This window comes from Cydia amplana, chromosome 3 (assembly GCF_948474715.1).
Source record: "Cydia amplana chromosome 3, ilCydAmpl1.1, whole genome shotgun sequence".
Classification (NCBI taxonomy): Eukaryota; Metazoa; Arthropoda; class Insecta; order Lepidoptera; family Tortricidae; genus Cydia; species Cydia amplana.
The window spans coordinates 2,476,464-2,620,642 of record NC_086071.1 but is presented as its reverse complement, the minus strand read 5'-3'; the positions used below and the strand labels follow the sequence as shown (position 1 = coordinate 2,620,642).

Below are 144,179 nucleotides of genomic sequence, written 5' to 3'. Positions count from 1 at the left end.
CTTTCTCCAACACCACATCTCGAAAGCATCGATTTTGCTCTTGTCCAAGCTCTTGATGCACCAGGTTTCTGCACCGTACATAAATATGGAGAATACCAGTGCCTGCACTAAACGTACCTTGGTACCAAGGCATATATCTCGATTCTTCCACAACTTTATTATTAAGGACCCTAGGTATACAAAGTGGTCCACTTTCTCATAGCCATCTAGAGCATTGGATTGAGGAAGGACTTGTGCTCTGTCCACAATCTGTAATAATGTTATGCATAGTTAATTAGATCAGAATGGATTTTTGTTTTTATTATTTTTATCAACGACATTATTTAAAAAGTTCATTTACCGAATACAGGTATTGCATAGGTCTATGCATAAGAAAAAAATATAATCCACATCAATCTCATCATGATAAAATACCTAATATGAAAAAATCTAACTTGTCACTTTGCAACACTAAAGAACGAGCAATGTGTCAAATGAAACTATTTTTTAAATACACTGTAAGACACTCGCGCAAACTTTATTTTTCCAGGAACATACGAAATCTTTTCTTAACTCATCCTGACGGTTTGTGTGTAACTTTTAACTTTTGTTTAATAATGACTTCAAAGAACAACTCGTTAGTCAAGGAAGTGTTTTGAAATTCTCGTTTAATATTCATGATGAAATATTACCAATGCTCTTCCATGCCATCCGACTATAAAATAATACCATAATACATCAAAAGTTTTCCGGCCCGGGACGGCGGGAGCCGGTCCGAGCGGCTATGTTTCCAATCTTGCTTATGAAAAGGCGTATGAGAGCACTCGTACCGCATTCAGCTCTCACTTTTCCAATGCTTTGAGAGAATATATTCATGCAAATTATAAAATAATCCCAATACAAAATTACAGACTTTTAGTCGGCATTAACTTTTAAATATCTCGGGAGATCTGAGCCCGTACCATGAGTCACTGACAGTGTCAAAACTGACATTTACGCTATCGAGAACGTAATTTACTTTCTATAGGTACATCTCGTTTGCACTAATATGCGAGTACGAGCGAGATGTATAGAAATTAAATTACGTTCTCGACGGCGCGGCGTTTATGTCAGTGCCAAACTGATGGTAGCCGTACTGCTCAATCGACCACCAACTTTTATACTCGTACCCGATTACGGCATGGATAACTATACTCCTGTAACGTTAATCGATTAGTATGTCCGAAACCACAACACCGCCTAGCTCGAATTTCTGTAATAAGTGTTGTATTTGTAATTTTGTAGACTCGGAGAGCCGGCATACCTTCTGTCACCCATATCAGATGTGCGCCTAAAAGCTAGCACAATCCATTATCGAAAGAAGTGGGGGTGGAATGCGATAAAATTTTTCAATCAGGCAACCGCCGAAAAATATTTACAGTGTAACCCGAGGCACCGATCGGGAGGACAATATTGCGGAGCGATACGCCCGCGGCGGGCCTTCCTACTCTTTGTGCCCCGACTGTCGAAATAATATTGAACTCGGGTGAAATACGAGCGGCCGCGGAGGGACGCGCTCCTGCAAAACTGTTTTTCCGTTCCACCGAACAATGGCAAGCGTTTAGTTTAGAGCGCGGAATCAGGTCATGTTTGCGGATAAAAACAAATGTCCTTCGGCTACATAGATTTCCCCGCTAAGTAGTTATTTAATATCGACATTTTCTAGGGTTAAGCAGGTACCTTTATGAACTTACGTGGAATACAGGTACCTACCTCAGAAATGGTAGGTACCTTAGTGGTCGTTCATCCGCTTGAACCACGTGTGATACAAAGCCCTTGTAGATGTACCTAAGACTTTGGCAATTTCTCAACTAGCAGTTCCTCTCCCATGCTATTTACTAGACATTCTGCGGTAACAGCCTTTATTAGCAAGCTTATCATTTTGAATGAATGTGAATTTCAATACTCCTCACAGTGAAGTCGTAAAAGCTAAATGTGAATAGTGAATAGTCGTGAATAGAATAAGAACATTTCATTTACTTATTAGATTTGACGTGAACGCTATTTTGCAAATCAATGAATAAATACATAAGATTAAGATAATAGCTCCTTAACTGTTACGTTATCTAAGCTAGCACCAGGCAGATCTGGCCTATTGGCTGTGTTTAGATTATGAACTCGATAGCAATCAACACTTCGTATAGACTGAATCAGAGCAAGTAACCCGTTTCCATTGCTTATAAGTGTAATGAATGTATAATATTACTAAATGCAAGACTGTATTACAGAAATATTATCATACTTATACTTATATTAATAATTATAGCAACTATATCTGTGTTCGGCTCACGATTCATTGGCTGTTTATTACAGATATGGAGTTACAAAATATTTATACTAGGACTGTATTAAAAGTTATATGTAATTATTTACATATAACCAAACAAAACTAATTTATATGTCATGTACCTTTCTAAAGTAAAATTATTTAAACGACAAAAAGCAGTCACCAAGCCTTTTTCATAATATGAGTTATTTAAGCTTTGAATAATTACCTAATACCTAACACATACTCGTACGTACCTATCGTAATTTCCTGATCCGGTTCTTGGTCAAACAAAAATGTGTGTTTTAATGCAGTCAGTGTATTAACTTTTTTAATGAAACACTGCTTTATCTACTCTTAATACTTTAAACGCCTGGGGTTCATCTATTGCTCAGCTCAGACTATTTATTGCAGTTAATTTACATTCTACTGTATTTACATAATTATATCCTCAGCGACAAACTCCGGTAATAAAGGCTATCGCACACTCTCCGTTAGGCGTCGGGTATGGAAATTGGAAATGAGCGGGAACCGTTGCCGGCTTGCTAATGGAAAATTGTTTATTACTATCACCGCAGTAAACTAACCATTGGTTGTAGGGTGGTGCTTGAGGAACTTTCTTATCCACAGTTATTGTATTAATAAGTACTGTAGCAACAATCATACTTACTTAACCAAGCATTTCTGAGGCAATATGATACAAAACATGTATGTATATACGAGTTGGAGTCGATTTGGCAAATAAAATCGATGACAAAGAACAGAAAAGGTTAATTAATTCTATTTGTAAAAACATTAAATATTTAAAGAGAACTGGAAAAGTTATTTAAAGTGCCTTCGGATAATTAGCGATGTGTTTTTTACGTTGATGCCTTTGAAATAGAAGTTATCAGTTGCCCATTTGAAACGTGTTATTTTAGCTATTTATATAAAGTTTAATTGAAATACTGCCTACTCAAGCAAAAGTGAGACTCAGTGACATTAATGAAATGGTATTTTATAATTATCAATTGGTTTTGATAAGGTCAAATAACTTTTAGGTTTTAATTATCTAACTTTGGCGGTCACAGTATTTTCATTTAGTAAATATTAAAATGAAGAGTCTTTATATTAATGAAGGTATTAAAACGGTACAATAACTACGTACATAATATAAATACAGTTTTACAGTTTCAACATGTTGTGTGCCTGAGCCGCTTTTAGATTGGTATTCGACTGCATTATTTGACAGATTTCACAAAGCAGCTCGCTGCGCCATTGCAGTCGCGTTATCGAAGTTATGGTTATGCTCACGATCAGATTATTTACGCTCGAATCCTCGCAGTCTGCGGGCAGTAATTGGCCGCTTACCGCTATCACTTCCATTCATTTCTCGCGATAAACCTGCTCCCGACACATTTGCGGCCCGAGCGCATTCAAGGCAATGCATGCGATTAGTTGCTCCCTAGTTCACGGTGCTTCCACTAACTAACCTATCTACATTACCGAGCTGCATTCTTAGCTTAAGCAAGGATGCTTAATTAAATGAGTTGCTTCTACTTACTGGATGCTGTTGGCATCCTTTCAAATTACACGAACAGTATAGTGCAAAAATTAATCATTCATAAAATCCTCAATAACACTCCGCTTAATTAGATGCAGCTCTGCTTGTGAAATTCAAACGTTCGAGCTTCCGTCGTTTGATATATTTCTAAGAAAATAGGTTTGCTAAATATAGTTGGCTTGCAATAAGTAGCTACTCGCCCATTCATGAATCAGCATTACCTAACCACGGAGCGTAAAACAACCATTGCGTTAAGAGTTATTAATATGAGTTGCGAGTTCAACGAATCCAGGAGTATTTAAATCGCTGTATCATTACGCTCGTGCTGCTGTCGGGCGGGACTTATAGCTATTATTCGCATTTTCTGTTTTCTTTTAACGCCAAATCAATTGAAAGTATATATGTAATTCTAGCGTAGCTTATATTATGATCTTATAATATAGCATAAACATTCCCATTGAAGTACGATAATATAGTATGGTATATTATTAGTGTCAGTAGTCTTGCCAAGTGTCATGATTACTAAACAGGTAACCATAACTAAATTTATACTTGTAGGTATTTTTTTGAAACGAAAAATTAAGGCATTTTTAGACAATAACAAACTAAGGCATTTTTAGACATTACGTTTATAACGCACCTTCATTTAAATATTAATATTATTTTGGCACTTTTAAACAGTTTATATTTATACACAATGACACCTCGAAAATAAACGGTCAAAAATATAAAGTTTCTCATCTGGATCTCACCTATGGCTATGATATTTATTAAGTATACAGTCATACAGTTATCATCTCTATTAATTTATACTGCATTTATCAAATTGTATCTTCTGCATCGAGCGTGTTGTGATTTCGCACACTTTAAGAAACGTTTCGTCTTATGAATTGTTAGGAACACGGCTTCGGATGCCGACGCGCTAACCTTCGACCTTAACGGTCCCGCCAGCCGTGGCGCTTAAATTAAATTCCTTTGTTATTCTACTTTGGAAATTGTAGCTGGGATGTTTATATCTTAAAAAATAGTTCTTATATTATGTATGTTACTTATTCAAAATTTAAACAAAATCGACATAAACCTAGACTTTAGAATTCATCACACTTAAGAAAATTAGAAAAATGTTTTGTAACTTTAAGGATAAATGTTTGTATAATATTTGACATGTTTTTATTGAAATGTTTGTTTTTATCCTTTTCTCTTTAGATATAAAAAGAAGCATTACAATCATTTGGCATCACATGGTAGGTACCATATTAATCGGCTGTCATAAATTACGTAGCAGGTATATTACGAATAACTTGTAATTAATAAAGTAAGAATTAACAATATAATATTTAAAACTTTCGCGTATGTCATGACTCATGACCAGTGAAACCTGTGTCGAAACGTCGGTAAATAAAGGTATGTGTATAAATTTCGCGTTAGACCCGAATTAGAAATTCGAATTAACAACTTCGCTCTCATCAAATAGGAACAAGGTGCTTTTTTAAAAGCCCATTTTAACAAATATTTTTTAATTAAATCCGTTGAGGTTGGTCGGTCTCGAACGACGCTTATTAACAGGCGGGATTCAGGCGTGTCTAACCAACTTCGTTAAATGGAGACACATGAACTACGCCCCATATACCCACCTATACCCTATATTAATCATACCTACTCTTAAATTCTTGGTTCACTTAAAGTTGCATACTTTATACTCACATTATTCAAAACTTCTTTAGGAATAGATAGCATTGTCATTTAGATGATAATTTTATTCCGTTGCCTTATACTGAACCGTTGGTCGGGGGAGGAAATTGGCATAGCAGGGAGAACGCCATTGTTACACATTCCGCTTTAAATTGGGGGCTTTCTTGAATTTACACCCATGACTTGCGATCGGGGAGGACCCTTCGTAGCCTTGGTTTATACTACAACTTGTAAATCGATAGATCTCACCAAATTACCTGCGCTTTATAAGTAATTTCGACACAGAATACTAAACCTTTCAAAACCTTTCTTAGCATGTAAATTCCGCCTTATTCATTCGCAGAGATAGACCATTAGCGTTTTTAATTTGTGTTCAATAGGTACATGAATCATGCGAAACAATCATCATTGTATGTTTGGTAGACTCGCTCGATGTTACAGTCGGTAATTTCATGTTATCTCTTTGTTCTCCATTCAGCCCACGGAGCAATTAGTTGGAAGATATCCGAATATAAACTTAAGCGATAGCATTATATTATAACAAAATATTATTAAAGCCGATAATATCTCTGAACCGCTTCTCGACCGACCCTCGCATACAACGTGGCTAAGGGGCGTTTTAGAGCCTTCAATAAAAAGAAATTCGAATGGATCGAGGCGGTGCCGTAGGTACACAGGACTTTTTTTTTTCCTCGGTACCTATTCAATATACTAAACCTTTCGTTGATCGGCTAGATTTGTATGCACCTATTAAAGCTGCGTCGGTAATATCTTAAGAGTATTATTAAATATTTTATGGTATAAAAACTTTAAACGTATGATTCAAGATTTTAAACCGTGGCCTGTATAGCAATGGACTATTACTAGGTAGATGTAGCTGTACGCAATGTGCTACTGCTAATAGCATGAGGCCGTTTGTTCCTCTGAGTAAGATGAGAATGCGGTCTAACCAAATACGTCAAAAGTCAAAGGAGCATCATTTTATCAGTAAAACTCCATTTATTCGGGTTCAATTCATTTGCTAAAATGTGCGTTCACGCAAAAATGCTTGCAAGCTGTCCCTGACGACCGGTCACGCTACACCTGTACCTGAACAAAAAAATTATTCAAACGAGCCAAGCGTGAACTTTGTTTGGACTGCACCTTGCATCTTCTTATCAATTAATTTAACTAGTAGTTCGCCCCGAACTGAGAACTCGCGGTTAACCAAAAATTATATAGCGATTGATTTTGTTGCACCTACTTAGGTACTCGTATAGTGCGACATAAAATAATAGAAAATAAATGAGGGCGCCACTTTCTACGTACCTGTCACATTTTTGACGTAAAATGCTTACACATGACAACAATTTAGTATGGACATTTTTGAGTTCCATTTTATTTAATTTCTACTATTTTATGTCGCTCTATAGGCGGCAATGGATCAAAGATCGCGTGGATTTATTGCAAGGTCTGTGGAGCCTTTAACTGATTGATTTAAGCAAAGATTAATATGTATATATCATATGTCAGGGACACAGCCGCAATGGTTGACGTGAAACGTTGGTGTGGATAGCTAATGACTTAATGAGAAAGCCGAAGGCCGAGCTCTGTGTAGCGCCGAAGGCCCGAAGAGTCATAGTAGTAAACGTGTCCCGTCCAGGATGCGTGCTTAAACACAGAACAATAGTATAAGTGTCTAAGTGCGAAGGCCGAAGGCCGACCGAGTGCCGCTGGCACATGAACATTATTAGTCACACTTAAAGAATGCACCCTTTACACTTAAAGGTCGGGCGAAGCCCGACATTCAGCGCGCTTCGCGCGCTCTTTCATACAGGGCACCTGCGGTGCCGTTCACACTTAAAGGTCGGGCGAAGCCCGACATTCAGCGCGCTTCGCGCGCTCTTACATACAGGGCGCCTGCGGCGCCCTTCACACTTAAAGGTCGGGCGAAGCCCGACATTCAGCGCGCTTCGCGCGCTCTTACATAAAGGGCGCCTGCGGCGCCCTTCACACTTAAAGGTCGGGCGAAACCCGACATTCCGCGCGCTCTTAAGTACAGGGCGCCTGCGGCGCCCTTCACACTTAAAGGTCGGGCGAAGCCCGACATTCAGCGCGCTTGGCGCGCTCTTTCATACAGGGCGCCTGCGGCGCCGTTCACACTTAAAGGTCGGGCGAAGCCCGACATTCAGCGCGCTTCGCGCGCTCTTACATACAGGGCGCCTGCGGCGCCCTTCACACTTAAAGGTCGGGCGAAGCCCGACGTTCAGCGCGCTTCGCGCGCTATTACATACAGAGCGCCCTTCACCCTAAAAGGTCGGGCGAAGCCCGACATTCAGCGCGCTTCGCGCGCTCTTAAGTACAGGGCGCCTACGGCGCCCTTCACACTTAAAGGTCGGGCGAAGCCTACGCTTAAGTAGAGTGCTTGCTTTCTTGTGAATTTCTAGCACGGAGTTGTACATAAACAATGATGTGACCGTCATTACTTTCAGCTTAAACACAGAACAATAGTATTAGTGTCTAAGTTCGAAGGCCGAAGGCCGAGCTCCGCGTAGGGCCGAAGGCCCGAAGCGTCCAGAATGTGTTTTGACACACTTATGTGTGTTGTGTGTCACACTTAGGTACATCCTTCGGCCTTCGCATTTCGTTAGACACTTGTACTATGTATTGCTTTGTGTTTGAATACCGAAGTCGCGCATCTCGCGAGTTTGATGTATTATAATAATTAATAATTATGAGTAATATCTTAAATGTTATCTGTATAGATTATTTGGGGTGATAATGATTAATAAATGAACACGGCATTTATGGGAAATTTTAAAATAATTAATTACAGCGTCACACCTGTTTAATTATAAATGATCAATTCATTTTGGAGTAATGAATGTAATAATTAGGTACAATTTTTTTGTAAATTACACATCATAATTACGAGAATAGATATTTTATACGGGTAATACACGTTTTATAGCAATCTCGTTCGCGTCTTTCCTGTAGACATCGCTAATTTAAGGGAATCTAAAATCATTTTTTTACGCAGCACCTTTACAGGCGGAATACATGTTTTCAGTTCTTGAGACTCAAATGAGAAAAACGGGATATATACGTACCAGAGTCGTTACCTTTTAATGTATTGTCCACAGAAGTGACCTTTTCAAAAATTTGTTTGACCCATACAGCAGAAAGTACTCAACTAAGATAGTAATTAGGAATAGGAACTCGAGATTGTCAAGCAGCCGCCATACGTTCGTTTTCTACGTGTTCTTACTAACTCGCGCCGCCGCGCCGCCATAGATTCTAATGAACTATTTGAGGAGATTAAGAGGTTTCACTAGAGTAAAAGTGGTATGTAAAGAACCGTATTTGCGTTATCTTACTACTTCAGGTAATTTGGGTCAGTTTTGCGCCTTAATTTTCGCACACAGTGGCCTCAAACAAGAGCAGTGATACAATTTCTGTAAAAATTGTCACTCTTTTACCTTTTTGCAGCTTATTATAATTTCGCGTGTTTTATTTTTCTCTTATTTCATTAAAATGGAATAAGATCTATCAAATGACTCCAACTTTACCGAAATCGGTTAATGGGCTGGTGAGTAATTACTAAATGAACACTGAAAATAGGGGTCATTTTAGCTCCTATTGCGTCGTTTCTAGCGTAGAATCAGCGCCATCTATGTCAGCGGAACATGCTTTTCCGAGTAATGGCTACTTTCCTCTATACACTGATGTGTATAGAGGAAAGTGACTATACATATAGGTATCACAGTTACAGAGATATAAGCCACCGCGCCATAACACTTTTCGTTACACTTGGTTTTTGGTCCGGCACCTCTACTACGGGTTTTTAAAGACGTTTCACGTCAAAAATGTAGGCGCGAAGGGATATGGTCTCATAGAAAATTTGAGTTTCGCGCCTTTTTCTACTGACAAGATTTGCTTTTTTGCATCAATTTTGAAGCGCCATTTACAAGTTTAGCGTTAAGTAATATAGATGGCGCTATTTTTTCGAATAAGGGGCTTCGTATACGGCTGTCCCTCCCCTGGATTTAAGTCACCACCATAGAGATTAAAATAAACTGTATCTGTGCTAAGCCGAAATATTTCTTGTCAAATGTCACATACATATATTATGTTTATTCTATTTTATTTTTATCTTGCTAATTATTTCAAAATGGTAAATTTAAAAACGATATTATAAAAGTGTAAGTCGAGCACTTTCATTTGATACTAAACTCGACCATGTTTCTTGCAAAAAATTGACCAGAATAGCAAGACCCCTCACAAACTGCTTTTTGGCCTTCTAAGCTCTTCTAGCTTAATAACCTCTTGATCGGGCCTGCTCATAATTTAATGACTAAAATATAATGCCCTCGACTACACGTTTACCCAATTTCATTTAAATTAGAACAAATTTACTTAAGTTATTGAGTATCAAACTATCTTCTGACAGTTCAGCTTAAAAACATCGAAATGCCGAGACGTGCCGCTAGCCAGCCGCGTGTTCAAAGTCGAATGTAAGAACTTCGCTTCGCTTCGCTCGCTCGTTCGATTAACCGTACGCGATGACGTAGTTGAAAGCGTTATTCAAACCTTTGTGCTTTAACAGTTTAACAGTCACAAAAACTCACCCCGAACAAAGCTACATTTTGTCATAATAAGTTTATTATAATTTATTTCACGCCAATTTTTTGTTCAAACAGTTACGGAGATCGACCGAGGGGGCAAACTGATAATAACTTCGAATACTCTTAGTAGCCTATTGGCGCCACTATAAAGGAGAAAAAGTAATGTTACGTAGTATTTTCAAAGACTTTTTCAATGATAGCGCATTCAATAGGATTTGGGGATGTTTTCATCATCCCTTAAGGTGCCAGCCGTATGCTAAAAATATAATACGTATATTTTTTAAATATGCAAAATTAGTTGCTACATTTCTTTTCCGTTGGTTAGAAGTTCCAAATGTAGGTATTCTTATAATTTAATAATAATTGTTTCGGAGTGTAAAACTTTAATAAACCTGACCTGTCAAATGCGTATAAGACCACGCATTATGGAAAGTTCCGTACAATTATACAATACAAAAAGCCATACAAGTAAAAGGGCGTATCTTCGCGATACTATAACGTCTATTAATATGACATTTCATTTTTTTTGATAAAACTTATTAATAGCTCAAACTAAAATATTTTTAATATGTTCGTTTATTTATTTGTATCATTCTAACTAGAGATTCAACGGATAGTTGTTTGGCCGGATACCGGATAACGGATATCCGGCCTGGACACTGGCCGAATATCCGGTATCTGGCCGCCGGATATTCGGCCGGCGAAACTATACCAATATTTTGAGTTTTGCAGGTGCGCGTCGTGCAGGTTTCGACCTGTTTCGTAGTGAACGTTCGCGCGGACACATTTCTAGGATCGTAACGAGTTTTATCATGTCATAACGTAGTAAGTTCGTTTATAGTTACAAGTGCGCGCGCGTATTTTTGTGTAAACAAATAAGTGTATTGTGTGACATTGGTTACGTATTCATTTCTATCTACTGTGTCGTTAGCATTATGACCGTGACTGTTTTTTAGATTCCATTTTTTACCCCAAAATGTGTTAATTTTACTATCCGGTATCCGGCCGGATACTAAAATATCGGCCGGATAGGCCGGATACCGGATAGTAACCGGATATCCGGTGCATCTCTAATTCTAACATTTCTAACTCATTTGTGTTATGGTTTTAGCTTGGTATGCGTTTCTGTTTATGAAAAGTTTGAGAAACAAATGCTTAGTTAATTACTGCGTTATGCCTTCGACTCTAGTAAACCAGTTCATCAGGTCCATTATTTTAGGGCTAAGAGCTCGGTTTGCCTCCGCAGGCCTATATTTAGGGGCGCGATGCAATAAAAGCACATCGCTGTCCGGTCCATTCCCGCACGACTGTGCAAGATAAATGGTCGGCACGGAGCGGCCGCGGCGAAGGAGACGCGTTCTCACGGCCCGTGCCTGCGTTTCTTTCTTTTTGTTTCATCTGGTTTCCGAGTTAGAGGTCGACTCAGCTCGATCCGAGACTAGAACTGACCGCTGCACGCGCGACTGCAATAAAAACCGCGCGTCGACGCCTAACGAGTCCCAGCTACCTGGCGCGCCATGCCATTCCGATCCCGACATTTGACTGCGTCCCCACGTCTGATTACAATACCCAATTACATTACCGTTGTCCTCTCAATATGTTGACATGCCGTTTATAATAATAACTTTGAAGCCAGAGTGTGTCGGTTCGTGTGTGTAAACTGGTCTCCGGCTCTCTCGCGTTAATTAGACACGGCTCTCACGTAGCGCAACACCTCTCCTCATTATTTACCGCTTCATTAAGAGCTCACGACGAGCGGCTGTCAAAATCCCGCCGAACACCCGTCCACCGGCCGCGGTGCTTGAAATATCGCAGTATTGTCCTACAATAACACTGTCGTCGGCTTCGTTAATTGTCTTAGCCATCTCTCTCCGTCACAAGGTCCGCTCTTATTCGAGAGCTCGTCTTTTGTGTTAGGAAAATAGACTGCTCGTTTCCGTTCCAAAACTGGACTAGCGTATAAATATTATAACGCGTTGTGGTTATTGTGCAACATTTCATTTCTTCGCCGCATAATTTCCTTTACACAAAAACAAAAGATTACTTTTCTGATTTTGGTAACGCGCGGAAATGAAGAACCTACTCGGGTCAGTCAGTAATAGCACTGAATGAATGTTATGAACAATGAAATCGTAATGGTGATGGGCTTAAAAAATCAATTTCATGTACAGTTATGAAATAGTGTGGACATAATGATGATCGACAATCACTACGTACTCGTAGTTGCTAGTGTTGCTACTATGACTACGAGTCCAAAGCTCGGTCGGAGCTTTTTTGTGGCACCAATATTTTAATATTCCATTATCCGATTTCCTTTTATTATCTAATTGAAACTGCGATGGATGTTTTAAATACCAAAAGCGGAGACTGCGTAGCCCGTCATCGCGATTTCTGTACACGTTTTAATGAATTCGTCCTTCCTCCGACCGTTTCTCGGCCGCTATTCACAAGAAAATTACAGTCAAGAGCCTCCTCCGCACAAACCCTTTCGAAGTCACGCTTCATTCTCGCTAAACTTTGTCCAATTATTTTTGTTCCGTTTTTGCTTTTTTTTGGTTCATGCAATATTTTTTATGTGATGGGTATTATAGACTGCGTCAGTTGGCAGACGTTGGACAGGCCACTACGCCATATGGTCCCCCACCTTCGGCTGTTTTTAACCATGACAGAGAACTTCGGATAATTGATTAATGGCCCGCGGGCGGAAATTTTAAACGCCTCGATGATCTTTTTTGTCGGGATTCCTGATAATGATACGTTTTGATTGTCTAGAAGGGACCGCATTAAAAAACTAGCATATGGTGCGGCAGAGATTCGCCGCACCAGTTGGCGGCGGATGAATGAAATTGTTTCATAATTATCAAAGTTCCTTTTAATAAGTACATTCAATTATAGCCACAATAAACACACTTTATACAGTGTGTAAATCCAATACGGGCGAATATTTAAACGGTGGTTAGCATAGGACCTAAAAAGTATATTGAGATAGATTTTACTTAGAAATGCATTGAAAATTATAACCATACAAAATAATTCGGCCCGCAATGTAATACACCACACACGTTACGGGATACGAGCTTTTTAAAGTAACTGTCAACGCTTGTTGGCAGTTACTATGAAAAGCTCGTATCTCGTAATGTCATTATCATCTTGTTTCTTAATGTTTACAGTACATTGCTGCTCGGTACATGTGGAAAAAATTAATCACGGGGTCATAATTAAGTGTAACTTAAAAAACATCTTAATTAATGATAAGACGGGTAAATTCTATATCTGGTTTAATTTATTCCCCGTATTTGACTTACACACTGTATATTACTAAACATAACATAGGTTAAGGTTTTTAAAAATAATTATGAATCGCCATGAAAGAGAATAATAAACACGATTGTACCTACAGTCAGCATCAATAATAGCGGTTGAAATAACGCACCAAAAGTACCTATCTGCCGTCCTGGAATACTTCGCGTTCATGTATTTGTTACAGTCTAATTGATCTACATCTCTTTTTGTTAAGCTGTTAGAGAATGGTAAATACGTTTCCAGTACACATGGTGACAGTACATATGATGAGTAGGTACTTTCCGTGCCTATGTCGAAAGTTTAAAGGGCAAAGTTTAAAGGGTACGTATACCTATACATATGGCTGTATACGTACTGTAAAACGTTATACGATACACGTACGAATAGGTAATTTGCAACTCGTGTCGATTTAAAACACCCACTCGTTGCGAATTTCCTACTGTCCGCACTTGTATCGTAAATAACTATTGTCGCGTAGTCTAATCTGCTACTTTTGATGCTGACTCTACACCCATTAGGTGTCATGGTTCATATTTGTACACGTTACAACATACGGAGTACATTTCACAGAATAACTGGTCACGGAACAACGGGTCACCGTTCGAGTCACTTATAACTCTTATAAGCCTTATTTTTAAACGTGATTTTTGTCTGTTTCCTATAATTAATCTAACATAAGTACTTGATTGTTTGTCAACAGATTGGGCGGTTCGGCCATGTCGGGCAACATGGGCGGCGGCACGCTCGGCGGCGGGCACTGCCAGCTGGCCAACCAGCCGCTGGTGATGCCGGTGTTCCCGCTGCGCGCCAGCCAGCCCAGCCCCGTGCCGGTCTACTCCCCTTCCCGCTTCCACATAGACAAACGGTGCCAGCATCGATGCACGTGGAAGTGTCTCGCTATCGCCATGATATGCCTCTGTGTCATCCTAGCGGCAATGCTCGCCTATTTTATAGGTAAGTTTTACCTATTTCTATCTACTGTGTTCGCCTAAATCTGCTTTTCCAACCAATACATTAAAATAACTGATTTAGATTCGATTGGTGAGATGTTGCGAGCCAAAATTTTAGGTTACCGCTCCAATCTTATTGATCTGAACTTGGAGTGAATGTTACATCCGTGAGTGAGTCTTATCAGAGGCGTCATTGTACCAGGGCATACCCCTCTGTTCTTAGTTTAGCGTGGATGATATATTGTCAAAGAAGATATACCGATACCTAAAAGACGGATTAATTAAAAAGTTGTATACCCTAAAACGGGGTGAGTAGGTTTCGCGGGGAGAGGTGGGTTATGAATGGGGAGAGAAGGTTTGAGAGGGGAGTAAGAAGGGATTTTAAGGCTACTGCTACAAAAATAATCTATTCCAATTTAAAATGGAGCTATAGTAATTCGCATAATAAAAAAAAATCTATCCAACAATCTTCCAAAATCACCTTTGTATGAAAACCCCTCTCACCCCAAATACGAGGCACTACGGGGTGAGGTGGGTTTTCCTCTTTATCGTCAAAGTTATGAATGAATAGTTAGAAATGGAACTACCCAAAATAAAATAAAAACTAAAATACAAACGTCCGGAACACTTATTATAATACACCATTCAGTTTTCATATGTAAAAATAAAATGTTATCGAGGTTTGAATTTCATTTTACGTACTAATACTATGTACATATTTGCAGCATTGTTTACGCTTCTGAAGAGAAAATTATATCTTTCGTTTATCATAACCATTAACATTAGAACAGAAAAGTTGTAGTTGATCTGTGTTTAAAGCACTCTATATTTTCATAAGTTATGTGAAATCATTTTATTTTGCATGCTTCATCCATTAAGTAAGAAGTTTATTTCGTTCTCAAGTTCAACAACTTACAACTGCTGGTATTAAGTTTCATTTGTAAAGTTCTATGCAGGTCTTATCTTCGTAATGTTTCAGATCAGAGTTTACGGACAGATCAGAGTCTGGTGTAACAAGTGAAGTTAGCTTAACAATCTAACTACATAGGTAGTACCTACATCTCGTACGAATAATGCTTATAATTTATCGTCTTTCCACGTGCAATTTCAATCCGTATTCCTATTATCATTTCGATCAATACAGTGTACATCAATTGGACTAATGGCAGCGTTGCTAGGAGGCTGCGTAGGTAGCTTATTACAATCAGGCCGTGTATCGCCTGCAGCATTCAATGCACATCGATGAATCGCGAACGGGCTTCTGATTGTCGACAGGATAAACCTTTCGATTTTGTACGTACATTTTAACTTTATCTATGATTTTAATGGGTGTTTGGTGGTGATATATAGTTAACAACATAGCTAGGTGCAATTAAAATATATTATTTATTGATCAAATAAGTATACACAAGTAAGTATTATAATTTTGTGTTAATATTTCTGTCTTAGATTGTTACCGAACAAGACACTAAGTACGTACAAAGTAAATAGTTGCATTTTTACTTATTTGATGTCTGATAGTAATTGACTTTGATATTCCAGTAATGTTAGGTTAGGAACAGTAAGAATCCGAAACATGAGACAAAGATTTTTCTTTAATGACACCCGGTGACCTCTGGCTGACAGTTATAAACAATCAACTGCGCCAACAGGTCTTTATTTATAAAATGCCAGCGGGGCGCATCGATGCATCGTTAAGGCATTATTTTTATTAACTCGAATGGAATGCCGATTTAAAATATTCATAACTTTATTCTTACTCAATCCATTAGGATTTGATTCCATTTGCCGACCGCGTATGACAATCGTGGGCTCTTATATTATTAAACTAAAAGCAATCAGTATATGAATTGCATTCGACCAATTGATGTTTAATAGGTACCTACCCATTTCAGTGCTATAAAACATTTCGCTAAAGTAAATGGAAGCGCTCCATATACGATCATGTATTGAACATAATTATTTGATTTGTTACCTTTTTTTTTTGAATAGGTAAATAATGTTTTATCTTGGTAACTACTATGTTGAAAAGGTAATAACTAAGTACATATATTTAATGTGTGTTGTTAGCGTGTGGCAACTCCCATCGGCTTCTTTACCTATTTTGAGAGAATTAAGCACGATATCCTATGAGGTCGTGAAGAAGAAGCAAGCGAAATCAAAACAGACAACGCACACATACCTATACCAACACTATAGGTAGTGACCTACTCATTTTCATATAAGTACTTACTCATTTAGGTAAATATCTACTCTTAAAATAATCTTTACGATAATACCTACAAAATGCCTATAGACAATTCATAACTGTCGCTCCCGTGCTAAGCCGAGGTTTGTTAAGAATCGCAAAGCCCCTGCATCGCTGCGCTGCCGGCGATGGGTTCTCTCCAATTAAGGCGCTCTTCTTATTTTGTCCTATTCGTCGGAACTATCGACACGCCGCGCACGGCCCCAGGCTACACTTTAATACGAAACAGTAGCAACAATCACTGAATTGTAATAATCCCTCCCCAGGCTGCTACAGCTTTTGTTTCCAACCGATAATTATTTTCCCCCTTTCAACCATGTCAACGCCCACCACAACAGTAAAAGCTGCAACGCCAACCATAAAGCACTTTATTCGTAGATAATTTACATAGATTCATCATGTTTAAGAATATTTTCCGTCGTCACATCAAAATTTACTTACAAAAGGTGATAAATTTAAATATCCACTTCGAGCATTCAAATGAGTTGATTAAACATCGATGTTGCAACGAAAACCGACATCGTCCATTAGTCTTTCATCATTCTTTGTTTAATCTTGCAACGCAACCGGCGTCTACAGAGGGTATAGTAAAAAATTAAACAAACATCAGAACAATATAAATGATGCGCCTAACCTAAGGCAACGCGGCGCGGGCTGCGTGCCTCGGGCCCGGGCCCGCGCGCCCGTGTTAGCGCTGTTATAAATTATCTTACACTTCTACGTCCTATGTTATTTCACGACGAGCATATCAGGCAATCGCCTTTCCGGCCTATCCAAAGAACGACCAATCATAATTTATATTCGCCTACTTAAAGCTTTACTAATTTAGCGAATAAGTACATATATTAATCTTTTCTTTTCTTGTCCATATGGAGAAGGTTCTGCTACGAATATAAGTAACAATCAACCCCATTTATGAGCAACAACTTTCATTAAAATAGAAAATTACATTTTGTTCTATCACAATAGGTAGCACATTCTGGAAACATTGTGAAGATAATGCCTGAGCTATGTTCTGCAGCGAAGCATTCGCGACTAACTGCGGAATGTCACGGATCTCCATAAACACTGCACCTGATTCACGGGCTTACATTTTCAGTGTGACAACAGATTACGAACAGCTATTGCGATCACGGCAGCGAACCTGTGACAGACGACGCTAACACTAGACTAGTACATTTGTGTATACTATTGTATTACCCTAGTTTTACTTTTAGTTGACGGCTTAAACGTCTAAAAAGAAACCATAATCGAGCCATATACGCGTCAAATCATTTTGTCCAACGGTACAGTCGACTTTTAAACTAATAAGAGCTCGTAAAGTTGAAGCTGCAAACCGCAAGGAGTCACAAAAATAGTATCAGTGTCGTCACGGGGCACTGCTCGGCCGGAGTGCTGGGGCTGCCCTACATTCGACGTGCATTTAACCAGCCTAGCCTCCGCTGTCAACTAGAAAAACTTGAAACGATAACATGAGAAAATAATACAAAACCGTAGTGATGTTATAACGTGGTCGCGTTTATGCCTATATTGATTGTGTCCTTAGGGTTAAGGAGAGAGATGCAGATTACCTGCAAATTTGCAAGTGTTGATCAGATACCAATAAGTTAAATTTTTTCATATATGAAAAGTTCCGCAATTATCGCATCAACATATCAGTAATCTAGCCTGACATTCAAATGTTAATTTCGTAACTTAACCTCATTACAGTGTGGTTAAACTTTTGACAATCGCTACACTCATTACTTAAGAAAATATGCAAACAGAAATTATAGCAACGAAAATATAATTAATAATTATGGCAGTAAGATTAAATAGTAAAGTAAGTAGTTGGGCCATTACTTTACGACTCGCAGCTGTCACGCGAGAGCTGTGTCTGCCTTCCCATAACTACCGTGTTGAATAGCCGTAATACCTACTTACTTAGTATGCTCCTCCAGGCCCTGCCTTCGGACACACTTCGTACACGACCACTCTTAATGACACACAATTGTATTGGCTTCAACAATAACCATTTTGTGCATACACCTAATATACTAGAATTGTTTCATGGAAATGACTTACTGCAATCGTTCTATCGGCGTAAGGTGTAACGTATGAAGGTACTCTACGATAAAATCTTGCAGACACATCAGACTCGGCAAGGACTATCATTTTCCCTCGCATCGCACATACCCGCTACCTTTTACTGCCAATTTACCTGAAAACTTCTGTATAACAGTGCGCTATCATCATATATTACTTAGAAAGATGTTTCGCCGAAACCGTCCTCTCCCTGAAGCCGTTTGCCATTTAACTCGCGGTAAATTTTGCAGAGCTCTCGCCGTCTTAGTTCCACCTCGTAGTTTCTTACATGTTCCGGGAGGTAAAACGATTATAAAGCCGTTTGTGAACCTCCTTTGCCTTGCTTCACTACCGCTTTAATTTAAGTTAACCCACGGCCACACTAAACAGTTTCTACAAACACTGAATAATGTGCTTTCAACACGCTACGTGCACCTCTATCAACCTCTATCAAGTTTTCCAATTTAAAATTCGGCAATTTAAACTATCTTTAAGCCACTACTTTGGCAATTACTTCATCAAATTTTAACGAATGCCCATCAATTTCGTTTTCGAGTAGACAATAATGACGTTCGGTAGAAAGTCCAAGATTAGATTTGTACTAATCGTCTAATAAAATAAATCACTTACATTTCAACGCTTTTTAAAGTAATGTAATCAACCGATTCAATGTAGGGAGTTTAAGTCAATGAAGCTTATCGTATCGGATCTCACTTTATTTAGATAGCCATTAAATTAATGCTGACGGCAGATAAGAACGTTTGTCGAATACTGATGCCGATGCCGCTCAGGCACAGGGAGATTTTTCTCTGTCGGTTAAACTATTAAATACTCTCGATCGCCTCTGTATCAATTTTGAATTAGCATAGGTACATATCACATACATTCTTGGACCAACACTTGAGTTTAAATACTACGTAAATAAAATTATAATTTTCCGAGCAATAAATCATTAATGTCGATTATAAATTCCCATCTCATTAAATCTCTCTCCAGTCCTTTAATCATGGGGTTTCAGAAACACAATATAATATTTGTCGAACACGCCTCCTGGCGTTCCGGATATGTACCGAATAAAAAGCCGTTCTGTAGTTTAATCCGACATAAATCTCCTGTTCTGTTGCCGGTAGTACTATTGTAATGAAAAAATGTGGACCATCTGTTGCACCCTTCATTACGTGCATGGTGCAGTAGATGAATGGGCCAAATAGCAACGTCAACTTTTTAATGTAATTGAAATTGTGAGGACCCCAAATGTTTTATTAAAGCCCAGCGCTTGGCACTGAACATTAACGAAACTGTTTTTGAAGTGGAACAAATTGTGTCAAACATTATTTTTTTGTATCACTAATGTGGTGCAAGCTGTGAACGTTATTTATATTGTTTTGCATTAAACAACAACATTTTATACCTATTGTTTATAAACTTTGGATTTTTTTAGTTACTAACCCAAAGTGATGAAAATTTGTCGGGCACAGTGATAGGGTAAATCGTCTATTACTGGCCACCTTCCAATGACTGGAACCCTACAGATTTTGCTATTCAGAAAATAAACTGTACAAATACACGTGACCAATGTTGTGATATTTGATAGTAAGCTGTCAAATAAAACCGTAGAATGCAGCTCTTGCAGAAGTATTACCTTACTGACTCTATAAGAGGCTTCAATGAAAATATATTTTACTTTATACATGATTTTATAACTAATTATATGCATCCCTCATGTTTTATAAAATGCAAATATACATTCCATATATTTAATAGCATTAGTTTCCCAGAGGAAGCTGCAAAACTTTGCAAATCGAATTTTAGGTGCCGACCCGACCTATTGCTGTGATTGTACGGACACGGGATTCCATCGACACGTAATTTTCTATTCTATTCCGTTAATCATTGTCGTTAAATGCCTGGCAAATTACAGTTTAAATCGCTAAGCCGTACCTAGTTCGTATTTCAATCATCCATTGAATTAAATTTCACTCCATACATAAATGCATTTGTACTTGTCCGCGCTTCTTATAAAATAGGGCAAAGAGGCCTCGACCCTCCTACGAATGATTGTAGTACTAGTGCTATGGACAAGGACGGTGATATGAGATATCGTAAATAATGGAAGGAGATAGGCTGACGCGCACGCGGAGATTTATCACGTGACTAATACCGAGTCAGTGCGACGGCGCGTCTGTCCCCCGGGACTCCATCAAACGAGTTTCGCTCCCCCACTGCACGATGCAATCTATGCTGAATCGTATTACAATAAATTGTATTAACTCGAAAAATAGTAGAGATAGCAAACATCGTCCATCTGCACACAATCGTCCGCGCATCGGTACGAGCGGTCGTCAACAACAGTACCCTCCATTTCCTACTCGCCGCTATTCAATGGCGATAATTTATAGATTTTACGAGGGATCATCGGGAAAAGTCGCGACTTACCACATTGCCATATTTTATTTTTGTGGGCGGAAATTGCGTCGTTTGAGCACATTTTATCTACTAACGTTCACATTTTGAATGCTATATCGCCGTATTGAATAATAAGAGGTTGCAATATTTTTTCATTAGGTACAGTCAGCATCTAAAGTAGCGGATCAAACTACGTAAGAAGTAGGGTCATTCCCTAACAGCTCGACTACGAGAGACATGTGACTATATGTAGAATAATTAGAATATCATAAATAGGTACCTATGTACTTTTGAACGCAAACTGTAGAGATTTATCTCTAATTGGAAAAGTATGCCAGTATTTCCAGGCAGATCCGTTGGGCGCGTTGTTTCATCCGCTACTGTTGATTATGTCTGTACCTATATAGTATGTATTTACCTACAGCTATATAAATTAATTGCCTCCTAGACATGCTGAGAAAATAAATGTAGTGTTAAAAATCTCTGTGCCATTTGCCGCGGTTCCGACTGGAGAAACTTTCAAATCCACTTCAGCCATTTAATAGATACTGAATATAAATCACCTACTTATCCTTAAATTGCTGATCTGATAAAGGTTATTGTCGTTAAACTATCGGCGACGTGGTTAATGTAAATTGTTCAATTCGGAGCGCGGCGCGAGCGGCCAAATGGCATCGACGCGTTGTGACGCTTATCTGGAAGAGAATCTTGGGGACAGATCGCCGCCTGTCGATGTGGGGGGAGACGATAACTTAATTGCTCTGACACCGCCTGGGGTTATCCGCAGGAATTATGAAAAACACTGCGGGCGCCCCTTCGACAAAAAATGCCGAGTTACTTTACACCGTTAACTCCATTCTGACGGTGATAGGGTGTTTCTCAGATGCTTAAAAGTCGCTCAATTGCTGTAACCAAAAGATCTTTTTAAATATCGCTGACAGTAAGATGTTTAGCATTTTGCTTAATTATTTTTTAAGCTCTCGTTATATAAAATTAATGGTAATTGGTTATGCCCGAGTAGGTATATACATACCAGATAGAACTTCGACAGCTCGACAGTAATTCTTTCAACAAATTAGAACGTGATTCCGTAAATGTAATTAGTGATGGCAGTATGGAGATGGAGTGACACATGGCCGCGCGTATGCTCGTCTATTAGGCGCACATCCTGCGCACGCTCCGAAACAAATAAACATCGCATCCCCGTCGAGGCACAAATCCCGGCCGCTTGCGCGTCTTACAAAACTAATAAATGTACACAATAAATTCCCTTTGCATTACAATACCAGCAACGTCGTTTATTTTGCACCCCAACATCGCTCTCTTTGCAAACTTTATATTGCAGTGCTTGAAGGACTTAAAACAAATATTTCTACTGCTAATTTTACTAGTTGACGTGCTCTGAGGAATCTTTCTAAAATAAATGTACGGAGCGGTAGATGTATTTGAACATTGAAGCTACCTATTTTATGCTTCGCTTGTTTCTAACAAAAACTAAATCGTGTCATCAAAGGAACTCGCTACTGTTATTCGAGCCCGTGCTGTACTTAGTGCCGTGAAGAATTATCCAATTAGACTACGTTGCGTGACTGTCTATGATCGATTCCATAGCTAGCGACTGAAATACAATGAATAGATAACGACATTCCCTCGAGCAAGAAATGGTTGGGTGTCGCCGAACCACCTACGTGCTCGGCGGGCTGCCGAGCCCGGCCTGCGGCAGCGGAACCAATTGCTTCGTCACACTGCCACAAAATGCGCCTCGGCCGTGCTTCGCTTAATTAAAACTTGACGCGACTTCACGTCATTTACCCCCACCCCTCACACACCTACCGACATCACCGCTCGGTCGGAGCGACACCTCTCATTGTGTCGCATTTTGTAATCTATTGCGACAACCGTGTGAACAAACTACAAAGTGGAATTACACTTCGGCTACTGGGCATTATCGATGGCCCGCCACTGATAAGACAAACTTATTGGAAATTTAATTGGAAGACCAGATTAAACGAGAGATTCTACTGGCTTAACACGCTCGTAGCTTAACTGAAAAACTTAACCAACCGCCCTTTATTGTTTGGCCTTTCGAAATTCGTTACTAACAAATATATTTTTGTTTGTTTCAGCGTTATCGTCAATTAAAAATAATTATAATATAGACAATTCAAATTGCATGGTTATGGTTCAAGACGTAAAAGCGGTTACACACGCACAAGGAATTAGGGACGCTTTATCAACATCTTCGCCGTCGGATGGTATGTAAATACTTTCAAATTGATTATACTTTGTATTATAACAATTTAATTAATTATGGACACAAGATTTTTGATTGAGTCAGCACAAAGTATGTAAATGTAATATTGTTTGTAGAATCTATATCAACATCGTCGCTGATGGGCGGCTGGTCGACGACGGCGGAGGCGGCGATAGAGTCGGCGGTGGTACCACAGCAAGCCCAGCAAGCTGCGCTGCCGCCCTGGTCACCAGCTCTAGAAGTTAGAGAATTCGACGAATTACACAGTGCAACGATACCCGCATACCAGTTCTGGAGTTCTGAATTCCGCAACAAACAGCCCGCCTACGTTAGCCTTAATTTCACCGTACCCTGGGGAGCCAATTTTGCCGTATACGGAAGAAGGAATGTCGCCCCGAGCGTTACACAATACGACTTCGTAGAATTCATTCGAGGTGGCAGAGTCGACCATAGGCTAAGGCGGAGACGGAGTCCGCATAGACACGACATGCGCGAACACGACGGCTTTGAAACATTGCTGAGCACGATTAGCCCATTTCAGAGATGGAACCATACGATAAGCAAGAGATCGACTGATATGCGAGTAAATGTCAGTATACTACAGTATCTCGACACAGGAAGATGGTTTATTTCGATGTACAATGATGAATTGCAGCCACATACAGTTGAGATGATCGTTTCCGAAGCCGAAGGAGTTACGAATTCTTGCCCCGATGACTGTTCTGGCCACGGTTCTTGCTATTTAGGAAAATGCGAATGTATGGACGGATACGAGGGACACGACTGTTCTAAGAGTAAGTTCTCTTCTATATTTTACTTAATCTGACAGCTCCCACGGCTCATATATGAGCCAGAACGCTTATGGTGACGTCATATCGTGGGATTCGACGTACATACAATTACGCTATCCCAAAATTCCGTGGAAACTTTTCTATTAAAAAATCATACCCAATTATTAACTTAACTTTACGGTTTAACATCGCCTCACATGTTTCGGAGAGCGTAGGCCTCCATTTTCAAGTGCTTCTGTTTAAGTTCAACCGCCCATTTATTGTCTATGTACCTACTTTGAAAATAATGAGACTAAATTCTTTGCCTATTATCAGGTGTATGTCCCGTACTGTGCTCCGGGCACGGCGCGTACGCAGGAGGAGTGTGCCACTGCACCGAGGGCTGGAAGGGCGCCGAGTGCGACGTCCCGGCGCACGACTGCGAGCCCGCCGACTGTTCCGGCAAGGGCCAGTGCGTCGCGGGCCACTGCCGTTGCAAGGCTGGATGGAAAGGACCTAAGTGTGATGAAGGTCAGTCTATGTCAAAGAAATAAAAGGAAATTATGTAAGTAACTAAGTATATGAATTATCATTCCAGGTAAAAACTGTGACAGGCAACGACGCAATTAACTTGGGTATATATTCAAAGCGCCATACAGTACCTAAATACCCTATATCCTTTGGATTCAAATGTTTGGGGAAAGAAGTTCGTACCTGCATTACGATTTAAAAGAATTAACTTTAAAAAAAACTATGTAATGAGCCCCTAATACTTTATTCCTAGAACTTCATTCGAACACGAGGTCCGAAGAAGCGAAATAGCTCTCTTGCTCTCATCTTATATCTTATTATACGTAGCTAACGAACAAGAACAAAATACAATTGTTCGTGCCATGACATACTTAATGGTTCATATTCATATTACATTTTTCCTGGCGCGTTCTACTGGCAACCAGAAAACTAAAACAAATAAAATAACACAAAAGAGTGAATGAACAAAATATCACTTACGTACAGGTTTCAGTTACCGGGGGAAATATTCAAACCTGAATTAGAAATTAGCACGAGCATCATACGTGCCTGTTGAAATAATCAACCACTAAGCATAATTAAGCGGGTTGCATACATGAAACCGGAGCGCAGCCCCTGTTGAATCTGCATGATTTTCATTTTATAAGTAGTTAACTTATTTTAGTTATAAAATCAGTATGAGGGCATTCGAAAACACACATATTACCTACCTACACACTACTACTGGCATACTGTGATTGCAATTTTTATACACAGGCTTTTAAGTTTTACAGATGCTGTTACTAATTAATTTAAATATTGTGAAGCTAAAAGAAATATTTAAGTACCTACACACTACTACTGGCATACTGTGATTGCAATTTTTATACAAAGGCTTTTAAGCTTTACAGATGCTGTTAATAATTAATTTAAATATTGTGAAGGTAAAAGAAATATTTAAGTACCTACACACTACTACTGGCATACTGTGATGGCAATTTTTATACAAAGACTTTTAAGCTTTACAGGTGCTGTTAATAATTAATTTAAATATTGTGAAGGTAAAAGAAATATTTAAGTACCTACACACTACTACTGGCATACTGTGATTGCAATTTTTATACAAAGACTTTTAAGCTTTACAGATGCTGTTAATAATTAATTTAAATATTTTGAAGGTAAAAGAAATATTTAAATAAAAGCAGGCGTCGCTACAAGTACTTATAAGTACATGCGGTACACCAATTTTGGTGTCTAGCCATAGTCATAGCCGAAACGGACGCCTGCTCGCGCTTGCGCCACCTAGCGGTCATATTTATTCTGTGGTAAAAGTGTGAAAATTAATGTTTTTTGGATTATGTTTACTTGGACAACAATTTGATAAACTTCCGTAAAACTGATGATGTAAAATTATATGCGAATATGGAAATGGTCTGTTAATGTAGTCGGAAGGTGGGCAAAGGAGCTTATACCCAATCAAGGAGCTCCACAACAACAAAAGTCAAATGTGTCAAGTTTGGGCTTGATAGAAAGCTCGCGAGAAAGAATTGTTAGACGTGCTATATTTTTGTCAATAATTTGTTCTACAACATGTACTTACAGCGCTTCTAATGTTATGGTGTGCACTGTTAATAAATCTAAGGTGGCTTGCTTGTGCCCATGATTTTGGCGTGTGAGTAACGTTCACACAGTGTTATTAATATAGTTTAGCAAGATTCCCAAAAAAGAGATACGTATAGTTTTTTTATTATTCTGCAGGTACTGGCAATATTTGTTTGCTAGACTATATGTTGATTTTTTTGGACAGAGGACTGCCTGGAGCCAACATGCGGCGGGCACGGGTCGTGCGTGCGCGGGCGCTGCGTGTGCCGCGCGGGCTGGCGCGGCGCGGCGTGCAGCGAGCGAGACGCGCGCGTGCAGCGCTGCCTGCCCGCGTGCTCGCAGCGCGGCGTCTACGACCTCGACGCTGGGAAGTGCGTCTGCGACCCGCTGTACACTGGGGATGATTGCGCTAAAGGTATAATTTACAATATTTTTTTCAAACAACAGCTCGGCAAACTTACCTTATGTTCCGATCCATGGATTATACATAGTTAAGGATCATCATTATCATCGTAATAGCCGAAAGACGTCTACTGCTGGACATAGGCCTCCCCCAGGGATCTCCACAACGACCGGTCTTGCGCCGCTCTCATCCATTGGCTCCCAGCTACCTTAAGCAGATCGTCGGACCATCCTGTTGTGGCTCTTTTCCTGCTGCGTTTTCCAGTTCACGGTCGCCACTCTATTTGAACCTTTCTGCTCCATCGGCCATCCGGCCTACGAGCCCCACCCACGGCCATTTTAGTCTGGCCACTAAAGTCTATTTTTTTATTCGGTAGACTGAAATGACAGTTAATAGTATGAACATGAAATGTCATTCCATACTATTAACTGTCATTTCAGTCTACCGAATAAAAAAATAGACTTTATTTGAGCTATGTCAACAACCTTGGATCTCCTCATTCCACATTCGATCTCGCAGAGAAACCCCGAGCATAGCTCGCTCCAATGCCCTTTGAGTGACTGAGCTTTTTTTATGAGACCCATTGTGAGCGGCCACGTCTCTGTTCTGTTCTGTAAGTTACGCATAGTAGGTAAATGACTAATAAGGACTTGTAATTACGCCAGTTATATATGAGTAAGCTACGCTGGAGATCTTTTCTTCTCCATCGTATATAACTATCTATTATACAGTAACATACTTTTTTGTAGTGGTATGCTCATTGGAGTGCGGGCCGCACGGCGTGTGCGCCGAGGGCGTGTGCCGCTGCGACGAGGGCTGGACGGGCTCGCGCTGCGACCAGCGGCCGTGCGACCCGCGCTGCCACGACCACGGCCAGTGCAAGAACGGGACCTGCGTCTGTACGCAGGGCTGGAACGGACGACATTGCACGTTGCGTGAGTTGAGCTTTGATGATGAGTCTTTAATACAGAGAAGTAGTCAGAGACAACGGAAGGTAAACTGTATAGTACATAAATACAACAGATATATGTTTTTGCAATATTTGGATAAATCAGTCAAGCATCTAATTGATTATAGCGTCTGCCGCAAACATAGAAGCGGCTGCTTCGATCCCATTTCAGTTTCCAGTTCAATTCTGGGAACTGAATTCTTTAGTAAATATATGACATCTATTTCAGTTTATTAACCAATTATTGACACATTCACTGCCAGCTCTGCGATCCGCTAGGGGGGGGTTCTCGCTGCTTTTTGCTACAAAGCGGAAAACCATGTAATCAGCTACGAACGTAGCGTAGCGCGTAGCTCGCACTGGCAGTGAATTCGTTAATAATAAAAATAGTTTAATCAACACATATCGGATAAAATAAGATTAAATGTACCCTACGTAGGTTATTTTATTTTTAGGTTATAAACAACTAATTTGAAACAGTCATTGCCTTCACAATTCCCTTTGGACCTGACGAATTACAGAACTAAATAAAATATGTAGTCAAATGTCCACATTGTTTTTAACCGCATTGATTCTCTATTTATACAAAAACCTACGGTTCTACAATTCAAGGGAAGTATGTAAATGTATAGCAACTTATTCACGTGGCCGTTCTGATCAGCCGGCTGCCCGAACGCCTGCTCGCGGCACGGCCAGTGCCTGCTGGAGGACGGCGTGTACCGCTGCTCCTGCGCCGACGGGTGGGCCGCCACTGACTGCTCCATCGCACTGGAATTGTCTTGCACCGATAACGAAGATAACGACGAAGGTATGAATTGCATCCAAAGAGCAATGTACACATTAAGTTTGAATTTTACAAGGTAAATTTTACACAATATACTTAATTTTACACAAAGTGAACATAATAGGCCGACCTTATAAATAGCGAATGGTTTTGAAGATGGCATGACCGACTGCTCGGACTCTGAGTGCTGCACGCGGCCCGAGTGCGCCGACCACATCATGTGCCTCGCCTCCAACGATCCCGTCGAGGTTCTGCTGAGGAAACAGCCGCCCTCCGTCACCGCTTCCTTCTATCAACGTGTTAAATTCCTCATCGAGGAAAACTCCGTCCAGAGCTACGCACACATGGATGAGTACTCGGAAAGGTGAGTGCACTAATTAATCCAAATGAAAAAATATTAAACAAACACCAAATCACTTCATGCACGTAAAAGATATCGTACCAGTAGAGTACTTAAAGCGATGACAAGTTTGGTCGCTTGGATGCAACGATATCTTTTGCAGGTCGACATAGGATTGGCCTATCGATATCTTGCACCGTTCATGATTAATATATTTGCACTTTACAATGATTTTAGATCCGTGATCATCGACGGATAGGTAATATAAATACGAGAGGAGAAGAACAAAATTCATAATTACATAGCGTAATTAGGATCTAGCACCCAAACCATTTGTGATCCCAGTCATTTTCCTTAACCTCTCCGAGGATTTGGTGTGGTTATTTTAATTTAACCGGTAATGATACTTTTGTGATTTTAAATTTATTTTATCATCTGGTGGAAGTGTTTTTGATTTTCCTGTTTTCTCGGTGTAAAATATATGATTTATCATTTGCGATCCTAGCATGGTTAAGTTTCATCACTGACCATGACTTCATCGTATTATAAGTTTTTGTATTTATTATTTTTCACACCAGATCCGATGTGTTGTGTATTGTCTAATGTTTATCCCTTGTGTGTGTCTAACCCAACCTGTTTGTCTGAACAAAAAAGCGTTTGATTATAACGAGAAGAAAATATTTAGTTAAATTAATTTAGCGTTCAAAAGTTTTCGAACAGTTTTTATGTATATTCCAGTTAAACAAGCTCTTTCACAACACTCGAATCATGACAGACATTAGTGCCGAACTTTGCTGGAATAGCTATAATAATAATCTGCTCGACGTAAAACTACTTAGCATTGGTAAATTAAGTATATGAACTGCTTCATTTTTATTATTTTGACATTTTATTTATGTGAACGTCTTTCATGATCTGAGTTAAGTATGAGAAGTTTTCAAAAAGTTTTAGTTGCCTTGACAAAACAAAGTACAAATAGAAACTATCGAACAAAGATCTAATCTGATGTTGATAGTAAAACGAGACATCGCAAACTGAATAAAATCGTAGTCAACCCACCTCGCTTTATATGCAAAGCGCCTGTAAGTTTGTTTGCATTAAAACACAAGCCGCTTGACTATTTTGTTTGAGTTCAAGAGTCTAGAGTGGTTATATTGCGTTCTGGCATTTGTTTCTTAGACCCGAGTAAACTTCACGAAGTACCTTCGTGCATTCACCATCCAGCATGTCTGTTTACTCCACAACATTATCTTGGTGCAACCTGCAGCTATGTTATTATAATAGTTTGTTATTCCAAATTATACCTCAATTTGAATATTGATAGTGGTGGTGTTGTTCTAATGCAAACGGGCTTCGTCTCTGTGAGACAGTGCGCACCTTAATAATTCGATTAATAAAGCAAGTGTTAAACGCAAGGTAACCAATGTAGACAGGCAATCGGCCGGTGCGATTGCGAGCCGGGGTGGGGTTGCACTGAGGGATGTAGGTATTTGTGTAGTAATCTGTCCTGTCTTTCTGTGTCCCTGTGCCGCCGTGTGTCCGCCACTCCTAGCGAGTTCTGGAATTCCTTTACACCATGGTAAGTGTCAGTCAGCCCGCCCTCGCCCCTCAGTGTTCAGTATCTGTTGACCTCTTCCCTTTTGTTGCAACTCCTGCATATGTGTGTGATGCTGGCGCCCGCCGCCTGCCGCCCGGCACGCGAACGGTGCCGCTGACGCTTTTTCAGTTTTCGTTCAATCCTTTGTCTGTATTCGTTTCATTCTCTATGTGTATGTAACATCTGTATGTTTGTCTTGAATGTTCCGTGTGGCTGCGACAACTCCTCCGTAAATCACGCGAGCGTCAGCGCCCGCGGTATCTTGTTTTCCCAATATGATTTGCCGCAGCCACAATCGTATTTCTTTGTAATATTTATTTGTCTCGTCTTCTGTGCTTATATAATATAGTTCACATATTTATATACTATGGTATATTTTTGTTATACTGTATGAAACTTAGGAAAATCATTTACGCTTTCACGCAAAACGTTCAAAACACTATTCGTTAGGCGTAGGTATTGTAAAATATACGATCGAGACGCGAATTGTATGTTGTCAACTGAGCAAAATTCCAGGCGAACACGCAAATTGAGCTTCAAATAAACTTACCCTTTTATGTGTTCCTTACCCTTTGTCTGCGTCTTTCATCTGTTAACCAACCCCCTACCCTTCGCCCAAGCTCTATGTGTTTAGATCCTCACCCCTGTGACTAACCCAAACACAACTTATTTGAATGTACTCCGAACTACTTCACGGCGAGGTCGCACTCGTTGACATTGTAAATTACAACCATTGCTTCCATCAACCGGTCATCGATGTAATTAACACTTGATGAAATTGGTGCAACGAAAATTCCGAACTGTCGACGGCATTACTATACCTTGCAGAATTTAAGAAGTGCATTGTTACTCTTGTTACTAACATTTGAATCTTGTGCATTTGGAGCGGCGAGCGATGAACTTCTTAAATTCTTTTGATTTAAGATTTAATGTGTATTTTTACGTAACTTTATATACTACGTCGTAGCTCACCTTTCAGAACTGTTTTAACTATATTACATTTGAGTAAGTTGAAAATTAAACTGGTTACACTTCGATAGGTTATATTATAAATTATACTTTTATTTGAAGGTTTCTTAATGACATCCTAAAATGTTAAAGTATTCTAGGTAAGTTATGTTAAACATTATATGAAAGTAAACTCAATCAAGCATATTTTACTAATAGATGCCTCTAACTTTATTGATGAAACTTCTAAACTATTGTAGGTATTTACAGGTAACTACTTGCAGTTTTTGACTTCTATGTAACATTGTTTAGGTACGTTATACTTTAACGTTTTACAGGGTTCAAAAATTTTCGCTTAATTTATATAATATATATTACATTTTATGTAAAGTTTTACCCACAGAACCCATATAATTGACAGGCATTTTAATTAGTAATTAATGTTATATATCAAGTAAAGTAAAAAAAACCTTACCAAACCTTCATGTGGCACTTGACCAACTTTTTTTCTTGTGTTCAGTTCAGCCTAATTAATCTAATTATACTATGTAACTATTTCGAATAAATTATTGCGATTTTCAGAATAAAATGTTTACGTAAGCAGTTTACTTAAAAGTATCAAGTACCAAAGGGTTTAAATATTTTTTTCACCTCCGCAGCTCGAGCAAGGGTACTTTGCTTCTTAAAAACAGTGAGCAAAATGCGATTTTGCTCACTGAGTGAGACAAAATGACATTCAAGTGACCTTTATAGTCAAATGTCAGTTCAACATGGGGGGTCTAATACAACTTCGAAATACTTGGGTTCTATTATCTCTGTCCCTTTCACACTGTTAGCAAAAAGAAACAGACAAAAAAGTTAAAACGACATTCAACAGTATATTCACGGTTTATAATAGACCCCCGAAAAACTTCAGACCGCATCGTTCCAAACCACGTACGAGTATGAATTCTTAATAATTAATTAATAAAAATCTTTATTTTATAACTTTTTTAAGATTCGATAAAAACTGATAAAATACTATATTTTAGGAATTTTTTGTACAATTAAAATAATGAACTCAAAACATACACAGATCATCACGCAAAATTAATTATTTTACTTTTAAGAATTTCGACCATAGTTGACAAATAGTACGTATCCGCAATTCGGACCGTATCTTACAAAGTGTTTTTTTCACAAAAAAAAGTTGTCGATTGAAGTGTCAGTTGATGTTCGTTATTTCCATATTATTTTACTGAAATTTATTATTACGTTTTGTTTTTGTGTTCGATTGCGGTAATTAAACTTAATTGTTTGTATATCTTAGGAAAACATGAGAGGTAGGTATTAAGTGATGAAGAAGGATTACATTTTTCAAGTTGTCTAATAGGTATGTTCTCACTGCTCCGGTGAAAAACTTTGTGTACTACACGAGATCAAAGTTATTTACATCTCGTGCGCTTTTGAGTCCCTTGCTACGCTCAAGATTCTAAATTAGCTACGCGCTAGCGCTACGCTCGTGAATCTATTATAGAATCTTTCGCTTGCACGGGACTCAAAATAAGCACTCGAAGAAATATCAAACTTTGATCTCTTGTTGTACAAATAACTATAGTTTTTGCACCACTTAAAAATAATCGTTCATCCTACTTCATCTACCTCGCATATTACAGCCCTGCAGCAGCTTTACCCTTTTATAGGTTCTTAAAGACATAAGTTTACGAATTGGTAGGTAGGTAAGTTAATTGCACATGAAAATCTCAATGAATGAATGTTCAGTTCTTATACCAAACCGGAATATTCACAAGATGCCTGGAATATATAAATCCCATAAAATACAACCGGTATTTATTATCACCTATTGTGAATAAGATGATAAAGTTCATATCCAAAGTACGAGTAGGTATTTATGTAGGTATATGTTTCAGTTTAATGTTCGTAGTAAAGTTCGTACGTAATAAAACATTCATTATGAAAATGTACAACTGCAAAACACTTTTAAGGTCTCATATTACCGTTAGATTTTGTGGTGTTGTTCTCTGTTCTCGTATTTTACATTTACAGGTTTTAATTTAGATACCTTAAATTGTAGGCGTGTCGTTTTATTGAAGGCAGCACTTAGAAGACAGCGGAATGTGGTAACTTCTTATCTTATAACTCTTCTATTTTTTCTTCAATTTAAGCTTGGTTAATGAGTTTATTTTTAAGCTCAATTCGAATTGAAATATTTTTGTAGTGTTAATTTGTTAGGTAGCCGTGTAGTCAATATTTAGTTAAATGCTTGCTACGTACGATTAATTTATTAATACAAATTGGGAAGCCTCGCTAGTTTCGCGTTTCATGAAAATTTCCTTGCACCAGTTTCCATGTTGATTATTATATAAACATACAAATTACAGTTTACATGGCAAGATTTTATTACTATGGTATATGTGGCAGTTATTACATGCATTACACAACCTTCTAGGTGGATTTCCGTTTACAGCACATCTTTGCATCTACTTAATAGAATAAGTAGGTTAATTTTTTTTATTTGAGTTATTTACTTTGCAATTGGCGGTTAGTAAACAGAAATTTTACCTAGATCTTTAGCTGATCCTGATAAGAGAATGTGCCATGCTGAAGACTTCTTATTTTATTTTCAATTTATTGATTTTGTTAAATTTTACTTCACCTACAGCATTTATATTTAAATATTTTTTCCAGTAACGCGCAAAGCACGTGAACCTTGGTTGAAATTGACCAAGGATAGTACTGGGCGAAACCTTCCACCTAACAATCTAGGAATCGATTAACACGTACCTACAAAATATTCATTATTATTTATTATTAATGAATATCACAATCACAAATTTAATTACCTAGTATTATGAACTAAATTACCTATTTCCAAAAAATCAACTATACATCTAAGGGTAATCTAGTAAAATAATTATGTTAGCTAAAACGATAAACACGAGCCTATTTAAACCATAATTTACTTCACGTTAAAGCTTTTATCATGCGCCTTTTATAATGGGTCTATTAAACCTGCTTGATTAGGTGTTAAATTAATATTTGTATCAGCTTTCAACTTGTATTTTAGCCCAAAATTTACATTTTAATTATTCGCGTGATAGGTATCGCCCGGGAGCCTAACTAAAGGGATCATTCAGATGTGCTCCATGCATCCAGATTACTAATTTCCATAAATACGTCATTGGTATTTCATACAATTTTATTAAGGAGACGCATCTCGATGGGCGCTCTAGTTGGGTCACGTGCATTGTGCTTGGCGCGTTGGCTCGGTTTGACATGAGGTGGTCTGTGCAGTCGCGTGTCCGTGATGCGCGGCCAGGTGGTGTCGCCGCAGGGGCTGGGCATCATCGGCGTCAGGGTCTCGGTGGACCGCGAGGCGCGCTTCGGCTTCACGCTCACCAGGCAGGGAGGATGGTAAGTACTTTCTGGAACACTTTAACAGCGAATGGCGCGGATTAATGAGAGGAATATTTGTCATTCTCCTTTTGATGCCTTATATTACCTTTGGCTTTCAAGTAGTTGGCAAAAACTATAGGCAAATAACAAATAAAAGTGTTTTGTATTCTCTTATAATTATGTTTGTAACTCGGCCGATGATGTAGGTTGTATATTGATAGATCTTAACTACATATCTACGTATCGCGAATTTATTTTGTTACCTTTATATCCGCGACCGATCACGACCAGTGAGACATGCGTCGAAACATCGGAAATAATGGTATAATAATAAAATACTCGTAAATTTACGAAAGACCCAGTTTACTGCTACTTTCAAGCGATGTTTATTAATCGATGCTTAGATTAGTAGGTCATTCAATACAATAACCATACAATAGTCATAATCATAACGTTTGCGCAAAGCTCTTCAAAAATGCATCTACAATCATGACATACTTCATGCCAATACTCAATTTATTCCAATCACGTTCAAGAAATTTAAACAAAAACTGAATCCGTCTGTGTATCTTTATAAACAAGTAATCGAACGTGACGTGATCTAAGATCTCCATTTTCTTCGGTTCTTAAACGCGGAACAATTGAAGTGCGTGACCAATAGCAAAATATATAAGAATTAAACACAATCAATAGGAATGTTTGTAGTAATGTCCGTGCGGCGATCATTAATTTTTCATCTAACGGTCGTTATAAATTACTCGCGCGTCCATACAGCCGAGTGTAACATCGAATGGCCAACGCCGGAACGAAGCAAGACTCATGCGAACGATAATACAACGTAATGTCACGGATAATCCAGATTACCATAGTCTGTTATTGTTTATTTTGGAATTACGAACACGAAGACACGATTACCTAACAAGTAAATCAAACGGCAAACATGATTAAGGATTACTTTATGAAAACTCATGCACGGCACAATCGAATATTAAGTTGTCTCACATCGGTGTAGTTAAATACGACAGCAAAGACATGCCAGTCATCGAGATGTTCCGAGATTATAATTTACGAGCGGTCGTGACCCGGCTTCGTGCTTCTTTCCATGACTATTTCAAAGCTTTCAAATGTCTCGAATCCCTCGGATTTTGTGCTCTTTTTACACTCATTAATGTTACTCTCTTAACGTGCTGCGATAATCTACGAGACTCGTAAATTTGTGCGATCACAATCTGTGGAGTTTTTATTACGAACGAGAAAGTGTTCTCCACAAATCTTAATGATGCCACTTCACACAAAAATCGAATACGAGAAAATTGGAGACGAGAAATACTTTATCGTAGCAGAGTTTTGTAAATCAAACTATCAAACAGAGTTTTAAGCTCCACAATCCCGCGTGCCTCATTATTGTAAAATGTGACTTAGCCTGACTGATGTTATAGGCACAAGAGTATATACAATCCATTATATCTGGCGCTATTACTTTTAACTTTTCTTCTTTCTCAGAGAGCCCATCTAGATGGATTGGTTTTATGCCTTCCAAAATAAAATTATAGGTAAGTAAATAAATATACTACCTACTATAGTGGCTCTGTGCGCTGTAGACCCCGCGTTAAGATTTATAAGTGTAAAAAATGTAAAAACTTAAAATACTTAGCTACTTCTTTGAGTCATAATCACAGCGTAATACTCGCGATGGTCTTAAGTGCCATAGGTGCAAATGGCACTTAAGTCCTTTTTGCCAATTTCCACCATTATGAACATTTTCCATTTCACAAAATCCCTTTATATAGAAAGTAATGGTTTAAATTGTCATAATAAAGCAATAAGACTAAAAATTAAATCAATTAAAATACGTTCAACTTGCATATTAAATATGTAGGTACATACTTCTTAAAATATGAACCAATAAAACTGTTGGTTGAAGTTTTGGTCGTGATTTATTTTTTATATTTTTTATAAATATAGGTAAAAGCTAAAAGTTGAACTATCGTAAAATGTGCCTACTTTGCTCCTTGGTGAGTAACTATATGCTCCAATTTAAATAAATGTTTATCGTTTATTATATCCAACCATGATATTTCTATATTATTATTTATATACTCAGATAAACGAAATTGTATATTTTTTTTGAAATGCTACTTTAGTCATAAAATTAATCTCTTTTCTTGGCGGGGTCTATTAATTTGGCGCACAATGGGGTGACTTTGCACCTCTAAGTGAACTATAGGTAGGAGCAAAAATACCCCCAACAATGAGTATGTTGTGCCCCGTATTCAAAGCTTCGTTTTATATAAAACAACATTTCATAAAGTTGATTTACCGATGCAACATGTCACATGAGATGTTCTTCTTCATATTCAATTTGTCTGAATATTTAAATGAGGAACAGTTTAAAAAATATTCAAGATTTCCTTAAAGTGGAGCCAATTTTGGAGCAAAGTAGGACCGTTTTACGTAGGTACCTAGTAACTTTCTTGATTCAAGTAGATGAACAAACTAAAACAAACCTTAAAATAACCGTGTTGGATATTAAAATTTACGTTAACCTTTTGGTAGTGTAGTAGTGAACTTTAAAGGACCGTCACAATAGATCACAGCTTGGTCGAAGTGGCACTCAAAGGCCCACAACACCCCAATAATAATAATAACCTTTTGTTTAAAAAAATCAACTATCAACAGATCGTTCAATTTATTTGTTTATAGGCACTATAGTGGAACCATAACTTGAACGGAAAATTTCTCTTTTACTTATTATTAAAAAAAATTAAGCGGCCATCTTAATAAGATATCCATACAAAGACAAACGGTAGTTAGGCGCGAAGCATGTACGCGGCGACCGCTCACGATCGCACACGTGGATTTAATGTCTGTGAGCTGGAATGTAAGGTTTAGTTTTAGTGAATGAAAAGGTCCTTTCCATCTGAAATTCCAACTAAACATTTTGATGAAAACGTCCTTATTCCACATGAAGCCTGACCCTTGTCTCATGGAAAGCCACATTTTATGCAGCATTTTACGACTTTGTCGTCGGCATAAGCTTGACAGACATACCTATCTAGATATTTTTTGTAACAGCACATTACAAAATACCCTTAATGACTTTTCAATTCTATGGTAGCTGAGTTAATGTTATGTAGACCCTACACTGACTTCATTGGTTAGAATAGTAAATTAATATAGGTACTTAATTTAATAAAAATATTTAAGGCAACTATTTTATGAGAGCAATCAAAGTTCGAAAATAAACATACTCCGTTTAGAGTTCAGCGAACCGTAATTAAGTCACTAATAATAAATAATATTTTAATAGCTGAAATATTTGGTTTCATTAACCTGTTTATAAATCTGTACCCTCTCGTACCTCTCCCTTACTCGTCTAAAGTTCATTGACATCCTTGACTTACTAAAAATATGAAAAATATGTAGGTATATACACGGTGGCTAAAAAATAACTGCATTCCCGTTGCCAGGGAGGTTTTGCGATTATACTGAGCAACTTTTACTATGGGACCAACCCCGAAATCGCGAAATAAAATTTACCCTCCCATAGAAAATGGATCGGTCAAAATGTATGAAACAGCCAATATTTTTTTTCGTGATTTCGGGTTTGGTTGTTAAAGTTGCTCAGTATAATCCCAAAACCTCCTTGGCAACGGGAATGCAGTTATTTTTTAGCCATCCTGTATATTGTTGTGAGCTTTTTTAAGACGAGATTTATCTTCGACTCTATTTTAGCGTGATAAGAAAAATCTATAAGAAAACATTAACTTCGCTTCGCTTCGCATTTCCCTAGTCTTCGAGCTTGAATCCTACTTCATATTTAATATCGTGTTTTATTTCGTCAGATTTCGATAAATTATGATCGTTAGAGTGTTCTGTACAGAAAACGAAAACGTATGGTAGTAACTCAACGGAACTACATACGAGTACCTATCTGATTTAAATTTATTGCGACACATACGAGATATGGTATTTATTCCGCCCAGAATGAGGAGCTCTTCAAACTATATCTAAATTTCATTAAAACCTAACGAAAAATCGACAAATCATGAAAATAACGGCTCAGTAATGAAATGGTCAGATTGTGCCCATTTGAGAATTCTTATCTCTAATGTTGATCTGTTTTGTCATTTAATTCGTTTTAAATGGCCCTTCATAAATTGCGAGATCTAGCAAAGAAACAAAACTTTTTAATTGTACCTAAGCACCATTGCTTCCATAGGCGTAATATTTAAAACTTTCGCGTTCTGAACACATATTAACTCACATTTATAGACGTCTATCGAGAAATTTATTTTATTACCTTTATTTACCGACCTTAGGACACAGGTTTCACTGATAGAACCGTACGAGTATGTAGAGAACCTAATAATTTAGCAACACAATTAGATTATTATTTTAACATAAAGCAGCGGCTGCGGGTACGAATAGGTACCTAGGTACTACTAACATTAGCTACAGATATGAAATGTAAATTACAAGAAAAAAAACAGAGATATCACGAGAAATGGTTTCTGAAAAAGCGATCTGTAGTGAAAAACAGCCCGACATACGAAAGTATTTTCTAGTGATGTACCGACTATTGATTTGGCGGCGCTCAGATGGCCGATTCGTCGGCCGACTAGTCGGCCAGATCTTTAGTTACGTCACTTACGTCTAAGTTCGGTTCAGATGCACTTAAAAATCGATCGTTTTACCCCTTTCGTCGCGCTATTCATCATATTAAACAAATAACCCGAAGGCAATATTTCATACGACAACCAGACAATCGGACATAAGAAAGCGACCACCAGGGATCGGATACCGGTATTTTTTGTATGGGAACGGAAACGGTATTTTTTCGTTCTTTGCTAATTACTTCATTTCTAATTGGGCAATCTAATAATACGAAGTCGTAACCTAAAAACACAACTGAGTCCTACATTTCGAGTATAAAATAATTCGAAAAATATGGTTATTTCTAAGTTTTTGCAAAAAACCGGTTCCGATCCCTGGCGACCACACGGTCAATAATTCACAAAATTTTTTGTAAGCACCCTATTTAGGATTAAATTGCTATTTAGCAATTTGGGTAAAATAGGTCAAAATCTTATGGTAAATATTTGCTATTACACTTATAAAGTGCCACTTATAAAGTGCCGACTAATCGGCCATTTTTGCCGACTAATCGCCGACTACAAATGAGGCCGGATAGTCGGCTTTCCCGAATAGTCGATACATCCCTATATTTACCCAAGCTAAAACGAAGACCTTCGCTTTCACTCGGTCAAAAGTCCAGTTTCTATCATTTCTCGCATATATTATTGCTCTTAGTAAATCGAGCCTTACTTCAGGTTCGACGTACTGGTGAACGGCGGAGGCGCCGTCACCCTGCAGTTCCAGCGCTCGCCGTTTAAGCCGCTGCGGAAGACTGTCTTCGTGCCCTGGAACCAGATAGTAGTACTGCCGCCTGTTCAGATGGAACTCAGCGACGACAGCGTCAAAGTACCGACACCGAGGTAATTGTTTGACATGGATAGAATTTTACTCTACGGTTTCCTTGAAACGGAGAGGAAAGTACCTACTATTAATCCTAACCTTTAATAAGTTAATCTTTAGAATCTTCATTCGTTTAGGTACGAGTACTGTACGTTTTCTAGTAAATCATATGCAAACCGATCCGTTGCGCTTGTTTAAGGTTTCCCATTTTAGATCTCAAAACTCTCACTCTACTTCAAACATTTCTAATAGAATAACAGTATTGAATTGAACAAGGAATTCAATTTTAACTAGGTAGTTTTAGCTCAACATTAAACTTCCCAAGCCACCTGTCAAATGTAGCGACAGCGCTGTGCTAAGCTAAAAGGCGTAAGTACCTTAATTCTGGCATTCGGATTACGAATCATTTTATGTATAATTATCTTAAGTTATGTAATTTGTTTCAAATGATATTGCGAAAGGTATTACTTACCTACCAATGTGATCAGTGTTTATAAAAGTACCGTAGTTATTACCTATAACAATAATTAAAAAACCCATTACCAACTATCATTTGTTATTATGCCGGTAGATATAATTACTTTAGGAAGCAAACTCTGCAAAAGTTATCATCACACAAGCAGTAATTTGAAATCTCGATCTATGAAGTTTAAAAATTAGCGATTGCTTACAACAGAGGCAACTTCAATTGGTTTTAACTTACATGGCATGTCTGAATTTCCTTCATCGCCTCCAGATCACCGGCGCGCCTGGATTGGACGCCGTCTCCACAGTGGTGGGAGGTGCAGGCCCCACCGTGCACGGCGCACGACCACGAGCGGCTCCGGCCCGAGGTCGTGGCCGTGCCGCCGCTGGCCGCGCCCGCTGCCTCGTCCACTACCACCCCCACCGTCATCTATCCTGAGGCTCAGGTATTAACACACTATCTTGCCACTTAATAAGTCAGCTCCCAAGGGCTCGAATTTGCGAATGGGTGACGTCATATCGTGGGAAATGAGGGGTTAAGTAATATAAGTGCGTTTTCACGTAAGTATCAATTTTTTTTTATTAGTACGTACAAATACCTACAACGATCTAAACCTAAAGATCGACTGACAATGATTTATAAACAAAAAACTTACTTAATAAAAATCGTTAACAACACCCAACTTATTTTTTACAGATTGTGAGCGAAACCATCGGAATTCCCGGTTCTGCAGTGAAACTGACATACCGGTCGTCCCAATCCGCTGGTTATCTTTCCTGTGTGCACGTCCAACTCACTCGAAAGGTCGTGCCCGCTGCGCTGGCCCGAGTCCATGTGAGGGTCGAAATCGAAGGATCTCTGCACACACATACGTATGAAGCTGATCCTGATTTGACACATGTGTTCGCATGGAACAAAAGAAATGTTTACAAACAGAAGGTAAAGAATAAGTTAATTTTCTATTGAAACTTGCAATAATAGGTGTTAAATTAAACATTGCCTCACAGAAGTTTTTACTTATAGGTATATGGCCAAGCTCAAGCTAAGATTTCAATTGGATACGAGTACTCGTCATGTTCGTCGATCGTATGGGAGACACAAACTGCTACCTTGGCTGGCTTTGATGTGGACATATCTGACATTGGAGGGTGGGGCTTGGATATTCATCATCACTACAATTTCCATGAAGGAATCCTACAGAAAGGCGATGGAGCGCTGCTTCATTTGAAACAATATCCTAGGACCGTGCAGGTTTGTAATGACTAACTTTTAATTATTTATCATCAAATAAGACACAACTGCTATTGATTTTTATTTTATTTCGGTTAAATAGTATTCTTAATATTGTGTCCTTTTCAGGTTGTGATGGGAACTGGCCTCCAGCGTCCTTTAAATTGTCCTGATCACTGCAATGGCAAGGCGGCCGACGCTCGTCTCCTGACACCAACCGCATTAACTTCTGGACCTGATGGATCCCTTTACGTTGGAGATTTCAATCTTGTGCGCCGAATTACTACGGAAGGAGTAGTAACTACTGTTCTTCGACTAGAGTAAGTTACTGATGACAAACCAAAATTGCAATAAAAAATTTGTTCTGTAGCAAATATGCTAACCTGACTTCTTTTTTTTCTTTCTAGGACCACACAAGTTGCATATCAATACTACATGTGTATATCACCTGCAGATGGAAATCTTTACATATCAGACTCCGAAAGGCATCAAGTGCGGAAAGTAATTGCTTTGGAGAAAGTGCGTGACCCATCTTTAAATTCTGAACCAGTCGTAGGCAACGGTGATCGTTGCGTACCCGGCGACGAATCAAACTGCGGCGACGAAGGACCAGCTGATAAGGCTAAACTGTCTCATCCCAAGGGACTTGCTATTGCTGCAGACAGAACGATGTATATCGCAGATGGAACAAATATAAGAGCCGTAGATCCAAATGGAATCATTCATACATTAGTAGGCCATCATGGGCATCACAACCACTGGTCACCGGTTCCCTGTCGGGGTGCCATTGCTCCTTATGAAGCGCAGCTTCAATGGCCTACTGGAGTAGCTCTCTCGCCTTTAGACGGTTCTCTTTACTTCATCGATGACAGGATTATACTCAAATTGACCGTGGATATGAAAATTAAGGTTGTAGCTGGTCAGCCTTCACACTGCCGATTGAGCAGCGATGGAAAACCGACCAGCAAAGCGACAAATAAAACTGACACTGAATTCAGAGAAGACTCCAGTCTGGGAACGATTCAAGCGTTAGCATTCGCACCAAGTGGAATTTTATATGTCGCAGAGTCCGATTCCAAGAAAATGAATGCAATTAAATCTATCGATCCTTCTGGGAAGATCATGCATTTCGCTGGAAAAGTACAAGAAAACTTGAAAGAGTTGAGTTGTGAGTGCAACTCGTCAGTGCCTGTGACAACCGTGCCGGCGAATGCTCGCGACGAAGGCGCGGGTTGCCCGTGCCGCCTGAGCGTCGCGGCGGGAGACGAACCTCCGACCAGTACAGAAACTTTGTTATCCTCCAATGCTAAGTTTCAAACAATTTCTGCTCTTGCCGTTACCCCGGACGGTGTGCTCAACGTTGTCGATCAAGGTACAAAATAAATATAACTACCTCTATAAATCACAAATAGTTTTAATAATAATAAATAATAATAATAAAATGTTATTTATTTAGGTATAAACCCATTACATTTTACAATAATACAATAAAATTAAAGCTAGGTATACTAAATCTAAAACTAAACAAGTAGGTAGCTACTAATTATTAGGTGCGGCTGACATCTGCATACAACCTGCTACTGTATGAGTAGACAGTAGCAGGTTGTGTACACCACATTAACAATACTGTTCGTCGATTCACTCACTCTCCCGACAAACGACCAGTGCCTTTTACGCATTATAGCGTAAAAGTCATCTACTCTGTTCTCGGCGAACATACCAGACGCACTACACCGCCACGGTAGCCGTAACATTGCACGAAACGCGTTGTTGTACTGTACTCGGAGTCTGTTGAACGATCGTTTCGTGAAATGGTACCACAGCTGACTAGTGTAGAACGCCTGACAGTATGCCTTGAACAGAGTTATTTTGGCTTGGTCAGAACAGTGAGCAACCCGACGCGCCAGCATGTTGCTTCTCATCGCTATAGACCGCCGCTGTCTTTCGAGATCGTCATCGTCTTTTAGTCTGTCTGTCAAAAAGTGCCCTAGATACTTAAAATTATTAACAAACTTTAATTCTGTCCCGTTTAGCCTAACGGGTGGTACGTTATCTGGGCCCTTATCATATTTAAAAACAATCAATTCTGATTTTGTAACATTGTATTTTAGTCCATGATTTGCAGCATAACGCTCACATATCGACACTAATATCCTCAGACCCGTGATAGAGGGGCTCAACAGCACCATATCGTCCGCATAGCTAAAGTTGTTGGCACATACGCCCGCGACATGACACCCGACGGCGGCGCTGCTGAGCTCCTCCATCAGGTCGTTCATGTAAAGGTTAAACAGCAATGGCGATGTCAGTCCACCCTGTCTAACTCCACATTGCAACTTATACGGGTCCGAATTGGCATCTCCCCATCTGACGCTATTCATCTGGTTCCCGTACCAGTATCTCAACAGATTTGTTATTTTACTCGGTACACCTGCTTTTGATACTTTATCCCATAATAAATAGTTTTATTAAATAGTTCACTCACTTTAAATTGTATACTCATCACTTATCTTCTTAACAGGATCCCTGCATATTTTGGCATTGAAACATTATCTGCCAACACATGACGAGAACGGTGAATTCAGAATCCCTAATCCACCAACAGCGGAGATTTATGTGTTCAATCGCTACGGACAACACATTACTACGAAAGATTTAACTTCAGGAAAGACAAGATATTCATTCTTATATTCGAAGAACACCAGCTTTGGAAAACTATCTGCAGTTACTGACGCGTCGGGCAATAAAATACAGTTACTTAGAGATTATAGTAATGTGGTCAGTTCCATTGAAAACACTCAAGATCACAAACTTGAATTGAAAGTCTCGGGTATCGGTTACCTAACGAAGATAACAGAGAAGGGTACAACTGAAATCGAATTAGATTACGATGCTAACACAGGATTGCTGAACAGCCGTTCGAGGGTGTGTATTGAATAATATTAATATTTTCATGCGTATTAGCCACACTGTTTTGAACGACACATATTTTCTTATTGTTTTTTTTGTTCCAGGCTGGAGATACCGTCATCTACAACTATGATGAACTCGGACGAGTCACCAAAATAATAATGCCTTCAGGAGAACCAGTCCACATAACTTCGGGCCTTGCCAAGAATTATGGCTTAGCGGTTACCGTATCGAATCCATCTAGCAGCATACCTGTTGGAGTAGCTAAGAAATGCGAATACGTTCTTCATGGCCAGTCATTTAAACAGATCACAATTAATAACGGCAAACAAGTCACCGAGGGACGTATCTTTTCTAACAACACTTTGCTGCTTGAAACTCCATGGACAGGCAAGTTTGAGAGCATTGCGGCTGCCAAACATCCACTACTAGAAGCAGCTTTGCCCATCGAGGCCGAGATGCTTCATATGTGGTCTCATCAAACTACCACGTTCGGCGACAATCTCATCAACAACATGTACTCTCTGTATACACTTGTAGGCGACGTTAGGAATCCCCAGCAAACTCTTAATAGAGAAATATGGGTGAATGACTCGAGAGTCTTGATTATTGAATTCGACCAATTTAAGAGTCGCGAGACCTTCTTTAACGCTGACAGAAATCCCTTGTTCACAATAGCATACGATGCAGGAGGATTACCGTTGTCGTTTATACCTCATGGCGCTGGAGTACCGCTCAACATTTCTTACGATAGATTCTTCAGGATCAACGGTTGGAAATGGGGTGACAGCGAGGAAACGTATAATTACGATTCGCATGGCATGCTATCCGAAATAACCAGTCCTCAAGACGGCACAAAGAACATCTATTACAATGATGGAAACCTCGTATCCAAGATAACATTAGCTAGTCAAAGAAGCTTTAAGTACCTTTATGATGATGACGGTGGCTTAACTCACGTTATCTTGCCTTCCGGAACCAACCACTCATTCAGCGTTCAACCTTCAATTGGATTCTTAAGAATGACATATGCTCCTCCTGGTTCTACAAAGAAATATTTGCAACATTATTCTCATACTGGAGAGCTTCTTCAGACGGTGTTCCCCGGCGACGGCGCTAGAGTGGTTTACCGTTATTTCACCACCAATAAAGTATCGGAAGTTGTTCACGGCGATGGTCAAACACAGATACATTATTCTGAAAGCAGCGGGCTGCCGTCAGAAATCTTGCACGTGGACCGTGATGTCGACTACCGCTGGGAGTCTACTTACGCTGGAGGTTTGCTAATGGAGGAGAGGCTGGATTACGGCGCTAAAACGGGCCTTAGTAATGCGAAAATAATTTACGAATATGATAACAACTACAGAACAACTTCTGTTCAGGGCCGTATCGGTGGTCAGACGCTCATTCCTCACCATATAGTGTACAACCCTAAAACCGGAGCTCCGGAACTTTTAGGACAGTTTACTGTCTCTAAGCAGAAATGGAATGAGACTTCGGTCTACGATGGAATAGCGATGTTCTCTCGAGTCTTAAACAACCAATTCCTCGAAAAAGAAGTTACTGTTAACATCCACAGAATGGAAGTATTCAGAATGGAGTTCGCATATGACAGACACGGAAGGATTTCACAGACGCGAACTCACACCAGAAATGTGGGAGTCAATACGTACACTAATGTCAAGAATTACACTTGGGACTGTGATGGCCAGCTCACTGGAGTTGAAGCTCAAGAACCATGGGGATTCCGATACGATGACAATGGGAATATGCTTTCATTAACTTATAGAGGGAACACTATTCCTATGGAATATAATGACATGGACAGAATTATCAAGTTCGGTGAAGGCCAATACAGATATGACAGCCGAGGTCTGGTGTCCCAGAACGCTAGAGAAGAACGGTTCCAGTACAACTCAAAAGGATTACTCATTAGGGCAACAAAGCGAGGCAGATTTGATGTCCGATACTACTATGACCATCTTGATAGGTATGTTGGAGACTTCAGAGATATCTTACCTCAATGATTGTAAATGTGGTAGTTCATCTACTAAAAGTTTATTTGTCTTTTCCAGACTTTCAACTCGTAAAGATAATTTCGGAAACGTAACTCAATTCTTCTACACAAATAAAGATAAACCTCACGAAGTCAGCCATATTTATTCTCCGCGTGAAAACAGGTTTATGACATTGGTTTATGACGACCGAGGACATCTTATTTACACACAGGTAAATACTAATCTTTTCAGTTAGGTAATGCAACAATGTAGATTATATTATGAGCTTGCCTATAATATTATGTTTTGTTTTGTAGGTCGCCCGACATAAATATTACATTGCAACTGACCAATGCGGCACACCCGTCATGGTTTTCAATCAATACGGAGAAGGCATTCGAGAAATCATGAGATCTCCATACGGTCACATAGTATATGATTCTAATCCCTACTTGTATCTACCTGTGGATTTCTGCGGTGGGCTTCTCGATCAAGTCACGTCGTTGGTTCACATGGCTAATGGCAAAGTCTATGACCCGCTCATTGGACAATGGATGTCACCAATTTGGGAGGATCTCATAGAAAGGGTTCATAACCCTACACAACTACATCTATATAGATTCAACGGAAATGATCCGATCAATGTCAGACCACAAAATAAGAAGCCAACGGGTAAGTTACACAACCAGACACTTGCAAAATTATTAGGGCGTTCTCATTTATTTACTCATACGTATGTCGTCACAAGATTCTTTCTAATTTCAAATGCCATACGCATTATTCATGCCTTAAATATAAATGTTTAGCTTGATTGTAGAAAAGGTTAAAGTTTAAGCAAAAATTGTGCCCCGAGTTTGACAGCTGAACTAGACGGCGCTATACGGTGTCCTATGTTTTGTGGTTACCGACTTACTAAACGTGAAACAATCAGAAACACCGCATAATGTACGGAGCCGTACGGCGCCATTCAAAGTACCTACTCAACGAATCTTGAGTTGGGTAAATTAAATTTTTCTCAAAAATGGACGGCAAAGTCGACGTTGCCGGTTAAAAAATAAGTCGCGAAGTGCGTAGTTTATGGTCATTCAAAAAATTAAAAAGTTAAAAACATTGCAGTCTCGATTTCGGGACTGCAATGTCGCATACAAATTCCATTATTTAACGAGTTCCAAACTTTTTAAAACTTTAAATGGCCATATCAAATGAAGGCATAGGTCCCTTAAACAGCCAAACAGATGATCAGCACTTATTATTATAAAACCTATAACAGACTATCGCACCGCACCGCGACCTTGGAGCGTCGCACCCATAAGTGAGAGCGAGAAACAGATATCTCTTTCTCGCTCTCACTTATGGGTGCGACGCTCCAAGGTCGCGGTGCGGTGCGATAGTCTGTTACAGGCTTAATGTACCGCGACTATTTAGGTGTCTCAAATAGGTTGGCGTATTTTCAGCAGAAAAATACTTCTTTTTTTTTTTAAAGGCGGCAAGCAAATTTTTTTAATGGTTGTATTTTTTTCTGTGAAAATTAGAACGTTGCTTCTGTAAGTTCTGTAAAATATTTCTATTTCTTGCACCATTTTTGAGAAAAGCACTATATATGACTCGGCTGGAAGGCTACTTGCTGGCTTCGGATTCAATTAAACGGACTCCCAAGGTCGTCCGTTTAAAACGAATCCTCAGCCTGCAAGTAGCTACTTCCGAACCTCGACAATAATGTACTATTACTACATGCATGTGCACTAAATAATGTTTTTCACATTTATCTTTTCTGTTAACTTCAGATCACCTGGCATGGCTGAATTTACTCGGATACGACACAAAGAGTCTGGCGCCGCAACTGTACCCCGACGAGCTGCCGGGCGGCTCGGTGCTGCCCGCCGCGCCGCGCGGCCGCCCCGTGTGGGGCGCCGCGCCCGGCCTGCCCGCCGCCATGGCGCTGCTGCCCAGCGTCACCATCGAGTCCGGCTTCCTCTCGCACATGTCGAACAAGAGGATAGCGGACTTCAGAAGCCTCTCGATCCCCGCCATGTCCGAGCTCAAGACGGACGCGCTCGACCTGGCCCCGAAGAGGATCGGATCCGACTCGGAGCCGCCGTTCGGCCGCGGGATCCTCGTGTCGCGGAACTCGCGCGGGCGCGCCGTGGTCACCGCCGTGCCGTCCGCGAACGCCATATACCGCGACGTGTACACGTCGGTGTTCAACCGGTCTCACCTGCTGCCGTTCTCGCTGGTCGTGCACGGGGATCAGCAGGACGTGTTCTACTTCGTGAAAGAGGAGACGTGGCGCGCCGCCGACGACAAGCAGCAGCTGAAGCGCATGCAGGGCAAGCTGAACGTGACGTTCCACGACGTGACCGAGGGCGGGCGCTCGTACGCGGACGTGAAGATCCACGGGAAGACGAGCGTGGTGAACCTGCGGTACGGCACTAGCGCCGAGCGCGAGCGCAGTCGGCTGCTGCACCACGCGCGCGCGGCGGCGGTGCGCAAGGCGTGGCACCGCGAGCGCGAGGCGCTGCGCGGCGGGCTGGGCGGCTCGCTGGACTGGGCGGCGGCCGAGCTGGACGAGATCCAGAAGGCGGGCTCGGCGGCCGGCTACGACGGCGAGTACGTGCACGACGTGGCGCGCTACCCCGAGCTGGCCGAGGACCCGTACAACGTGCGCTTCGTGAAGAAGCGCGCCGACCGCGCCGAGCGCCGCCGCCGGAAGCGCGACTGCGCCACGCCCTGGTGGCTGCGGGAGGACCTGTGCTAGTGACGTGCCGCCATCCATATGCCAAATCGTGTGAATGCGACCGGGGAGCGAGCGAGGATGGATGACTGCGCGAGTGAATGTCGATAAATATATTTTGTAAATAGTCTCTATTAATTGTTAATTGTTGATGTATGTATGTACGTATGGTAGACGCGAATCCCTATCGCTGTGTAAATAGTAAATTTTAATTTGCAGGGAGAGAATGGACCTTTTGAGAGGACTGATATTATAAATGTAATGTATGTATAAATAAGACGATTTATGTGAATATGAAATTATTTATACTTATTTATCGGTAAAAAGCTTCGATTGTGTCCAATGTTCTTATAAAATTTAGATGAAAACTATTTGAAAGAATAAAAGGCATACTTTTTTAACCAAAATCAATTGAAGTTTTAATTCAATGCGTACCACAATACTTACTACTGACATGAAAATTGAAAAGTTAATAAAATTTCCTAATTTCTTCTGGTGACCATAATGTTGTATTGTAGCAATAGTAGCAATAGTAACTGTTCTAGGGAATTTAAGATAATAGTAAGGCAAGAGGGCCTCATAAAATCATCACGGGATGTTTCTCATTAATAAAAAAGTCTTATAACTTTTAAAAAAACTATGACGAAACGTTGACTGCTTGATCTAGCTAGCTGGATGCGCTTCGATCCAGCAAAAAACTAGCTGGATTGTAATCCCTACCTGTAAGTTATTTTAATTGCAGGAAAGTATATATGTTGCAGGAAAATAATAAGAAACCAGCCAATTATGTAAAAGTTATTTATGTTCGGAACGTTAATCTCTGAACAACGCACTTAAGTTAATTTTTACAATATCATTTTGATACACAAATCCATGTCAACGTAACCATATACATTTTATGATACACCGCTAGTATACAATTAAGGTCAGAATGCATATCACATTACATTAAAAATAATATTTACAATAGAGTAGGTACGTTAATGGTAAATTGCATACACAGTTGATGAGTTGACACCGTTCACTCACGCAGCCTAAATAAAATTGGATTATGTATAAAAATCTTCATTAAAAAATATATACAGTTTTATTATCTCTTAAAATATACATTTACATATTGTTTCGGATAAAGTTCTCACTTTATGTTACTAAATAACATCGTATGTACAAATTGAGCTACATGTCCGAGAACAAATGAGATCAACAATTCATACTCCTACATACAAAAGTACCTACTTATATCACAGAGCAAGCATTGCTATCGACAAAAACACTTCAGAATAAGATTATATTCGAAACATTAGTTCCATCAACCTCCAGTATTTCTAAAGAGATGTGTTGCCTGACAGATTCATGGAATTTTTGATTCGTTTTCTATAGAGCGAACTTAATAATAATCTTTAACTATTGACATCTGTGTCACTTATTCTGATAAGTAACATGTAGGTGATGTAGGTGTCTCACTTGTCCCCCGCCCCACGTGACCATGGCCATACGAGGCGGGGATAAAAGGGAATGATTTATATCTAGCGCCTATTCCCACCTGTGCCCCGCGGGGATGAATGGACTGTAGTAAGTATATACAGAACGCACACGTTACACTCCGCGCCGAATGAAGTTACCAGCCCGCGGCACTAGACTTACAGTGTATGGACATAATCATTACATTAATCTCAGTTCAAAAGTTCAAAATGCCGCAGTCAGTCTCAGTACAAAAAGTACTGAGGTTGACTGAAGTAGTATGAGAAATACGAAAGGATGATGTTCCGCTCCCATACAAGTTTGGCCCAACACTCGCTAAACATGGGTGGTATATTATTAGGCTCTAAACAAGAAATGAAAGTCCTGACAGTTATTAGAAATTCACGGACACTTCACAGAACATTATAAAAGAGGAATTTATCCATTATTTTGAGGTTAGGAATTCTGACTTGTATTAACTAATAATGGGTATGATCGTACGGGCCATGTTAAATATTATTATGCCTTATTACAAGGAAATAAGGTGCACTGTTCAATTTGTTCAAGAATGTCATTAGTTTTTTTTTTAATGGTTTGAGGGTAGGTGTTGCCCGTAGCCAACGTCAAGTAAATTGTAAAAGGGAAGGAAAGTAAACGCGGAACAAGGATTAACATGGTTTCAAATCATAATGACAATTGTGACAGGCGGTCTAGCACAACTTGCGTTCTCGCGCGCGAGTTCATATCAGGGATCGGATACCGGTATTTTTTGTATGGGAACGGAAACGGTATTTTTTCGTTCTTTGCTAATTACTTCATTTCTAATTGGGCAATCTAATAATACGAAGTCGTAACCTAAAAACACAACTGAGTCCTACATTTCGAGTATAAAATAATTCGTAAAATATGGTTATTTCTAAGTTTTCGTAAAATATGGTTATTTCTAAGTTTTTGCAAAAAACCGGTTCCGATCCCTGGTTCATATTACTTGAAGTCGCGCCAGATGTATGGAGTCGCGCGCGAGAACGCAACTCATGCTAGACCGCCAGAAGCGGTAGAAGGATGCATGGTATGATTTTATTTTCTCACAGAAAAAATATCGCGTTTAATTGAAAGTATTTGCGACCAAAGACTATATTTTATGAATAACGAAACGGACCGATAGAATGCAATGGATGTATTTTTTTATGTAATGGCGACAATGGCGTAGTTTGATGTGTTGATTTGGTTTAATTACTATTTTATTTATTTCTGGTACTAAGAAGTGTCCGTTGCAATCTAATATATGTATGAGATTGTAAAAAATATGATTACATTTATCGTATATATATCATGCTTATCGAATCGTAGGCCAAATTCGGCATGATCCTTTCCGAGTAAAATACGATTGCAAAGGATTGTTCACTATATATACCGTGCGTGTGCGTGTCCTGTAAAAGTCGCTAAACAAATGTTGTTCAGTTTGAGGACCACAGATTAATTTTTTGCTCGTATTACCGGACACACCCGGTATACACACATTGGTGTGTACACAGACATGACTTGCGCACATAGATTGTACTCAAACGATTGCCGTACTATGGCGTGTCCGCTCTGCGCTATTGGATAATAATGTAGTGCCACAACTTGGGCGAGGTGTATCGCCTTGGTATAGAAACGTAATACTCTAACCTAGTACTTACATTAATGGATTACAGACAAAGAGGTGCTTACCAGTAATCGACTGGTTCCATATTGAGGGCTCAGTGTTGTATTTAAAATAAATAACGAGTTATCACAACCAATGTATCGTTGGACTTATCACTAAAACGCGTACTAATTATTGCTTCAATAACACTGTGAAATGGTCTCTTGTAAACTTTAGAATCGATAATTGACGAAATATATCGAATGGTTTAATCTAAAGTTTAAAAATCGTATTAATACATGCGTTCTCCTTCATTTGCCCAAGGGAAATAGCACAATTGTTTTTTCGATTTAACTTCAAAAATATAACCAGAAACTCATTTTGATATCCGATAGCAATGCAAACTCTGCTGTACCTACGTATTAAGGTCATAATTTGCGGCAACAGCTGCAAAGTAGCTTTCACACGATCTAACATAAGCCCGGCGAAACCTAAGAACAAATAAAAGGCATGTCATAGAATGCCTTCACGAACACATTAAGGCATCCATATTTAGTAAATATAATATATTATTTTAGATATATGATCCGTTCACACATTTCGTCACTAAGAATTCATTTTTGGATAACACCATTAAATTAATTTCTTGTGCGTGTAATCCTGAGTAGGAAGTGTCAAGATATGATGTTCGACTAGAATTTTATGTAACTATTTTACACTATGAAAACAATAATTGAGTAAAAAGAATGTGGCATACCGAAGCACAGACAGACGGACGCATGAGCCCGAAGATAACCACAAGATAAAATTGAGTAGTTGAGTAATTTATGATTTTGTGTAATCACTATTTGCGCACTAAGCGGTATAGCATAATACAAACTTAGATATAGTTTTTCCCAGATTATTAAGCAAATAAAATGGTAGTTACTTTACACGAAATAAATCATGTTTAAAATATGCAATACAAAGCTTCATAACACTCGTACAATATTATGCGTCAAGGAATAGGCCTCATGCATGAATGTTTGTTACCGTTATATCATGTTACAAATGTATTTCCGTTATTAAATTATTATTTAATTGCCTAAAATAATAAATACAAAGTACAAAAAATTGCCCGCGTGAAGCTAGTGAGCGAAACGCAACGCCATTGGTCGAAACGTCACGTGACGTCACTCGTTTCAACAAATTGTTAAGACCAACCAAGAGTGACAGGGATGGCATTATTATCTGAGTAGCAAAGGGCATACGTCAGTTGCATGCAAAAGACCCGCGTGACGTCATCACGCGCGTCGAATTCGCGCCAAAAATTATGAGCGTTTCAACCGCTCAAAATTTAAATATTTTTTAATGAAATAATGGGAAGGTTTATAATAGTAGTTTATGCAACAGTGATATAATAAGGGTTCTTAAAATTCAAGGGTCGAAGTTACAAAACGAGACGTAGTCGAGTTTTGTAAAAAAAGACCCGAGAATTTTAAGAACCAATTATGAGCTGTTGCATACATTACTTTTTCTATGACAGCTGCAGCAAAAAAAAAAAAAAAAAAGTTATTATTAAAAAAAAAAGAGTTATTATTTAAAAAAAATTGAGTTATTATTTAAAAAAAAAAAGAGTTATTATTGTAAATGAAAACATACCTCTTTCAATCAAGATGATCGGAACTTGTATCTTTAAAAAAAATAAAGCAGTTGTATTATACTCATAAGATGACTGCTAGCAGTCATCTTATGAGCCTATAGACAAAGCATTCAAATGACATTGCTTTAGATATCACTGTCAGTCATTTAATTGACACATTTAAGTGCTGGAGTAGAAAAAAGTATTTTTATATTTTCCGGTGTTGAAACGATATAAAGAATGATTTGAATAAATACAAAATTAGTCAGTAATTCACTGCACGCCAACGTTCACGGCGTTTGAACACCGTGGTCCTTGATGCTTCTTATAAATATAACTCAGATTGCATTGTTGCGTCTACCTCAACACAACAGTTCAGATGACCGTTCATTGATCCCGTTAGTTAATTGAAATTTATTTATTGCTTTTTTGTAGTCATAAAATCTATCAATAAGCGTACTTTAGCTACATAGTAGTCGCTGAGAGAATGTTCCTTAATCACGGCAAAGCACAACTTTTACAGATAACCTTTCCACTCTACGACCATGTGATGCTACACAAACTTACTACTCACATACACCCTATTCGAAAAAGTATCAAATCAATGCAAAACTCTTACAAATTTATCGTTATTTCGTAACCAAATAGGTTATATTAATACTGATTAAGCAAAACATACATTATACAGCAAATGGTTAGAATCAAATTCAGATATTCCATGTTCTGATAATCCATGCGAGCAGCCTGTTTGATGTGAACTCTGTTTCCATCGTCCTAGGTTGCTAATTTGACTGACATAAATGATTTAGTAAAGCATTTAGTAATTTTAACTACGGTTATTTTGCGACCCAAACCCATTTTGAAGACGACCTCGTTCTAAACCAACTTAACAAAACATATTTACATCGACCGTCAACAAGCCCAACAACAAATAAATTCTTCACTTACAATATTTTAAAATGGATTCATTAACATTTTATTTAATTATCAAGTATAACACTTAAATTTAGTCACAATATATGTCATGATCATTCATTTATTTACTGATGTCGTTTAAAAATCGTAATTCCGTTCCGATATATATTTCATAAGGATGGTATTCCACCTGTCCAGTTTCTTAGTCCAATGTCATTGCGTCTCGCTCTATTATTAAGCAAAATGTGAGACACATTGGACCAAGAAATTGGACAGGTGGAATGCCAACCTTAAGTAACTTTGTGACTTGTTTTAAAACATCCATGATTGCTAAATTCACACTATAAAGAAATTAAATAAAAATGTGTGACGTACATGATTAAAAGCTGAACTAAATTCATTGGATTAAAAAAATACATGAAATTAAAAATTAAAATGAAAAAAATAGGGTCTACCTCTTCGTAATAAATGATGATTGAACAACGAAAGAGATAAAAATAATAGTTATAACTATTGATTTAGATAACAGAATGTCAACAGTTTACTTACAACAGTAAAATTTGTATGTGTCCATAGTACTCAATTTAAAAAACTACATGAAATTTCGTTGCGAGTGCTTCGTTTCAAACTATCATTCAACCATCGCATATTATCTTAATGAATTTTACACAACTGAATAGAAGTTCAAAAAAAACTTACAATGTATTTTCGGTCCGGATAAAACACGAATCAAGCACAAAAGTCAGGCCACATAATCCCATGGCAACCGGGATCACAATGTCCGCTCGCACTATTGCCATACCTCGCAACCGAGCTAGCAAATCTGTAGCAGTTGTACGTCAGGGTTATCACTACTGTAATGTGGTGAATGTCCACTTTTAGTGTTTAGCAGTAACGCATTGGTTTACTGCGACATAAACGCATATTGCTTGTGTCAGCGCAACCTAACGTGTATAAAACAATAGGCATTTAGAGAATAAAGGTTCAGAATGTTCTTATACTGTCACACATAAGGTGTTTAACTTCTACTCCCATCACCCGCTCGAAACCATATTTATAACAAGCAAAATCCTGTTATTTGATGGCGACCCATACCAGAAGAGGACCAGGAAAGTGAAGAATACCACGGCGCACCGCATACGAGAATGAAGACAGAAATCAAGACAAGAAGATTACCCTAATGAAGACTTAATTCGAAGAACCTTCCTCACGCATTTCAAGAAACGAAACGTCCCGCGCATTCTCAAGAAATAACCTTTCCACGCAAGTCGCAACCGTCCGGTATACCAAAAAGAAGAAAGAAAAGATGACCAAGAAACAAAAATCAAATTAAGAAGAAACGAAGAAAGAAGAGCGGTGTCCAGGGTTATCCCGGCCCATATCAAGAGGTGTCCAGGGTTATCCCGGCCCATATCAAGAGGTGTCCAGGGTTATCCCGGCCCATGCTCGAGGGAGTCCAGGGTTAGCCGGCCCGTCATCGTCATCGGAAGCAGAGCCAGCCAGCCATATGAAACGTCAAGCGAGTGCCACGTGGAAGTGCCAGCTCGCCAGGTCGCGCCAACAGCTGCCAAGAATGCCGTACGCGAACTCGCACCGGACCGGACGAAGACGAAGCCGAGGACGGCCAGCCACGCAGCAATAGGATGTAAATCCTACATGTAATTCATAATTTTAATTAATTTTCTCTAAAAGCCAGCATTTTTTTCCAATTCAGTAGCAGTCATATTTAAATCGTTCATAATTATTAAAGGTTGTCGCTAAACTCAATTTCGTTTCGAGCATAAATAATTTTCATAAGAAGCCATAATATAATATAAAAATTAAAAGTGTCGAATAGTGTCCTCTATCATGTATGTTGCAATTTGCAGCGCGTGCCACACTTTGTGCGCACGTCGACAGAAAACTTAACTAGGCCGCGAGACTTTGCCGCGAGTTAGAATGTTTTAATAATCGATGAATGAAATTTGATACATCGCATAACGATTAAATAATTAACAACTCAATTCAATAAAATTATTTAATTGTTTCTTAGTAATGATTGATAATTTAGCTACGTGTCGGACTGATCACCTGATATACAGCGAAAGTTTGATTTATTACATCATTTTTTTATTTATTTTGGAAGTTAAATAATAATGTTTATTTTATAGAAATCTTACAGTACGGTACAAGTTTGAAAGTTTTAAGGAGTTTAGGCACATTTATTTATAAAATGTGACCTTATAGCTAGAGCACTAGTCCTTCGTACTTGATCATAGTGTGATATACAGTATCCTCCGTGAAAGTTGTAGGAGACTCATTGTCTTAATGTATTTGTGTCTCTAGGTACAGGCAGAGCCGTACAGCCTGGCCTGATATGCCATTTTATAGAGTTGATAAAGGGTGACCATGCCCTAGGTGTTTATTGAAGAATTGCTATGGATAGCATTGATAGGTGAAGGGTGCGCACAGAGGCGCAACCCAGTTATGCCCTTGATCATAGTCGACCTTATAGGTGTCCGTGAAAGGCTTAACATTTAATACGGCATTAGTTTATTTTATTATCAGAATTATGGGAGATACCGTAACTATAAACAGCGAGAGTGAATATTTTAAAGTTGAATACCAAATGTTTTTAAATGTTTTAAAGTTGAATAGTAAATGTTTTAAAGATGAAGAGTAGGTAAATGTTTTTAAAGAAGGAGATTTATATTTTATGAGAAAAGGAAGTAAATTAATATTTTAACGTTTGAGAGATGACAACATTTTAAGTGATGATATTTTCTTATTCGCACAACGATTTTTTTTTTCTTTTCCTTAATAGGACTACGACACTTACGACACATAAGAACCTAGCTAAATAAAGATTGTTTGCATTATACCTATATAATTTGTTAATATTTTTTTGTATTGATTTCAGAAAAAATTGTAAACAAGTAACATGCGTTTAAATTTTTTCTTCTGCCACCCCGGCGGTGAGAGGAACTTTCGGGGGAGGTGTAATGTGGTGAATGTCCACTTTTAGTGTTTAGCAGTAACGCATTGGTTTACTGCGACATAAACGCATATTGCTTGTGTCAGCGCAACCTAACGTGTATAAAACAATAGGCATTTAGAGAATAAAGGTTCAGAATGTTCTTATACTGTCACACATAAGGTGTTTGACTTCCACTAACTCCTCACCCGACTCTGCTCGTCAATATACTTACCATAGAAGGAACCTATAATATCTGACTACTACGCATAAACTAAAGTACAAAAAATATATTTTCTTTGTTTTCAAACACACCAATATTATCAAGCAATAAAAATTCCATGTTAATATTTGAAATAAATGCGAAAAAAAAACGTGATTTTATAAACAAAATAACAGATACATTGAGACGCATCTAATATTGACATTGACCTGTTAATTTATATTATTTGACAGTAAATTGAACCGGGTTATATCGGAAGAGGGTCAACAAGGTTCTCGATCAATTTTTTTAATCTTACATACAATAAAGTTAAAGCAAAATGTTTCATCATAATCGCCAACCCTGACACAAAACTGTCATATGCTACGGTTTTGCTAGCTGCGTTGCGGGGTATGACTATTGCACAATAAATTATCTAATATTATGTATGTACATTATTGAACTAGTCGGGCAGTGCGTTACTAGGAGCTGTCGGGGTTGGATTGTCTCCGCGCCTGCTGCGCCGTCAGCGCCTGCGCTTGCGCTTGTGTGATGAACTGAGCGGTACCTGGAATTTTCAAATAGTAAATGCCTTACATAAAAAGTAAAACAATTGTAAATGAATGACCCGGGGTTAAGCGGTTAAACAGTTAACCCAATGTCAAATTGTACTCCAGGTAACTCCAGGTTTAACCGGTTAACCCCGGGTTAGTGGAATGGTGCAAGTGGCACTAAGCGTCGGCAACCCTAGTATTGTGTCGGCGCGCGGTGCGGCGCGTCGAAGTTCACTACGATGTATTTTTGTGTAGGTATCAAAACGGTGGGTATTTGCGTTTTCTTTGAGAGATAAATATATGTTCGTAAGAACTATTATTCAAATAATTTTATTTCTATTAAATGAGTTACAAATTATAAATTTCCATTACACATTCTAACACAAAATACACACATTAAAATTAACATATAACTAGGACAGTTCACACACAATAAATAAATAACTTAAATATATCTAACTATAGAATTATTATATTATCTGTGAATAAACGCGGTCGACAGTACAAAACTTTGTACAAGAGTTTTAGCATCGGTCGATTCACGAAAACCGACGCGAATTTTTAATGAAAATGTCGACAGGTCACTACAAATATCGCGCCAGCTCCTATGAATTTACTTAGACGTCCGAGGAGCGTCGGCCGCACCCAACAGATAATCAAAGTCGACAACTTTTTAATCGAATTCTGAAATTACAAATGAAAATGTACCTAATGCGGGGAGAGTCAAGGTGGATGTTTGCTTACCGGGCCGCACGGTGGGGAGATGCGGCGTGGCGGCGCGCAGCGCGGGCCGCGCGGGGCGCACGGCGGGGCGCGCGCCGCTCCCTGCGACCCCCGCGACCCCCGCGACCCCCGCGACCCCCGAGACCCCCGCGACCCCCGAGACCCCCGCGACCCCGCGCACCACCTGCACGCCGCCGCGCACGCCGCCCTTCACGCCGCCGCCCACCAGCTGGGCTGTGGAACATACAGAGGGACTCACTACGGGCCGACTACAACGCGCATAGAACAGTGCCGCCTCGGCCCCGAGAGGCACGCTCTACACTAACCGTCGTACATATACATCTGTACCCTTAGGTTCTTCAACCGAGGGCCAACGTTTACACATGTACCTATACAGGGTGGATTTTCTCTTTGGGTCAGTGAGGGCAGCTACCAGATCCCGTGCAGATCTTGTAGCAACAAGAAAACGATCTTAGAAGACCTTCCCTCGATTTCAAATTAATGAAGATTGGCTTTTACAGATTTTGAAAAAAACATACAGGATGCGAGAAAAAGGTCATTTTTGACAAATTTTTTTTTTGATGCCAATCGATTCCATTCCTATTGAGGATCAAAAGATTGTATGGAAGAAAAAAAAAATTCCGGCTAGAAAAGCCACAAATCGAGGAAAACTTTTCCCATACAATTTGTATGAAAATGAAAACTTTTATTTTTCACATGCTACTTTATGCCAATCGATTCCATACCTAACCAGTATCTATAGTTTCCTAGGGGTCAACTTTCGACAATGTACTAAAAAGCCACAAATTGACAAACTTTTTCCATACATTTACTATTTATTTATTTATTTTAATCTTTATTGCACAATACATGAAGGTACAAATGGCGGACTTAATGCCTTAAGGCATTCTCTACCAGTCAACCAATGGGTCAAACCAGGAAGATTAAGTAGGTGCAGTGTCTTTTAGAATATATTATTATGCTATGGAGAAAACGAGAAATTTTATTCAAGATTTTCTTATTTTCACCTATGGGCAGCGACAGCACGGAGGGCTGGTTGAGCACGACGGATGTGGTGGGCGGCACGGACACGAGCAGGCCGGAAGGCGCGCCCGACACGTTGAGCGAGAGCGAGATGGGCGCCGCCAGCCCCGGGATCTGCACCTGCACGTTCTGCAGGCCCTGGAGACCTTGCAGACCTTGCAGCGACGCTAGGCTTAGACCCTGAAACGTTTCACAATATTCATGTAAACTTGAAGGATACAACTAAACGGAGTAGCCATTAACAGGCTTTCCCCTCTGTCGAAAATAGGCGGCCAACGGTCATACACAATGTATGGACTGACGTTTATCTGACATGGCTATTTTTACGTTACGCATACATTTGACGTTCCCCTCCCCCGCAAATATCGGCAGACTGTTTTGTACAGAAAATTACAGACATGGCGTCTCCGTTTGATTATATCCTCCAAGCATGTAAATGAAGCATTGTTAAGGTGGTTCGACTAGGTTACTCAAAGCTTAACCCTCGCTAGATGGTGCCACTTTCGCAAAATTTCATGTTTAATTTTTTTATGGAATGGTCTTGGTATTTGTATACTTAAAAGTATGTTTAGCGAACTCTTTAAGTAAATATTGAACTATTAAAATAAACATTGAATACTTCATTGTGCAAAAACCACCCTTTAAAGTCGACGGATTGTTGCTGTCATGCTTTTTCCTACTATAACTCACACATGCAAACAGTGTTTCCATGATGCTTATAGTAGACAATTTCACACAACGTAAGTATGCTGCAATAGCGTTACGGTATGTTCGTGGAAATACGTGCAAGAGGATTGGGGTTCAAGACTGGTGCGAGTAGGTAATTTCTTTTTGTTTATTTTTGTCCTTTTTGTGTTATCTTACCTTTAAACGAGCAATTATTATATATATATATTTATTTATATATTTGGATGATATCAGAAACGGCTTTAACGATTTCGATGAAATTTGCTATAAGGGGTTTGATCTCTTAGCTAGGTCTGATCTGTGAGAAAACGCGCATTTTTGGGTTTTTATATGTTTTCTGAGCTTTGGTCGGTCTCCCAGATATTCAATCTCTTCTTCCTCGCGTGGGGTCCACTTGGCAACTAATCCCAGAATTGGCATGGGCACTAGTTTTTAAGAAAGCGACTGCCCTGACCTTCCAACCCAGATAGTAAACTTATTGGGATTAGTCCGGTTTCCTCACATTGGTTTCTTTCACCGAAAAATAGGTATCGATTTTTGGTATATAAATAGGTTCCGGTAAATAGGTATCAAATGATATTTCGTACAAAAGTTCCGAAAAATCATTGGTACGACGGTACGAGCCGGGGTTAGAACCCGCGACCTCCGGATTGCAAGTCGCACGCTCTTTCCTCTAGGCCACCGGCGCTTCCCCCAGATATTCAGTATCACCATCATCACTACATAGTATAAAACAAAGTCGCTTTTCTGTCTGTCTGTCTGTATGCTTAGATCTTTAAAACTACGCAACGGATTTTGATGCGGTTTTTTTTAATAGATAGAGTGATTCAAGAGGAAGGTTTATGTATAATTTGTTAACCCGTGCGAAGCCGGGGCGGGTAGCTATTATCAATAAATTACATTATCAACGTTTTAAAAAAAAAAAATACCTGATTTTCACAGATTATGATCTTTTTGGGTTCTTCCAACTCAGAATCACTAGCATATTCTTATTGAATCCTGAAGCTAATATAAAAACTATGTCCCAAATATTTGTATAGAAGTTTTAGTTTCCGCTACGTCACGCAGGCTGGGAAACATTTTTGATACTAAAACCTGACGTGATGACCGACATTTTAGGATATCTTTTTATGCTAGGATGGAGAATACCTACTGACGATTCTTAGTAGAATAAGCCCAAGGAAGTCCAGTCTGTAAGTGTCAGGTATCAGTTTTTTTTAAAGCGCTAATAGTTTGTTCTACAAGTAAAGCAATCCCTTACTGCCCAGCCTCTAATAAAGTAGTAGGTAATTGTAAAATAAAATAAAAGGAAAACATTTTTTTTTTTAATTCAAGTACCTACAGTACATTTTTTTATATTTGTTATCCGTAGTAGTCCCTGTACCTGAAAGAAATATAATATCATGAATCATGATAGAAAAAAATATCTAATGTAATAGGAAGAAAGATGATGCAACAATATGGATTCTAATAAAGTTATAATCAAGTTATAATTTACATACCTGGTAGTAACTAGTAATAATTGTGTTTTTCATTCATAGACAAAATTCCATTATTTTCAACCACAGGAAATTTTATACATTTCTTTTTTATTGCTGTGAGGATGTCCTGATTGTAAAAATCAAAGAGATTAGGTAGAGTATAATTTCTAATTATCTTTGTAAAAATTAAACGAATACGCTTAGCCCATACTTAATCCATCGATTTTTGAAAATAAGAAAAATTAAATAAAAATAAAAAACACAACACGAAATTTAGGTGTAAAAAAAAAATACAAAAAGTTATGTCCCAGCATACAATGACTGGGGTTTGAACCGGGGACCTTCCGTTTGTAAGCAAAAAAGCGACTGTTTACAAAACGCGCCATGATAGTTCTTAGCTAAGCTGACGAACTTCGGGTACTTATTCAACAAAATCGGGTAGTGCAACAAAATTGCGCTAAACATCACGGCACTTCAAATTCGCGCCGTGGTCAGCCCGGCAACGTCGGAAATGGTATGGCAACGTCGCAAATGTATCCGTACACGACATTTGTGACGCACACATACGTAAAATTGATGAAAAGTTAACTATGATTTTTGCATGATTTCTGTATGAAACATTGTTTTCCTATTCATTTAGCGAAAATGAATATTCGAAAGAAGATAAATGCGGAAATATTTATGTAGTAATAGTGTGTAGTTACTTAATGAAAGTCGAAATTTTGTATGAAAATCGAACCACCTTAACTTCATTCATCTTTCCTCAGTTTGGACTTAATCTGTGGCAGTCAATGACATATTGACAGTTGACAGGTTGAACGTCAGAATGTCAAACGGAGTTCATAAAATGTGCATTGTAACGATCGTATATAAGATTAATACAATTCAATAGATAATTAGAAATAAATACTTGGTGGAATAATAGCTTTAATGTTGTTTGTCTTTTCAGGTGAGTACCTAAGATATTTAGTTAAGTTCAACTGTAGTCAATGTACTAAGCTAGGAATAAGTAATTGTTAATAAAAAAACCTATTCTCTTTTCAGAGCAACACAGTTTTGTCTTTATTTCGCCTCCGCATAGAAAATAAAAAAATAGTGCTCAAATGGAACGATATGCACATGGACCATAATAGAGGTGCTGTTAGGCTAATTTAGTTATTTAAGAAATAGTTTTAGTTTAATTTAATTTGTAATGTATGGATCTTGTTATCTGAATTAAATATATATATATATATATAAAATACTGTGCGTAACGCACATTATATTCATCTTACTTTTCGACCGCCCCGACTATTTTATTATACGACCCGCGATACTAAACTATATTGGAATGTATTAAGATTCATTTTATGGGGGTCAGAAAAAAGTGTATCATTTCTAAAAATTAACAACTTTTGGGTTATTTATTTCGACTCAAGTTCACGGGGACTATTGATTAAAAGATAGAGAAATACTCCCCAGTTTTACATACAAAACTTGGGAGTCAGTTCATACAAAATATATGTGAACGTGCGTCACAAAACTGTCAATTTTTTACACATTTTTTCTTTATTAAATCGATAGTCCTCGTCATTCTGAGTAGAAATAAAATAAATCAAAAGTTGGTCGTTTTTCGAAAAAAACTTAATGGTACACTTTTTTCTGAAAGTGACCTTTGTCGGCTATAGTCGACTGTGGCGGTCAAAAAGATAAAGAAATCGGAAGTTATATCTTGATAATAGTACATTGCTGCAGAGGCCGTGAAGTAAGGGATTGCAGCCAGCCTATTATGGATAGCTTTATCCATCTTTATCCACGTGATAAAATAACTGTCACTGTTTAACACCGTGGGAAAGAAAGTGACGGACACCGTTTTATCACGCTGTCACGTAGACAAGAACGACCATCATATCCGTACTGGACGAGATTGCGGTAGACGGCCGAGTCCGACGAGTCGGAAGAGGCCGGATAAAGCGAGTCTTGCAATCCCTGTTCCGGCCAAGGATTGTATAGTGCTTTTCTCAAACATTGTACGGAAATAAAAATGTAAATTGCCGCCTTTTTTATTTTTTAAACTTGACATTTGAAAAAGCTATTCGAGCACCATGTTTAACCGCTTATAAAGTTGTAGTATAGATTTTTTTTTTGACACGTCACAAAGCTTCTATCCGACAAAGAGCAACCGGACGCCCGTATTTCTAGCGAGGACCGATTGACTCAACAAATGATACAAACTAATAAAAAAAAATGACGCAAGTATGCTTACAGAGAGAGTGGTCGTTGGCTGTATGTAATATTTCCTCTGTCAGTCTAATCTTAGTGACCAAATTTAAAAAGTTTAAGCAGCGGACAATAATGTACGTTTCATACTAACTCCCTACATTACTTCTTGGCCTAGGTCAAGAAGTAATGTAAGGAGCCATAAATGAGCAACTTCATATCTTCATTTCGTGACATTAACGCATACATTTTGGAGTATGTTTGAGAAAATATAATATAGCTTATTATCTAAACCGGGCTCCTGCGTTGCTCCCTGTACAGTTCAAGCACGCTACCTATAATATAAACATTTTATAAATCATCAAAGTTTGAACAGCGGGACGTTGTGTTGTATGGAGCTGTACGGACCTGCACACACACCCAGGCCGTGGGGCTCGGGTCCATGAGCTGCTCTCAAGGTGACGTTGTGTCGTATGGTACGGACCTGCACATGGCACACGGGCTGCGGCGGCGCGGATGACGCAGGTTCGGGTCCCATCAGCCGCTCCAGGAGCGCGCTCTCGCTGCTCGAGACGTTCGTTGTTTCGTTCGATTCGCAAGTGTAACCTCCTAATACCTATTAAGGACAATAACATATAATGATAATGACAAGATTCTATTTGGCCTTGAGAATATTTAGTCAAATAAAAAGTCAGTACCGGTCATATATCAACGACCAATTTCAAAACATTGTTTATTGAAATGCAATCCTTCGTCCTTTAAGGACCTTATTTGATGTAAAAAAATTGTATTCGAAATATAGTTTCTTGCATCTTTAGGAATCTTTTTTGACAGGTTTGAGGTAAAACCGTTCATAATTGCGAAATCTTAGGACGAATGTGAAACTAAGACCTAACGCGTAAACCGTAGGTCTTTAGCTTAGCTTCATACGTATATACAAGGGTCAATTCATAACTGGCAAGTATTGGTTCTTACGTTACGCCGACTATAGTGAGACGAGCTCTACGAAGCCGAAATTAGCAGTCTCTTTCCAAAGACCGATTTCGATGTGCAGTATCTGTCACACGTCACACCCGTAGGCCAGATGACGCTGGCAGCCACCGCAGTTTTAGGAGGCCGTACCGTACAGCTGCGATCGTGGCCCACAATAAATGGACTCGCCGGAAGATCAGCGCCGACTCTCGGGTCAGCATTATGCTGAGGCGAGCCCATTTCGTGGTAAACAATGTGTAATTATGAATTTCGAACCCTTATCATGTTACTTTTGTATGTTTAACTAGTTTATCACGAGAAATAAATGATTTATGATTAATTAAACGCCGTATAACCGACAGTAGTGTCTGTGGTGACTGCAGACCTACCTGTTGCGTGAAGGTGGGCATGGTGTGGCTCGCCGTGGTGGCAGTGATGAGTCTCGCCCCGGCGATGGACACGGTCCGCCCCAGCAGCTTGTGCTCGATGCTGTCGGCGGTGGACGACACGTGCGTCATGGCGGCCGGCGCGCTGTTCAGCAGGTTCAGTATCGTCTTGTTGGCGCTGGTACTGTCTGTGGTGACTGCAGACCTACCTGCTGCGTGAAGGTGGGCATGGTGTGGCTCGCCGTGGTGGCAGTGATGAGTCTCGCCCCGGCGATGGACACGGTCCGCCCCAGCAGCTTGTGCTCGATGCTGTCGGCGGTGGACGACACGTGCGTCATGGCGGCCGGCGCGCTGTTCAGCAGGTTCAGTATCGTCTTGTTGGCGCTGGTACTGTCTGTGGTGACTGCAGACCTACCTGCTGCGTGAAGGTGGGCATGGTGTGGCTCGCCGTGGTGGCAGTGATGAGTCTCGCCCCGGCGATGGACACGGTCCGCCCCAGCAGCTTGTGCTCGATGCTGTCGGCGGTGGACGACACGTGCGTCATGGCGGCCGGCGCGCTGTTCAGCAGGTTCAGTATCGTCTTGTTGGCGCTGGTACTTGCTATGCTGACAGCTGACTTCTGACTCGCGGCTGGAATATAATTAACAGCGTTATGCTTGCTGCTTTCGACGTCTACAGTTCCAAGATAGGAGCTACGTCTTATAACTTGAGAAATTCGCGATTACAATGTTTAGGTCAACTTTGTAATCGCGAATTTAACCACGTTACCGAGACAGACATGACTGCTTTCTATCTGGAAGTCAGAAGTATTCCGAGTACATTCCGTAAAGCTGGTATCTGTCATTGTATTTCAATAAGATCCATCCATCGAGCCGTAGCTAGCATACCTTGTTGGAACTGTTGTGCGGAGTTCATGAGACTGGTGACGAGCGCGCTGATGGCCGGGTTGGTCGTCCGCGGCTTGGTTATGGTGGGCTTCTGTTGCGCACTCGACGCGCTCGAGTAATGTATGTTCTGCACCTGTATATAAATAAATGTAATAAATAAATAAACGTTGTATCACATAATCCCATCTTTACATGGCGACCCTGCCATTGCGAGTTAAATACCTGCGAGGTGCCAGTGCTGGACATGAGCGGATGCTGTATGTGTATGATGGTCGACAGCATTTTCGGCGGGTTGGTGAGCACTAACATAACACATTGTATCACATAATCCCATCTTTACATGGCGACCCTGCCATTGCGAGTTAAATACCTGCGAGGTGCCAGTGCTGGACATGAGCGGATGCTGTATGTGTATGATGGTCGACAGCATTTTCGGCGGGTTGGTGAGCACTAACATAACACATTGTATCACATAATCCCATCTTTACATGGCGACCCTGCCATTGCGAGTTAAATACCTGCGAGGTGCCAGTGCTGGACATGAGCGGATGCTGTATGTGTATGATGGTCGACAGCATTTTCGGCGGGTTGGTGAGCACTAACATAACACATTGTATCACATAATCCCATCTTTACATGACGACCCTGCCATTGCGAGTAAATACCTGCGAGGTGCCCGTGGTGTCCATGAGCGCGTGCTATATGTGTTGAGCGGCTATAGGTATAGCATTATTCCATCTTTACATGGCGACCCTGCCATTGCGAGTTAAATACCTGCGAGGTGCCCGTGATGGACATGAGCGCGTGCTATGTGTTGAGCGGCTATAGGTATAGCATTATTCCATCTTTACATGGCGACCCTGCCATTGCGAGTTAAATACCTGCGAGGTGCCCGTGGTGGACATGAGCGGGTGCTGTATGTGTATGATGGCCGACTGCATCTTCTGCGGGTTGAGCGGCTGCGGCGGGTTGGTGAGCTGCTGCGCGAGCAACTGGTTCGTCGACGCCTGCGTCGAATGAATGTCGTGGCTCTGAAATGTATGACCAATGATCATAAATTATGATTTCAGTACTTTTTGGTGCGAGACCTTTAACCTCTTATGTGAAATCTGCTAATAAAGTAAGGACGAAGCATTTTGTACAAGCCTGCTCCTATCTCTATCTCACGCGCGTAATTATACCGCTGTCCCGCCCATGTGCCAGCGGTCAATGCCTGTGCGAGCGGGTAAATAATAAAACGATGCACGCGCTATAGAGATAGCAAATGGCGGATATCAAAGTTAGGCAAGGTATGTGAAAATAATGTATAATAGTCTTTGATTCATACCGCATTTTGCACCTGCGGCGACAGTCTCGGAGTGGTGGGCGACGGGAGCTGCTTCAGCGCGGGATCGGCCACGGCCGCCGCCACGCCCACGTTGCCCACGCCCACGCTGCCCACGCCCACGCTGCCCACGCCCACGGTGCCCACGCCCACGCTACCCACGCCCACGGTGCCTGCACTGCCGCCCGCTGCCACGTTGCTCGCGGTCGCAACTTGTTGCAGCTGGGCTTGCTGTACGTGAATAATCGTTAGAAAAGTAGTAAAAGATACCGATAGGTACGTAACCATTGTTGCGTTATTACGATGATGATGACAGGTGATGATTGTTAAAGACTATCCTATGTCCTTTCTCGGGCCACAAACTATCTCTAGGTATACCCAATGTATATAAGTCTAAATAATCGATAAGGTGTTTGTATATTTGCCAGATCCAAATCCTAAATAAATAGGTAAATTAATACATAATTGAAAAAACATTTTTAAAGCTCTTTCACAATTCTTATTTTATTTTTAATTTATTTATCCTATATTCAAATCTTACATTGATATACATACATAAAAGTGTCGTGAAACCCTATCGGGTTTGTATCGACACTACATTCGTGGATACATTTTTACATAAAAAAATTTTTTCTTGATACACAAAGTCTATTTTATAGGTATACATAAAGGGTTACTGTGTCGATATTTTCACCAAAACTTACCAATATGGGAAGTTGCCGCGCATTTGTATGAGTATTAGGGGTCGCCGATATCGCCGGCGTTCTGCAAGCGGAAACTCGACTTTAATACGATGTTATTAAAGTCTATTTTTCTTATAGACCCGGGAACAGTACAAAAGAGACGCTAGCTGCCGCCGCAAAGGCTGCGTTTAGTTAATGCTATGGCCGCGTTGTACGGCTGCGATTATGGCCCACAAATGGCCTCGCTGGAAGATCAGCGCCGACTTTCGGGTCAGCCTTATGCTGATAAACCAATACCAATGAGTCGTGACCCCTTTTAGCACCACGCTGTATGACTTAATGATTGACCTTTAATGTATTATGTAGTCATTTATTTGGTGTTAAATAAAATTTATCTCAATAAAATGGTGACTCTGCTTGTATACTGATACGTGTGTCAATCACACAATGACAGATATAATTCGTTTCGTTCATTCCATTCGTGCCAGCTTTAGTGAATCGCCCTGTATCTGATTCTACTTTAAGTTTATCACGAATAAAATATATGGCCCAATCAGCGCGCGCGCAACGAGCGACGAGGCGGGCGGCGCGATCAGTGCACGAGTTGCAGTCGCCGCGAGCACTCGAGCCTGAAGAAGGACCCCCGAAGGACCCGAAACATGTCGCCAATAGCGACTAAAAATTCAAGTGAGTGAAACCGTTGTCGTCTAAACTGTTTTATAGGGTGTTTCACTTTTGTATGGAGAAAAAAAAGTAGTGATATTTTTCCTGACTTTGCTCACCAATCGAGTCTCCCCACTCTAAAAACTATCTATTTCAATTTTCATAATAATCGATTAACGTTTAAAGGTTGCACAAATTGAAAATGTGGAGGGAGAACCCCATACATTGCGTGAAAATTAACTATTTTTTTTAATAACAAAATATAATGAACTGATACTAAAATCTAATGAAAAAACGGAATTTTGCGTCTAAAACACGATAAAACCACTTTTCCTTTGGAAACCAGTGGAAAAACTGAAAAATCTTAATTAGAACATTTATCAAGTAACCAAAATCCATGTTAACTACTAATTTTAAAATTGATTTATATGTAGAAGGTTCAGTATTACACTACTCACCGCTTTGATGGTAGCCGCTTAAACCATTTTCTACTCTCCGATGTAGAGTCGTTGGTTATTTGAGAAAACTTTGTTGATGTTGTGCAACCTCTAAACATTCACCGATTTTAATTTTTTTTGTATATAATATTTTTTTATCAGGAAGAACCAGAATTCAAGCAAAGTCAGATGAAAATCGAAAATTCGGAAAAATGAAACACCCTACTGTTTTATCATTAATAATTTGTAGGACATAAATATTGGAGAGAAGTAACTTACACAACAGGTCCCGTAGTAGCGTGCGTGTGTACCGTCGCATTGCTGGCCGCCGCTGAGCGCTGCTGCAATAATTGCTGGCCCTGGTGAGAGATAACACTAAATAGTACATTACAGGAGAAACGGAAACAGGGGAAATGGCTGGCGAGGTTAGCTGGCAAGAGCCGAGTCAGGCAATCCCTATTTCCATCTCGAAAGGACGAAGATTATTATATTACCTTAAAAGGGTACAAATTATAATCAACTTGGAGACCAGTGATTCAAATGTCGAAATCATCTTCGGACCAGTGCACTGATATTGTAAGGGTATGTAGATCGTGCCGTAGACAATAAATAAATAATTATTATAGGACATTCTTACACAGATTGACTTACTCCTACAGTATGCTCAAGGAGGCTTGTGTTGTGGGTACTCAGACAACGATATATATAATATACAAACAAACAATAAACATTACACGTATTGCACAACACGGTTAGCGTACTTCATATTATGCAAAACACGGTTTATGATGAAAAGCGTGCAGGCTTTATGATGAAAAGTTTCAAAATGTAGATATTTTTCATGAAACACTATTCAATTTCAAACGATTATCCTTAAAATGTATTCAAGAGCCATAATATTATAATTGTTATTTCATAACTTCATGTTTTCTGGCACTGTTTATTAACACACCGTTTAAGTATGTTTATCACAGATTCATACAGATAATTCATAATTCGTATATACTTTCACATTTTAATGTTTAGGTTTACATAATTCAACTAAGGAAACTGTCAGTCTACAATATTAGTAAATGCAATTTGTATCCAATGTAACAATACGAGACTGTTTGTTTCTAAATAAATAAAATAAAATAAATAAAATAAATATTGCCGATTTACCACGAACATATTTATAAACTAATTTCGGGTAGTTTAGTGTTGTTTACTTATATCTCCGTTGACATTTTGCTGGGACGTCAGTGTTACACACTATACAGGCTTCTAGGGTTAATTTAGTTCGTTGTTTCTTACCATCTCCCTCATGCCGAAAGTGAACGACACCCTCGGCAGGTACCCGGGCACTATGTGATTTAAGGGGCCCACGGCCCGCCGGACGATATTAGCCAGTCAGTTGTTGGGAACTGTCAACTTTTTGTTCCAACTGACAGGCTGATGTCGTCCGGCGGACTGATAATCAGAGGCCGGACTTACGGCCCTCCTCCGTGAAGATCCGTGTTGGCTGGCAGTCTGGAGTTTTTAATAAATTACCAGTTGAGCTCAAATCTATTTGTGACCCCGATACATTTAAAGTTAAGTTACGTGTATTTTTACTTCAAAAATGTTTGTATACTCTTGAAGAATTTTTTCATTGTGATATAGGGAATTAATAATAATATTTTAATGCTGACATACCTTAATTATTATTTTTTTATTTACTTTTTACTCATTGTCATTTTTTTTCTTACTTAATTTTTTTTTCTTGTTATTCCGATATGCAATTGATTTTTAATGGTTTTTAATTTTACCTTTTACTTGTTGACATTTTTCTTTATTATGTTTAATTTATTAATTCATATTTATTTAATTTCGCAGACATTTACTTTAATTTATTTGACTTTTTATTTTTATTTGATGATGTATTATTAATTATTTTTAAATTGGTGGATGTTGTTTTGTAAATATATTTTGTATGCATGTGCCTAGATTTAAGATTTCAAACACAATGCAATATTGTTATTGAATAAATGATGATGATGATGATGAGTCTGCAGACGTAGACGTAGCTCGGTTGTAATTGTCTTACCATCTCCCTCATGCCGCCAGTGAAGGACACCCTCGGCAGCTGCCCGGGCACTATGTGCTTTATCCGCACGGACTTGCGGCCCTCCTCCGTGAAGATCTCGGTGAACTGCTGGATATACTTTTTGGGTTGCAGTCTGGAGTCTGCAGACGTAGACGTAGCTCGGTTGTAATTGTCTTACCATCTCCCTCATGCCGCCAGTGAAGGACACCCTCGGCAGCTGCCCGGGCACTATGTGCTTTATCCGCACGGACTTGCGGCCCTCCTCCGTGAAGATCTCGGTGAACTGCTGGATGTACTTGTTGGCTGGCAGTCTGGAGTCTGCAGACGTAGACGTAGCTCGGTTGTAATTGTCTTACCATCTCCCTCATGCCGCCAGTGAAGGACACCCTCGGCAGCTGCCCGGGCACTATGTGCTTTATCCGCACGGACTTGCGGCCCTCCTCCGTGAAGATCTCGGTGAACTGCTGGATGTACTTGTTGGCTGGCAGTCTGGAGTCTGCAGACGTAGACGTAGCTCGGTTGTAATTGTCTTACCATCTCCCTCATGCCGCCAGTGAAGGACACCCTCGGCAGCTGCCCGGGCACTATGTGCTTTATCCGCACGGACTTGCGGCCCTCCTCCGTGAAGATCTCGGTGAACTGCTGGATGTACTTGTTGGCTGGCAGTCTGGAGTCTGCAGACGTAGACGTAGCTCGGTTGTAATTGTCTTACCATCTCCCTCATGCCGCCAGTGAAGGACACCCTCGGCAGCTGCCCGGGCACTATGTGCTTTATCCGCACGGACTTGCGGCCCTCCTCCGTGAAGATCTCGGTGAACTGCTGGATGTACTTGTTGGCTGGCAGTCTGGAGTCTGCAGACGTAGACGTAGCTCGGTTGTAATTGTCTTACCATCTCCCTCATGCCGCCAGTGAAGGACACCCTCGGCAGCTGCCCGGGCACTATGTGCTTTATCCGCACGGACTTGCGGCCCTCCTCCGTGAAGATCTCGGTGAACTGCTGGATGTACTTGTTGGCTTGCAGTCTTGAACCTGCAATCGTAATTTGGCTGTAATGTAAGGTTGCCTACTTTTAAATTTTATACTTTTATAAGCATGTCCGCTAGTACCATAGACAAAACTGCAACTTCGTATTAAAAATGAAAATAAAGACGCAAAAACTTGAACTACAAGATTTAAAAAGACAGCTAGTAGAGCTAGGTATTGGATGCTCCTTATATTGATCATATAACTAGCCTATGTTTTAGTGGTAACTGGACTGACCAAGTGACCATATTATAATGTACGTAGTCGTAGTACATCTCTACCATCTACAGTCGCTATCAAATATCTGGCCGAGCGGCCAAGGCGTTCACAGATATCTGAACACGATTATCATTAGAGTGCGTGTTCACCACGTGTTCATATATTTTGACCACCTCGGCCGCTCCGATGTCTAGTGCGACTGTACATCACCATCAGCTGTCAAATTCGAAGCCCACTTTTTTCTTAGGCTTTGTAACTCTTCAACAAATCTCGGGTAATACAAATAGCACCTAAAAGCATTTTCCGTTGCGTTTCGGGCATAGAATTGTATAAGGTTGAAAAAAACCGTGATAGAGTCCGTCTAATGTAAGGCACCGATTTGAACAAAGTGAAGCAGTGTCATTGTAAGCGTCATGTCATAGAAATTATCATTGATGACATACCACACCTTGTCATTGCAAATGCAGAGTTAGCTAGGTCCGACGGACGCCTCGGATTTTTTTTTTTTTTTTATTAACAAGATAACAAGTAATACCAAGTAAATGTTTACTTAGTTTAGGTATTGTCATCAAATTTCCATTAGCGACAGAAAATACACATTTGTCCGGTATTTATAGTTCTTAACATGACCTTTACTTATTTTAAGTTGAATCTATGAATGTACTAGTATTTAAGCATAAATTGGATAATTACCATTGTATCAATCAAATTAGCATGTTTTAAATGAATAAATATTATCTTTTTTTTTTTTTTTTTTTTTTTTTTTTTTTTTTTTTTTTTTTTTTTTTGTAAATAATGAATTATTTACAAACAAGATATATACAGTGTATTACTAAAAGAACAAGATAATACCTAAGGTAAACCGGCACGCCGCTCCGTTCCTCTCGCCGTCGACATGGTCTCTGTCGACATAGAGCTCCCCCAGGAACTCCTGGTCTGAGGGCCGCTGCAGGATGGACAGCTTGATGTGGAAGAAGCCGGCGCCGGCGTGGGGGGGGGTCTTCTCGGTCTCCAGCACGTACTCCTCCACCAGCTGCGGCTGGCAGTCGGGCGTGGCGCGCGGCCGCTCGTAGGCGCGCGCCAGCCGCAGCGGCGCCGTGGGCGACGAGGGCGGCGCCAGCGGCGCCGGCTCCATGCGAGCCCCCTCTATAGGCTTGAATACCTGAAGACGGAAGTAGTCTTTTCTCAAAAATGGACGGCAAAGTCGACGTTGCCGGTTAAAAAATAGGTCGCGAAGTGCGTAGTTTATGGTCATTCAAAAAATTAAAAAGTTAAAAACATTGCAGTCTCGATTTCGGGACTGCAATGTCGCATACAAATTCCATTATTTAACGAGTTCCAAACTTTTTAAAACTTCAAATGGCCATATCAAATGAAGGCATAGGTCCCTTAAACAGCCAAACAGATGATCAGCACTTATTATTATAAAGCCTGTAACAGACTATCGCACCGCACCGCGACCGCGACCTTGGAGCGTCGCACTAGGGATTGCAGAACCGGTACTGTTTAAAAGAACCGGGATTTTCGGTACCGGGCAAAAATGGAACCGGGATTTCCCGGTATTTTCGGTACTTTCGGGACCGCCTTCAAAAATCAGTTTTCACATCAATTTTCATTAAAAAAAGCGTAAAACGATCACGAATCTTTCTTAAAACAATAAAAAAGTAGCACAGTGAAGGTACACACTTCTTTTGTACCATAATATGTGTCTTTAAGTCACACAATCATTAATATAATTTGTTTTTTTTTTTCCTACATGATATTTTTACTATCTTTGTTGATTGGCATGCGTTCAAAATGGGCTGTGGACCTTCGAACATATAATAACAGAACTATCAATACGACAAATCAAGAAATTATTCAGCCAGAATTATTAATTCATTTAAAATATCATTATCATATGTGAGTTTCTTATACCGTGTTCGAATTTGAATTAAAAGTAGTATTTTACTAATTACAAAATTGTCTCTATTTTTGCTTCTAGTTAGTATACAAATATGAAATAATTAATTGTTCGTATAATATTATTTATCGTACAAACATTTATGCCCTTAACTTAAAGTATCAAATTACGCAATTTTATATTGTCGGCATTGTCAAACCCATTGACTTTTTTTTAATTTATTTTAATGTAGTGGTCAGCCGTAAAAGTATTACCATCAGCCTTAAATTGATAACATATCTTTATTTTCTTAATAAAACATGATATTTCATGCTAAGTAACAGAAAGCAGTCAAATATTGTACCGGAAATTTTAGTCCCGAAAATACCGGGAGTACCGGGATTTTAATTTTGAAATCCCGGTTCTTTGCTTGGCTCTAAATCCCGGGAATTCCCGGTACTTTCGGTACCGGTATTTCCCGGGAGCAAACCCTACGTCGCACCCATAAGTGATAGCGAGAAACAGATATCTCTTTCTTGCTCTCACTTATGGGTGCGATAGTCTGTTACAGGCTTAATGTTGGTACCGCGACTATTTAGGTGTGTTAAATAGGTTGGCGTATTTTCAGCAGAAAAATACCCTTTTTTTTTAAAGGCGCCAAGCTAATTTTTTTAATGGTTGTATTTTTTTCTGTGAAAATTAATGGAAAATTAGAACGTTGCTTCTGTAAGTTCTGTAAAATATTTCTATTTCTTGCACCATTTTTGAGAAAAGCACTATATATGACTCGGCTGGAAGGCTACTTGCTGGCTTCGGATTCAATTAAACGGACTCCCAAGGTCGTCGTTTAAAACGAATCCTCAGCCTGCAAGTAGCTACTTCCGAACCTCGACAATAATGTACTATTATATTGACTACTTTGATCGTTTAACTTAAATAGGCTACATGACTAATTTTTTTTATGGTATCAATCGATCGGGTTTGTTTTTAGGATCAAATGTCTATATGGGATCCATTGCATTAAAGTAACACAAAAGTCAGAAATTGTAGTCAAAGTCCGACAGTCGCACTTCACTCGCGAAACGCCCTATACAAAACGGCCAGAGGCCGTGACGTCATCGCCCATCTTGTAGTATGGACAAAACAAGAAAATTGCGTTTTTGTCGTTGAAATATTGCGTTTATGTATATAGTTGCAATACAATATTTTTTTGGATGAAATTTAAGGAATCGAATGGTACCCTTACTTTTATCGTTTTTGGAAGTTAAAAAAAAACTTAAATTTTGAAACTTTCAGGTCCTGTAATTTTGTAATTTTTTTATATTTTATTTTAATATCCACATTATTGTGATAAATTGCTCGTTTGCTATTTTACTAGATTTTGTTATAAAATTCAACGTGTGTCATCATCCCTATTATATCGGGCACGCGCGGAAATAAGAATTATTAGCTGACCTCGGATTGTATGGGACATAAATTATTGACAGGTACGGAGTCCCCATAACGATAAATTAAATTATCGCTACTATACCCTGATACTAGTACACAAATATGATACTATACTATAGTATGAGTGATCGCTCCCAGCTTCGTTTGTAACTGTATAGTATTTCGGGGTAGATGATAATTATATTTGAGAAAATTATTAATTACATTACTTAATGTCCCTAGTTTCATACATAATTGTTATATATGTTCATTTTTGGACGGCAAACCGATAATAAGGACCTAATTTCTAAAAACGTATTATCTTGGGTCCATTTATTGTTGGCCCCTAGTTGATAAGGACTTAGATTTATTGCAAATTAACTCTAGTAGTAGTTAACTGATTACCTCTGGTGGTTTCTTTGGAAATTTGGACGTCAACCGAGTGTGAGGAACGGACTGCCTACTATTCTTCGCTCTCTGCCTGTGGATCAGCTCTAGCAGCTCCAAACCATGGTAATGAGTGAATTGGTCCAGTTTTCTTTTCCTATTTACAGCCACCTGTGGATAATATTATAAACATATACTATTAGTTATTTCATTTTACGAAGCTACTTGATTTTGATGCTCACTCCCACACATTTAGTAATATAAATATAACCTAGAGAACAATATAGAAAGCAAATTTCCCTACCTTTTTCTTTGATTTCGACTCGAATATTGCTGACTCCCGTTATCAATTTTGAACAAAAATAAATGTTTAGAATATCAAAACATTTATTTTTAAATGAAGTCATATTATGCATATCATAATATTTTTTATCATTTTTAATGTTAAAAATTCTAAAAATCGTAGCAAAGGTCTGTGATTTATTCTGTTAAAGTTTATACTTTCGAGGTTTATTGGTGATTAGTTTATTTTACAAATAACAGTCCGATCCTCCTATTAAGCAACTGTGTTTGACTCAAAAGTGCTTGTTCAGCAAAACAATTAAACAACTTGATAATCTAATATGTAATGTTATGTCTGACATTTTGTGTCATAGAAGGTCACTAGGTTAAACAACAGACGGTACAAGTATCAATTGGCAAGTGTATAAGCTTTTCTCAATTGTCTCATAGAACAAACGTTTTGTCTCAAAGATTTCAAACCCAGGTAAAAACTACTAAAGGACAAGTAAAAACTAAGAAATAATAAAAGACATCCCCCGACAGCGGACAGTATTACGCGACTACGTCCAGACCAGCTATCATGGTCGTATTTTTGTCACCTGTCATGCTATGCGTCACTTTCGCACTTACATATTTGTTAGAACGTGACAGCCATGGTGACAAATGATAAAGAGCCGGCCATCATAGCCCTACAGTTCTGGTTGTGGCTACCGACAGTTACACCTGAGAGGCGAGACATCGTCGCTTAACACGGACGATCGTCTGGTGAAAACAACGGACGTATAAAAACGGTCTATGGCCGCGGCCTGGACGTACGCGACCGACGGCGTGGCGAGCGGCTGCGGCTTAACCCTTAAATGCATGATTTTTTCTTTTTGCCCGAAATTAATATATGTATCACATAATTATTTGCCGTTTCTAGGAAAAATAGTAAAAATATGATATCATCGATTTTCACTGCGAAATCAGTGTTAAAAGTTGCATAGGCTAAATCATATTTTTGGAAATAGCTATTAGTAAGGGGTATAGGAAAAATCTTAACTGCCATCAGAAAGTAGGTACACTATTTATGATGTTCCTATGATAAATTTTGTAAATATAAAATAATTACAAATCCCAAAAAATCTGCCCAAAATCACATACTAAAAATCATCAACTTCCAGGTTTTTCCAAGTTTTCCGACATTTTTTCTATAAAAAAATGTATTTTTTATAAATTAAAATACTGCGTAAATTTATGTAATAATTCGGAAAATTTATTAGTTTTACTATTGAAATAATATACAGGAACAAATAGAATTTGTTTAATAATGCATAACATTTGATGTTTATGTTGTGTGTATAAATGCATCACTATGCATTTAAGGGTTAAGAACTCGCATGGCTCGTGTAAACTTTGAGAACCGCCTTATCCGGGTGGCACGGCCGCATGCACAGCGCCGCTTCTACCATCTCGTTCCGTCGCCCTAGAGAGAGTGATGTAACCTGCGAGAACCGCCGGGCCTGCCGCCGTATCCGGGGGGTGTTCAACAGCCGGGGCGCGGCGTGCAGCCGGGCGGCCAGCAGGCCGACCGCGGGCCGCGGGTCCAGACACAGCGGCGGCGCGGCCGCGTGCACGAGCGCCGCCTCCACGGCCTCCAGCCCTAGAGAGAGTGATGTAACCTGCGAGAACCGCCGGGCCTGCCGCCGTATCCGGGGGGTGTTCAACAGCCGGGGCGCGGCGTGCAGCCGGGCGGCCAGCAGGCCGACCGCGGGCCGCGGGTCCAGACACAGCGGCGGCGCGGCCGCGTGCACGAGCGCCGCCTCCACGGCCTCCAGCCCTAGAGAGAGTGATGTAACCTGCGAGAACCGCCGGGCCTGCCGCCGTATCCGGGGGGTGTTGAACAGCCGGGGCGCGGCGTGCAGCCGGGCGGCCAGCAGGCCGACGGCGGGCCGCGGGTCCAGACACAGCGGCGGCGCGGCCGCGTGCACGAGCGCCGCCTCCACGGCCTCCAGCCCTAGAGAGAGTGATGTAACCTGCGAGAACCGCCGGGCCTGCCGCCGTATCCGGGGGGTGTTGAACAGCCGGGGCGCGGCGTGCAGCCGGGCGGCCAGCAGGCCGACCGCGGGCCGCGGGTCCAGACACAGCGGCGGCGCGGCCGCGTGCACGAGCGCCGCCTCCACGGCCTCCAGCCCTAGAGAGAGAGTGATGTAACCTGCGAGAACCGCCGGGCCTGCCGCCGTATCCGGGGGGTGTTCAACAGCCGGGGCGCGGCGTGCAGCCGGGCGGCCAGCAGGCCGACCGCGGGCCGCGGGTCCAGACACAGCGGCGGCGCGGCCGCGTGCACGAGCGCCGCCTCCACGGCCTCCAGCCCTAGAGAGAGTGATGTAACCTGCGAGAACCGCCGGGCCTGCCGCCGTATCCGGGGGGTGTTGAACAGCCGGGGCGCGGCGTGCAGCCGGGCGGCCAGCAGGCCGACGGCGGGCCGCGGGTCCAGACACAGCGGCGGCGCGGCCGCGTGCACGAGCGCCGCCTCCACGGCCTCCAGCCCTAGAGAGAGAGTGATGTAACCTGCGAGAACCGCCGGGCCTGCCGCCGTATCCGGGGGGTGTTCAACAGCCGGGGCGCGGCGTGCAGCCGGGCGGCCAGCAGGCCGACCGCGGGCCGCGGGTCCAGACACAGCGGCGGCGCGGCCGCGTGCACGAGCGCCGCCTCCACGGCCTCCAGCGCGCCGCGCTCCTCGCCCGCCCAGCCGCAGCGCCCGCCGATGCACGACGCGTCCGTTATTATACTCTGTGCAATTAAGGCTGCTTACAGACGAGCGACAGTACGCGACACACTGTCGGCGACGGTCGCTGACGACCGCCTGCGACGGCTATCGGCGACGGTCGGCGACGGTCGGTGATAGCTGTCGCGGCGTCGCTCTTATGTCACAGCACGCAGTTGTCGATGTGTAGTTCAAGAGATAGCACGTATTTTCTTTAAACAATAATGCATCAGCATCAAAATCTTCATTACTCATTTTGAAAAAGAAAATACGTGCTCTTTCTTGAACTACACATCGAAGACTGCGTGCTGTGACACAAGAGCGACGCCGCGACAGCTATCACCGACCGTCGCCGACAGTCACCGACCGTCGCCGATAGCCGTCGCAGGCGGTCGTCAGCGACCGTCGCCGACAGTGTGTCGCGTACTGTCGCTCGTCGGTAAGCAGCCTAATACATTTTTTCTAGTCCCGAGTAAAAAACTACCTAGTAAAATAGGCCAGGAACCATAAACAATAATCACAGCCCGTGGACATTTAGATCTCAATTTAAGATGTATCTGTAATGATTGTAAGGCGATCGTTGAATCCTTCATGCGGTGGCTTACATAACGCAATTATCACTACACGAGAGATCTTAAGCACCCTGTCTTCGGGCAGTTTTGGTGTTGCATCACCATGCCCACCTACATATTATAAGTTGGTGATGATTACTGAGTTTAAACTATCTCTTTGGCCGATTTCAGTAAGACACACAACACAACTAGGTACTCTAAAATTAAAATCAAAACAAACCTGATTGGTCGGTCTCAAAAGCACATGGTGAGTATCACACAAGAAACTTGGATATGCCTGTCTGTAGTCCCTTATTTGTGCTATAATACAGCCAGAGTAGAACAGGCAGGAATGCTCCGCCTCTAGTAAGTCCAGCAGCACCACGGGTAACTCTTCATTGTCTATGTAACTAAGCAAATCCTCCTCCTCATATGGCCACCGAGGGGTCTCTATTAATGTCTCATCTTGGCTAGTTGATGTCTAGAAATAATATTAAGAGTTGTTAAGTATACAATGAAAACTTATATATGGGAAACAAAACAATAGCAAACCCCTAGGCTTCTGCAGGACTCAACAAGACTAAGAATTGGGGTTCACAAACTGCAAAGATATTGAATGGTAATGTCATTTGTAAATAATACAATCAATTTTAAGGGATGTGGCGTTATTCATAATCACCTGTCAACTCTTAACAAACCGTTAATAATTGTTTATCCCTATAAGATATATAATTTATCAAAGATTAGGTAAGGTTTATAAACTTAACTCTGAGTCCGAATGATACTGTTATAGTTACAAGATTATGCTCAGAGTTAATCTATGACTTGTTGTTGATATGCCTAATATTTAGTAAAATAGTAGTAGTATTTAGCAGGGATGTTGCGGATGCCGATTTTTTAACATCCGCGGACGCGGATGCGGATTTTTAAAGGCTCACATCCGCGGATGCGGATGCGGATGTCAAGATAGGTACATAAAAAACGTCAAATATTACATTTTAGTCATTTTTATTTCAAAAACCGGCCAAGTGCGAGTCGGACTAGCGTTCCAAGGGTTCCGTACATTAAGTCCCACTCACGCTTGACTGCTAATTTCTAATAGGTTTTTTTGCCTAATGACTAAATTACCTAGCAGTCTAGCACTTACGCCGATGCTAAGACGTTCCTGTACCGAACTGTTCCATATCCGCATCCGCATTAAATCCGCATCGATTTTATGCGGATGCGGATGTTGAAAATAATGCGGAAGTTCCGCGGTTGCGGATGCGGATGCGGATATTCGCAACATCCCTGGTATCTAGTAGGGAATGCGATAACCGGCCAAACTTCATAACCGGTTTCGGTTACAGTTATGCCTGAAAGATAACCGATAATGGTTATTTTGTCAAAACAATTGGTTATAACTGATTATTTCAGTTATGGTTATAACCGATTTGCGTTCCCTAGTATTTAGAAAGATGATACTTACATTAGGATCTCCAGGGTTGTGCTGTGTATTGCCATTGATTTTTAGTGATAAGGAATATCCCTTGTTCCCTGGATATAGGTTTACAATTAAAGTATTAAGATTGTACTTTGCTAGTAACTTTTCTAATAAGTATGATGATGTTTTCAGCCCCTGCTGTAATAGAAAGAAATATAAATTAGCAAAAAATAAAAAATATAATAAGAATTATGGTTTATACAGAATAAGTAATGGAAATTATTATTCATTGCAAGAAAAATAAAATATATTTGTAAGCATATATTTAAATTTACTATTCAAGTATATGTTCTTAGACAAATACAAATTCACACCAATTTTTCACTCTTCTAGAAACAATACAGATTCCAAATTCAAAAACGCAATAACCACCCTGGACCTTAAGAGCCTACCCATTATCTAAAAGTAGGTTATTCAACAAAATTATGGATGAATACAATAATTAGTTTCAGGTCTTAGTGGAAAATTGTAACATAAACTAAAGTAGATATAGCTTGATTATAAAAGATACAATGAAATAGTACTTACAAAGTTTCCATGCAACACTTCATCCCGACTCAACTCACTGTACAACTCATGTAATTTCTTAAACAAATCGAATTTCTCTAGAGTTTTAGATGGCGCACCACCAACACTCCGTTGGACCTTCGTCCTAGATTCATCGACTGGCTCCGCTAGATGCATTTTATCATGAGTCCAAGTCATTTTATGGTCTGGGACACCACTGTCAAATGGCGATAAGTTGGTATTCACATGTTTCGCGCGATTTAATATTACCTGAAATATACACGTTTATTTAACAATAAACACGGCTAAATGCGACAAAAACAATTACAATCGTGGTTATATCAACGCAAATAGAAGTGAAAAGCAGCGATATACCTCTGCTTCCAATGCCGCGTGAATTAATCCATCCATAATGTCATTAAAACGAATACGTAAGTAGTTGATATATTTTTAAATAAATTATTTCATATTAACTGTTTAGGCCTAAGTATTAAGTCATGATTTCTATAAAAACTCATACGCTTTATTTATGTTTCACACTGCTTGACAGTAAAATAACATGTCCATCAACATTTTTGACACTTGACTTTAGTGACGAATGAATGAACGAAAGATTAAATTGGTGTTGTAAGACTAAATCTTTCGATTCCTCATTTAGTCAAAAAAATAAGATTTTTCCATTCCTTTTCAACCATTATTTCTCATGGTTTCAAAAACTGATAAATATAGTTGGTCAAACCAATCTGTCAGTAAATAAGAACAAAAAAAAACAACGGGTTGCACTCAGGGAGTGCCGGCAGAAGTGAAAACTCAATGACTAGTGCAAAATGCACTATGTATAATTGAGGTTAACGCCATCTAGCGTTAATTACTTGAAACCCCTAAGCACATCACTGCATTTATGAGTTAGAGGGAGCAAGTGATATTGCTATCTAATTCTACCGCATGGCTGCGTCCCTTGGAGTGGCCGGCGATGGCCCATTATGTACTGGGGCCTTAAAATGCGGGTGCCAGACTTTGACCATCATTTGTGACTTTTGTATTGCTTTAAGTCCTTTGAAGGCCCCAGTACACAATGGGCCATCGCCGGCCACTCCAAGGGACGCAGCCTTGCGGTAGAATGAGATAGCAATGTCACTTGCTCCCTCTAAGGCATAAATGCGTCCCTTGGAGTGGCCGGCGATGGCCCATTGTGTACTGGGGCCTTAAGACAATAGGTCCCATACAGGCATTTGATCCTCAAAACAAACCTGATCGACTGATACCATTCATAAACAATTGTCAAATACCCTATTGTGAAAGTGGCGCCCCCTGCGCAGAGTTGCGCGTAATATTCCCTATTACCAGCACCAACAATTAAAAAAAAACTCTAGGAGTTATGACGTCATTTTTTTTTATTTGTTGGTGCTTCGGGTCAAATTGTTTCAAATGTCCTAAAGATCAATCGTACAGATTTTCATACCTTTAACACCATTTGCAGCGTTTTTTGGTGAACCGCCAGCGCTACTACATTTTTTAAATTTGCCGCCTTTTTCTACTGACAAGGATGCTGTGCCAGTGTAAATATCAATATCTAGTACTTAAAAAGTCTTACATGAACCTATATTCTGATAGCCCACGACGTGAGGAATCTAAAAAAAATCTTGGACGTAAGGTTTGGACCATCCTGTATATAGTTTTTGTTCCCGAAATAATTACGAAAATCTGTTTGCGATAGGGTAATAGGGAATATTACGCGCAACTCTGCGCAGGGAGCGCCACTTCCACAATAGGGTATTTGACAATTGTTTATGAATGGTATCAGTCGATCAGGTTTGTTTTGAGGATCAAATGCCTGTATGGGACCTATTGTCTTAAGGCCCCAGTACACAATGGGCCATCGCCGGCCACTCCAAGGGACGCATTTATGCCTTAGAGGGAGCAAGTGACATTGCTATCTCATTCTACCGCAAGGCTGCGTCCCTTGGAGTGGCCGGCGATGGCCCATTGTGTGATTCCTCACGTCGTGGGCTATCAGAATATAGGTTCATGTAAGACTTGAAGTACTAGATATTGATATTTACACTGGCACAGCATCCTTGTCAGTAGAAAAAGGCGGCAAATTTAAAAAATGTAGTAGCGCTGGCGGTTCACCAAAAAACGCTGCAAATGGTGTTAAAGGTATGAAAATCTGTACGATTGATCTTTAGGACATTTGAAACAATTTGACCAACAAATAATTAAAAAAACGCGAGGAGTTATGACGTCATTTTTTTTGTAATGAATCTAAAAATAAAGGTGGTTTTTTTCAGTTAATTCTTAAATAGACAATTTTTACTACGACTTATAGATTCCGAGATACGAGGGGTGTTCAAAATATTCTCGGTATGAGAATGAAAACAAACAAGTACGAAAAGTTTGATATTTTTATTTTTCAATATACTCCCCCCCTATGTTCATACACTTAAAAGATCGATCAATTATTTTTTTTAATCCTGCATAAAAATATTTTTTATCTTTGGTGTAAAAATGCTCCTCCACTGCCGCCTTCAATGCTTCATCATCGGAAAATTTATTTCCACGCAGATCCTTTTTAAGATTGGGGAACAAAAAGAAGTCGCTGGGGGCTAAGTCCGGACTATACGGTGGGTGAGTAACAGTTTCAAACCCACATTCAACAATAGCTGCCTTGGCAATATGAGCAGTATGGACGGGGGCGTTGTCATGCAGAAGCATAACACCTTTGGTTAACTTTCCTCGCCTCTTTTCTTTGATTGCATCCTTTAATTGACGTAGAATGTTAGCGTAGTACTGTCCTGTGATATTTATACCTTTTTCTTTATAATCGATCAGTAATACTCCTTCACAATCCCAAAATATCGTGGCCATGACCTTGCCAGCTGAAGGGATGACCTTGAACTTCTTGGGATGAGCTGAACCCTTAATGTGCCACTGCATGGACTCTTGTTTACTCTCTGGGTCATAATGATGAACCCAGGTTTCATCTCCAGTAACTATTCTTTGCAGCACCTCATCAGATTTTCACCGCACAGGTCAATAAAATCGGAACAACAAGCTACACGCATGTCTTTTTGAAGCCGAGTCAGCATTCGCGGAACCCATCTTGCACTTACTTTTGACATATTAAGATGGTCATGGATAATATCATGTACGGTACCAATAGAGAGATTGGTTACTTGTGCTATAGATTTTACCTTCACTCGACCATCTTCCAATATAAGTTTTTCCACTTTATCAATATTTTCTTGTGAAGTAGCTACTACAGGCCGGCCAGGTCTAGGGTCGTCTTCAACGCTCTCCCTTCCACGTTTAAACTCGCTTGACCACTTTTGAATGGTAGATAAAGAAGGAGCAGACTCACGGTAAACACAATCCATTTCCTCTTTTATGGTTTTTTGATTTTTACCCTGTTTTGTGAAGAATTTTATCACGCATCGATGTTCTAATTTAGTTAACATTGTCAATTCCCACATGATGTTCATGTTTGTTCAGCAATTGCAGAAAAACAAAAGAACATCTCGGTTCGAATTATACTTTTTTTTAATGTCAATGAATAAACCTTAGCGGCCAGTAACGAAAGAAATTTTAGAAGAGGTTGTAAGATATCAATACCGAGAATATTTTGAACGCCCCTCGTATAAGCGACTTTCTGAAAAAACCGTTATATTATATAGAGATTCATAGACTTAGTAAAATTGAAACAAAAACCCGGCCAAGTGCGAGTCGGACTCGCGCACGGAGGGTTCCGCACCATCAACAAAAAATAGAGCAAAACAAGCAAAAAAACGGTCACCCATCCAAGTACTGACCCCGCCCGACGTTGCTTAACTTCGGTCAAAAATCACGTTTGTTGTATGGGAGCCCCACTTAAATCTTTATTTTATTCTGTTTTTAGTATTTGTTGTTATAGCGGCAACAGAAATACATCATCTGTGAAAATTTCAACTGTCTAGCTATCACGGTTCGTGAGATACAGCCTGGTGACAGACGGACGGACGGACGGACGGACAGCAGAGTCTTAGTAATAGGGTCCCGTTTTTTTTACCCTTTGGGTACGGAACCCTAAAAATGTAGTAGCGCTGGCGGTTCACCAAAAAACGCTGCAAATGGTGTTAATGGTATGAAAATCTGTACGATTGATCTTTAGGACATTTGAAACAATTTGACCAACAAATAATTAAAAAAAGCGGCCAAGTGCGAGTCGGACTCGCCCATGAAGGGTTCCGTATTTAGGCGATTTATGACGTATAAAAAAAAACTACTTACTAGATCTCGTTCAAACCAATTTTCGGTGGAAGTTTACATGGTAATGTACATCATATATTTTTTTTAGTTTTATCATTCTCTTATTTTAGAAGTTACAGGGGGGGGGACACACATTTTACCACTTTGGAAGTGTCTCTCGCGCAAACTATTCAGTTTAGAAAAAAATGATATTAGAAACCTCAATATCATTTTTGAAGACCTATCCATAGATACCCCACACGTATGGGTTTGATGAAAAAATTTTTTTTTAGTTTCAGTTCGAAGTATGGGGAACCCCAAAAATTTATTGTTTTTTTTCTATTTTTGTGTGAAAATCTTAATGCGGTTCACAGAATACATCTACTTACCAAGTTTCAACAGTATAGTTCTTATAGTTTCGGAGAAAAGTGGCTGTGACATACGGACGGACAGACAGACGGACAGACGGACAGACGGACAGACAGACAGACAGACAGACATGACGAATCTATAAGGGTTCCGTTTTTTGCTATTTGGCTACGGAACCCTAAAAACGCGAGGAGTTATGACGTCATTTTTTTTGTAATGAATCTAAAAATAAAGGTGGTTTTTTTCAGTTAATTCTTAAATAGACAATTTTTACTACGACTTATAGATTCCGAGATATAAGCGACTTTCTGAAAAAACCGTTATATTATATAGAGATTCATAGACTTAGTAAAATTAAAAAAAAACCGGCCAAGTGCGAGTCGGACTCGCGCACGGAGGGTTCCGCACCATCAACAAAAAATAGAGCAAAACAAGCAAAAAAACGGTCACCCATCCAAGTACTGACCCCGCCCGACGTTGCTTAACTTCGGTCAAAAATCACGTTGTTGTATGGGAGCCCCACTTAAATGTTTATTTTATTCTGTTTTTAGTATTTGTTGTTATAGCGGCAACAGAAATACATCATCTGTGAAAATTTCAACTGTCTAGCTATCACGGTTCGTGAGATACAGCCTGGTGACAGACGGACGGACGGACGGTCAGCAGAGTCTTAGTAATAGGGTCCCGTTTTTACCCTTTGGGTACGGAACCCTAAAAAACGGGTTGCACTCCGGGAGTGCCGACAGAAGTGAAAACTCAATGACTAGTCCAAAATGTCTGCAGCACTATGTATAATTGACCCAGCCTCCTTTCTATTGAAAAACTTTAGTTCGGAAATTGCTGGTCAGTGAGCTTGTTTAAAATTCGAAATTCAAATTTGTAGTACTAATTGTTTAAAATTCGAATAGAAATTGTAAAGTTACCTTGCAGACCTCGCTCCTGAAATACGAGGATCTCACAGTTACATTCTAACTTTAGTGATATAAAGTTAGAATGTAACTGTGAGATCCTCGTATTTCAGCCCGTACAAGATTAGAACATGGAGCTTTATTGCTTAATATAAAAGTCTAGTTTTAAATAACTGACCTGATTATTATACGTTACGACTAAAGTTCTTTGGTGAATAAAAACGAAACAGCAGGCTCAGGCATACATTTTCGCCGCGCGGTAGAGAGGGTTAATTACGCCTTACGCTGTCTCGAGTTTATCATTTTTTCCCCACCTCAAAAAGTGCACAGCGCCGCTAAAGAAGTTTTCACTTCAAAAATACTAAATGCAAATATTTTCTTAATTGCTTTATTAGGGTTAGATATGAGGATATTAGCAATAATTTGAGGTATTTTACAAAAAAATATTGAACGGTATTGTATCTGGAGAAGCCCTAACTTGGTATGTTTTGAAAATTATTTTTATTAATTTTAAAAAATGGCTGAAATGTAATGATGTGATATATTTTTAGAATCGGCTCAGAAAGCCCTTTAGTTTAATACCACACACAATAGGTTTCTAAAGATTTTTTTTTTCAAATTCCATCCAAAAAAAGATGACGTCATAACTCCTCTCGTTATTTTTTTACTTGTCGGTGCTTAAGGTCAAATTGTTTCAAATGTCCTAAAGATCAATCGTATCGATTTTCATACCTTTAACACCATTTGCAGCATTTTACTGATTTTCGCGGTGTACCACCAGCGCTATAGGTGCTAAGCAGTGCTGAGATGACTTTCCATAGAAAATTTAAATTTCGCGCCTTTTCTTCTGAAAAGTTGGTTGTGTTCACATAAGTAAAACCATGAAGTTCCACATCTTAATTTTTATTATTTATCATTAGATGCCATATGCCTCATTAGATTAGAAATGAACTTGTCTATTTTCCTGACATCTTGCTGAACTTCTGTTTTGTATTGCAGACACTGAAAGAAAACAATTACATTAAAACAAGTATTTAAAAACTGATGTGTCGATTTATTTAATTACACAATATTATATTATATGATTGCTGTACAATTTAATACTTATATGTCACTTTAAGGCGGGATGCCACCAGTGTGCGGCACAAACATTTTTGTACTGAATATACCTGTGCTGCACACTGGTGGAATCTCGCCTTTATAAGAACCTCTATTAGAATATGAATTTGTTTTCTAAATTATAATATATTTTAATACCTTAATTTTATATTAAATATGTTTTTATTACAATAGGCCTTATGGTCATTCAAATGTTATGTATCCTCAGACCTTGCTTACTTTCCATAAATAGTTTATAGTTCACAAATAAATAAATAAATAGTTTAGTGTGTTTTTTTTTAATGTAAAGCCCCGTCTCCATATCGCGCGGTAAGCTATCGAACATTGGCTCGCGCGGCAGCCGCGCGCAATGGATACCGGGTTGGCTCGTGAGCCAACTCGCCGGCTCGCGAGCCAACCGGGTATCCATTGCGCGCGGCTGCCGCGCGAGCCAATGTTCGATGGTTTGCCGCGCGATATGGAGACGGGGCTTTATACTAAAACTTGCTTAGAGTCTGTACGGAAAGAGAAGAGTCGTAGAATGTATTGGTTCCCATATATTCCACGACTCTTCTCTTTCCGAACACAATATTTAATTTTAATAATATTGAAAAATGACTTTATAGTATGTTATACTGACCTTTTTGTTATCTGTAATTTTAACAAGAAATGCGCCCTTAGAATGGGAATACTTCATGCTGTATCGTGTGTTTATTGGGTCCCGCATATATAACATCTCCGCAGACCTTTCAAATTCCTCCCAGCTAGGTATGAATGTCATTTTATATCCGCGTTTCCTTTACAACGTTGTAAATGTATCAAAGGTATTGTTTCCGTATTTCGGCTCTGCTCAATACGAACAATAGTCGGAATTACAGGTTAAAGCTAATAAGAATTCACTTTTCTGTTTTTATTAATAATGTACGATCAGATCGACAATATCGAGTATATAGACATCACAGAGAATTAAATCACTACGTAGACATGAGGTCGACTTCTTGACACATTGATTCAATTGATTGACAGATTTTCGTAGAGTTGTCACTTGTCATTGTTGGAAAAGTTTTTTTTTTTATAGGAAAGTACCATAATTATTTGCGTTTTATAGCTGGTCAACCAAATCTTGACAGTAATAAAAGGCGCGAAATTCAATTTTTCTATGGGACGATATCCCTTCGCGCCTACATTTTTCAAATTTGCCGCCTTTTTCTACTGTCAAGATCTGGTTGACCAAGTATATTTATCAAATTTTAAGTGCATTTAAAATTTAAAAGCTACGCAATTCTAAACTGATAACATCCATTTATAATAATTCTGCCGCATGATGGCCGCATGTCATATTGTAACAATAATTGATTATATGTTTGCTATATACCAGAAGCACGTGGATAGATATAGCTGGTCAACCAAACCTTGTCAGTAAAAAAAGGCGCGAAATTCAAATTTTCTATGGGACGATATCCCTTCGCGCCTACATTTTTCAAATTTGCCGCCTTTTTCTACTGTCAAGATCTGCTTGACCAAGTATAATTCTAAAATAGGTACAAGGCAGCCAGTGGCATTAGAATAATTTGACTCCCATTAAATACTATTGTGCTTTTCAATTAAATTGTTCACAGAAATCGAATGAATTAATGTTTTTTTTTATAATTTTGTATGCATTTATATCAAGGGTTGAAAAATAATATATGATTTATGGCAACACTACCGAAAAGCGCAGCGCAACGGAAAATCAATACTTTTGTACTGATGTATTCGCCTTTTTTAAAATGAGAACGTGACAAAACTTTAATTTAGATCATCGAAGGAAACCATTTAATTTAGAAAAAAAAATATCTGTCGCGCGTCCTGATGTTCAATTTTTATTTATTTACTTAGTGATGAAGAACCTCTTGGTTACGGCGTGGTAGTACCTTCTGCTCGCTTGATTATTCGCATTTTCTTCAAATTTTAGCACTTTACGGTGAGTAATTCAGTCTTATTGTTCTTCAGTTTGTTTTACATCTCAGTATATTCATCAAGCAATTAGAAACATCGTAATGTAAATGTTCTTATACCTACCACTACGACCTTCGCCTTTGTCTGTTTGGTGCATTGCGTTTGTGGTAGGTACTTGCGTACATATTTAGAATGAGGCCATTTTGGTGTAGTACGACTAGAATTCAATAATTACAACAAAAAATATGCAATAGAGTGCTTTCGGAATAAATTACAGTTCAAGAATTTTATTAAAGTGGCATTATTTCATCGACATAACATGAAGTAACTCAGTGTCAAGTGCCGCAGAAAATATCATTCGCCCTCTTCAATATTCGTCTACTTCACAGAATATCTTAATTATAATAATATTTAAATCATTAATTTTCATCTATTATGGATAAACTATGGATAAATTTATTTCAACACTGACATTTTAATCATAAATTGTTGTATCTTAGTCTTGTTTGAAAGTAAGCAAATTACAATTGAGAAGATTTTAATTTTATATGGATTAAAATTAGTTATTTAATACTAGTGATGGTCCCTAATTAATAACCTAACCTGGAAAAAATCTAATAATTTTGAGACATATTTTTGGCAGTTAGTTTTTTTAATGAGCCAATTACCTACATATTGGAATTAATGGCTCGATAGAAGCCAAAAATGTTGAATAAAATTTTCTGTGGCATGGCTACAACCAATGCCGGCCCGAGCCCTTGATCAGGGTAGAGCGAAATCGGGTCTTGGCACCCTTCGTTGAAGTTTTCAAGCGCATTTTGGGCCCCCGCCACACTCGCGTCTTTTAAAACTTTTTTTGTCTCATTTGCCATTTTGGCGCCCCCATTGCCATCCGGCGCCTAGAGAGGCCGCTCCACTCGCTCTACCCTAGATCCGGGCCTGGCTACAACCATTGCAGAGATTTGTTAAAAAAATTGAGATGTTTTGTATTGGGATGTTGTGAATTCAGGAGATATGTCTCCTGCATTCAGCTTTTTGTATTTATTAGTCCACTAACCTTTTGTTTCGGTACATTCAAGGGACTGTGGCAGCCGCTATAAAACTCAAATTGGTCATGTTTTTTAATTTGTAGTCTGCCTCTCTCTCACTCATGACATATTCATATATGTGATGGCTTCCCTTTTGTATACTTCAATATCTTTAAGTTAAGCATCATTCTAGATCTAAGAATTATTTGTTGGACAAGGTTGGAACCAGAACAGTATAAATTTAATTTGTATGGTATATCTATGAATTTTTTTGTAGCATTTTTCAAAGATATGATTCAGACTATGTAATTGATCATCATTGGCTAAGAGTGTAAACCTGCTAATCCATTTTTGAAAACAGAAGATTTTGTTCCTACTTGTATATACAGGGTGGATTTTCTTTTTGGGTCAGTGAGGGCAGCTATCAGATCCCGTAAAGCTACGCGAAATTGGTCTTAGAAGACCTTCCCTCGATTTCAAATTGATGGAGATTGCCGGACAGATTTTGGAAAAAACATACAGGATGTGAGAAAAAGGTCATTTTTGACAAACTTTTTTTTTGTTGCCAATCGATCCCATTCCTATTGAGGATCAAAAGCTTGTATGGAACCAAAAAAAATTTCCGACTATAAAAGCCACAAATCGAGAAACTTTTCCCATACAATTTGTAAGAAAATGAAAACTTATTTTTCACATGCTATTTTTGTATGCCAATCGACTCCATTCCTATCCAGTATTAATAGTTTCTTTGGGGTCAACTTACGGTAATGTACTAAAAAGCCACAAATTAAAGAAAACTTTTTCCATACATTTACTATGGAGAAAACGTGAAATTTAATTCACAGTTTTCTATCTGGCCAATCAGTCCTGTTACATTTATGCCTGTCCTGCTATCTAAATGGCCCCCCTGCACCTTAAAGTATTTTGATATATTCGGGGATCAGATAATAAAACAAATTTGCTCTCTTGATTATAAAAAAAGCAGCAAAATACATAGATCAATACATATGGGTACTTTCCTCTACTTAAAATAAATTATTTCACACCGTGCACGAAATAAAGCACCAGATAATTATTAGAAAAACATAGATAGCAGTTATTTTTAAATAAGTACTATTTCTATTTAATAAAAATAATAAATTGCAATGAAATATAAAAAGTAGGTGAGTCGATCGTGACGTCACTACACACGTTTTCATATAAATTCCATATTAGAAAATCGTTTTGACTGTTCTAAAAAACCGGCCAAGTGCGAGTCGGACTCGCGCACGGAGGGTTCCGCACCATCAACAAAAAAATAGAGCAAAAATCGTATTTGTTGTATGGGAGCCCCCTTTATATATTTATTTTATTTTAGTTTTAGTATTTGTTGTTATAGCGGCAACAGAGATACATCATTTGTGAAAATTTCAACTGTCTAGCTATCGCGGTTCATGAGATACAGCCTGGTGACAGACGGACGGACGGACAGCGAAGTCTTAGTAATAGGGTCCCGTTTTTTACCCTTTGGGTACGGAACCCTAAAAAGAAGCTGATTTTACTAGTAGGAAAGTAGCCATAGTAGTATTTATACAAATTTTTGGACATTTGATTATCTGTAGTTATAAAAAACGCCTTAAAGGCTGACATGCCATGTTTACTTTTTGTTTTGACTAATTTTTAACAGGTTTGACTAACCAGTCTGATCCCCTATTGCTATTAATATTACTGCTTAATTTCTGCTAGCCTTTCTCCGCAGTCGTTTTGTCTCGTTGCCCTTGGCATAGGCTTCTCCCATATTCTATGCCAAGGGCTATTAATATAGCCTTTATTGAGTATTAATGGGGGCCCTAACACCTTTGGACTCGAATCTCCCCCGAACATGAGTCTCTCACACCACCCTGCATTGGGTCACTTACGGTTTAAATCTCATGAATTGCACAACTCCTTAGCATTATTCCAAGTTCCTGCTTAAGCAAAAATATTCCTGCAAAAATATATGAATTCTATTCTGATTAGAATCATCAACATCTCGCATGCTTCACCACTCTGTGCTTATGTGGTGAATATTTTTCTAAATTTCCTCCCTCCCTATAATTATTATTATTATAAAGTACCTAACCTTCATGGGTATGGCTATATTCTTCTTTTTTTTTCAGAATTTTGTTGAGTAAGGTCAAGGAATATACATTATACACGAATATAATTATAAGCTAAAATGGAAGAACTGAATGGGGACCTGTATGGGGATGGTCTGGTTATTTTACCCGAAGAAGGGTCTCTGGAGCCCACCGATAATGGGAATCAAGAGCAAAATTGTAACATTTGCGAGTAAGTAGAAGCTTATTGCTTAAGTCATAAATAAAGTGCAATAGAATATAGTTCACCATCAACCCTAGCCAGCCACAAATCAAAATTTTGATTGGTCAAAATATCTTTGAAATTCGACCAACACTTTTTATGATTTTGTAACCTGTTTTTCAGGATAATACTTAATTGAGTATAGCTATAAAATAAGTGTCTTGCACTTTTTATAGCCAAACTGAATATTTACTTCGTTTTTTTAGCAATAAGTTATGCAGTCCTCGAGTATTATCTTGTCTTCATGTTTTCTGCGAAGCATGCATAGACAAACTGATGGTGAATGAAGCAGGAGACACACTAAAGTATGATTTGGCCGTTGAATGCCCAATATGCAAACAGGAAACGAAGGTAAATTACAAACCATTATAGCTATTTACCAATCAGTTGATATTTTGTTTTTGCCAGCTTTATTACGATTAAGTCATAGCCTACTTGATTCAAATTCCAAAAGTAAAGGTACCTTTAATATAGTTGTCAATATTTTTTGCCCTACATGAATATATAAATACCAAAATAAAACTTTCGTTCACACAGATATCTGGTGGTGGAGCTGCTTCTCTGCCATCAGACTATGTCCTCACCAACATTCTGGATGTATCGACCATGGACCAATCTGTGGTCTGCACTTGCTGCAAGAGCAAGGAACAAGCTGTCGCCAGGTGTACTGACTGTTCCCACTTCTTGTGTTCCAACTGCAATTCCGCTCACGAGTTCATGAGGTGCTTTGAAAACCACCGAGTGGTACCGTTTGATGCCTTGCGGTCGTCGAAAGAGAAAGCCGCCGTGCACAAGCCAATCTTCTGTTCGCGCCACGTCGGAGAGAGCCTGAAGTTTTATTGCTGCGAGTGCGAAGTCGGAGCTTGCACGGAATGCCTTACTATCGAACACAAGGTGGGAGAACATCGCTGCGAGCGCATCGTCGATGCCGAACCGAATCTGCGAGCCGAGCTCCGAACTCTCATCACCGAAGCCACCGCGCGAGCGGCCGCTGCCGGCAGCGCCTCCGCCCGCCTGGACGACGCGCTCGGAGACTTGCAGCGTCAGCGCGATGACGCCGAAAATGTTATAAATGAGGCTTTCCACGCGTACAAAGCGGCTCTCGAGAGACGCCGCGAAAAGGCGCTCGAGGAACTGGAACGGCTCCACAAGGAGCGAGAACTCAAGGTCATGGATCTGTTTGACAGGGTAGACAAGACTGTGCAGCGCATAGACACCGCCTGCAAATTCGCAGCGAGGCTTCTCAATTCCGGCGACGGTACCGAAATCGTAATGCTAAAAAAGACCGTGGCGTCGCAATTCTCTCGCTTACTGGAAGGCGCTCCCCAATTCGAAGTCGACTACTCCTTGGAATTCGTTTCCAAGCTCGATAAGTTCGACGCCGTCACCGAGGACACCTTCGGAGTCTTCCGCACTGAAGCCACTCGCGCGGAGGAGAGGAAGCGCGCCAGCGAGTCTTCGGCGATCGTCTCGGTGACGTCCAATTCTCACTCGCCCGCCGTATCCGTGACCAATACGCCCGTGTTCGACGACTATCCCATGGGCAACGTGCGCCGCGTCACCGGAGTGGGGAGCATCGTGGGGGTGCCGGGGGTGCTGACCCCCGGGCTGCCCGGCATCGGAGTTCCGGTCGCCAACAGCAGCGTGATGCCCGGGGTGGTGACCAGCGTGCCGGGGGTGGCTTGCGCGTCCATGGTGGAGTACAACTTGCAGCAGCTGGCCAGCATCGCCGAGAAGGACGCGCCGCCGCCGCCGCACGCGTCGCCCGCGCCCGCCTTCACGCTGGCCGAGCTGCTTGCCCAAGATCTCAACTCGCCTCAGGCGTACAACAACCTGCAGGCGCTCGCCAAACTGGGCTTGAACACGGGTATGTGTACGTTTCGAGTCGATCTCGCTACGTTTAATTTGGCGAAAGGTAAATGTGGTAATTTTTCTAGAAGTGAACGGGTTCGGTGGAGTGGGGGGCATGGGCGGCCGCGGCGTGTCGCCGGGGCGGCCGCTGCTGACGGCGGCCGAGGAGGCCGCGCTGGTGGCGCCGCCCGCGCCGCTGGTCCGCGCCACCAAAGCCACGCCCATGCACATCCGGTTCAAGTTCGGACAGCTGGGCGGCGGGAAGGGGCAGTTCAACTCGCCCCACGGGTTCTGTCTCGGAAACGACGAGGACATCATCGTCGCCGACACTAATAATCATCGTATTACGGTACGTGTTTAGGCAGGATCCGTTGATTAGACGAGGTCAATTGATTCTATTGAAAGTTGCAAGGTGTTTAACCTCTTGAATCTCAATGAAAACCAGTTCAATACAATGTAAAGTGAAACTCGGAACTGTTTTTCGTAGTACTCTAAGTACACTGGATTAATTAACATTATCCCTATAAGGTTAAGTGGGATAAGAGAAACTATGGGGCAAGAGGAACACTTGTAGGAAAAAAAGTTACTTAGAGATATTAAAAACTAAATTCAATAATACTAAAAATAAAACTAATGCATACATAAAATTAAATTAAAAATACGTAGACTTTCTTGATATGGTTTATCTTGCTCCGAGCAAAGTAAACTGTTAACCCTTAAATGCATAGTGATGCATTTATACACACAACATAAACATCAAATGTTATGCATTATTAAACAAATTCTATTTGTTCTTGTATATTATTTCAATAGTAAAACTAATAAATTTTCCGAATTATTACATAAATTTACGCAGTATTTTAATTTATAAAAGTTACATTTGTTTATAGACAAAATGTCGGAAAACTTGGAAAAACCAGGAAGCTGATGATTTTTAGTATGTGATTTTGAGCAGATTTTTTGGGGTTTGTAATTATTTTATATTTACAAACTTTATCATAGAAACATCACAAATAGTGTACCTTTCTGTTGGCAGTTAAGATTTTTTCCTATACCCCTTACTAATAGCTATATATTTCCAAAAATATGATTTAGACTATGCAACTTTTAACACTGATTTCGCAGTGAAAATCGATGATATAATTTTTTTTACTATATATTCCTAGAAACGGCAAACAATTATGTGATATATATATATTAATTTCGGACAAAACGAAAAAATCATGTATTTAAGGGTTAATAATGCATGTGTCATCTCCAGGTGTTCGACAAGTCCGGCAACCACAAGTTCAACTTCGGCGTGGCCGGCAAGGAGGAGGGGCAGCTGTGGTACCCGCGCAAGGTGGCCGTGGTGCGCGCCACGGGCAAGTTCGTGGTGTGCGACCGCGGCAACGAGCGCTCGCGCATGCAGATCTTCACCAAGAACGGACACTTCCTGAAGAAGATCGCTGTAAGAACCTGTTTACCTGATTAGAGATGCACCGGATATCCGGTTACTAATAGTAACTTACCGGATAGTAACTTACTATCCGGTATCCGGTTACTATCCGGTATCCGGCCTATCCGGTTACTATCCGGTATCCGGCCTAGCCGGCCGGATACCGGATAGCGACCTACTATCCGGCCGGATACCGGATAGCGACCTACTATCCGGCCGGATACCGGATAGCGACCTACTATCCGGCCGGATACCGGATAGTAAAATGAACACATTTTGGGGTAAAAAATGGAATCTAAAAAACAGTCACGGTCATAATGCTAACGACACTGTAAATAGAAATGAATACGTAACCAATGTCACACAATACACTTATTTGTTTACACAAAAATACGCGCGCCCACTTGTAACTACTACGATAAACGACCTTACTACGTAATGACATGATAAAACTCGTTTCGATCCTAGAAATGTGTCCGCGCGAACGTTCACTACGAAATAGGTCGAAACCTGCACGACGCGCACCTGCAAAACTCAAAATATAAGTATAGTTCCCAGTGTCCAGGCCGGATATCCGGTATCCGGTATCCGGCCAAACAACTATCCGTTGCATCTCTATACCTGATCCCTTTCATACAAGCTACCGTCAAAAATATTTTTTGGTTACACACTTTTATTGCCGACTATACATTCTCCTTTGCATGAGAGATTTTCGAGAACATTCGAATGAGCCTAAACTCAATGTGTACGTTTTTCTATCGAAGAGTTCGTTTGGTTACATGTTGGCATATATTATTATTACATTGTCATCGCAAATACGGAAGTATGCCAAATTTCAGCTCGATCAGAGACCCGAGGTATGCTTAATCTAATGTAAAATAGCCATCTGCCAATTACAAATTAGAGGTAACCAAGACGTACCTGTTAAATCCCACGATATGACGTCACCATAAGCGTTCTGGCTCATATAGGAGCCGTGGGAGCGGACGAGTTAATGTTTTCAAATATGTTCTGTAGGTGCGCTTCATCGATATCGTCGCCGGATTGGCCGTCACCGCTGAAGGCCTCATAGTAGCCGTAGACAGTGTCACACCCACCGTCTTCATCTTGTCGGAGGAAGGAGACCTTATGAGCTGGTTCGACTGCAGCGAGTGCATGAGGGAACCATCAGACATTGCCATAAGCGGTGAGTTTTATCATAGAGAAAAAAATACATAGAGTGCTCACTCCATACATCAGTTTTAGTACCAAAAAGACTATTAGCATCTAGCATCGAGTAGCGGAACTATCAGTACTGCTACTTGACAATAGATGTCGCCACCGACCGGAAAGTCTTATGCTGTTGAGATAAGACTTTCCGGTCAGTGCTACATCTATTGTCAAGTAGCAGTACTGATAGTTCCGCTACTCGATGCTAGATTTAGATACTGAAATTAATAGTCTGAACTGATGTATCGAGTGAGCACTCTATGTATTTTGTTCTCTATGGTTTTATGGACTTGATCTTGTTTGAAGAAGGCAACTTGATGTGTGTTGGACTGCAATAAATAAATGCATGAGGGAGATGTCCGAGTTCCATTGACACATGGCCACGTATCCATATACATTATCATTGCGAGCGAGCAAGACAGTTGTAGGACAAAGATTGGCCTTAAAATATAGCCACCGGCCCGTGTCTTTTAAGCGTCACTTAAAAGCTGCCATAATAGTATTTTATGCAACCGTTGTTTAAGAGAGGTCAAAAAAGGCTAGTGGCGTGAGTAACAATTTGAGGCGAAGCCGAAAATTGTTAATAAAGACGCCACGAGTATTTTTTGACTCAGTTAAACGTTGCATACAATACTTTTTCTACGACCAAGCACTTTGAAATAAAATTGTAAATTTAACAAATATTTTTCATAACACTGATTTAAACTTTCACGATTTTTACACATTATTAAATTATACAACGGGACTTAAGTATTCAAGAAGTAGCAATGAATGGAGGGTACGGGCGGGAAAAGAATGAATGAAATAAAGAAAACATGTCTATGGTTCACTCATCTGTCAGAGATGACAATTAAAATTAGGTTGGCAACAATGTATTTCATACAATATTTTTTAAGTGGTGATTATACTAAGTATCGTAAAAGTGCCAAAAAGATACTGCGTGTATACACAAATACTTTTTTGGGGAATAGACTTAAAGTATTGTCTTGACAACAATGAGATAGGGGTTAAAAGGTGTGTGCACGATTCTTTAAATGACAAATAAAAGTACGGGAGTAGAAAAAAAAAATATATTAAAAGGGCTAATCACAGGAAGGAGGCAGACATTAGTAAAGCCATAGAGAAAAATAGTAAGACAAGAGTGCTCACTCCATCAGTTCAGACTATTAATTTCAGTGTCTACATCTAGCATCGAGTAGCGGAACTATCAGTACTGCTACTTGACAATAGATGTAGCACCGACCGGAAAGTCTTATCTCAACAGCATAAGACTTTCCGTTCGGTGCTACATCTATTGTCAAGTAGCAGTACTGATAGTTCCGCTACTCGATGCTAGATGCTAAGTCTTTTTGGTACTAAAACTGATGTATGGAGTGAGCACTCTATGTATTTTTTAGGGTTCCGTAGCCAAATGGCAAAAAACGGAAGCCTTATAGATTCGTCATGTCTGTCTGTCTGTCCGTCTGTCCGTCCGTATGTCACAGCCACTTTTCTCCGAAACTATAAGAACTATACTGTTGAAACTTGGTAAGTAGATGTATTCTGTGAACCGCATTAAGATTTTCACACAAAAATAGAAAAAAAACAATAAATTTTTGGGGTTCCCCATACTTCGAACTGAAACTCAAAAATTTTTTTTTCATCAAACCCATACGTGTGGGGTATTTATGGATAGGTCTTCAAAAATGATATTGAGGTTTCTAATATCATTTTTTTTTAAACTGAATAGTTTGCGCGAGAGACACTTCCAAAGTGGTAAAATGTGTGTCCCCCCCCCTGTAACTTCTAAAATAAGAGAATGATAAAACTAAAAAAAATATATGATGTACATTACCATGTAAACTTCCACCGAAAATTGGTTTGAACGAGATCTAGTAAGTAGTTTTTTTTTAATACGTCATAAATCGCCTAAATACGGAACCCTTCATGGGCGAGTCCGACTCGCACTTGGCCGCTTTTTTTCTCTATGGTAAAGCTGCAATTTCGTCTTTCCAGGCAAAGAATTCTACGTGTGCGACTTCAAGGGGCACTGCGTGGTCGTATTCGACGACGAGGGCCACTTCCTGCGGCGCATCGGCTGCGAGAACGTGACCAACTTCCCCAACGGCATCGACGTGTCGGACGCGGGCGACGTGCTCATCGGCGACTCGCACGGCAACAAGTTCCACGTCGCCGTGTTCTCGCGCGACGGCGTGCTGGTCACCGAGTTCGAGTGCCCCTACGTCAAGGTACTGTGGCTAGTGATGGGTAGGACATCAATTTAAAATGAGTTTGTATGAGTACCTCATTTTCTAAAATGAGGTGTTACAATGTCTTACTTCAAATGAGGTGAGGTACTAGCATATTTTCAGCATCGACTATTCCATTAATTCCAACAGCGACAATTTTTCAGCGATATTCAAGTACGTCGCGTGTCTGTCTCACTCCCTCTTTGGGTATTTCTAATTCATTGTTTCATTTGGAAAGGATTTTTGAGGGGTTCATGTCACAGAGAGGCGGTGAGTGGTACAAACTCAACGCATTTCTCGGTGGACCTTTTGTCGTTGCAATAAGGTTTGTAGTTCGGCAGTTGACAGTGTGAACCATTACTCGTTTCTTCATTTGACACATTTGAGACATTTGAGTTTTGAGTGTCGGCGAGCAGGCGAGCACCTAGCGCCTCGCGCGATCCAGTGACTCTCTTGCGAGTTGTACGAGTTTTGAGGATCGCGAGACTCGCGAGTGAATTTGAACGGATAAGAGTTATTTGAAATTTGAAGTGTGTGAATGATTTGTCTGATGGTGGCAAGAGGTGTTTGTGATGCGCGCGAGTAAAGGAGTAAAATTAATAGAGGAGTGAAGTAAGACATTTTTGCGGTACGAAGTACTGCGACAAATTAACATAATGAGTGGTACAAATGAGGTGCCTCACGAGTGAGCGACTCAACACTAACTGTGGCGCTCCTGAACTTACTCGGTTAGGGCACAAAACAGATACAGTACAGAAATCAATCTACATACAAAGTGCGCTCGAGCAACGCACACATAGACACTGCTCACAGACACGATATCTCGGACCGGTTGGGACCAGTGCGAGCGCGAGTGTCAACCGCTTGAGACACGCGCCTGTGAACTTTTTTGTGCAATAATGGAGAAACAAAAAATATGTTATTATAACTGTTCAATGGACGGTTGTTTAAATTCAACAATAAACGGTGAATTGTCGTTTTTAGGATTCCGTAGCCAAATGGCAAAAAACGGAACCCTTATAGATTCGTCATGTCTGTCTGTCTGTCTGTCCGTCTGTCTGTCCGTCCGTATGTCACAGCCACTTTTCTCCGAAACTATAAGAACTATACTGTTGAAACTTGGTAAGTAGATGTATTCTGTGAATCGCATTAAGATTTTCACACAAAAATAGAAAAAAGAACAATAAATTTTTGGGGTTCCCCATACTTCGAACTGAAAATCAAAAAAAATTTTTTCATCAAACCCATACGTGTGGGGTATCATCTATGGATAGGTCTTCAAAAATGATATTGAGGTTTCTAATATCATTTTTTTCTAAACTGAATAGTTTGCGCTAGAGACACTTCCAAAGTGGTAAAATGTGTCCCCCCCCCCCCCTGTAACTTCTAAAATAAGAGAATAATAAAACTAAAAAAAATATATGATGTACATTACCATGTAAACTTCCACCGAAAATTGGTTTGAACGAGATCTAGTAAGTAGTTTTTTTTAATACGTCATAAATCGCCTAAATACGGAACCCTTCATGGGCGAGTCCGACTCGCACTTGGCCGCTTTTTTTTAGCATTAGAAAGAACTTGAAAGAAGGTAAGCGATTTTGACATGTCTTTTAATTGAAAAACACTTAAAAATCAATAACTATTACTTATGAAAGCAGAAGACTATTAAAGATCGTATTAGATTCATAATTGTTACATATTTACCGTAACTTATTTTTAAAATGTGTTTTTCAATTAAAAGACACATCAAGATTGTTTACCTTATTTCTAATGCTAAAAGAAGCGAAGTATAGCGTCTCCCTAGCGGCGGCGTCTAGTCAACTCTATCGATGCTGCTCGACACAGCATTTGTGTAACTGCGCAGCAACGCTATTTTCCATAGCGCAACGTACCGAGCGGCGCGAGCGGGGGTTCGCACGAGTGGATCAACATTTAATTAGACTTGAATTAATTTGTTTGGACTCTAGCGGTCCGCTTAAGCTAAACTAAAGCAGTAGTGATTTCAGTTATGTGTTTCCCATATCCATTTTGAATGTACACTGTTTTGTCCATAGGTTTCGCGTTGCTGCGGTTTGAAGATAACCTCCGAAGGCTACATAGTCACTCTGGCGAAGAATAATCACCATGTTCTAGTCCTCAACACCCTATACATTGTCTGAGGAGTAACTCGATGGCTGTAAGTCTGCATACTACGAGATCTCACATTTATTCCCTTTATTTTATATTTAATTGCTGTTTTACAAGCTTAACATTTTTTGCTAAACCAGTATTTGATTTTTGTTATTTTGTGTTAAATTTCATGTTATATTTAGTCGGATTATACCACCCTGTCTGCATGCAGTGAGCTACCTTAACCCAAGAGTTGCCTCCGTTCTTGAAATATTGCAATTACGAGACCAGTTACTAGTAGGTATCTTTGACTGCTTGTAGACAGGACATTCGAGTCATTATTTCCAAAGCACTGAGTACTTGCGTATATTTGTCGGTTTTCGTCTCATTTTATTACGATTGCATTTAGTTGTAGTGAAGGAAAATCCAAAGTTTAGCGTATTTGTTATTATTATACATATTTGTTTCCTAAATTTAGCAGCTGGTATGGTTCCTAGTTCGAGTGAAGTTAATACATGTCAATTAGGGGACTGCGTGGGAGTGTCGCCTCATTCCAAAAGTTGTATCTGACATGTTACCCGGGCCCAGTAGCGGCACCCATGCGTACAGTACACGTAGAGCACTCATTCGCTTGATAGTGAACATACGAACGCACAATTGAGTTTTGTTTACGAAATTTTAGTCCTGCAATGACCAAAGGAGGCGACACTAAAATAACGTGCCATCTAGATTAGGTTAATCTCGTATACAATATTATATATTGTCCGTTAAAATATATTTACCATTTACAGAATTCTTGTGTCTATACAAAATGTTTTTTCATGTACTCTTGTTTTGAGAGCCTTTTTCATATTTGAAAATTTTTTCATGCGTAGGCATACACTATGTTGTAAAAATTTGGTTCATTCAATCTTGCGATGAACCAGCACAAGCTGAAATATAATTGAAAAGCCTCCGTAAGTAACATTGCAATAATTTAGTAGATACATACAATATTGTGGAAGCTTTGAACGGAACACAGACATTTACTCTGGCATCTTTGTGTATCGTATCAAGTCGAAACTTGCACGTCTATATACATTATATTCGGCGTTATATTGGAAAGAGCTTCATATTAATTGTCCATAAAGATATGGAGTGCACCAGTTATACATAGCCTACGGTATAAGGAGTAACATAGGCTTACATATTGAATATTCGATTCGTTAGTTGTTATTGCAAAAGTCACAATACCTGTCACAATGTGCAGGATTTTGAAAACTTATTCACGAATTAATCAATAAATTCTGCAAAATTTATTCCAATATCTTAGTATTTAAAGGAGAGTAAGTGTTATGTCAATGTGTTGCTCGTCAGCAATTTCCAAAAGTTGCAATTTATATACAATACATTACCATTAAACATTGGTCGTAACACTACATGACATGCGCCAAATTGTATTTTTGTAGATATTCGATTTAAATGTTCAAAATTTAGCTGTGTATTTGTATGCTGCATTTTCACCTAAACGTAGCAAATATAGTAACGAGTTTGAATTTTTAATATTCTCATAGGGTAGCATTTTTTAGATATTTGCAGGGACCTTTAGGTGAAATGCCTCATTGAAATATGCAGCCAGTTTGCCCGTGACAGTACAATACACAAGAGTAGAACCAATCATACTTACTAAGTGAGATTAAATAAAAGCTTGAGAAAATAACAGATTTTCACAGAATTGATTGTGACTATAACTTAACATTGATGTTACTCGTATTGTAGCTCACTGGAGTGAACATTGCTAGGGTTGTAGACCTTGGAGTACTGACTCTAGTTATGCTACCCTTTGCTCAAAATGCGCGTTATTATAAAATACACAATAATACGTAATATTCAATATTGTAGACAAGCCTGTCGTAAGACTTTCATAAAAAAATTAATTCATTTTAACCTCTAAAGTATTATAAAATAATATAATTATAATAATAAATATAAGAGCAATTTCCCTATTGTAATTTATATAAATACAATACATTGTATTGGTATTTGTTTTTACGTTAATACATATGGTACTTAACATTAAAAGCTAACATATTCAAATTCTACCATACCACCTATAATGTGTGATATTTTGTTATTAGTACACGATTTTCTTTAAACCTCGCTCTCTACGTATAAGTCAACAATTATTAAAAGCAAACTTTATTAATAATCCATCCGCTATAGAAACACGTTTTAAATCTTTCGAACAAACGGTGAAAATCTGTTATAATAAATATAAGTATATTTAACCTTACGAGACCCTACCAAATTTAACACATTTTTGTCAACTATCAATATTGATATGTTTCCGAGCTATAATATGGGAAGATCCAATAATTTATTGTAGTAATTAATAACAATAGGAAAGTAACACATTGTATGAAACGTTTGTACTTAATTAGTAATAGTTTATTTTGTTGAGTGTATTGAGACAGTTCTTGAATATGAATACACTAGCGACATATTATGTGATATGAGCAATAATTGAGAGACACCAGTAAGACTAGCTCGCGCCGGGCCGGGAGGAGCGGCCGGGGTCGAGTCTGAATCCTCTATTGATTAGTGAGTAACTTTTGGGTTTATTTTTCGTATTGTTTTTAAGTTATTTGTTTCAGGATTTTTGTCCCGATAGCATTAGGGAATTTTATTTTCTTTATTTTAAGTAGGTTTAAAATAATGAGTCTACATACCCCTCGCGGACGAGTAGGTGTGGTTAATACTCTGATTTTGTCATTTTACTATTTTGTTTAGTTATACGTTCTGGGCCTATTATTTAAATAGTATTTTTGGCCAGTATGTTTAGGCCTTTAGAGTTACGAATTTTTACTGCCAAATTATTTTCTTACGATATTTGTGGCATGAACATAGTAATTATTTAAATGTATGATATTTGTAAAAATAAGTTACTAATTGTTGCCAATTTTTTGTTTATTAATATTCAGGGTTTTAATATTATAATATTCAATTTTTATTTGTTAATCATTGATCAAAATTATTGCGTGTTAGAGCGGTAGTAGTAACCGGAATATTAGAAGTTATGAAGCCCCAAAGGGAGCGTATGACGCTAATGTTGCATAAAAAATATTAAGAAGTGGTGTGATAAGTTTTGGATAATTTTACAAATTATACTATTTTGTGTGAATTCCAATATAATAAATTTAACGGTGAAATATCATTGTAACCTGTAATTTCCCAAACATCTGAAATAAGAACCTTGTATTTGAAAGTATTATAGTTTGTATGTTTAAACCATCATTTACATCGATTGTGATCATTTCGTCGACAGAGTTTCCTTTGTTCTTGCCATGGGTATATCTACTTACGTAGATGTCATTATAGACATTTTAGTAGTTGTTAGAATTCCAATTGGATATACACGACAGTATCACAAGTTTGCCTGTACGGCGTACGGTGGCGTTGTTTAGAGATGTTTATTAGACAGCGGCGCGCGGCGTATTGGCCGCGCGCCGCTAGGGCTGTATATTCTTGCTGTAGCAAGTACTTACCTAAGCACTTTGTCATGGATAATGGCAAGTCAAATGGTATTTATTGTCCATTGACATTACTCGATAATAATTGTATCATTAGAGTACATTACAGTAGCCTTTCTCGAGATCTTAAAAAAGTTACCTATATACACTTTAAAACAATTTTTGGTAAATATATTTCTCTTGAATCTATTCCCTTATGTATTCAGCAATAAATTACTTCTGTAGTTGTAGAATCACCGTTTGTGGCACTGGTCGACTGCGAACCTCGTCAGCATTGAGCGATTCAATGTTTGCGCGTTGCGAGGACAATGCCAGGACGGCACGCCATGAAAGATTTTGGAATTTGTGAGCTACTTAAATCAAGTTTCGTACCTATTTTGTGTTATTTGGTGCCTTGCACTAAATTAATAATACCTACCTCTCTATAAAAGAGGAATGTTACGAGTGAAGTGGTCACCGTTCCAGCCAGAATGACCGGAGCACGTCGGCTTGATTTATGTAAAATCTGTATCTGATTTAGTCAGCGTTGCAGGTAGAGTTACAGGTCGATTAAAGAAAGCTGGCGCGAATAGAATGAATGAAACGAATTAATATCGGTCATTGTGTGACTGACACGTGTATCGGTATACAGCCAGAGTCACCATTTTATTGGCTTAAGCTTTGGATTCCTCCGAAAACGGTGCCGTCATATGACGGCCGTCATATAGCGGCCGCAAAAGACGGCCGTCTTTACGGTGGCGACATGTGGAAAGTACCACGACGTCATAACACACCGTCATCCACCAAGGTCAAAGCGGCAAATTTGAAAAATGTAGGCGCGATGGGATAACGTCCCATAGAAAATTTGAATTTCGCGCCTTTTCCTACTGACAAGATTTGCTTGATCATCTATAATTTATTTGGAGGATGAAATATCATCAGAAGAGGAAAATAATCGTAGTACGGAATCATTTATTCAAATCTCGTGTCATTTATTCAAAATGGCGTCACCGCTATCTAATAAAACGTTCACGAAACTATCGACAAGGTCATGACGGCCGTCATCTTACGTTACGTTGACAATCAACGTAACGTAACGCCGTCTAGGAAACCGCGCCATCTTGTTTACATAGACAACGTTCTAGTGACGTCAGTCAACGCTATATAGCGGCCGTAATAAGACGGCACCGTTTTCGGAGGAATCCAAAGCTTTACCTAGATATTTCCATTCACTCATTCATTCCATTCGGGCTAGATTTTGGGGAATCGACCTGTACGCTCAAGTTCACAAACATCTTAACAATGTGAAAATATTTGTGAACTCGAGTGTACAGCACCAACTTCCAAAATGTCTGATGGCGGATCTACCGTGTCGTGTAGTTGGTCCACTGACAATCCAACCTCTAGACTGAGCTTAGGCCAATTCTTTCATGAAACCGATGCTGCCAAAAATACGGGGGTGCGGGGGGACGAGGTGAGCGAATCCCGTGCCGTGATTGGTCCGTTCAAAGACACGGTCCAATCACGGCACGGGATTGACTCGAAGATGGAGTAACGCTATTACTGAATCGCGATTAGAAAGGGATTGAGATAGCTGTCAATCCATATTGATTTTGACGTAAGTGTATGGAAATCTGTTATTTCTAATCCCTTTCTGATCGCGGCATGATAATACCGTATGTGTGGCAGAGGGGGTAGCGCGACTATGCTATGTCTAGAGGTTGGATTGTCTGTGAGTTGGTCGGTTTGGCTGGAGTTGTCAGTGCCGCGTGCGGTGAGTGGTAGGTTCGCAGCGCACAAGCTGAGCTCTCATGTTACCCTCCCTATTGGAGGTGGGCGTATTGCCTATGTTGTGGCACCAAGCACAGCTCAATGGTTCCGTGGAGTGTTGTGGCATAACGAGTCTATTAACGAGGACGCATTTCCGTTGGGTGGAATTAAAGTTTGATACGGCATCCACATCTAATTCCATTATCTCGCAGTGACGGTAAAGACAGCATGCTCAAAGATTGAAAACGATTTAATTTTATTCACCCTTACCAATTTAATCTCCACTGTTCTGAAATTACATAACTCGTAATAAATAAGGTTGTGAGCTCTATTCCCATTGGAATTATAAGCCACATGTGTGCTTGTGCAATAAATATCACAGTTTGGATCTAGGCTTTTAAATTATTATAGATTATATACATTGTTGAGCTGATTATAAAAATTTAATATATTATTATACCTTTTAATATTGTTAAAGAATTCTAATTGCATTCCACATCTTAGAGTGAACGAATTTGAGATGACCGTTTTCAATCTACATTATACAAGTTATTTTTTTTTACATGTAGGATTATTAGCAGTTGCCAATGTTTTTTTCCTTTAGTCAGTAAAAGTACAAATATTTTAATATACAATTCTTGGTATTTACGTATTGTAGTGATCTTATCTTTAATTGACTCTAACTTTAAGCATAATTTTTTGTTCACATGATGGCCATTTAGGTATTTCTCATCTCACAAATTATTCCGTTACTTGACAAAACATATCATCCAAAACAAAATTATTATTTTAGTTTACATAGAATCTGCCTGCATTTTCCGATCTTATACACGTTTGTTAACATACTTGTTTATTACGGTAAATGGCTATTTCTTTTGTTTTGAAATTAGACTTAAGTATATTGTAAGTAACGCATATGTTTTTGTCGTTTCTGTGTCGAAAAATGTAAAATTTATTATAATAATTTGTGTGAAAGGTGCATGTAATAATGCAAAATAATTTTGCTCCAAAGATTCATTTTATTCGTTATGTTTGATTTTAAATTCTTACAATAAAACTATGACATTTGTGGAGTGTGCATCAGTAGGTGTTCGATATAGGAAGTATGAATCTTCGTAGAGTTGGTGCAGCCGAGCAAATCTCTACTATATTCTCTTAAGAATATTGCTCAATAATTATTTTAATTCTGTTGAAAGTGTTTTAAACTTAGGAGTACCTAGTCCACATCGAATATTTAGGATGGCTGGACTTGACACGAAATTATATCTAACAGACAATACCCTCCTTGAAGATTTGAAACATTGTAACGTTGAAGTTTATTAGATATAGTTGTTTGCCTTTGCGGCGGCTTGTCGCGAGAGCGAGCTGCAGGGGCTCCAGTAGCACCAGCACGTAGCGTACCACTGCCTCTGCCATGCCTAACACAACATGCAATCACTCATGTTCATGTGGTTCTACTAGTATCGAACATTCTTTATTTGATTAAGATCAGTGCGACCTAAACAACCTGCGGGGAATTACGTACACGAGTGCATTTTTTCATTAAAGTTAACATTAAACGCCACCGCCAAAGACCACGCTATCTGATTTTGACTGTTGCAATTTAATAATCGCCGCTTTATCGATCAGAAGGGCTAAGATGGCCGGCTCTTTATCATTTGTCACCATGCCTGTCACTTTCTAACAAGTATGTAAGTGCGAAAGTGACGCATGACATGACAGGCGATAAAAACGCGACCATGATACCGCTGCAGGCCAGCAACCGCATGCTGTAAACATTCCCTGTCCGGGTGCCCCCAATGTGCCGGGTCATGAAGCCTTTTTTAGGAGTCCGTGCTTTCACTATGGGTTCACAACTTGTAACTTCACTATGGGGTAACAAGTGAAAGCACACTTGGACGTGTGACTTTGTCATATAATTTTTGGGGACAGTGAACATATTAAATGCACGCATACGCTCTTGTGTAGGAATACCCCGCATATAGATTTGGCAGCAGTGACCTTATATAATCACCTACTTATTTAAGAGGATACCTATTAGGCGTTCTAAGAGCGCTCGGTTAATTTGTGTCAATTTTATACGAATAAGATTTTGTTTTCGTAGATTGTCAAATAAGAATGTAATCCGTAGCAATAAATTGCTATTTTGACTGCAATAGTTGGCACAAGTCGTGTTTGCTTGGGGGTTGGGTGGGTTTGTGTAACGGAATATTTCAAGTTGGTGTCGGAAATCCGTAAAACAGTGGCAGTAGCTTATCCTCAGTATACGTTGTGTGATGGTGTTGACTGTACAAAGATAAAACTTTTTGCCCCACAGTCAACGAAATATATTATATAATCCATACAGGAGTCTCTGCTGCATTGTGCCTAGATCTTAGAAGTTAATGGTATCAAAGTAGAGTTAATCTCAGATATTTTGGCTCTTTTAATATTCCATGATATTATTTTGTTTTGCATGAAAATGTATTTATATTATATACATAAATACACTTAGTAATATTGTATACATATGAATATATACATTGCGTGGTTTGTAACCTGATGTTTAATTTTATTGTAATGAAACTTATTGTTAAGATGCCCAACTGGTCAAATCTGTCCACGGTTGGTCGCGTGAGTTGTAAATGGGGTCTCTGTCAACGAGATGGGTTGAACTGTCAATTTGCTCCTGTGGACAGAAGTAGAATTTATTTGTTTGAACTAGTTGAACATCTTACTTTGACCAAATTATTATTAATACCGCTAACGTTACTAGGAAACATACTATTGTTGTGTAGCTTGCACTCCTACTCTTGTTTAGTTTTTAAGACGAGTGCGGTTTTCAAGTGACCTTAGCGGTTTCTTTTTTCATAATTTTAAGTTTATTCTCGTGAATTGTGGCCAGGATAACAACAGTAAAGAGCAGTGTATTTCAGAGCCTGCCTAAAATATATTTTTGTCATGATTTTATTTAGGTATATACATGTTATTATTCACGTATTACAGTTTTCTCAACATTAGCTTGTATTTTAATTAAGAAATAATCATATTTAACATTGCCAGGTGATCAGCAACCTGCACTTTAATATTTTTGGAAACTATTGAACTTAAATTGTACTGACTTTATAAATATATTTACTTCAATAAAGATTTTCCATGCCACTAAAATTTAGTTTTATTATAACTTATACCTTTAAACGAGCAATTCTTGTATATTTATTTATATGTATATATATTTCGGGGATCTCGGGAACGGCTCTAACGATTTCGCAGAAATTTGGTATATGGGGGTTTTCGGGGGCGAAAAAACGATCTAGCTAGGTTTTATCTCTCAGAAAACGCGCATTTTTGAGTTTTTATGTGTTTTCCGAGCAAAGCTCGGCCCCCCTGATATTATACTTAATTAGAATTAAATTACGGTACGACATAATTTGCAACCACCTCACTGCGAAATACATTAGGTAATAGGTACCCATTAGTCACCTCCTCTTCTTCCTCGCGTTGTCCCGGCATTTTGCCACAGCTCATGGGAGAGCCTGGGGCCCGCTTGACAACTAATCCCAGGAATTGGCGTGGGCACTAGTTTTTACGAAAGCGACTGCCATCTGACCTTCCAACTTAGAGGGTAAACTAAGCCCTTATTGGGATTAGTCCGGTTTCCTCACGGTGTTTTCCTTCACCGAAAAGCGACTGGTAAATATCAAATGATATTTCATACATAAGTTCCGAAAAACTCTTGGTACGAGCCGGGGTTTGAACCCGCGACCTCCGGATTGCAAGTCGCACGCTCTTACCGCTAAGGCCACCAGTGATTATTCAGGTCAGACTAATTAGTACTTAACCCTTTTCCAGGCCGCACCAAGCTACAAGGTATTCCCAAAAAATCCAATTAATCCAGCTTTGATGATTTGAAGACAAGTCACATTTCCCGAAAGAGTAATCTAATTTGTACTTTAAATCGGAATGCTAAAGTTGAAATTCTATTGGCGCGTATGTGGTTGATAAATCGTACGTCTGGAAAAAAGGTTAAATCGAAGTTTGAGCTCTTTTTCAAGTTCGTTGTTGGGAAGACTTGATGATGAAAGTAGGGGTTGGAAATGTTGGAATACAGGTGATCACAGCAAACTAGAGTAACATTTTCAGTGCCAACTTGCCAAGCGTCCTATTTCCAATACAAAACGGACACGCAATGCCGGTATCGTCTTGGGTCGTCCCATTCCTTTTTCGTCAAGTTCTTAAGTTAGTCCTATTCTGCTTTCGTCACTCATTCTACATTCGTCACAATCGTCGGTGGCTTTCAATGTAGAATGTGTGACGAAAGCAGAATAGGACTAATTTAAGAACAGAAGAAGAAGAAAAGAAAAACGAATGGGACGACCCAAGATGATACCGCAATGCCTACGTGTTCTTGGCAGTGAATGTGGCAAACGGCCCGAAAGAGTGAATCAAACTATAGGAGTGTCTCAATCGCACTAGACACATATTGATATAACTATTGGGATATTCGCTAGGTGCACGACTGGTGCTGCCCTCATTTTGGCAGACTTTCTACGTTAAATCTTATGGAGTAAAATTAGTTCAAGCGGCTGCCACTACTACTAATGGCGGCCATTCCATAAGATTACCTGTGTTTGTGACGATCAGCGCCACTTCCCCCTCCACCGATTTCGCACCTTGCCAATACGAGTCTGAACAATTTTATTGTCCCCTATTGGATCCCTGGCTATAACCAACTATATAACCAAAAGAAAAACAATAAGTGAAAGTACATTTATTTTATTTTGAGCTATACGTAGCTATATAAAATATTATTCATTAACTAAATGGTAACATGATTTGATATTTTATTAGAACAGTAGGAAATGCTGTAACCAATTTACAAGGTCAAAGTATAAAAAAAGTAAACTCCAAAATTAGGCGAACTAAATTGACAAGTCAATGTGCACAAATGATACCACAGTTAGGCCAGTGCTGTTCATATCGATATTTTCAAAAAAGTTTGAATTAGAAAATATCGCGAAAATTCACCGCTAGGGGCGCTACTGTTGCGCGGTCAGTTCAAATGTAACCTTAAGTTAGTTATTTTACAAATGTTACTTGGTATTTCAAAAATTGTGCAATTTTATATGTAGTAATAGAGACAAGAATATTGGATAAACATAAATATTGTAATTAAATAAACATATTATTTTATTTATTTGTTAGAAACACTTTACAGCCATAGAAACAGTGATTTTGGCTCAAAATATAAAATAAATAAGGCCAGCCCAGAAGGCGGCCCAGAATTCAACAAATCGTACCTGGAACTTAAAAAGGTCTAGTGCAGAAACGTACCATATTCTGCACACCTTTTAGAACAACAATGACCCTCTTTCAGAGAATTAGAAATAAAAAAAATTAATCGACTCTGTGATCCCTATTGCTTCGATTATTGTCAACTTGAATGTCGAGTTTACAAGTTGACAATTAGGTCAGAATTTAAATCATTATGGATCAATCTCATCTACCAGCCACATGTATACAAAATAAAATCACCAATTTTAGATTAATGCCGACTACCGAGCTGTTGAAATTAACAACTTGCCCCCAAACAAGTCATTTGTCATTTCCATCAGTTGAAAAAGGCGGCAAATTTAAAATATTTAGGCGCCAAAGGTTGTCCTTCCGTAGAAAATTTTAATTTTGCGCCTTTCTCTACTGACAGTGGGTTTGCCAGAAAAGGTACATTTTTGAGCAAGATGTGCACCCATTTTTTACACTTGACTGTACCTAAATATTTATATCCGTCCGTACATGGCGGGAAGAAGTTGATAACTCCAGATATTTTTATTGTAGAAATTTGAACTTAAATTACATAAGGTACAAATTTTTTTTTCCCGCCCCGCCCCGTATTGTCTAAACAAATTATGTTAACATCCTATGATGTTTATCACTTTCAGTTGGTTTCAGATATAGTTGGTCAAACCAATTTGTCAGTCAGTTAGAACCAGGAAAACTATACTCATCCTTATCTTTCTTGGCTAGATACTAGTGTTAGACAAAGATAGTATGATTCTATCTGTTTATGTTTGAAATGAGACAGCCCTTTAACAAACTATACCTCAAATGGTATCAAAAATTGTACATCTTCAAAGTCGTATCACAATATTATTATATTCATACGATTGTATATTAGCTATTAAATTCATTAAAACATGCTAATAATTTATACTCCGTTACTTTGACATTTATACACACATTCCCCTGCTATCCAAGTGGATAGCACTTTAAGTGTTTTAGGGTGCATGACGACGAAATCCGCGTCGCTTCCAAAATTGAGGTTGCCCTTTCTGTGTTCTATGCCCAGAGCCCGGGCGGGGTGCAGCGTAGCCGTTTCGAGGGCGTACTCCAGAGTGCAATCTGAAAATAAGGTAGAAATTTACTTCAAATAAGTTCATGTAACCAATATTAGGGTACATCAAACATAAGCTGATTTTTAGGGTTCCGTACCCAAAGGGTAAAAACGGGACCCTTCCCGTCCTTCCGTCCGTCCGTCCATCCGTCCATCCATCCGTCCGTCCGTCCGTCTGTCACCAGGCTGTATTTCACGAACCGTGATAGCTAGACAGTTGAAATTTTCGCAGATGATGTACTTCTATTGCTGCTATAACAACAAATACTAAAAACAGAATAAAATAAAGATTTAAGTGGGGCTCCCATACAACAAACGTGATTTTTGACCGAAGTTAAGCAACGTCGGGCGGGGTCAGCACTTGGATGGGTGACCGTTTTTTGCTTGTTTTGCTCTATTTTTTGTTGATGGTGCGGAACCCTCCGTGCGCGAGTCCGACTCGCACTTGGCCGGTTTTTGTTTCCACCAGAAATGTGCGAGGTAGTTGAGCGGTGCGAGGATGTGTAGCGACGGCGTGTAGCAAGCTCTTTTAAAAAAAAAAGCGAGCGAGGTGCGGAGAGGCGGGAGCGGAGCTTTTTAAGAGCCAACAGGAGTGGTCATTTCTCCATACAAACGTACTCGACTGTTTCCTCCGTGGGTTTTGAAGCTAGAGCAATGATTTTTTCAACACAGATTAATATTGTCAATATCTGTGTCGGACCGTTTTGCTTTTTTTGATATTTTTGTTTTTTAAGGCGCCCTTCAAAAATGCCCTTTAGAGCCCTTCAAAAATGGCCAAAATGGCCAAATTGACTATGCCGCAATGAGAGGCGCGCTATTCAAGACTTATATCAATTAGCCAAAAAAGCAAAACGGTCCGACACAGATAATGTCATGATCATTTAGATTTCCAAATTTGGTTACGATTGGTTAAGTTTTGGAGGAGGAAACAGTCGAGTACGAAACCTCGATTTTTGAGATTTTTACGCAGGATTTTTCGCCTTGTCCTTATCGCACTAGTTTTAGGAGCCGCTTCCGTTAGCGAGACGGGTAAATTTACCTAAAATATTTAAATCTCAGCTCCTGTTGGCTCTTAATGTAATTCGCTCGCGTCCGTTCCGTACCTGCCAACACATTCCTCGCCCACATCATTCTTCGCTATTGTTTTGTATAGGCACCTCGCTCGCTGAGTTATTTTCACTAGAGTTGCATATTAAATTAGTGTTTAGTACGTGAAGAGGTTACAGACAGATAGATACTCTCGTATTATAATACCTACTAGTACTACTTATTAGTAGGGATGTAGTATACCTAAGGATGAAAACTAGTCGCTAGTTCTAACGAATTTGTAAATATGTGTAAAATTATGACTGCTCATAATATACCTACTACGCGAGCTAATTACGCAAGTCACACTGAATGACCTTTACCATGGCAATAACCGTGAATAACCCCAAAATCGGACTGCTGTTTTATACATTTCGGGTAATTGGATCGGCGGGCGGTGATTGTCCAAACCGCATCAATGTGATAACACCCTTACAGTTTATGTTTTTCCCTCGCTATAAAACAGCTGTACGAAGTAACTAGGTGTTTTCAAAAATAAATATAGGAGTTAAATATCGCTGTCCATGTTAATGTAATTTTTAGGGTTCCGTACCCAAAGGGTAAAAACGGGACCCTAAGACCCTATTATTAAGACTCCACTGTCCGTCTGTCTGTCTGTCTATCACCAATTCACCAGACTGTATCTCATGAACCGTGATAGCTAGACAGTAGACATTATCACAGATGATGTATTTCTGTGGCCGCTATAAAAAAATATTAAAAACCTAAATAACATATTTAATATTTGCAGTAACAAAAATCTATGATAATAAAATCTCTTCTTCCTCGCGTTGTCCCGGCATTTTAGCCACGGCTCATGGGAGCCTGGGGTCCGCTTGGCAACTAATCCCAGGAATTGGCGTAGGCACTAGTTTTTACGAAAGCGACTGCCATCTGACCTTCCAACCCAGAGGGTAAACTAGGCCTTATTGGGATTAGTCCGGTTTCCTCACGATGTTTTCCTTCACCGAAAAGCGACTGGTAAATATCAAATGATATTTCGTACATAAGTTCCGAAAAACTCATTGGTACGAGCCGGGGTTTGAACCCGCGACCTCCGGATTGCAAGTCGCACGCTCTTACCGCTAGACCACCAGCGCTTCAAATTTTCTATGGGACGATATCCCTTCGCGCCTACATTTTTCAAATTTGCCGCCTTTTTCTACTGACAAGATCTGCTTGAGCAAGTGTAGTAATTTACCTGTAGCCTCCTTAAAGGTGCGTACACACTCGTCGAGGTTGGCCGTGCTGCCGCACAGCGTCTTAGTGCCCTCGACGTACGCCTTACCGCCCTGCACCGTCACCCGCTGCGGTCCGATATGGTAGTTGCCGTCCGCCAAGCCTTGGGCTGCCACGGCGTCGCTGACCAGAACTAAACCTAAGTAACAAGTTTAAATGGCGGATGCTTGAGATTTTTTTTATAAGTTTTATTTATTTATTTATACTCATACTCATAATCAAATTCTAGACTAGTCCAACACGTGATATTATATATTACATTAAAAAAGCAACATTAACAATTATAACAACACAATAATATCACAGAATAACTAATAGTACTACCGTACAGAAAATTCACTCCTTCACAAAAGTCAGATTTAGGTATAAAATTACACCTATATCGCCGCCTGCAAGCAAAATTGAAACTTATAACCGCGCACGAACCGTGAATCTCCTTTGCGCGCCGCAGTTTTATGACCGAGCTGTGAGTGTCGGCACGGGGTTATCACTTGACAAGTTTTTATACCTATACCCACTGATTTATTATTTTTAAGATAAATATGTAGGAATTACAAACGTTGATTATGTAAACATACATTTTTTATCCAGAGATAGTATGTCTGATTCTCACGGAAGTAAGTTTCGAAGCCATTGTGTATTTTCAATTTTGCGCGAGCGCCACATGACACGACTATCGTGCACGCCGAGCGGCAGCCCACTGCCATACGCCTGTCCGATGGACGCGCCGGCCAAATGTACCTAAACTGCGGAGTGACACCCCCCTGATAATATTACAATTGCACATACAACGCAGATCACCACTGTATGTAGGTAATCAGCTGCAAAGAGAGGTGAGCCCCCCTGCAGAAGTGGGTTAGCAGGGGGGGTCAACCCCTCTGCAGCTGACTGTACGTTACCTGCAGGGTTAGTCCGGCAGGCTATCCTCAGCGCCGCGGGGTGTGTGTGGAGCCCGTCCGATATTATTCCGTAGTAGACCTGCTTGTTGGTAGTCGACGCCAGCAGCCCAACCAAGCCGGGGTCGCGGTGATGGAACTAACACACAGGACATGAATTACTACTAGCATTGACAAGCAATAAAACATACTGACAATGAGTTTTTATATTTTCCTCCTGACGTAACGTGGCACGTGGACGTGGCGTACCCAATTTACGGCACGGCTCGCGGCGTAATAAAACAAAAACATATTTCAAATACATACATAAATGATTTATCTATCATTTATAAACATTGGGAGATTTGAGAGGTCTAATGAGAGGAAATCCATTACAAAAAAGAAACAGCCTTGACTAGAGGTCAACCCTCAACTCAAACACGGTAAGGTCAGCCCAGTCATATGTAAATTTGCTTGGCAAACTAACAGACCAATTTGTAACGTAGATTTGACATTAAAACGATATTTGTCATTCACTCGTGCCTCTCGCTCGCGCTAATACATGTACGGACAAGACAAGCCCGAGCGAAATGAACGCGCGAATGATAACTACGTACATATATGTATATGTATAGGTAACTGACATCATTCAGATTATCGTTTTGATATCAAAAGTACGTTCGAATTGGCCTGTAAGCGTTGACAACTGTGACTAATGCACTGTATTTTAATATGAGTATTCATATACATATGTACGAGTATGTAAATTTTTCTAAATTCATGTAAGACATGAACTAGAAAAGACCTAACCTAATGTTCTTTAAACCACCTAAGTAACAGATTTTTAACAGTTACCTAGTTCTAGAGCTAAAAATGTTAATGATTAAGTCACCTTTCAAACAAACAACTCTATAAATACGGGTCAAACTGAGCACCTCCTGTTTGTTTAAGACGGTTAAAAATCGGTTATATAAAAAAAAACATACAACCGAATTGATAACCTTCTCCTTTTAGATTTGGAAGTCGGTTAAAAAAGGTTACAAACTGTCTTATGTCCTTCCCCGGGCCTCAAACTGCCTCCATACTAAATGTCTCAATCGGTTAAGCGTGAAGCTGAAGAGGTAACAGAAAGAGTTACTTTCGCATTTATAATATTAGTAGGTATTATTAGTACATACCTTAAGTACCGTAGGCATTTAGCATAGGAGCGGCGACTCATTGAAAAAAGATCATTCATTTATTTATTTGGGCGTTTTTTTTTAAAGTCGTCCCCTAAATTTTTTTTCAAATTTGGGATTTTTTATGTTATTTCTACTCAGAATCACGAGCTCTTTCTATCCTAATAGGAGAAAAAAAGTGTCCCAAAATTTCCATACATTTTTCGATCTTTCCATTGCGCGATCGCCATACAAAGTCTATGAAAAATGGTGACGGAATGGAAATAAAAACCTTAGGACACTTTTTTTCTCCTATTAGGATAGAAAGAGTTCGTGATTCTGAGTAGAAATAACATAAAAAATCCCAAATTTGAAAAAAAAGTGTAGAGGGGACAACTTAAAAAAAAACGCCCATTTACAATATACATTGTGTTTGTGACAATATACATTGTATCTTACTAAAGTGGCCGCTACAGTAATTATTCATTTCCGATAGGTATCGGTATAGCCTGACCAGTAATATATGATAATTGTCAAGAGGGCGCTGTTATTCTCATGTATAGGGTGACAATTCAGTGTAGTATGAAAAAATTAGTTCCAGTGAAATTCCGCAACATGGCGCACCCTCAATAGATCCTGGTTCACCTATACTAGAGTTGAAGTCACATATGTAACAACAAATCATGTAATGACATTGAGATTTCGAAATTAGTGTTCTTTTTTTGTACCGATAGTAAGTTAGACAGCCAACTGCAAGATTTACCAACAAGTTTCTTTAACGTTTTTTATTTCTGTTAGATTCTTGGAGGATATAATCAAACGGAGACGCCATGTCTGTAATTTTCTGTACAAAACAGTCTGCCGATTTTTGCGGGGGAGGGGAACGTCAAATGTATGCGTAACGTAAAAATAGCCATGTCAGATAAACGTCAGTCCATACATTGTGTATGACCGTTGGCCGCCTATTTTCGACAGAGGGGAAAGCCTGTTAATGGCTACTCCGTTTAGTTGTATCCTCCAAGGTTAGATTAATATCGTGCGCTTATGTCACATTCACTCATTCGTTCATTCAATACTGTTTAGCGATTAGTATATAAATAGGTACTCTTACCTATATAGGTACTCTTGTGTCGTAATCATTCACCCCAAACTCTCCTGCCGATACCTATACCTCCTGTAATCAATGAATCAGCTCTGTGAGCGCCGCGTCAGTATCTCGTCCCTGATACCTTGTAGACTATCTGTAGACTAGGTCCATCTCTAAGTGGCTCTGTGAGCTGTAGACATTTTTGAAATATTTCTAAAAACCGGATCGACAAAAAAATATATATCATTATCAAACCTACTCCCGTAGACCCGTAGACGAGGACATCCGGACATATACTAAATATTTTTTGCCCAAGCTGAAACGGAGACCTTCGCCTTCGCTCCGTCAATTAATACAATTAGAAAAACTGGTGAGAAAATAATACTTACTGGCAACATTGCGTTGAACAGATGCGTTATGAGATTAGCTCCATTCTTAATCGCCTCCTCTCCCTGAGCTAGGCTCGCCGCTGAATGCCCTAGTGCGACTTTAATACCCAATTTCGTCAAGTCCTTGATGGCTTGAGTGGCTCCCGGCAGTTCAGGGGCCAGAGTCACCATAACTACGTTGTCAAGGGATCCGTATATCTCATTAATAGTGTCTATGCCCTGAAATGTTTTAATACAAAGTAAGTCTAGTTTACCCTTTAAAACAACCAGCATTCAAGCTTTAACGTCTGGTTGTGATACCTACTCGTACTTGTAATATATTTACTTATTAGTATTTGAAGCGCATCTTGCTACCAATAATGACATAATGATATCGGATCAGATTGATATGCAATATGGAATGGTAATATGGACTTGGCGTCCATGATAATCTCATGAAAAAGCCGTTCTTCGTATTATAAAATTATATTATGGGCAATAAACTTTATCTTATTATTATTCTATTATGTTGTCTGAGGGGCAACTCTAACGCAGTAGAGACATAAGTAGAAGTATAGTTTGTTTAAAAAAACCAGTTGCAAGGAATGCTTTTCATAAGTTTACATGTTGTATAAGGTGAATTCGGGTAATTCCGAAAAGTTCAGGATGTCAGGTAATCTCAAAAATGAACTCTAATATGATGGAATTATGAGTGATTTTCGAAACTAAAGTCTATTTTTTTATTCGGTAGACTGAAATGACAGTTAATAGTATGAAATGACATTTCATACTATTAACTGTCATTTAAGTCTACCGAATAAAAAAATAGACTTTAGGCGACATTTTAAAGTAGTCGGATTTACCTACTCCTCATCCATATTTAAGAAGTTTTTTATTTAATACCTATTGTAATAAATCAACTGTCTGAGAGTCATATTATGACTCTCATACAATGTAGTATGATATGAAAGTACATGAAAAAGTTGATTAACCCATTTACCTACATACTCCTGAAGGCCAATTCCAACCTACATTGTGACATCAAAATTAAATCTAAATGATGTCAGTCACCCGTGCGTCTTGCTTGCGCGAATACATGTACGAACAAGTACGAGAAATGCACGCGCGACCGACATCGATATTTATTCTGTTAGTGTAAACAATGTGGCATCAATTCATTGCACAATCATCATATACATTGTAAATATTTTTTTAATAACAGATAAAAAGTTCATTGGCTCGCTATCTCTGTGGACACTTGTTATTTTAAGTAGGCCATTGATAATACTGATTGACAACCAATCAACAGCCACATACTTATTGTTTAACCGCATAGGTACTTCCGGGACTGATGGAATGACTAGAATATGCTATTTTCTAAAGATTCATTACATTGTATCATAAGGATAGAAGTAAGCTAAAACTAATATGGTAAACTCAGGTAACTGGAGACGCTAATAATGTTGGTAGCCAAAAGGTAAAACCAATGTAATCTTAAAGGGAAATATTATATTGATTTGTTTAATATATGAAGTTCTGTCTTAGGTTACACCTAGGTTATTCACATTACTAAACAAAATAAAGTCTAACAAATATTGATTAAACTAAAAACTCAGTGAATTTAAACAATTTCAGTTATTAAAAAAAAATACCTTGTCTAGTGATTTGATGTATTGATCCATATGTGCCCCCTTCTTTTCTATATTAATAAATGGGCCCTCTAGGTGGACTCCGAGGATAGTGGCCCCATGTTTGCCACCAGGACTCTTTTTAATGTGGGGAAGGATTTTCTTATATTTTTCCTTATCTGACGTCACCATGGTTGGGCAGAAGGATGTCACTCCATGTGACAACAAATTTTGGGCTACTTTATGGACACCGTCTTCAACATTTTCACTGTCATATGAAAAATCGATTCCCCATCCGCCTATAAAAATAACTAGCTGGTAAATACAAGCATTTGTAATGGTAAGAAAATTATGGTACCTGCTTAATTTTTATTTTTTATGAGTTGTGAACATAAATAAAATGTGTAGGAATAAACTTAAAAATGAGAGATAAGTAACAACAACTTAAGACATGACCTAGTTTTATGGCCAACTAAAGACAATTATATACATTTTTTTGTACTGCTTGTAAAAGGAACAATAAGTAAAATAAGCTTACCATTAATTTGAATGTCGATAAAACCTGGCGAAATCAGTAAGCTCTCACAGTTTATTGTCTCGTCAGCTTCAAGTTGTTCTACATAAAATATATGTTCAGGATTTTCAATTTTACCATTTCGAATCCAGAGGTCCTCTTTTATTATTGCACTATCGCGAAGAATAAAGCAGTTATGAAAACGAGTCAACCCTGATTTAGCTTTCATTTTAATAGATAAACAATTAGGTCAGAACAAAGAAAAAGTGGAAGTAACCGGTCTACCGAAACGGTTTCAACGAACTGAACAATAAATAAAATAAAATAATACATTAAATTAAATACGCCACTCGCATCGCAGCTGACACTGACAGTGACAACCTAGTGACAGTGACATTTTATAGGTCCGTATTGTGCTCCAAACATCCTACACTTCAGCAAAAATATTTTTTTATGTGAACCAAATAAATAGGTATTTATAGTTGGTCAAACCAATTTGTCAGAAAATAAGAACAAAAAAAAATATATTCATCCTTTTCTTTTGGGTGCTAGTATTTACTAGTGTAAGACAAAGATAATATGATTCTCTCTGTCTATGTTTGAAATGAGACAGTCCTTTGACAAACTATATTTAATGAGATTCAAGGCTGATTGACTTAATAGTTGGTTAAAACCATGGTATAATAATATACTCCGCCTCGTACTCTCTTCCGAGATTCGCGAATAGTAGTTTATGCAACAGTGATATAATAAGGGTTCTTAAAATTCAAGGGTCGAAGTTACAAAACGAGACGTAGTCGAGTTTTGTAAAAAAAGACCCGAGAATTTTAAGAACCAATTATGAGCTGTTGCATACATTACTTTTTCTATGACAGCTGCAGCAAAAAAAAAAAAAGAGTTATTATTAAAAAAAAAGAGTTATTATTTAAAAAAAATTGAGTTATTATTTAAAAAAAAAAGAGTTATTATTAAAAAAAAAAAAAGAGTTATTATTGTGAATGAAAACATACCTCTTTCAATCAAGATGATCGGAACTTGTATCTTTAAAAAAAATAAAGCAGTTGTATTATACTCATAAGATGACTGCTAGCAGTCATCTTATGAGCCTATAGACAAAGCATTCAAATGACATTGTTTTAGATATCACTGTCAGTCATTTAATTGACACATTTAAGTGCTGGAGTAGAAAAAGACCTAACTGACACAGGCCTACGTTATCATGCTGTTTACAGGTTCTCAAACTTTAAAATGTGGGATAATTTTAACCAACGGTGAAAATTATTTTAACGGCATTAATTTTAAGTTATTCATGTAGAAACATAGTAAAATAAAACAAATCTAATATATTAAATTAAACTTTATTTATCTATTCAAAACAAACGTTTGAAAAACGAATTCACAGTAAATCAATAAACGGTGTTCGACACTTTAAGCAATTTTCGTTTTAATTTCTTCTGGAGTTGATTACTAACGATTTTTTTATTTAATTTTTTAGTCTTATTATTATTACCAAGCGTACGACGTGAAAAGTTTGGAAAACACTGCGACTGCTGACACTAAGCGAGAAGGAAATAACAATTAACACGCGTTCGACAAGGATGACGGTCAGGGACAAAATGGCGGATTGTCAAACAGCGCTATCCTGTGTTGCCAGTAGTGTAAACAGAATTACCCGAACGTCTGAAATTTCTTTCGTGAATCGGAAGATTTGCTAACGAATATATAAAAATGACGTGTTATTGTAAAATTTACGATAAAATACATATAAATGAAAATGATAAAATTATAAAGAAATATTTTAACTTATTAACCATAAATATAATGTACCCATGGAACATGTTATGTTGAAATAAAGTGGCAATGTTATTGTGACGTACATATACTGGATCAAAGAGTAAAGTAAGTATATAGGTAAAGAGAGCCCTCTTGAAGCATTTTATGGAAACTCATTTGAAAGAGCCATCTCTGATTCTCCGCCGATACTAAGTATGTTTGTGTGCGTGCACAACTACATATGCATCCATACGTGTACTTTCGTTCCACATAATATTAGGTCTAATCGGGCGGTTTACAAGTCCATTTTTTGTTTGGTTTCTTGTAACAAAAACCTTTAATTATTTACAAGAAATCAAACAAAAAATGTACTTGTAAACCGCCCAAGTAGACCTAACATTATGTGGAAAAGGTTAATGTTATCAATAATGGAATAAAGAAAAAAACAGAATATTAAATTCAATATGTTTATTGCATATATGTTTTACATCACATTATCGCTAGGAAAGTACAATTTTAGGTAAACAATAGAAAAGAAAGCGAGTGTGGTGAAAAAGCATTCACACACAAGAAAATACATGTTAATAAGAAAATATGAATAATTTACTACGCACAATACAAGCACATAGTCTAGGCATTGTAGCAGATTTATCGATAGTGGCGTGCCTTATCAAAAGTAGGTACTTATTAGATACCTACCACGAAATAAATTTACTCTAAAATAGCGTCCATATTGCACAAAATAACACAGAACTCAACGCACTTTCTGGAGGTTTTCACAACAGGGCATGGCAGGGCAGGGCATGCATGTGTTTTCATTCGGGCTATAATCTAATTTCCTCCAGCACCATAACCAAACCATAACGAAGAAAATGGCTCAACCATCACTAAAATATTTTTAATTTACGCTCTTCCAGTGACAGCTAAAAAATTGCATGTCTTGGCCATATACCTAGTATTATATACTTAGATGAGCTATACGCGTGCGCCCGTGAGGGACAGAACATACGTGATGCGACCAAATTAAAAACACTTTTTGACGTTCCTGACAACCTACCAAACATAACCTACGTAATTTGGTCGGGTTATTTCAAAAGCGCTTTCTCTGCTACTCCATACTAAAAGTTCTATAAGTGCATCTCGTTCGGTCAACTGGCTCCTCGCCCATTTCATCTATATAATTATGATTGTACCTCTATGGTCTTGGCGGTTATGCAAGTGTTGCCAGCATAATTAAATCACATTTTAACAAAACTCTTATTTTTTCGCAAAATTAATTGAAAATTATAATAATTAAAAATATTAATTCGCACTTATTTATATTTTAATATTAATGCCACTAAAATTATATGAATTTTATAGTGACATCTGGTGACGTAGTTTGTGTAATCGAAAGTCAACTTTACGCAATAGTATGTTGTCGGGGGCAAAATATAGAAATCGCCTGCATCTTTACTGACGTTAACTACATTCCTAGTGTCCCCCCCCCTGTACTGGATCAACCAAATCTTGTCAGTAGTAAAAGGCGGCAAATTTGAAAAATCGCGGGTTAGCAACACTGTGTTCGAATAATTCCAAAATCGCGTGTCATCTGTGTGTTATCTGTGGAATGTGGATCGTGAATGACAGCCATCATCTTATTGTTTACAATAGTTTACATTCTGAATCGTTTCTATTTCAAGAGAAATTTCTGCTGTCACCATTAAATACCAAGATTATGCATGACCTCAAGCAAAGCTAAGGTGCCTACAATGTACAATCATGCTCGTTGACGGTTAACATTAGTACTAAAATTTGAGGTTATGATAATTCACTCGAACTGACGTATGAAGGGCGGAAAAATAAACACGATTTGGTTCGATGTACATTGCTGCTTTTCCTAGCGCATTTCTGCTCTTTGAGTGTTACATAAAGTCCGTCAACCAAATCTTGTCAGTAGTAAAAGGCGGCAAATTTGAAAAATCGCGGGTTAGCAACACTGTGTTCGAATAATTCCAAAATGCGTGTCATCTGTGTTTTATCTGTGGAATGTGGATCGTGAACGACAGCCGTCACCTTATTTGTTTTCATTTGGTTTTCATTCTGAATCGTTTCTGTTTCAAGAGATATTTCTGCTGTCACCATTAAATACCAATACATTAAATAAGAATAAGCAAAGCTAAGGGGCCTACAATGTACAATCATGCTCGTTGATGGTAAACATTACTAAAAATTGAGGTTATGACAAGTACATACTGGAAGAACTCTTTCGAACTTTTAAGATTATGTTCAGTTTTTTTGTTTGTAGGGTTAAAAGGCATAAATAAAATTAAAACGTATGCCTAAATCTATCCAACAAGACCATAAATTGTGTCCTGGAAACCGTCCATAGGCCCACATGTCTAATATTTTCAGCAATCAGTTGTGACTATTTACAAAGGTAAACCTTTTAAACAGTATTAAGAGCCTTGATTATATCGCCGTTCTTTCGCAATATCTACCTAATCCATACATGTTTGTTGCAGGATTAAATCTTGCCCAATATAAGGCGTTCGTAGTAGAAAGTATCTCTTCAGACAATACTTACCTATGGCGGTTTATATACGTGTACAACGCAACCAAGTCGAAAAGTGCCCCTTATCTTATTTACCTTTAAATTAAATAAACACCCAAATATCAGTTGTTTTATTTTTAATATGTATATTGTACAATATATACCAATCAAAAAAATTACACAGGTATGTCATATTCATTCAGAACAGTACACTAATTTACATTAACAAGTGGCATATTATATTGTAAATAACAAATATATGCACTATCTAATTATCTGCATTTTGATATGATTTTATTTTAGTAAACTTAGAAGACATAGGGAACAAAGAGAATATAAGCACTACGATAGAGAGTTGTTTTTGATATCTTTAAATTTGTTCATCATTTTGATTAACATTGTTTTAACATCGCTTTTAAATTGTCCGTCCATGTTTCAATTTTTTTCAATAAACCGCGAGTGACAATTTGAATTGACGTACGCAGGGTACGCAGGGCGCGCTCAGCGGAAAAAAAATCTTATGGTTCGATGTACATTGCTGCTTTTCTTAGCGCAATACTGCTCTTTGAGTGTTGCCCTACTTTAGTTTGCTTTACATTGCTACTGACAAGATTTGGTTGACGGACTATATATTATACTACTCTTTGAAAGATGGACTCTAAGCGAGCTGTCACTGTTACCACTTTTGTTTATTTATTATAGTGTACGATTAACAATGTGAATCCACCTTGCTGTAGCCATGTGGATAAAGTCATATCGATAAACTATCGACATTTCTTGCAATTTTAATTTTACTTGAAAGGTTTAACGACAACTAAAATAAACAAATAACGCTTCTATTCTTTATGGAGGTTATCAGATCACGATTTTATCGTCACGCCACAGCAGGGAACAAAGCGAAAGTTCAGATTTTTGATTACAATACACAAATACCTACAAAAATATGTGTTCCGCAATAAATGAATTACATATATTATGATATTATAATATATTCATTACCTATCCATTAGCATTTCAATTATGTTTATTTTTAACGAAGATATTGAAGCTTCAATTAATCGCTATTTCCTTCCGCTGTGTAGCGTTTATCGATATATAACATGATTAAAATCGACTTTTCACATCCCTAAAAAAGCACACATACACATACACAACTTGACACCACCTAAAACGGTAACACCTTGATTTGAAGTCTATCTTGTCAACGGTATGGTTGTCCTTTTTTGACAAACTGCATTATTACAAGAGCGAGGAGAGAGAAATGATACTATGTAGTTGCTGCGCCGTCAAAGAGAACAGATAACGTTGGGGCCTTGGTGACGTAGGCCTGTGTCACTCTAGGAAGAGAAGACCATGTTTTATAAGACCATGGCTAAAAGCCTCTATGTGCGGTTTGGCCTAGAGTCTGTTCGGAATTTCGGAAAGAGAAGAGTCGTAGTTGAGGAGCCGACGATGCTAAATGTGTAGGTATTTACTCAAGCGGCGTACAGACCTATTGGAATCGAAATATTAGAGGATAAGAAGAAAAAAGTTATATATAAAAATTTAATCACCTATGCATTTTAAACACAAGACTGGCAAAGTATGTTTATGCGAGTCGATTCCTCATGTTGGGTTGGGTAGTAGAATTTATTTATAATGATGTTTTTGAATGATAAATTTAATATAGCTGGTCAACCAAATCTTGTCAGTAAAAAAAGGCGCGAAATTCAATTTTTCTGTGGGACGATATCCCTTTGCGCCTACATTTTTCAAATTTGCCGCCTTTTTCTACTGTCAAGATCTGGTTGACCAATATAGTAACCCTTATTCATAAAACTTTACGGGCCTGATTTAGTTAAATTATGTTTTATCCCTATCTTACAAATACATAAGTCTAAATGACAGATAAGGACAAATGGTAAATAGTACATTTTTAAACCGGTATACATTCTGGCCGATATCAATTTCTATGTAAGCTAAAAGGGCCCTATTATATAGAAGGATAGGTACTGATACTTAATCAATTTAGTTAGGTACCGTTGTACCTATAAGCTGCTAAAATATTTAAAGCCCGCTACCCAAAAAGGGTCGCTTAAAGCCTTAAAGTCTCTTTTCGGCCAGAAACAAATCCGGTTATAGTAGATAGAGGACCGACTTTCACTAATGTGTTTACCGAATGAAATATTACATTACATAGGTATAGGTACCTACATACATATTTTTTCTACTCCAGCACTTAAATGTGTCAATTAAATGACTGACAGTGATATCTAAAGCAATGTCATTTGAATGCTTTGTCTATAGGCTCATAAGATGACTGCTAGCAGTCATCTTATGAGTATAATACAACTGCTTTATTTTTTTTAAAGATACAAGTTCCGATCATCTTGATTGAAAGAGGTATGTTTTCATTTACAATAATAACTTTTTTTTTTTTTTTTTTTTTTGCTGCAGCTGTCATAGAAAAAGTAATGTATGCAACAGCTCATAATTAATAACCCTTATTATATCACTGTTGCATAAACTACTATAGTAGGTACATTAGAGTCGATCATTGTTGATTTTTTCATTGTGATTGACATCTTATAGGTACCTAATAGGTATATTCATTTTATATAACTAAATAAAATAAATATACTTGGTCAACCAGATCTTGTCAGTAGAAAAAGGCGGCAAATTTAAAAAATGTAGGCGCGAAGGGATATCGTCCCATAGAAAATTTGAATTTCGCGCCTTTTTTTACTGACAAGATTTGGTTGACCAGCTATACGTAATAATATCTTGCGTATTATACATATACGTATAATGCACAGTTATCGCTACCTACCTCATAATATAATCATTATAGTTACTACAAAATAATCACATCCGAGCACCCGGTAACTTACAGCTGGTCAACCAAACCTTGTCAGTAAAAAATCTTTAATAGAAAAAAAGCGGCCAAGTGCGAGTCGGACTCGCCCATGAAGGGTTCCGTATTTAGGGGATTTATGACGTATTAAAAAAAACTACTTACTAGATCTCGTTCAAACCAATTTTCGGTGGAAGTTTGCATTATATTATATTTTTTTTAGTTTTATCATTCTCTTATTTTAGAAGTTACAGAACAAACATAAAAAAAAAACAAAAACATACAACCGAATTGATAACCTCCTCCTTTTAGATTTGGAAGTCGGTTAAAAAAGGCGCGAAATTCAAATTTTCTGAGACGATATCCCTTCGCACCTACATTTTTCAAATTTGCCGCCTTTTTCTACTGACAAGATCTCGTTAACCAAGTATACTTTACTTTTTTATAATATAGGAGGCAAATGAGCACACGAATCGCCTGATGGTAAACAATTTCCGTCGCCCATGGACAGCCGCAACACCAGAGGGGGTTGTAAGTGCGTTGGAGCCCTTTAAGATTATTACATTTTCAATTATCTCTTTAATAATTGAAATGATAATGCATGTTAATAAATGCAATTTCTATAATTCCAATAAGTACCAACAGGTAGTTTGTGAAACTTTTATTTCTTTTTCATCAAAAGCTTGAAAACGGACGTTATTGAAGTTAAGTACTTGTACGGCTACCATCAGTTTGGCACTGACATAAACGCCATCGAGAACGTAATTTACTTTCTATACATCTCCCCGTACTCGCATATTAGTGTGAACGAGATGTATAGAAAGTAAATTACAAATACAAATACAAATGCATTTATTTCATTACTTTTTACATCAGTTCTTAGGTATAATATAAGGGTTAGGTAGGTAATTAGTCCATCTTAGGTACATGAAGTAAGTACAGTATTTATCTAAACATTGTGCAACAAATTGTGTAAGTAATGAAAAAGGTACGGGTACAGCTTGCTGAATTTAAACCCGCCCTTGGTCAGGTAATTGGAATGGTATTAAGATTAAATATTTTTTAAATTATGAAATTCACAATAAAAACCAAAACTTTAGTATGTAACAATAGTTTCCTTACGGGGTACTTAATACAGGAACAGTATAGCATATGTTTCGTGTGGTTAGTATTTACCTAAAAGTTAACTTTATGAACGCATCCCTCACGGGGCTGGTCACGTGTATATTCACAAACTCTTTTTGATAATTAATGTACAACTTTTTAAGTCTAGATTTGAACTGTTGGATACTCTTTGCCTCACGCACAGGAGGGGGGATATCGTTCCAACATTTGGTGGCAGCGTAGCGAAATGACCCCCTGAACGCGGCCGCACGATGGCGGTACCAGCAGCAGCGCGTGGAGGGCCCGGCGCGGGCGCGCGGAGTCGGCCGCGCGCCGCAGCTTGTCGGCCAGCGCGCGCGACGTTTACTGTGCTAACACGCGGAACGTCGCGCACGCGAGGTGGACCCGCCGCCGCGCGGACATTTTCAGCGAATTTAGTTGATTGAGCGCTGGAGTTATACGATCGCGACGCCCAAGCCGCTCACTAAATCTTGCACAAGAGTTTTGAACTTTTTGTATACGCTGACTTGTTTTCTGTAATATACACGGCCCGTAGTGTGTCGCAATAATTAAATTGTGACAAAATTACCGATTCAACTAGCGTTCGTCTCACTTCAGCGCTAAGGAATTCATTTATTTTATACAAGGACTTGAGTTTGTACATTGCAGCTTTTACCTTCAAATTTATATGTTTCTCGAATTTAAGACCCGAATCCATGTATAAGCCCAGGTTTCTAGCACAATCCACAAAAGGTATGTCTGTACCGCCTAGGCGTACGGGAAGACCGAGCGACTGCATGTGTCTAACAGAATTCCTCGCCCCAAACATGATTGCATTGGTTTTCCCCGGGTTGAGGCAGAGCGCGTTGTCCCGCGCCCACTCCCACACTCGTTGCAGGTCCTCGTTGAGCCGACGCACGGCGCTTGCGGCGTCCTCCGGCGCGAACGATAGCAGCAACTGCGTGTCGTCCGCGAACATCTCGCAGCGCGCGTGCTGCGCGGCGTGCGGCAACTCCGCCGTGTACACTGCGTAGAGCAGAGGCGAGATACACGCTCCCTGAACCCACGGGTCACAGCTGCGAGGTGGGTCTTCCGTTTTTATTCAGACACTTTACCATCTGCTTCCGGCCTACTAAGTAGTTCTTCATGAGCCTCAGCGCCACACTGTCTAGCCCATAGTAACGAAGTTTGCAAAGTAGAAGCTCTATATCTAAAGAATCAAACGCTCTTGAGAAATCTAATAAAACCAGTATAGATACTAACCCTCTGTCTGTGGCGTGAACTATCTCGTCTACGACATTTAACAAGGTAGTCTCAGGACTGCGCCCTGCTCGGAAACCTGACTGATTATCCGGAATTACACCAGACCCCTCAAGATACGAAGATAATTGCTTGGTCATTGCTTTCTCTAATATTTTCGACATAGCTGGTAGGATGCTAATTGGTCGGAGATCGCGGTAATCATTAACTTGATCTTTTTTTGGCAGTGGTGTGACGACCGCTTCCTTCCAACTAGTAGGAAAACAACCCTCAAGTAGACAAGTGTTAATGATATGGAGAAGCACTGGAATTGTTCTGGGCATTGTGAGCTTTAACATGTCTATGGAAATAGCATCTGTTCCCTCGGCGTTAGTTTTTATAGTCCCCATGATCTTCAGCAGCTCCTTCTCGTTAATATCCCTGAATGTAAACTTACCACCACTTGCGCCGTCCGATAATGCAAAATGTTCCAACAGATCTTTAGAAATTACGTTGTGACTCACAGTGACTCATGGTACGGGCTCTAATTAGGGTTGCCAGATCGAAAGGCGCTATTATCGGGAAAAAATATAAATTTTTCGGGATTTTAGGCCTTAAGTCGGGAAAAAAAACCATTCAAATTAAATTAATTGTATTAAAAACAACGATATTTTACATTAATGGCACTACGTTAGCTGCTCTGCCCAATCTCGCCACGCGCGTCCCGCGCGCGCGCTGACGGGCTCGACGCGGGTCGCTCGCTGGCTCGACGACAGTTCGGAAACTTCGGAACTTGAAATTATTGTTTTATAACGTGAAGTTGTTTTTCGGGACAATTTTCACTTCGTCGGGAATCGGGAACACATGCTAAAAATCGGGAGAATCCCGCCGAATCCCGACCATCTGGCAACCCTAGCTCTAATACCGAATGAAATGTAAGAAAGTTTCCAATTTCCGTAATATCATACGGGGGTGTACCGCGCTGTCTCGATCACTAGGTAAATAAATACTTCAGAGAGATGACCCCCCCCGCGCAAACAAACTTCTATGCATGGGGGGGGGGGTCACCTCTCTCTCTGCAGCTGACTGTACGAGTAGTTTTTTGTGGTACTGGTCGGTCACAAACTTGGATACTTATTCATTGGGCCAACATCATAAATAAGTCTGCAAAAAATCAGAACTATTTTGTAACGGGACTCTTTTGCGTTAAATCCGTTAGTTCTGATTTTTTGCCGACTTATTTATGATTTGGCCCAATGAATAAGTAATCCAAGTTTGTGACCTCGAGCGCCGAACGCAACTTTGTCATAAATCGGAAAAAAACCGGGAAAATTTCGTTTTTTGAAGTGAAAATTTCTTTAGCGGCGCTGTGCACTTTTTGAGGTGGGGAAAAAATGTTAAACTCGTGACAAGTCACGTGACCGACAGATTCAACAAATTGAAACGACGTGACCTAATCGAAAAACTGTTACAATGTCATTGAGTTTTCACTTCTGCCGGCACTCCCGGAGTGCAACCCGTTGTTTTTTTTAGTTTTGGGCGATTCTAACCCTAAAGGACTAGTTCTTGACAGTACCTTCCTTAGAAGTTTTTAAAGAAGACTAAATTTGCTACAATACAATGGTTTTTCGATTTTTGACAAAGTTTGCGTTCGGCGCTCGAGGTCACAAACGATCGACACGATCGATCGAAACGGTCGATTTTTTACAGACTTATTTATGATGTTGGCCCAATAAATAATCCAAGCCAACATCATAAATAAGTCTGTAAAAAATCGGAAGTAACGGATTTGACGCAAACGCTAAATGTATAAATTTATTGTATTAACTATAAAATTACTTGAAGAGGTTATATATTATTAAATTATACAACGGGACTTAATCGCGTATCTAAGTCCCGTTGTATAATTTAATAATGTGTAAAAATCGTGAAAGTTTAAATCAGTGAGGTTATATATACCAGCTTGAAAAGTTTAATTTTGCCCAGCGGGCCCCAGGCTACCCAAGAGAGACGTGGGAATGTGCCGGGACAACGCTAGGGAGACTGAAGTAAATAGTAAGTTACTTTTGTCGAAACAGCTGAATTAATTTTTGGTCCACCAAACGATATATCCATAGCAGTCGAAGAGGTGACTGAATATTGTTTTGTCTCCTCTTATGTAAGTTTTAATTGTATAATTGTGTAATGTAATCGTTATACTCCAGGAAATCTATACAGCTCACTTAAGGATTTTTGTTACCTTTATATTACAATATAACGCTCTTGAAAAACTACAAACAGTTTCTAGAAAAGTTTCTAGTTGAAAATCTTACAAGCTTCTCGGCAATGCATTTAGTTCTTCGTACCGGGTCGGAGAAGAGCTTGGTTCAGCGCGGCTGCGCGAGCCGCGAGTGCAGCGCGTAGCACGTAGCGTTAGTCTGTCTACGACCGCCACACGAGTGCTACGCAACGCCGTAGCAGATCGTAGCTCGCTCCACGTAATGTTACACCGCGCGTGATCGCAATCGCATGCCCGTCATCACTTTACAGTGCCAGCAAGTGATAAATATAAATATAAATATAAATATAAACATTGAAATAGGTAAAGTTTTTTCCATAAATCTTTCAATGTTACCATTACTAGCTATACTTACGGGAGTAAAAGTTTTTGATTAAAGGCCACTCTTGTGTTCGCAATGTTTGCTAATGGATGTGAAGTTTTTCTTTTCATTTTAATGACGTCGCTGTGTAAAGGCAGGTTTTGTGCGAGTCACTGTATTTATTGTATGTACCGTTTCTTCAAATAAGTAGAGCTGCGGATTTAAGTTTTACTTTATTTAGTCATACGCCGCTTTCGGTTTACTTTTTTCTATTTTAATTATATTTATGCATGCGTTCATTATACTTATATGCTTTTGTGATATGAAAGCTGTGCAGTTATTTTCTTATTAGGTACCGTAAAATGGGGTGAGTAGGGTCAAAACTGAAATTCAAACCTCGATAACATTTTATTTTTACATATGAAAACTGAATGGTGTATATAATAAGTGTTCCGGACGTTTGTATTTTAGTTTTTATTTTATTTTGGGTAGTTCCATTTCATAACTTTGACGATAAAGAGGAAAACCCACCTCACCCCGTAATGCCTCGTATTTGGGGTGAGAGCGCGGGTTTTCATACAAAGGTGATTTTGGAAGATGGTTGGATCGATTTTTTTTTATGCGTATTACTATAGCTCCATTTTAAATTGGAATACATTATTTTTGTAGCAGTAGCCTTAAAATCCCTTCTCACCCCCCTCTCAAACCTTCTCTCCCCATTTATAACCCACCTCTCCCCGCGGAACCTACTCACCCCGTTTTACGGTATATTTAATAGGTAGAGTAATTAGATTTTAGTAAGAATATGTTGTACTTTCGCTGGCTTCAATGTCAAACAATTGCGATAGTCATACTTGTCATCATAAGGCCCAATATCACGATATTAGGATTATTGCCTGCGGGCAATGGCCTGCTGCCACCTCTGCGACTACACACTAGCAGTTGAGAGTCGTCTGTTTTTCGTCGTATGGCCGCCCGCCGGCAACGGTCTGTTATAAGTTTGACAGGGCCCAATAAATTGACAGCTCGCCGGACGATATATCAGCCTGAGTTCGCAACAGACGACACATTAACAGTTCTATTTCAGACCACGGACTGTTATTATTTGTATGCGGAGTCGATGGTAAACACGGATAGAAGTGAAATATTTAATGTATATTATTATAAAATTACACATGACATAATGTTTACAATGAGAAAATTGTTGCCGAGTGACAAGTAAAACAAACACAGGCCTAGACATATTAAAATTTAAACTAGATTCTAAAAATGGCCAGCGTTATACTTCAACAACTGTCCGGCCGATTATCAGTCGGCGCTGACCAGAATCGTAAAGCGGCCTCACACTATCAGTTCGTGTTAGCCGTCAGGACGAAACCTGAACGAGAACTGTGTGTGGCCTTTTGCGATTAACTGACATTCTGATATCGTCTGGCGGGCTGGTTACCAGTGGTTAAAGGGGCCCACTGATTAACAGTCCGCCGGACGATATCGGCCTGTCAGTTAGAAAAAAAGTTGACAGCTCCGAAAAACTGACAGGCCGATATCGTCCGGCGGACTGGTAATCAGTTGGCCCCTTTAACTCTCATAATAGGTAATCAATAATCTTTAATAGAAAAAAACCGACTTCCCTAACTACTAGCCTGTACCCACTTAACGGCGCTTATACTTTATGGTAATCATAGTGGTTTATTTAGTTTAGGTACCATAGTGATTTTCCGGGTCAAGGTCCGGGTCCGTGTCCGGGTCCGAGTCCGATTACGGGTCCGAGTCCGGAGTCCGGGGCCCAGTCCAAGTCAAAATCGAAATTCAAAATCACAAAACGTGTACTATGCGTCGTTGAAGAGTTCTGTTCTGATCATCATCAGCAGTTCCACTTCATCAAATGCCACAGTTTGTAATGTAAATGCTTGATTTTCTGATGAAAATATATAACATTTTAAGTCTTTAAGATTTTAGAAGTTCCCTCTATTCCTCATGGATCCCATGTTCAGGACTTGAGATTGACATAAATGTGCCTAAAAACCTAACTTGCTTAACAAACATAACGAAGAGGACAAATCGCCAAACGTGAACTATGCGTCGTTGAAGAGTTCTGTTCTGATCATCATCAGCAGTTCCACTGCATCAAATGCGACAGTTTTTAATGAAAATGCTTAATTTTTTGATGAATATACAAAAATCTCTATATGCATGCCTTTAAGATTTGAGGAGTTCCCTCGATTCCTCATGGATCCCATCATCAGAACTCGAGCTTGACAAAAATGTGGCTTAAAAACTTAACTTGCTTAACAAACATAACGAAGAGGACAAATCGTCAAACGTGTACTATGCGTCCTTGAAGAGTTCCGTTCTGATCATCATCAGCAGTTCCACTTCATCAAATGTCACTTTTTTGAATGTATATGCTTGATTTGTTGATAAAAACACAAAAATCACTATATGTATGCCTTTAAGATTTGAGGAGTTCCCTCGATTCCTCATGGATCCCATCATCAGAACTGGGTTTTGACAAAAACGGGACCAATCTGTATGCATATACATACAATCAAAAAAAGAATTTTCAAAATCGGTCCAGTAATTACGAAGATATGGAGTAACAAACATAAAAAAAATAAAAAATAAATAAAAATAAAAAAAATAAAAAAAAACATACAACCGAATTGATAACCTCCTCCTTTTAGATTTGGAAGTCGGTTAAAAAGTCGAACGAAGGGGCATAGAAATACCTCAAATTGTATAAGAATATTCTTCATAATGCCAATATCCAGAGAGGAAAATTGGGACTACATTTGTAATATGGAGAAGCAGTCGCCCCTTTCCTATTAAAAGCGCAACCATTTTCGGCTCGCTGGATTATTATGTAGAGTTTCTTTTAAACGTTTTTCTATTTATTATTTTGTATATCACAATGAAATATATTTTGCAATTTTGCATCATTCAAGTGTCGCTTAAAGCTTTCATTTCTTTATTCTCCATGTTTCAGGATATGAGATAAATAATTGATAATAGTATTCGTGCGAGACTAGCCCTGCGGGACTCCTTAATGGCACTCGTTAATTTTGTATCAGCGCGTACCGCTAGTAAACCGTTTATTTCGCGGAAGTAATAACTTCCCGGCTGTAATTAACGCAAAATAAAAGAAATTTTACTATTGACATTCATTTTACGAGCTTCTTCCCTCTTAGGATTCTTAGCGGTAGTATTTTAAGCAGTTTGACGAGATTTATATGGCTTTTAGATCAATAAAATATATTCTGTTAATTATTACTTAAGTATATCGTATACCTTTGGATGTATAGGTTTAGGAGCGTGATTTTATGGTTGTGCCAAAAAATCTTACAGTCAGCAGCAGATGTATCTAAGCAGGCTAGGTGGTCAATAAGATCTGCACATAGGTACCTACTAGGGTGGGTCTTATTTCGTCGAAGTTATACATATTTTTCTACGGGGTAGCCGCTTATAATCTCTGCCACTATAAAACCATTTTTTAAATAATTTTTAAATACATTTTAGGGGTTGCTGGAATTATTAAAGTGCGGTACTTTGATAATTTGGACCCTCCACAGGTACAAGATGTAATTTTTTTAATTTTAAATTCCATTGTGGTTTTAAAGTCCATATCCTTATCTACAGAATTACTCAATTGAAACTTATTTGATTACTCATACTTATGTCTATAAGTAATCTTTTCAATTAATACGGAAAAATTAACTTGGCCTCAAGCCTCAGGATTTTTCTTTCCAGGCCGACCCTACAAGGGCTAGCCTGTGCGTTGTCAGTCAGTAACTATGTAACGTAACTGTCTGATCTATTACACATATATGTAGATGACACTAAACGATTTTAATTATAGTCACACGAACCCGTCGCCAGAAGCCACAACCATACAATGGAAACTTGGCATGAACATTTACGTAACATACCTATATCTATGTCAGGTACTAATTTACATCTCTCTCATCTGGTACTTCAGAGCCCATCAACGTGCACACTAGCGCCACTGCTAAATAATCATTATTATGTAAATTTAATGACAGGTATTTAAAAAAAGGGGGCCACTACGTACTGTATCTTGTATTAAAGTACCTTTTGAATACATCAAACTAGTTTCTATGTTGCTGGATTCGTCAATCTATAAACTCAAAACAAAAACGGCCGTTTTAACTTGGACGCATAGATTGACGAATTCAGCAACATATAAACTAGTTTGATGTACCAAAGGAACTTTAATACAAGATACAGTACGTAGCGGCCCCCTTTTTTTAAATACCTGTCGTTAAAATTACATAATCATGATTATTTAGCAGTGGCGCTAGTGTGCACGTTGATGGGCTCTTAAAGACATTATGGATTTACACTAATAACTATTGGGTAACTCACAGACTTAAATATACCATTATATCTAAGTAGTTTTTATACTAAGTACAGATTAACGTTTGTGATAATTCTTATAGTTGTCTAGTTAGGTAGGTATACTATTGTCAAGCAGATTAATGTACAAAGGACTAGGCTAAATAAATCTTACATTAATACGACAAGGACTGCGTGTGATTACGTAACAATGACAGGGAACTACCCACATTTATCCTATTACATTACGCACTATGCTTACTTACAATCCAACAAGAAAGAGTAGAACTGATATAAAGAGGAACTACATTAGTTTTTGTCTGAGAACACTTGACTACTCTTATTATGGTTGACAATAGTCAACAATGCAAAGCAATTATGCGACAGAATGAGACGGTTGAAAGGCTGTTGTGGATTGGTACAAGCTTTCATCCTCCTATGTCCATAATCAGATCACCTCGATGATACCATAATATTTCATTGTCACCTAACTTACATACAGTTAGACCAATATAAGTCGGCAACGATTATGAGAGCACACGCAGTGCAAGTGTTATTTTATACGTCATAATTTCATAGAAGTTTGACGCTTGAAATTTAAATAACGGATTGTGGGCCAAATTGTAGGTACTGGAGAGTTTCACAAACGAATATCAAACGTTTTGTGGATTGATAGCAGACTGGCTTTATTTCGAAATATTCTCCTTGTCTGACATTGGACGGATTCGTGGAATGTTTAGACGTATTTATTCGCTCGAAGTCAAGTTTCGACGAATTACTCAGGATTCGTTATAGGAATACTATTTCATTTCATTATATAAAAAAGTTTCATATTACCTATCTAAAAAAACTAAGATTAGGTATGTCCTTAATTATAACCGAGACTAGTAAGTAATTTTGCATAAATATTTTTTGGTAGGTAAGTAAACCACTTTTTTGAGTTCAGTATCAACAGGAAATCCGTATCCATAGTTTCGGCTTAGTACAGAAACAGAAACCCTTAGGCCCACTTGCACCATTCTACTAACCCCGGGTTAACCGGTTAAACCTGGAGTTAATAGTAACTGTACTGGTAACCATAGGGTTACCAGTACAATTTGAAACTGGGTTAGCGGTTTCACTGGTTAACCCCGGTTTAGTGGGATGGTGGAAGTGGCGTTAGCCTAGCTAAGAATGCTGTAATATTTAGTAGTGAATTTAATAATATAATTTATTTCATTGTTACATATGACAATAAAATGTAATGTAATTAAATATGTACCTATATCTAAATTTTAGTCTAAATTTAGGAGTCGTGCAAACTATTGTCATTTGCGGAATTATTTTTAGATTTAATGCGTAGTTCATTCGACGCATTGTTTAGATTAAGACATACGAGTAACATTAGTTATAATCATATAAATAAACCTAAAATTTTTGAACACTAACTTTTCGAGATTATCAATATCCTAATGAGGTTAGTTTTATGTTATTGGGCCAATTGGACTTAAGCTTACTTAAAATTAGGGTAATTTCTATTTAACCTAAATACGACCTTTAGTCTAATTGCAGCTATTAATGTTTAGTGCGAGAAATGAATGCGAGAACAAACCATAAGCCGAGTGCAGCAAGCCGGCCTGCAGTAAGCAGGAGCCAAATAAATTGTTGTTAAACCGTCACACTACATTTTTACTCTTTGAAATTAAAGTGCTGGCTAGTGCAGCCACAAATGGTGCAAAATAACAAAAAGTCGCGCACGGCTGTGAGTGTGACAGTGACTTATGCGACGACCGCCCTTTCGCTGCCTGCGGCTATTCTAGCTAGGTACTCGTTCCCTTGAATTGTTACCTAAATTAATTTTTGGCCCGCTGCCTCTCGACTTCTCAATGTGTCGGGAAAGCTAACCCTTCTTATTTTTTTGCTCCGTGTTTTGAGTAAAAAAATCCCACTCGCCAGGAAAGTAATTTCGGCGGACTGCGAAAGGGCCAGTTAATTTTTAACAGAATTGAGATAAGAGGTCTGTCTGCCGATGTGCCAGCTGCTATTGCGAAGCGCCAGTCGGTAAAAATTCGATTTTATTTGCTATCCAGTTTCCTTTAGATTATTTAATTTTTCCATTAGTACCAGTTGAGTTATGGTTGAGTTGAGCTTATTGTTGAGCGAATTGACAACCTCCCCTTTCGGAATTTTGAAGTCGGTTAAAAATTTAGTAGCGTTGTTTACTTACGTTACCTATTAATCCTATTATTGCTTATTTCGAACCATACTACATAGTAGTATACGACGTAAGTACTCTCTTGAATGGACAGCGCCAAATTTCGGGGCTTCTAAGGGCAGAATGTGAACAAATACTGTGTAATATGCCTAATCGTAAGAACTTTAAGGGTTGGGTTGCGCGAGACAACCCTTCGACCCGTGTCATGTTCCCTTCTCCATTTACAGGTATATGCTTACTTACTGGCCAATAAAAAGGTGGGGTTAGAGTTTGCTTATTTCAGAGGTACCTAACATTTTGGAAAGAATGGCATTTCGATAACTTATCGAAATATCTTATATCGTAGTAACATTTACGAATTTTAGTCACTATCAACGTTAACAGGTCTCGGCGCTTGAAAATGGAGCTCTACGCTTTCCGAAATATGTCGCGCAGTACAGCTAAAAAAATAGGTGATTAAAATAGTAAGTGTATCAATATATGACTCATGAAATTAAAATTTCATCATCATTAGTACATGCCATCACATATTTTTGGACGTAAATAGGTAATAAATAAATAGTATGAGAGGCACCCTTTTCTCACGAGATATTTCCTCACTTCGTTGGAGCGCCAAAAGTTCGAGTCGGAATGGGTGCTTTTCACCCAGGTTTAACACTACTTATCATTTCAATTACTTACGAACGAGGAAAGTAAAACAATTACATGTGTAAATATTTTACAAATCATAACTATGAATATTGACTAGTAACAAACAACAAATCATGACTAGTTTATATGTATAGTATTTTCAATTAACAATTTACCTTAATATAAATTGATAATACTTATACCTAATACCTTTCTTGTGTCAGAGGTCAAGATCCTCTTTGGGTCACTGAGCCAGTGATGTATGTATGTATGTATACCTAATACTAAAGCTATTATTTTATGAAAATTACAACAAATCCATTCAGAACCGAATTTTGATTACTAATCGTTTATAAAAAGTCCTTGGAAAGTAAAAAGCCCTAACGCCGAAACACATCACTTTCAACCCGCTTTATGGATACCTAAACATAAATAATGAGTCACTTTCAGAGCATGAGTCATGAAACAGATTGATATGTACATGACACATAGGTTGGCGGTTAATTTTAGTATTACCAGTTCCCACTATTACATTCTAATATAATATTTGTAACCTACCTACTTTACTTCTGTCAAGTCAAGTCAATGAGTAATTTACTCGATGGATAATACTCCGTTTTTATACGGAAATCATTAGACCATTTATCACTTTATCAAGTTGAACCCATTCCGTAACTTTTGCAAAGTATTAGCGCCGAATCAAGTTTAATGATGAAGATTAATGTCAAGTACCTACCGAGCCTTGGAGATAGATTGTGCTCCGCGACACTCGGATTTAACTAAAATAAACTAATTTATTTAAAATAAAACAATTTATCTACAGTTCGATTTGTTAAGACAGAAATATTAAATATCTTGGTGACAAACGTCGTCGGTACCTACTTATACTTAATCATCGGTGGAATTACTTAAATTACGAATATTCCTAGAGGAATGTATGCTAGCTATATCTGTAGTGGCCAGATCTTAGACCTGATCATTTTATGAAATGATCGGTTGGCCACATAATGAAAAAATCAAAACTAACCTAATCATAATAATACGTACGTATAATGAAGTGATCAGTTCAGCATTAGGTAAATATCTACTAGTACCTATTTTACTTTGAATGATTTCGACCCCGAGCTCTTTTGCGCTTGAAATACCCTTGTTCGTGTCCATCCGTACTGATATAAAGGTTGTATTTATTTTGAGAAGGATTCAGATCTCTTCACTTTTACTACTCGTAAATATATATTATTTATGCTAAGGCCCTATTTTATTTGTATATACTCGTACTAAGATTTAAGGTTCTAACCTTAAATATTTACATTTTTTATTCTGATCCGATTCGCCTTAGTCTACCCTAGGGTAGGGGCCCTGTAGGCCTAGCACATGATTGGCGCGACAGTATCTCGCGGCAAGATAGCTTTTTCTAACTTTGTTAATTAAAGAGTCTAGTCTAGTCTATGTCGCCACAAGATGCTAGCCCGGCTGGTAGACCGAGGCGAATTGCAATAAAAAATGTTAATATTAAAAAAAAAATGCTTACGAGTCATAAGTTATGACTGGTGTCCCAAGTAAAGAGGAGGTATGCACGATTCTATTTTAGTGCGCTCATATTCGACCTGTGATCTGATTCGACTGTCTAATATAATTCCACAACTCTTGAAGTAAATTAAGTTATTATCTTCACCATTTGGTCAAATGATAGTTGTGGTTTCTTACTACCAACCGAATAAAATAGGTATACAGAATTCAGAAAGATATAGGGCAGATCTAAGTTGT

At 39.1% G+C, this 144,179-nt stretch overlaps 5 protein-coding genes across 8 annotated transcripts in view; 2 read left to right on the top strand and 3 right to left on the bottom strand.

Annotated features, from left to right (window-relative positions):
* Positions 1 to 49,866, top strand: part of LOC134662352 (teneurin-a) — a 61,362-nt gene extending 11,496 nt beyond the window's left edge. For 2 of the 4 annotated variants that reach the window (XM_063518546.1, XM_063518549.1), the window contains exons 2-22: positions 14,127 to 14,380; positions 23,221 to 23,349; positions 23,465 to 24,142; positions 24,455 to 24,649; positions 26,436 to 26,645; positions 27,383 to 27,568; positions 28,244 to 28,390; positions 28,523 to 28,730; positions 30,259 to 30,285; positions 34,546 to 34,665; positions 39,981 to 40,145; positions 40,862 to 41,036; positions 41,288 to 41,530; positions 41,615 to 41,842; positions 41,951 to 42,141; positions 42,229 to 43,193; positions 44,343 to 44,746; positions 44,836 to 46,721; positions 46,807 to 46,960; positions 47,046 to 47,400; positions 48,513 to 49,866. In XM_063518546.1, coding sequence (XP_063374616.1) covers positions 14,127 to 14,380; positions 23,221 to 23,349; positions 23,465 to 24,142; positions 24,455 to 24,649; positions 26,436 to 26,645; positions 27,383 to 27,568; positions 28,244 to 28,390; positions 28,523 to 28,730; positions 30,259 to 30,285; positions 34,546 to 34,665; positions 39,981 to 40,145; positions 40,862 to 41,036; positions 41,288 to 41,530; positions 41,615 to 41,842; positions 41,951 to 42,141; positions 42,229 to 43,193; positions 44,343 to 44,746; positions 44,836 to 46,721; positions 46,807 to 46,960; positions 47,046 to 47,400; positions 48,513 to 49,483 — 7,891 coding nt within the window. In that variant the 3' untranslated portion in view covers positions 49,484 to 49,866. The remainder of the gene's footprint in view (positions 1 to 14,126; positions 14,381 to 23,220; positions 23,350 to 23,464; positions 24,143 to 24,454; positions 24,650 to 26,435; positions 26,646 to 27,382; positions 27,569 to 28,243; positions 28,391 to 28,522; positions 28,731 to 30,258; positions 30,286 to 34,545; positions 34,666 to 39,980; positions 40,146 to 40,861; positions 41,037 to 41,287; positions 41,531 to 41,614; positions 41,843 to 41,950; positions 42,142 to 42,228; positions 43,194 to 44,342; positions 44,747 to 44,835; positions 46,722 to 46,806; positions 46,961 to 47,045; positions 47,401 to 48,512) is intronic. The other 2 variants (XM_063518550.1, XM_063518548.1) reach the window with 1 other exon arrangement.
* An 8,854-nt stretch (positions 49,867 to 58,720) lies between these two features.
* On the bottom strand, positions 58,721 to 83,502 carry LOC134662641 (uncharacterized). The gene is given in 25 exon segments (XM_063518914.1): positions 58,721 to 58,806; positions 59,537 to 59,749; positions 60,544 to 60,739; positions 65,411 to 65,542; positions 66,494 to 66,694; positions 66,697 to 66,914; positions 67,172 to 67,304; positions 68,053 to 68,202; positions 68,499 to 68,726; positions 69,200 to 69,260; positions 70,558 to 70,637; positions 72,344 to 72,483; positions 72,522 to 72,804; positions 72,878 to 72,982; positions 73,056 to 73,160; positions 73,234 to 73,373; positions 74,439 to 74,748; positions 77,302 to 77,454; positions 79,050 to 79,730; positions 79,778 to 80,077; positions 80,116 to 80,337; positions 81,104 to 81,343; positions 82,331 to 82,483; positions 82,874 to 83,122; positions 83,228 to 83,502. Coding segments are annotated over 25 exon segments (4,815 nt in total). The 5' UTR covers positions 83,264 to 83,502.
* Positions 83,503 to 89,256: 5,754 nt separating this feature from the next.
* Positions 89,257 to 90,340, bottom strand: LOC134662359 (signal recognition particle 9 kDa protein). Its single transcript, XM_063518561.1, has 2 exons — positions 90,092 to 90,340; positions 89,257 to 89,355 (listed from the first exon to the last, which is right to left on the bottom strand). Exons 1-2 carry the CDS (start codon positions 90,230 to 90,232, stop codon positions 89,260 to 89,262), a joined length of 237 nt encoding a protein of 78 aa, XP_063374631.1. The 5' UTR covers positions 90,233 to 90,340; the 3' UTR covers positions 89,257 to 89,259.
* Positions 90,341 to 91,130: 790 nt separating this feature from the next.
* Positions 91,131 to 104,386, top strand: LOC134662354 (B-box type zinc finger protein ncl-1-like). The gene is made up of 9 exons (XM_063518553.1): positions 91,131 to 91,414; positions 94,556 to 94,727; positions 94,964 to 95,108; positions 95,295 to 96,624; positions 96,695 to 96,957; positions 97,870 to 98,058; positions 99,064 to 99,232; positions 101,251 to 101,483; positions 103,538 to 104,386. Exons 2-9 carry the CDS (start codon positions 94,615 to 94,617, stop codon positions 103,640 to 103,642), a joined length of 2,547 nt encoding a protein of 848 aa, XP_063374623.1. The 5' UTR covers positions 91,131 to 91,414; positions 94,556 to 94,614; the 3' UTR covers positions 103,643 to 104,386.
* A 10,570-nt stretch (positions 104,387 to 114,956) lies between these two features.
* On the bottom strand, positions 114,957 to 123,518 carry LOC134662351 (N-acetylglucosamine-6-phosphate deacetylase). Its single transcript, XM_063518545.1, has 6 exons — positions 123,199 to 123,518; positions 122,685 to 122,959; positions 121,054 to 121,272; positions 118,445 to 118,580; positions 117,508 to 117,684; positions 114,957 to 115,228 (listed from the first exon to the last, which is right to left on the bottom strand). The coding sequence occupies exons 1-6, from the start codon at positions 123,401 to 123,403 to the stop codon at positions 115,035 to 115,037; spliced, it is 1,206 nt and encodes a 401-aa protein (XP_063374615.1). The 5' UTR covers positions 123,404 to 123,518; the 3' UTR covers positions 114,957 to 115,034.
* Positions 123,519 to 144,179: the final 20,661 nt, after the last annotated feature.

Coding starts and splice junctions, on each gene's coding strand:
- LOC134662359 (XM_063518561.1), bottom strand. CDS start 90,232: ATGACATTCATACCTAGCTGGGAGGAATTTGAAAGGTCTGCGGAGATG. Junction 89,356..90,091: donor AAATTACAGATAACAAAAAG/GTCAGTATAACA, acceptor GTTTTCTTTCAG/TGTCTGCAATACAAAACAGA.
- LOC134662354 (XM_063518553.1), top strand. CDS start 94,615: ATGGAAGAACTGAATGGGGACCTGTATGGGGATGGTCTGGTTATTTTA. Junction 96,625..96,694: donor CAAACTGGGCTTGAACACGG/GTATGTGTACGT, acceptor TAATTTTTCTAG/AAGTGAACGGGTTCGGTGGA. Junction 96,958..97,869: donor CTAATAATCATCGTATTACG/GTACGTGTTTAG, acceptor TGTCATCTCCAG/GTGTTCGACAAGTCCGGCAA.
- LOC134662351 (XM_063518545.1), bottom strand. CDS start 123,403: ATGAAAGCTAAATCAGGGTTGACTCGTTTTCATAACTGCTTTATTCTT. Junction 121,273..122,684: donor ACATCAAATCACTAGACAAG/GTATTTTTTTTT, acceptor AAAACATTTCAG/GGCATAGACACTATTAATGA. Junction 118,581..121,053: donor TGTTCAACGCAATGTTGCCA/GTAAGTATTATT, acceptor CCTGTGTGTTAG/TTCCATCACCGCGACCCCGG.